The sequence below is a fragment of the Podarcis tiliguerta genome (genome assembly GCF_965153285.1).
Source record: "Podarcis tiliguerta genome assembly, chromosome: 11".
Classification (NCBI taxonomy): domain Eukaryota; kingdom Metazoa; phylum Chordata; class Lepidosauria; order Squamata; family Lacertidae; genus Podarcis; species Podarcis tiliguerta.
Genome location: NC_139544.1, coordinates 14090449 through 14224498, shown reverse-complemented (window position 1 = coordinate 14224498; position 134050 = coordinate 14090449). Strand labels below are relative to the sequence as shown.

At 41.5% G+C, this 134050-nt stretch overlaps 1 protein-coding gene across 2 annotated transcripts; it reads left to right on the top strand.

The window, feature by feature from the left end:
- Nucleotides 1-21386: 21386 nt before the first annotated feature.
- On the top strand, nucleotides 21387-108683 carry CHSY3 (chondroitin sulfate synthase 3). 2 transcript variants are annotated; one of them, XM_083403857.1, is made up of 4 exons: nucleotides 21534-21901; nucleotides 22138-22546; nucleotides 28174-28457; nucleotides 104099-108683. In XM_083403857.1, the coding sequence occupies exons 2-4, from the start codon at nucleotides 22270-22272 to the stop codon at nucleotides 105659-105661; spliced, it is 2124 nt and encodes a 707-aa protein (XP_083259983.1). In that variant the 5' UTR covers nucleotides 21534-21901; nucleotides 22138-22269; the 3' UTR covers nucleotides 105662-108683. The 2 variants fall into 2 exon arrangements, with proteins under 2 accessions (XP_083259982.1, XP_083259983.1); XM_083403856.1 differs by having other exon boundaries at nucleotides 21387-22546.
- The last annotated feature ends 25367 nt before the right edge of the window (nucleotides 108684-134050 follow it).

The following is a 134050-nucleotide window of genomic DNA, read 5'->3' as shown; positions in this document are numbered from 1 at the left end:
TGCGGCAGCGCGATGGCGGCTCGCGCCCCTGCGGGGTGCCTTCTTGTCGCCCCCACAAACACGGCACCTGGGGCGTACCGCCCCCCACGCCCATTGTGACGCCAGTGCGCCTGGTCACATCTGACCCAGTGGCAGAGAACAGCCCTTCTCAATCGTGGTGATATGCGCCCGGCCACAGCAGCTCTGCTACTGGGTCAGGGAGACAGAGCAGGATGAAAGTCAGTGGCAGCTTCCAGCCCTGGACTCTGGCATGTGGGGTGCACCCCATGCTGGGCAGTGCAGGCATGCGCTCCACCATTGTAAAAAAAAAACAACAACCAAGGAAGGAGAGTCTTTTTGGTGCCGGCCCCCAACCTGCTGTGATCAGCTTTGCTGGGCTACCCAGAAGTTTTAACACGAGGCCTGGTGCACGTGTGATGTGGGCAGCCACATGCAAGAGTTATTGCACACACGACTCAAATTTCTTTCCTGCAGCTCCTTCTAGCCCTGGGTTCAAGCGGAATGAAGACATGCTTTGTTTTTGTTTTTCTTACATGAGGATAAGAGAAGAAGAATTGGGCTGTACTTCGGAGAATCTCTCCCTCCCAATTTGAACCCTCTTTTTTCTGCTCCCTGAGGCTCAATCTCCTAGGTCACTTTAGTCTCCTCCATTACTCTCTCAGAAAGGATTCCTCCCTTAAAGCCGTGCCTGACACCGCTCCCATGTTTTTTTCTATGGCAACCGCCACAGAAAAGTACCAAATTTTTCGCTCTATAAAACGCACCAGACCACAAGACCTATGGCGAAGCGTGGGTTGTCAGCCCCCGGGGCAAGGCAAGTAATTTGCGCCCCCTAACCTGTGGATTTGCACCCCCTAACCCGTGGATTTGCGCCCCTAACCCGTGGATTTGCGCCCCCTAACCCTAACCCCCAGATGTTGCGGCTGGTGCGGCCGGCCCCCCCTGCACCCCCCACGCTACGCCACTGCACAAGACGCACCTAGTTTTTGGAGGAGGAAAACAAGAAAACAAATATTCTGAATCTCAGAAGCCAGAACAGCAGGAGGGATCGCTGCGCAGTGAAAGCAGCGATCCCTCTTGCTGTTCTGGCTTCTGGGATAGCTGCGCAGCCTGCATTCGCTCCATAAGACGCACACATTTCCCCTTACTTTTTACGAGGGAAAAAGTGAGTCTTATAGAGCAAAAAATACGGTACTCCCCGGGAGCACCTTGCCTGCAAACCTTAGGTGGGCATTCACTCACTGTCATGGTCAATGGCACACACAGCAACTGAGGCACAGGGCCCCCTGCTTTCTGTGGGATAGGTGAGCCCTGCAGCTTTCATAGCTGTCAACTTTCCCCCTTTTTTTAAGGGAAATTCCCTTATTCCAAATAGGATTCCTCACAAGAAAAGGGAAAAGTTGACAGCTATGAGCTTTGCAGTGTTACCAAGGACTTAGCTAGACTGGTAAAGAAAAAGTGTTTCGTATGCAATATAACACTGCGACACCAGATGGCGCTGCGGAGTTCCATTTTTGCCAACATGCTTTCTCATTATAAAGGTTACAAGGCATTTTTCTGAAGCGCTTCTTTGATGTGTCTGGATCCAGTCCACGTTGTTTGCAAGGCTGTTCAGCAGAATGAGCAAGAGCCCCCCCCCCCCAATAATGAGAAACCACATTTTTGAAGTAATTCACATGATCATCTAAAAGACCTCCCCTCCACACACAAACAAGACTACTGTATTTTCCTGTGTATAACATGCCCCCCTGTATTTGGGGGACTCCAAATTGAGAAAATGGGAGGAGATTGCCCAGACTTGTTGAGCTTTCGGGGGGGGCGGGATTTGCCGGAAATCGCACACCTGCAGGACCGCCACAGCCAATCACACACCAAAATAAAGCGCCAATCACCCACCCTATTGATACAGCAGCCAATAGCCAGCGGACATTGCCACAGCCAACAATCGTCCGTCCCACCTCTCCACTATCCGTGTATAAGACAACCCACAGCTTTTAGCATCATTTTCTAATAAAATAACCTCCTCTAATACACATAAAAATACGGTATTTTGTCTACAATCTGAAATTCTCCAACTGCACCACAGTCCATCTGTTTTCTGAATACACACAGAACCACTCAGCCTATTTTCCCTCTGTGGGACTGACCCCTGACATATTTGTGTGTTGTGTGAAAACAACGACGGTCAGGGTAATTGACTCTGTTTGCACAAGGGGACCATTCTTCAAGGGGAGCCCATCGCACTCCAAATCCATTATCTCTGGGTGTATCATCAGGGCCTTTGGGGGCGCCTCCCGAGGAGGTGTTGCGTTCAGTTTTGTCACTCTGCTCTGACATATCAAAGCGAGCGGAGCAAAAAAATGTGGAACCGAAATGGGAATTCCATAGCAGACCCTGGAGCAGACCCACACACTGAAGGAGTTCGAGAACAATTTATGGTTCAATAACACGCTTAGCGTGCTAAGCAAATAACGGTGCTGCTATCTCAGACGGCAGGGTAGAAATTAGGTCTCAATCCATGCTAGATTAAAAAAAAAAAAATACTGCAAAGTGTGCCATGGAATTTACAAGACCAATGGAGCATTAATCTCTCTCTCTCTCTCTCTCTCTCTCTCACACACACACACACACACACACACACACAATAACCGCTTAACGGGCTCCCTACTTCCATCCCACTTGTTTTAAAGTAGACTGCAAGCAACGTTTGAAAAAGGAAATGTATTTGTATACATTAGTGAGGTTGGTGGGTGGAGACCAAAAAGCAAAAGTTCTGTAGTTTCCAGGAAAGCAGCCAATAGAGAGCATTTCTTAACAGGGCTTCTTTCTGTGCGTTTGACAGTAAGGATGAAAATCAGGGCTCTCTCCAGGGCCGCCGCCTTTAAGGTCATTATTGGCACATTTTAGTTCTGCTGCTGCCATCTAGTGGAAGGTGGGGAAATAGGAAAAGAAGCCGCTCGACAGCTTTTTTCCTAAACTTAATCTGCGTTACGATCCTGCCACCTAGCGACACAACAGGATCAAAGGTGCTTTCTTTAATAAGGGGCTCGTCCAAGAAATGGGTAATTGCTTGCTCTTGTTTCTGTTCGCAGGCTTCCCTTTTTAAAACATACAGATGCAAGCTTTTCAGCTCCCTGCCCTATCCCAGGAGACCTCAGCAACCTTTGAGGTGTCCTGGTTTTTACTTTTTGAAATATGTCAACCCTAAGAGTGGGCACCTCATCTGTCTCCTGAGAAATCTCTATGTGGGTCAAGAAGCTACAGTTAGAATTGGATATGGAACAACTGATTGGTTCAAAATTGGGAAAGGAGTACGACAAGGCTGTATATTGTCTCCCTGCTTGTTTAACTTATATGCAGAATTCATCATGCGAAAGGCTGGGCTGGATGAATCCCTAGCCGGAATTAAGATTGCTGGAAGAAATATCAACAACCTCAGATATGCAGATGACACAACCTTGATGGCAGAAAGTGAGGAGGAATTAAAGAACCTTTTAATGAGGGTGAAAGAGGAGAGCGCAAAATATGGTCTGAAGCTCAACATCAAAAAAACGAAGATCATGGCCACTGGTCCCATCAACTCCTGGCAAACAGAAGGGGAAGAAATGGAGGCAGTGAGAGATTTTACTTTCTTGGGCTCCATGATCACTGCAGATGGTGACAGCAGCCACGAAATTAAAAGATGCCTGCTTCTTGGGAGAAAAGCAATGACAAACCTAGACAGCATTTTAAAAAGCAGAGACATCACCTTGCCAACAAAGGTCCATATAGTTAAAGCTATGGTTTTCCCAGTAGTGATGTATGGAAGTGAGAGCTGGACCATAAAGAAGGCTGATCACCGAAGAATTGATGCTTTTGAATTATGGTCTGGAGGAGACTGTTGAGAGTCCCATGGACTGCAAGAAGATCAAACCTCTCCATTCTTAAGGAAATCAGCCCTGAGTGCTCACTGGAAGGACAGATCCTGAAGCTGAGACTCCAATACTTTGGCCACCTCATGAGAAGAGAAGACTCCCTGGAAAAGACCCTGATGTTGGGAAAGATTGAGGGCACAAGGAGAAGGGGACGACAGAGGACAAGATGGTTGGACAGTGTTCTCGAAGCTACCAGCATGAATTTGACCAAACTGCGGGAGGCAGTGGAAGACAGGAGTGCCTGGCGTGCTCTGGTCTATGGAGTCACGAAGAGTCGGACACGACTAAAGGACTAAACAACAAGAACAGTGGGCACATCACTAACCACATGGTGCTGGCCACCACCTGTATGCTGAGCAGCATCAGGGTTGGCAAGCAGCTCTGGCAGGCTGTGCCAATGCCCGACCTAGAACCTTATTTGTTTAAATAAATATTTATTTGTTTAAGATGTTTCTTTATCGCTTTTACAGTGAACCTCCCAAAGCATTTTTGATTTTTTAAAGAAACAAGGTAGTGGTCGTCAACAATAACAAGTGCTTCTTTTCTAGAAAAAGAGGTGCCAAAACTCACCACGAACGCCTACCTTGTTCTCTTAGAAAGGCAATGGCGCTCACCTGAGAGGTGCTGGAACTGAGTTCCTGTGTGTTCCCACTGAAAAAAAAGCCCTGACCACAACAACAACAACCAGCAGAGGATGGAAAGCAGGAAGAGCTGGAAGGATGAATTAAAACATACCAAAACGCCTAAACAAAGGGCAAATTTTAAAGGATGGCTTTGTTTTAGTTCTTGTATTGTTTCAGAAGAAGAAGAAGGGCACAAGGAGAAGGGGACGACAGAGGACGAGATGGTTGGACAGTGTTCTCGAAGCTACTAACATGAGCTTGACCAAACTGCGGGAGGCAGTGGAAGACAGGAGTGCCTGGCGTGCTCTGGTCCATGGGGTCACGAAGAGTCGGACACGACTAAACGACTAAACAACAGCAACAAATTGTTTCAGAAAATGCACATTAGGTAGATACTCCATTAAATGTGAACTGAATTGCCTTTCTTCCCCATCTCTAATTATAGCTTCTAAACTGGATTCAGGACAGCCCCGTGTACAAAGAATTGGTGTAGTTCAAATGTGTGGTGTTATCGTCCATCACTTTAAAGTAGTTGAGGTGTGAGAAATAACTGATATGCCTGAGGTAAGAAGGGGGAAAATCACCACGGAATGCTGTCCCAGGCACTATTCTAAAGCCCGGCAACTTTTGATGCTATTGTGAGAGAGAAAAAGAAGGGGATGTTGTTCCCTGCTGAATATGAAAGCCATCCTGAATGAAACCTAGGGATTTTAAGGGTCTGAGATAAGAGTTTTCCATTGATAATCTGGCAATACTGATTCCCCTCAGGGTCTGTTGTGGCTCATCCTGAATATATTTAGTCAACAGTTTATTTAGCACATTTGTTAAAATCTATTCCACGTGCTTTCCACACCAATTCTATACACCTAAACAGAGAGCAGAGGGTCTCCGGCTCATATAACAACAACAACAACAACAACAACAACAATAACAACGCCACCCACCTGATTGGATAGCCCCAGCCACTCTGGGTGTTTTCAACAAATTAAAAGACAGGTGGAATCTACACACATATAAAAATGCTGTTTAAAAAATATATTTTGAAAAATACATTGAATTTGGCATAGCTCACTGCCACCATCTTGTGTCACATTTGTATATTGCACTTTACAACACATTTAAAACGTTTTGTTTGCAGCTGTATAGCCGAGTCCACAGTAAGATATCAAACATTAAAACTTCCCTAAAGATGTCTTCCAAAAGTTAGACAGTTGTTTATTTTCTTGACATCTGATGGGAGGGCATTTCACAGGGAGGGCACGGCTACAAATTAGGCTCCCTGCCTGCTTCCCTGTAACTTCACTTCTTGCAACGAAGGAACCACAAGAAGGCCTTTGGAGCTGGATCTCATTGTCTGGGGCAAATAGTGGGGGTGAAGACACTTCTCCAGTATATAGGATCTCATTGGTTCCCTTCCAGCTACACTCAACCAGACTGTAGTTTTCAGATTTATTTATTTTTGTAATAATATCTTCCATACCCAAAGGAAAGGCACTGTGCGGAGCATACAAAAAAAGTTGACTTGGGTATTGGGCTAGACTGCATTATTGCAGCATTAGCAGGAAGTTTGGGGCTTAGATCAGGGTTATAGAACCTATGCCTCTCCAGATGTTGTTGGACTACAACTCCTATCTTCCCTGATCATTGCCCGTGATGGCTAGAGCTTGGAGTTGATGGGCGTTAGAGTCCAATAACATCAAGAAGACCAGAGACCTCTGACCCCTGGCTTTCCTTTCCCTCCTGATCTTATTCTAACTCCTTTACCAGAGAAGACCTGCAACCAAGAAGTGGTCATCTTTCATTGACTCCTGAATTCTGAAGTGTACATCTCTCCTTCCTAGAGTGATTGAAAGTGGACTTTGTATGTTCCTAGAGGCTAAGGAATAAACATAACAGCGAGGAACAAGAGGAAGCATTTGTCCCTAAACAGGTGACACTGTGGCCAAAAGAACATTAATGCTCTACCTTCCATTTTTAAAATGAGAGGAGCCTGTAAGTCAACCCCTCTGTTTTAGAGTCCTTTCCTCCAGTCCTGGGAATTATCTTTATTACATCGCATGTTCCAGAGCTGAGCTCTGGTATTAAAACAGGTTTCATAGCTCACTCCTTGGCTGAAAATCAGCCCTGGCTCAGTCACAGATCCAGAACTGGACAGAAGTGAGAACAAACATCTGCCGACATTCAGTGCTTAGGCAAATGAGTTGGTAAGACTGGAGGAAGAAGAAGAAGAAGAGAAGAAGAGTTTGGATTTGATATCCTGCCTTTCACTCCCTTTAAGGAGTCTCAAAGCGGCTAACATTCTCCTTTCCCTTCCTCCCCCACAACCAACACTCTGTGAGGTGAGTGGGGCTGAGAGAATTCAGAGAAGGGTGACTGGCCCAAGGTCACCCAGCAGCTGCATGTGGAGGAGCGGAGACGCGAACCCGGTTCCCCAGATTACATGACTACCGCTCTCAACCACTACACCACACTGGCTCTCAATGGGAATGAATGGGCAGTGAAAGACAGAGAAACCTCCTGCCAGTAACATTATATGTGCCTGTTTTACAATGAAATTAGGGATCAACAGTTCTAAAATCAGGTTTGCTTAGGACAGTGTAACCGCCTCACAAGAAACCCCAGTCAATCTTATGGCAAGAATCCAACCCCAGGGGTGTGTTGAAATAACACTCGGTGCACAACAATAAATGCATTCATTTGTGAAAGTTTTACAAAAGATCTATGTCCTTTTTGTTTCTCCCTAGAGATGTTCCCATGTGTTTATTCCAGCATTTAAAAATATTATTGGCCTAGAGCCCCCAAAGTAAGGGCTTTTTTATTTTGCCAAAGAGAGAAGACTCTTGCTGGAAGAAATCCCTGCTCCTAAGAGCTTTTTAATGTCCTTGCTCAATTTGTGCTGGCTAAATTACGCAAGAAGGCAGCGAACACAAGTTAATGCTTTCAAGTACTCTAATGGAATGTCCAGTAACTAACCTCATGAAATATAGCAAAACAGTGGCTTGTGATGTCTTCCTATTAAAATGATTCCCTACCTTTATAAATAAGAATGCCTGTGCTGAGAAAGACGACGAGCCTAGACGCATCCAGAAAAGGCCACTGCAACCACAATATTGCTTCACAAGGTGGTGCAGTTACACTTTAGGCTGCGTCTATTGTTCTTCTGCGAGGGATGGTTGAGAATTTTACTCAATCTGCATTTTAAAGCAAACCAGCTTAATTTGCAGTTCCTTCACTTGTATACAAATTCGATTGCATACTTCTCTGAATTTTTCAATGCAGTTTTTTTAAGTGTACAAAATTTGTATTTTATGGGAAAATGCATAATTTAGGGGGGAGGCATAGGAAAATGTTTATTTTAGAGGGGGAATACATATAAATGTGCTTTTTAGGAGAAAACACATACAATTTGATTGTACATTTTTAAAAAGCTGCAGAAAATGGGATGGAAGAGGCTTATTCAATGTATGTAAAACACCTAATTTGGCTAATTAAAGAGTCTATGGCCTTTTAAACTCTGTGTCTGTGGGTTGTGTGTTTTTGTTTGTTACTGTGTTATGTATTTTGTGTTTTTTTTATTACAAATTGCCCTGTGATCCTTGAAGGGCAGTACAGAGTAAATAATACTACTACTAGTACTAATACACAAAGCAGGATGTGTCCCTCCTTATCTTCTCCAAACCTATAAAACATGGGTAGGCAAACTAAGGCCTGGGGGCTGGATCCGGCCCAATTGTCTTCTAAATCTGGCCCACGCATGGTCCGGGAATCAGCGTGTTTTTACATGAGTAGAATGTGTCCTTTTATTTAAAATGCATCTCTGGGTTATTTGTGTGGCCTGCCTGGTGTTTTTACATGAGTAGAATGTATGCTTTTATTTAAAATGCATCTCTGGGTTATTTATGGGGCATAGGAATTCCTTCATATATATTTTTCAGAATATAGCCCCCCCCCCTAAGATCTGAGGGACAGTGGACCGGCCCCCTGCTGAAAAATTTTGCTGACCCCTGCCATAAAACATGCAGGAAAACCTGGCATGCAAGTTTACCCTCTCCAGATATCACAGGCTGTTGTGCTATTAATGTTTGCAATCCATTCTATGGGCCGGAAATGCAATCAGAACAACTGATTTCTTTAGCTGTACTTAATCAAAGTGGATGGTACTTTAGAAAATGAAACATTCATTGAAGGGTGCAACCCTGAAACCATCTACTCAAGAGTTGCCAATGAGTTACTTTCCCACAGGCATTTCTTAGATTATGAATATTTACTAGGGCTGCAAACCAAACTCTAATACCAGTGACTTAGGACATGCATTCCAGGCTTGTTGTAAAAGAAACAACAAGCAACTATTCAGAGTTATTGATCCACCAGCCCTTTTTTTTCTTAAGAATAGAAAGTCTGTTCCATGTGATTTATTGTGCCTGCTATGGATAGGATAGCATTCCCCTTAAATATCAGGCGCGGTATCAGAATTACTGCTTACCCAAAGCACTGTTTACGCAGGTGGCGCTGTGGTCTAAACCACTGAGCTGCTTGGGCTTTCTGATCAGAAGGTCGGTGGTTCAAATCCCTGAGATGGGGTGAGCTCCCATTGCTCGGTTCCTGTTCCTGCCAACCCAGCAGTTCGAAAGCACGTCAAAGTGCAAGTAAATAACTAGGTACCGCTCTGGCGGGAAGCTAAACAGCGTTTCCGTGTGCTGCTCTGGTTCGCCAGAAGTGGCTTAGTCATGCTGGCCACATGACCCGGAAGCTGTATGCCAGCTCCCTTGGCCAATAAAGCGAGATGAGCGCTCCAACCCCAGAGTCGTCTGCGATTAGACCTAACAGCCAGGGGTCCCTTTGCCTATACCTAAAGTACTGTTGGTGATAGATTCATAGGTAGTATCAATCACAGTATCATTCTTCACCTGATTGCTCCAAATCATGTTCTACCCTCCACCCTCTCTGCACGGCATTAATAATATGAAAGAGGAATTGGGCACACTCACCCACTTCCATCCCCTTCCCCTTCTCTAGTTCACCCTCAGTGAACTAGAGGGCAACTGTCTGCAGTGGGGAGCTTGCATGAAAGTCAGGGTTCAAAAATGAGCAAGCAGCCTACCTGTATAGAAGGAGGCTACCTGCAACAGAGAGTTGCCTCCCAACTTGTGGATGAAGATGACTGGGAGGAGTAGAGTGAGCAAGCTTGCCCACATATCCCCCTCTATGTTTTTAACACCACAGGGAGGAATGAACCTCAGAATGGGGCTTGTAATTGGTCCCCTCATGTCCTGAACCCCTGGCTTACCTGGCAGCAAGTCAGTACGTCAAGTCTCCAGTCCAGGCTCAATCCAAAGTCCAAACTGAAGCACAGTCCCACAGAGATCTTGGAGCAGCCAAGATGAAGTCCATCAATGTGGGTAGTTAAGCAGACATAGCAGCTCAGCTCTTACTCTGCATGCTGATTGCAGCATCTGGGCTTGATGAAGTATATGACCCTCACCTGCTCCCAGCTTACTCCAGCTGAGGAATCACATACCTCCTTCCAGAGCTAGCAAGCCCCACCTGACCAGCTAGTGGGCCCTTGCCTGCCTCTGCCTCTTAAAGGTAAAGGTAAAGGAACGCCTCTTAAAGGTAAAGGTAAAGGAACGCCTGACCATTAGGTCCAGTTGTGGCCGACTGGGGTTGCGGCGCTCATCTCGCTTTATTGGCCGAAGGAGCCGGCGTACAGCTTACGGGTCATGTGGCCAGCATGACTAAGCCTCCTCTGGCGAACCAGAGCAGCGCACGGAAACGCCGTTTACCTTCCCGCAAGAGCGGTACCTATTTATCTGCTTGCTCTTTGACGTGCTTTCAAACTGCTAGGTTGGCAGGAGCTGGCACCAAGCAACGGGAGCTCACCCCGTCACGGGGATTCGAACCGCCAACCTTTTGATCTGCAAGGCCTAGGCTCTGTGGTTTAACCCACAGCGCCACCCGTGTCCCTTCCTCTGCCTCTTAGGACTCAGCTATTCCGCTGCAAAGGAAAAGTTTCAAGTTTGTTGTAAAGTGTAATATACAAATGTGACGCTAGCTATGGCAATTTCAATGTATGTTTCAAAACGTGTGTTTTTTTTTTAAAAAAAGCATTTCCACAGTGTTTTTTTATATGTGTGTAGATTCTATCCTGGAGTGCCTTTCCCACTCCTCCCTATACCTCAGAGTCTGCTGTTTTCACAGAGACAGGGGTCCCTCAGGCTTTGATGGTGTGTCCTGCTGCCCTGGTTCCTGTGCATCCCCTCCTCATCTTCTGTCACCCTGTGCGTATTGTCAACAACAACCTCTCCTTCCCCAAACCCAGCTTGCTCCATGTGACACACTCCCAGCTGCACCCCTCACCTGGATCCTCTTCCTACTCTCTGAAATCCTGCCAGTTCATGACCGCGGGTTAGGGTGCCAAAGGCTCATTTTGTGGAATGCACTGAAACACAGGGTTTTCACTGCCAAACGTTGCAGGGGGCCTTTTGTCCCACGGAGGACCTTACGGTCTTCAAACAAAAACATCTTGGAGGTCCCGGGCCACAGGGAGGTTAGGCTGGCCTCCACCAGAGCCAGGGCTTTTTCGGCTGTGGCCCCGATCTGGTGGAACACTCTGTCACAAGAGACTAGGGCCCTGAGGGACTTGACATCTTTCTGCAGGGCCTGTAAGACAGAGCTGTTCCACCAGGCCTTTGGTCAGGGCGCAGTCTGACCCCCTCCTTTGGGAATCCTCACAGAACTCTAGCTGAATGGTTGCCATTAATCTGATTTTGAATTGATTTTAAAATGAATTGATTTTAGAATGCTGTGTTACTTTTATTGTTGTTAGCCGCTCTGAGCCCGGCTTTGGCCGGGGAGGGTGGGATATAAATAAAATTTTATTATTTTTTTTTATTATTATTGCTGGGGCTAGTCCACAGGAAGCTGAGCAGCGGGACCCCTGGCCAGAGCCAGGGAGGCCCCCGCCCCTACGAACATGGTGGGTCCTAAGACATAGGGAACAGCAGACGGGGCATTCCAGAAAACGGGCTGGCCAGGGTCCGCAGCCTAGTTCACTAGCTCGCTAGGTTGGGAAGGAGGCATGTGATTCATCAGCTAGGGCAAGCTGAGCAGGTGAGGGTCACCTGCCTCATCATGCTCAGAAGGCAGCAGAGCTGAGGTACTGTGTCTGCTCAACAGGCCCATGTTGAGGGACCTCACCTGGTATTCTCCTTGGACTTTCACAGGTTTCTACTTTGAGACTGACTGCTCCTTGGCTTACTTGGACTGACCCCGGACTGCATTTCCTGATCTTTGGGCTTGGTTTGCAAGGATCGACTTCTAGACTTGGAACTTTGTCATACAGATTGGCTTTTGGGACTTGGAACTTGGTTGTGTGGATTGGATTCTGCACGTGGGACTTCACCTTGGCATACTGTCTGCCAGGTAGGTCAGGGGGTCAGGACACATTGGCAGTGCTGGAAAACACCTGTTGTTTTCTGCTGTCACTGAATCTGCAAAGTGTCGTATGAAGCAGTTGCCCTAGCTAATGAACAGCCTGTTGCATTCGGGTTTTCTCTGCCTGGAGCGTGAGTCATCCTCAGATTTTGCCACCTCTTTGACAAATAAAAAATGTCTGTTTTCTGCATGATGAATTGGGGAGATATTGATTGTATATGAGATCTGAGATATTGTCTCTGATATGTTACTTGTTGTCACACCATCATGGCAGGACTTTGAGGCAGATGTCCAGGCGTCCCTAACTCAGTATGGTCCCAAATGCAGCAGGGCTGGCTTATTAAATTTTGAAGTAAGTGAAGTAATTTCACATTACCATCTAAAGGGGAGAGGATGAGACTATTAATTCCAGATTCCAAAATCACCTAACTGTGCCACTGTTAATTGTATTTGGAAATCAGTTGGGTGGTTTGACTCATGTCTACTTTGTTTGGCAAGTAGTCAAAAGCTAGGCTATGCCACCAAAACTCAGGAATGGCATAAGGTGTTGGAGAAAACCAAATTCTCCCTTTCCATCTTCCAGTTCCTGGATCTTTTTGAAGTGCTGGAATCTGGCTTTCGAGTCATGTTTCACACTTAGTCTGTATATGTCACAGAAAAATAGATGGAGTACATTGGATCTTTTTTCAGACTTTGATACTATTGATCTACTACTTAAGAAATCCCAGAGGCTGGAGATAGCTGATAGCACATTTCTTGTATACTCCTGCAATGTTAGAACCTCTTCCTCCTTTTGCTAACCTGTTGTGAGTTTGGGGTGGGTGGGAATTAGTTTGTCTGATCCCTGAGCCCTTTATAATTTCTGGGGTCCTGAATCCAGCAAGGTTTTAAAATCTAATGGAGGTTTCCACTGTTGAACTAGCCAAGCAAGTTTCTTATTGGGATAATGGATGTAGGTGCCACCTAAGTACCATCATTAGATTAACAAAAGAAATTGCTCTGTGTCAGAGGAAAAATGGGTGTTCCTTCTCCCCATCAGCTGGCTGTTAGGTAGAATGACAATAGCCAGGAGTTGTGTGTAAGCTAAACTGGAAGCAAGCTGTAGGCAGAAGCTGAGAGATTTAATTTGATTTCTATGCCGCTTTTTATTAGAAGGAACCCCCAACTGGCTTACAAACTGTTATACACTAAGCTTGGATCCTAGAACAATAGGATCTTTTCCTGCAAGCCAATCAGTTGTTGCATTCTAGGATCCTTCCTAGAATGCAACAACTGATTGGCTTGCAGGAGACGACCAATCAGGCTCCAGGAGGAAGTTAATCAGCCTATTAGGCTGGTAGGATCGTAGAATGCAACAACTAATTTGCCTGCAGGAAAAGACCAATCAGAATCCAGGAGGGAAGCAGAATCAGCCAATCAGACGGGACTCATTGTGTATATAATGTGTATAAAAGCCTGAGGTTTGGGGGGCAATTCAATCACTGTTTTACAAGCTGCAATAAAAAGCATGAAATCGCTACAGGACTCTGAGTATATTTCACAAACAATAAATAGCAATAGCATAATCAGAGAAGGAGAGAGATGTTTGATTCCAAGGCTGTGACTATGGGAGAAGACCTTTTGGAGTGTCAATGCTGTGAGCCCCTCCATCTTAGGCATAGGTTATATATATATATGTAAATATATATATCATAAAGACACCACAGTCTCTCCTGTCCCTCATTCCAAGGAAACCAAACCCTGATAAGTGTCTGGAACCCCTGGAATCTTGCACTGCTTAGATACTGGGATGTAACAATATGTATGAAACCACAGGCTAAGAAATTACTCTCAATTACTAACCAAGACATATGTGGAAAGGTTGAAAGAGCTGGGTAAGTTTAGCCTGGAAAAAGGGAGATTGAGAGGAGATATGACAGCCATCTTCAAATATCTCAAGGGCTGCCTCATGGAAGATGGAGCAAGCTTGTTTTCTCCTGCTCTGGATGGTAGGACTCAAACCAATGGCTTCAAGTTACAAGAAAGGAGATTCCGACTAAACATCAGGAAGAACTTTCTGGCAGTAAGAGCTGTTCAGCAGTGGAACGGTCTCCCTCGGGAGGTTGTGGACTCTCCTTCCTTGGAGGTTTTTAAGCAGAGGTTGGGTGGCCATCTGCCATGGGTGCTTTAGCTGAGATTCCTTCATTGCAGGGGGTTGGACAAGATGATGCTTGGGGTCCCTTCTAACTCTACAATTCTAAGTAGGTGTGTCAGTGTCTTAAGCAGGGGTCATGCTTTTTGTGTGTACAGGTAAATGTACAGGTTGCCCCCCTTAATGGAACACTAAGCCCAAATCATGGACTAACCTAGGGGTCAGCATACTCTTTCAGCAGGGGGCCAGTCCACTGTCCCTCAGACCTTGTGGGGGGGCCAGACTATATTTTGAAAAGAAGAAGAAGAAAAAGAAGAAGAAGAAGAAGAAGAAGAAGAAGTGTGTCTTGCGAGCAGCAGGGGCTGGTGGCAGTGGCAGTGGATGGACGATGAGCAGCGAGTGAAAGGGCTCCAGAGAGGGCCTGCTTAAAATGGTGTCCACTTGTGCCCTCTGCTGGCACCAACAAAGTCTAGCTCCCTTCCTCCTCTAGGCAGGGCAGGGAGAAGCCAGGAGGAGGGAGGGAGGAATCACCGCTGGGTGAAGGAGAGGGAAAGAACGCACGTGCTGGTGATCCACACGGCGATACCCGGACCGTCCACGGGCTGGATCCAGAAGGCAATTGGGCCTGATTCAGCCCGAGGGCCTTAGTTTGCCTACCCATGGTCTTAAGCTTCCATTTCTTTCATCCCTAAAATAATGCCAGAGGGAGAGTAAATGTGGCACAGGCATGCAACATTCAGACTCAGGTGCATCTTATGCATCTTTTTTTTTAGTACAAGGTCCTCTTATAGGCTTTACTGCACACTGTTTGTACAGTTTCTGCTCAGTAATTTTAGTGCCTGTTGAGATGAAATTAGTACAGTTCTTTGCCCCCTACACATCCTGCTGTTGCCCTCCAGCCCTTTCCACAGTTTCATTTGACAGTTTCATTTTATAGGAAGCATAAAACAACCTAATAAATTCAATTGCCCAAATGCTGTCTCTTTCTCCTTGCTGCCCTGAAGTCTGTAGCACTATTAGCATTATCTGTTTGCTGTTTTGGAGACAGTCGTACTCGTCCAATACTTCTTTCTTCCTCTGCTCCCAATCCCCAGAGGTAGTATTGTTTCCCCACTCTCCCCTATGAAAGTATATCATCATCATCATCATCATCATCAAACCTTTATTGCCATCACATACAAACATTCAGAATAAATAAGCCAGTGTGATTTTGTCGCCATTTCAACAGTACAGTCATTTGCCAAAGGGAAGAAGAGGCGAGCAATCTATTTCATCTCTGTGGGTCTACAGCAAGGGCAGGATCCTGTAGCATACTTCGGCTGCAAAAAAATCAAATAGAGGAACTTAGCTACTCTCTTGGTGAGCTCTTGGTCTCTTCCCTGTAATAAGAAGCGTATAACCTCCGTCTCTGGTTTCCATATTGGGATACATAGTTGGTCTAAAAATTGTTGGCGGAGATCATCATACCTTTTACATTTATGGGCCATGTGAGCTAGAGTTTCCACCAGGTGGGCATCACATGGGCAGATCCTATCTCCCTCTGCCATACCCGCAAACCTACCCTAAAGGAGGTTAGAAGGATTAGAATTGAACCTAATCAGTGAAAAAGCCCTTCTTTTTTGTGGGTTAAACAAAAATTGTAAATAATTAAGGTTAAATTCCTGCTCCCAAGAGAGTGGAAAATAAAGAGGGGGACATGTTTTTTCCGCAGCTGAGATGAGTATATGCAAGCATTATTTATCTCCTGTCCCACCACAAAGGTGCCAGTGCAAGAGTAGCATTTACACACACACACACACACACACACACACACACACAGACCATTGTCACTGTAACATTGCACATGCCTGCAGTGTCTCTAAATGCCGTACTATGCTTTTTATTTTTGGTTGGCCAGCATGCTACAGGGCTGCAAGTACTTATGCCCTCTCCTTCTTTGCTCTGTGAAACCACACAGTGGTTGGGTTTCAAAACGGTGAGCGGCGAAGCCTCAAGCTGTTGGGAAGCCACAACTTCTCCCTAGAAGCTCTTTCCTCCAATTCCCTGGCATGTGTGGACTGGCTGATGTGTCTTCCTGACCCTTTCCCCGATGCCTGTGGTTACTCCATGGCTATACAGTGGTACCTCGGGTTAAGAACTTAATTCATTCTGGAGGTCCGTTCTTAACCTGAAATTGTTCTTAACCTGAGGTACCACTTCAGCTAATGGGGCCTCCTGCTGCTGCCACACCACCACTGCACGATTTCTGTTCTCATCCTGAAGCAACGTTCTTAACCCAAGGTACTATTTCTGGGTTAGCAGAGTCTGTAACCTGAAGCGTCTGTAACCTGGAGCGTCTGTAACCAGAGGTACCACTGTATTCAGAAACCCCCTGTTGCATGTCCCAGGACTGATCCTTGCTTTGAAAACAGGATCTGGTGCTGTCCCTTGGCCCAAATTAAAACGAAAGTAAACACTAGCAATTTACATACTCATAAGGCATATAACAGGGACGCGGGTGGCGCTGTGGGTTAAAGCCTCAGTGCCTAGGGCTTGCTGATCGAAAGGTCGGCGGTTCAAATCCCCGCGGCGGGGTGCGCTCCCGCTGTTCAGTCCCAGCGCCTGCCAACCTAGCAGTTCGAAAGCACCCCTGGGTGCAAGTAGATAAATAGGGACCGCTTACTAGCGGGAAGGTAAATGGCGTTTCCGTGTGTGGCTCTGGCTTGCCAGAGCAGCGATGTCACGCGGGCCACGTGACCCGGAAGTGTCTTCGGACAGCGCTGGCCCTTGGCCTCTTTGAGTGAGATGGGAGCACAACCCTAGAGTCTGTCAAGACTGGCCCGTACGGGCAGGGGTACCTTTACCTTTACCTTTACCTTTTAAGGCATATAATCATCACTACAGTCACAATCTGTTTCATAGTCAATCATTCCTTCTTCCCAGAGAAGCATTAGATTACCCTTCCATAAACAGAAACAAGGGATCTCTTTTCTCTTCTAGCTTCAATCCCAGGTAGAGCTGGTAAGGACTCAGAGAAATGTTGGAGGGTATGGGGTACATTTCTCATGTAGATCTGCGCAGAAGACAGCAGTGCGCACCATCTGTGCTCCCAAATACAGAGTTGCCATATATCAAGTGGTAAAAATCCAGCAACCACCCATAAAGTAGTTGAGCTTATTTTGGGCACTCACTCACCCCCTGGCCAGCCGCCAAGCCCAAGCTGCCCGCACCCTTGTCAAAACCTGAACCCGAAGCCCCAAAATCCCAAACATTTGCTATAAAAGGTAAAAATACCACCAGGTGGGCAGGTTGGCCCCAATTGGAGGACATGTCTGGGATTTCCGGAATGTATGGCAGCCCTAAATAACTCCCACAGCGCTGTCTTGTGCCTACTCAGGAGTAAGTGACACTGAGTTCAGTGGAAGTCATTCCCAAGTGCCATCAGCGGCCTCAATACCCAGATTCCCCCCCCCCTTTGCCATCAGGGAATGCGACAGCCTTCCCTCCTCCTTCTTTCAAATTGGTTTTAAAAGGTGATAAAGTTGCCATCTTTCAAAAAGTGAAAATCTGGACAGAAAAGTTGGGGGTTTTGGGGGGTGGGAGAGTTGTTGAGGTTTGTCTATTTTGATTAGCCAAAACAGTTCAGCTTTTTAAGTTTTGTCCAAAGTTGTTGAACTTTTTTTTTGGGGGGGGGGGATAAAGTTTTTTTTGGGGGGGGGATAAAGTTGTTGGGTTTCGTTTGTTGTTTTGTTGAGCACAACATAGAAATGAGGCAAGGGAAAGACTGTGGATGTATGGGTATAAAATTTACAGCATGCATATAAAAATGTTATGCAGATGGTATCTAACACCAAGTAGATTGGCAAAAATGTGTAGGTCAAAGTTGCATATGTGTTGGAAGTGAGAAGGGATGTGCAGGGGTCAGCAAACTTTTTCAGCAGGGGGCCGGTCGACTGTCCCTCAGACCGTGTGAGGGGCTGGACTATATTTTGGGAAGGAAAAAAATAATGAATGAATTATGCATTTTAAATAAAAGGACACATTCTACTCATGTAAAAACATGCTGATTCCCGGAACAACATGGGCTGGATCTAGAAGGCAATTGGGCTGGATCTGGCCCCTGGGTCTTAGTTCGCGTACCCATGGGATAGAAGGTACCTTTTTTCATATGTGGTAGTATTGTAATAAGGTTACAGCTTACTGGGCATTGGTATATAATGAATTGAAAAATATGTTTAAGATAACATTTATAAAAAACACACTAGAAGCTTTTCTTTTGGGAATTAGGGGATCAGAGTTACCTAAATGATACAGAAATTTATTTATGTATGCAACCAGTGCTGCAAGAATGACATTTGCCCCAAAATGGAAAGAAGTAGTCCTGACGGAAGAAGAATAGCTACAGAAATGAAAGGAATATGCAGAAATGGTGAAATTTAACTGAAGAATAAGAAATCAAGACAACCAACTTTTTATTAAGGGATGGAAATCATTTATTGAATATTTACAAACAAATCGTAAAACTCTTGTAAAAACTTGCAGTTTCTAAAACACATGAAATGGATGAGGAAAAGATTAAATAGAGTTAATTGGGATATACAGAAGAAGAGGGTAAATTCATGGAACTACTGAAACGTGGAGGGAAGTCGAGGTCTGATAGGTGAGAACTGTTTCAATGGTTTTGTTGAAAAGTTTATTTATTAAAAATAAAAATTACAAACTTACAAAAAAAAATGTGGCAACTTTTTCTTCTCGTAAATAAATTGGGCCTTTATAAGTTATTTTTAACCTGCCTTTGAGAGAAATTGCCAAAAATGGCACTGCCAACGTCGGATGCTGCATGTCCAGATTTTCCTGGACACTTAATGCCAATTCCGGCCCGGACACTGCTTTCGGGTGCGGCGTTTTGTATTTGTCCAGGAATTTCCAGACACATGACTACCCTAGCTCTCAGCTCTTTCTCTTTTCTACTTGGTTTGAGGGAGGAGGAGATGGAGATGGAGACCATTCCTCTTTCCCCTCTCAGCTTCTCTCCATTCTCTCCTCTCCCTGTTTGAAAGCGACACATTTTGTAAGAAAGGAAGGTGCAGATGAAGAAGGTGGTGGGTGGCGAGAAGGGATTTGTGAGACCATTTGTGAAGAAATGACGAGCTGCTGACGTACAAGAGGAATCCCGGACTCTGGGCGCAAAGAGTTACTGGAAGAAAAGCATTGCGGGGAGACTAATTCTGGGGTTGCTATATTTCAAAAAGTAAAAAGTAATTTTTTTTAAAGGAACACTCGGAAGTTGTTGAGCTTTTCTTAGGAAGGCCCAAAACTATTGAGCTTTGTGGTGTCCAAACTTTTTTCAAAGAGGACCAGATTTGATGAAGTGAAGGACCATGAGGGCCGACCAAAGGGCCGACCAAAGGATTGAAGTTGTTGAGCTTTTTTATGATTTTACCCCAGGAAATAAACTGCCACAGGGGCCGGATTAAAACTACCGCCCTGTCGGACTGGGCTCCAAAACGGACTTTGGACATGCCTGGTATAGACATGTCTAACATTTCAAACATTTGCCCAATTTCCGAAAAATAATCCAGGCCTGCCTATTTCTGGTTTATTTCTGGAATTAGCAGGTTTAACACAGGGAATGAGAGAGCGAGAAGAACTGGTATTTAAAGTTGGGTGGGGAAATGATACAGTGGTACCACTGGTTATGAACTTAATTCGTTCCGGAGGTCTGTTCTTAAGTTGAAACTGTTCTTATCCTGAGGTGTGCTTTCGCTAATGGGGTCTCCTGCTGCACGTGTGCCTCCAGCGTACGATTTCCGTTCGCATCCTGGGGCAAAGTATGCAACCAGGAGCACCTACTTCCAGGTTAGCAGAGTTAGTAACTAGAGGTATCACTGTATATGGAAAAACATAGCACACAGGTGAAAATGAGGGCAGAATGAGACAAAATCGACAGTGCAAGTGACATTTGTGGGTGTTGCAAGAGTGGAGAACTAATAAAGAGTGGCTATAGTTAAAATATGCAGGAATGAGAGTTAACTATAATAATAATAATAATAAAATTTATTTATACCCTGCCTCCCCAGCCAGGACCGGGCTCAGGGCAGCTAACATCAAAGTATGATATATTAAAAACATAAATTGAACAATTGATTAAAATACTGCTTAAAATCAAATTTGGAGCAGAATAAAATCAGATGGCAACCCACAGATTATAACTATAACTATAGGGACGCGGGTGGCGCTAAAGGGATGTTGGTGGTGCTGAGCCTAGGACTTGCTGATCAGAAGGTCGGCGGTTCGAATCCCCGTGACGGGATGAGCTCCCGTTGCTCAGACCCTGCTCCTGCCCACCTAGCAGTTCAAAAGCACGTCAAAGTGCAAATAGATAAATACAGTGGTGCCCTGCAAAACGAATGCCTCGCAAGACGGAAAACCCGCTAGACGAAAGGGTTTTCCGTTTTGGAGGTGCTTCGTAAAACGAATTTGCTATGGGCTTGCTTCACAAGACGAAAATGTCTTGCGATTCCTGGGGGTTTTTTTCCGCTCCCCACCCCCTTTTTCTAAGGCACTAAGCTGCTAATAGCCTTTTAGCAGCTAATCCGCTAATCCCTTAAGCCTTTAATAGCCGCTAATAGCCGCTAAACCGCTAATAGCGCTAATCCGCTAATGGGCTTGCTTCGCAAGACGAAAAAACCGCTAGACGAAGAGACTCACGGAACGGATTCTTTTCGTCTTGCGAGGCACCACTGTACCACTCTGGCGGGAAGGTAAACGGCGTTTCCGTGCGCTGCTCTGGTTCGCCAGAAGCGGCTTAGTCATGCTGGCCACATGACCTGGAAGCTGTACGCCGGCTCCCTCAGCCAATAAAGCAAGATGAGCGCCGCAACTCCAGAGTTGGTCACGACTGGACCTAATGGTCAGGGGTCCCTTTACCTTTCTAGGGGATGAAATGAACCTTGGAAGGAGGAGGGAAGAAACTGAATATAGAGAATATGATGGAAAATGTTTGTGGTGAGATGTAAAAATGGAAAACTCAATAGAAACTTTCTCTCTATATATAAAATAATAAAATGAAATATAATAATAATCCCGGACGTCACTTTCAGAGGCGAATTCCAGGACGGGTCCTGGAAAACACGGACGTATGGCAGGCCTTGGAATTCTGAGGGAAAGAAGCGATTCCCTTGCGGAGAGGCTGTTGCGGAGGAGTCTCGTGTAGCAGCAACCCCCCCCGCCCCCCCCACCGTGGGAGTGGCGCCGGCTGTAGCCGCTCCTTCCTGAGGGAGGCGCTCGGAATCCACGGCCGGCGGCGCAGAGCTAGGCGGCGCGAGCGGCGGTGGCGGCGCCGGCCTCCCTGCCCGGCTCCAGCAGCAGCAGCAACAGCAGCGGTCGCTCGCTCGCTCGCTGGCTGCTTCTTCTTCTTCTGCCGCCCTTGCGCGGAGGAGGCCGGGCCGTGGGAGGGGCCGCCGCCGCCCAGGTGCCGCCGCCGCCGCCGCCAGCGAAGCCCGACGTGTGCCTCCGCGGCGCCGGCGGCGGGAGAGAAGTTTTCGCTCGGAGCCGCCGCCGCCGCCTTCTCTGGCTCAGCTGCGCGCCGAGAAGCGGACTCTGTGGTGACGGCGGAGAGGCGGCGGCAGCAGCAGCAGCGGGACCCTCAGCTCGGGACGCCGCCACCCGCCTCCCCAGCGCCATGGCCGCGCGCTCCCGGCGCCCGTGGCTCAGCGTGGCGCTGGGGCTGGTGCTGGGCTTCACCGTCGCCTCGTGGCTAGTTGCGCCCAAAGTGGCCGAGCTGAGCGAGAGGAAAAGGCGAGGCGGCGGCGGCGGCGGTGGAGGAGGCGGCGGCGGCGTGAGTTCCGCCGGGGCGGGCGTCGTCGGCGGCCGCCTCTGCGCTTTCTACGGCCGCGCGGCTGCGCTGCCCGCGGATAAGAGGCAGCTGCACCCTGAGGCGGCTGAAGGGGAGAAGCAGAGGCGGGAACCGGAGAGCCAGCCCGCGCCCGCTTTCGCCGTGGCAGCCGCCGGAGAAGGAGACCCGTCGCCCCCGCCGCCGCCGCCGCCGCTGGAGGCGGAGGAGGAGGAGGAGGAAGAAGAGGAAGAAGGCGCCGGGCGCCACGGCAGCAGCAGCCACAACGGCAGCGGGGACTACGCGGGCGCGCCGGGCTGCGCGCCCCGCGGCCGCTTCCTCTACGTCGGGGTGATGACCGCGCAGAAGTACCTGGGCAGCCGCGCGCTGGCGGCGCAGCGGACGTGGGCCGCCTCCATCCCCGGCCGGGTGGAGTTCTTCTCCAGCCAAGGCTCGGTGCCTCCGGCCGCCTCGAGGGGGGAGCGGCCGCTGCCCGTGGTCGCCTTGCCCGGCGTGGACGACTCGTACCCGCCGCAGAAGAAGTCCTTCATGATGCTCAAGTACATGCACGACCACTACCTAGACGCCTACGAGTGGTTCATGCGCGCCGACGACGACGTCTACATCAAAGGTGAAAAGGGGAGGGATGGAGAGGGGCGCTCTAGTTCACAAAGTAAAAGCCAGGACACCCCAAAAGTTGTTGAGTTTTTTGGTTTTTTTTAGGAAGACCCGAAATTCATGAGCTTCTTTTTAAAGGAAACCCCCCAAAATTGTTGAGTTGTTTTTTTTTAAGACAAAACCCAAAAGTTGCTGAGTTTCCACCCAAAAATGATTTTTGATTGATTTGGAAACCCCCCACCCCCCAAGTCAATTCCGCCATTGAAATCTAGGTCATGTCTTTGAAAATCTAGACGTATGGCTGCCTCATATTTTTATGAACATGAAATTTATAATGCAAGTTGTATGTTCTTTGGAGCAAGTGTGAAGTAGATTTGTTGTTTGACCTGCTAAATGATGGTCAAGCTGTTTTCTGGGTGCAGTGTTAAAACATCTGAACGTATGACAGCCCTGTGGATAGATGGCGGGGCTGAAGGGCTGAGCCCCGGGACTTGCTACTGACGTTTCCGGGTTTTTAAGCTCTGAACAACCGTGTGAGGTATGGTGAAACAAGGCAGACCTGAGCATGGGCAGAGTGCATGGGTGCACCACTGAGAAAGTCTCGGTAAATGCCTGCACATATGAAACTGTAGACCACCAGGCCTTCTGGGCATGCTAGAGTGGAGACTCGATGCCATTCATTTTAGGAGTTGTTCTGGAGCGGCGTCTTAAACGTGTTCCGCAATCCTGAGCGTTAGGGCAGTGATGTTCCCCACTGATCTCAGTGCAAACATGAGTAGGATTGTGCTGCAGCCCATAGGTGCTGGTGCCTTGGGTGCCTGATCACCCACCAAATTCCCCATGAAGGGGTTGGGCAAATTTCAGTGCCAGGGCCATTCACACTGCATGGCAACCTACAAGTGATTAAGAGTAGCACCTATCCTATTCAGGCTCTTTCTCCAGTTGGCTTACCTTGCAGAGTTGTCAAAAAGGGACACACTGAGATGTATTTGTTTTTTTGCAAAGCTGAGTTTGTTGCATCAGGTTTCAACAAGTTGGTTAGAATCTCAGGTGCTTTGGGTAGCTTTCTGCTGCATCCTACCTGCAATAAATAACTTGGAAAGTTATGCCATTTAATGACCCCTTTTTAAAACAGAAGTGAGTGTGGCAGTGTGGCTGGCTTCCTAGATCTCTAGTGGTTTTGTTGAGCACACCTGCCTATGCAGGTCCCTGCCCCACCTTCCAAACTCCAGGACTTTGCTTAGACCTGTCAGTGTTTGTCAGAGTTTTAGGCTCTGTTTTTCCTCTGGCCGAGAGCCCATCTTGTGGAAGAATCTTAAGTCACCTGCAGTGTGGGATGAAAACAAACAAATTAAGTCTTCCCTCTGGCCTTAATTGATAGAAATACACACATTCACTTATTATTTCTACAAATTTGGAGTTTTACCTGCATTAACATATTATCAAGAGCAGTGATGTTCTCAGTAAATGTTCTGAAGTACTGTAGACACAGAAACTGTGACTTGCTTGAAAGCGTGATGGGAGACCTGTGGCAACAACCAGGAAGCTTCAGGACTATTTTGTTGTGTATTATTATTAGACTATTATAAAAGTTATACTGGTAGAAGGTGGGTGAGTTGGATTTCTTCCTAGCAGTATATGCAGTCTGATGTGGTATTTAATTGCATGAAAGCTTTTATGGTTTGCAGCTTGTTAAGGATTTGCAGGTTTGTGATGAGCTCCAGCAGAACAGCTGGAATCCAGTGCTTAAGTATAAAGACAAACCAGTTTATTGTCTCAGAAAGTTTTGCAAGGTGAAGCTGGAAGTGGACGGAGAAAGTTGCAGGATGCATATACATTGTTGTGACAGGCTAAAGGGAGGAGAAGTTAACAAAGCAAGAGGCTGAAAGTGCAAGGAATAATTTGTGCCAATAACTGGGTGTAAAACAAGATTATGATGCCTCATCCATACATAATCTATTCTCTTTTTTTAAATTTAGAAAGCATAGCCAATATTTTTGTACTCAGCCACATGTAAACATTTCTTTAATGTCATTAACAACAAATACTGGAATTATCCTTCAATTCTTTGCTTATTTTCAAGATCACTTGGCATGTTGTGCGAGTGATGTGTTGAGATCCTGGTGTCCGTAGCTCTGTGGGCAATGCAGAAAGGAGCATGTGTTTCAGAAGTAATGTGCTTGTCAGCATAATAATCAGTTTCCTCCATCCATAAGTAGTAAGGAGTGTTGATAACATTTCCTCTTAGAAATAAGATTGAAGCGTTTACTTCAGTCCCTGATGTGGTTTAAAAGTTCTTAGTTTCACTTAAGTAACTGTTTATGTGTTACAGAGGCAGCAAATGGTCAAAGTGTGATCATTCAGATGTTATCGGTTTCATATTTCTGCATTGCACTGGTTACCAGTGTTGTTCTTTAGTTGGAACTTTAGTTACAAGGCAAAAGGAACTGAGCGGTCTCAAGACTTTTCAAGGAATATCAATATTAGTTATGGAACCAAGGCATCCTTTTGCTCAACTATGCCCCTTAGTGATCTCTGTGACCAACTGGGAATATAGCCTTCTAGGAACACAATCACAGTTCAATATGTCTTGGGCTGCAACCCTAGACTCATTTACTGGTAGTAAAGCACATAGAACCTAGTGGAACTTACATTTGAGTTAATCGTGAGATAACAAAAAGGTGCTGGAACCTGTCAAATGTTGTCCAAACATAATTGTTCTCTGGCCTCTCCAGTAAAAATAAATAATCCTCCCTGAGCCCCCGCGTCAGGGAAAAAGGGCAGGAGATAAACAAACAATCTAGTTTACATGGTGTGAAATAAAATGCTAGGGAGATGTTAATTTAGGGTTGATAGGAATTCAACATTGTTGTTTTTTTAGTATGCTACAGTTGAATTTCTTGCATCACTCAGCTTTGCAACCTAAGGGTGGCAGTCCATCCTCATCTTACCCTTTGTAAGTATACAGGTAGCATTACATGTTGGTTATCCACCGTTGTCCTTTTTAACTTAGGAACTGGAATGCATATGCTTCGGTTCTTTAATGACTTTAAATATATTCCCCCCCCCCCCAGTTTTAAAATGTAAGGAAGATAAAAGTTAAAAAATGTAAAGTATATCTTACGTTGTTGCTTAATTCAGTGCAGTTTTGTTGTTGTTCACCATCTTTCCCCCTCTTCAGCTCTTAATAGAGATAGGCAACTTGTCACATTCCTGGTCTGGGTTTGCAGCAGGGCATTGTGGAAAACCTCTATAAGGCTTCATCAGGACAGAATCTGCATGCACATTGTGCACATTGCTGATGTACTTCCAGGTGCACATCTCTACGTGCATTAGGATGCTTACCTGAGCCCCACTGAAGTGGATGGATGTGTCGCTTGTTGCAAATGGGGATGCACGTCCTTTGACCACAGCTGGCTTTGGGCTACTGACAGTATATATGTTTTATTGTAAATCCAGGGAGTATGTTGCTTGAGTGGAGAAATTTTAAAGCAGTGCTCAAGGTATTGCAGTACTTCCTTAAGAAACTCAAGTCCATTGATTTCATTGGGTATGTTCTGAGTATGGCTAAGGTTGGATGTCACACGCTGTTATTATGTAGCAAATAATGGTCAATATTACCAGTGATGTTAAGAGACTGTGAAAATTGGTAATGAAGTGGATCAATCTGAGTTACACTGCAAAAAGAATAAAAATCATTTAATGTGTGCATTGTGATAATCTCTCTCTCTCTCTATATATATAAACAAACAAACAAACAAACTGTGTGTCCTTATATGAAATGGCCTTTCTTTCAAGTGTCAGTTTTCAAGTTAACATATTCAGCCATGGAAGTGCAGGGGAACATGTACTTATTGATGGTTCAAATTGCTCTCTACACCAGGGCTAAACTTTTAAAAAATGTTAATAAACTCAGCCAGATGGGCGGGGTATAAATAATAAATTATTATTATTATTATTATTATTATTATTATTATTATTACTTTGATACATAACATTGGACTCTGCAGCTGCTTTTGAAATTTGCCAGGTGCTAGGCACATATTGCACCTGGCTATCAGTCAATTGTGACCAAGTGAAGATGTCCGGGCGCCAGAATGATGCCTGACGTCTCCACCATCTGGAGATACATGCCTGGAGATCCTTGGATCTTGACTGTTTTCACACACTAGCAACACATCCTGTAGAATTCTGCCCATGATATTTGATCTGCACAATCAGGAACCAGTTTCAGGAACCAAAAGGTTGTATTGAAAAATAGACTTTTGAGGCATCTTGCCTAAAAATGGCAACCAGGCATTCCGTTTTGGCAACTGTGACCCTGGGTTAAGGAGCCACTTGGCGCCTAGCCTATATACAGTATCTGAGTTTATAACACTGCTCTGCAACAATGACGTTGCGGTAGCCTGCAACAGAATCAAAAGAGGAATGGAGGAAGCTGCCTAATACTGAGTCAAACCATCTAACTCAGTGCTGCCTGCACGGACTTGCATTGGCTCTTCAAGATTTCAGGCAGAAAGTCAAACCCAGTCCTATCTGGAGATGCCAGGCATTGAACCGGAGACATTCTGTATGTAAAGCAAATACACTGCTACATTTCATAGCCCTTCCCCTTTGAAAGGTTTTTATAAAGTTCATTTATCCATATAACTCTTGCCCTCTATTTTAAATTTAATTTGCACTTCAGTATATTCCATTAGAATTAAATTCCATTGATTTTAGTGGGATTTACTTTAAGGAAAGTATATCGATATAGTCCCTTGTTTTAACTTTCAGTATTTTTCACTGTCATAAACAGATCTCATCCTTGCAAATACACATCTATGTCGGTAATTTTATTATTATTATTTTTTTAAAAGGTGCATGCTCCAACTTTGCTTGCTTGGGCTCTTCCTCTACTTTTTTCATATTATTTTTGTGGCAATGTTGTAGTTACTTACCTCCCTTTATTAACTTTGGATCTAGTTGGACGAATGGATCACCGAACTATTTTAAGTTTAGGTATGCTTTTCTTCCACCCAGGTGCTTGGATGTTCCTTGAATGCCCAGAAACTCAACAGTGTGTATATGGTGGTAACAGTCACAGAGAAAGGGAAAATGGGTACAGTTGCATCAGTAACCAAGTGGGGAGAAAGTGGCTGGCGGAGATTGGTGTATTTTAAGCTTGCCACTTAACTCTTGAATCTGGGAATTAGTTTATATCCACAGAACTCAGAGTTCTGCTTGTATAATGGGGCTTTCCATTCCCTTTATCCCACTGCAGATCCTGAAAAGGTTGGTCATGAAGTTTGAAATCCAGTGTAGGAGGATGCAACTGGGGGTGATGGAGGTAGGAAATGGTAGGAATCTGATTTCCCCTTGTGTAAGCAGAAGTGTCTTTTACTGGTTCTAGGGACTAAGCCACTGTCCTAAATAAACATTGGCTTAATATGACAGGCAGTCATGGCCCCCAGTAGCATGTAGAAAGTTTTTCAAAGTCCTACCATCCTTGTCTTCCTCTTTCCTTGGTATGCTTTCATTTCGTTGAAGCGGAAGAGAGGTAATTGCTGTGTTAGAGCAAGTGATTATAGTTGTAATGTTGAAAGACAGAATCTCTTGGTTGTGTGGCATAAACAATATTTCCTCTCCTTTTTCTTACAGGGGAAAAATTGGAAGAGTTCCTTCGGTCACTGAACAGCAGTAAACCTCTCTATTTGGGCCAGACAGGACTGGGGAATATTGAAGAACTTGGAAAACTGGGCCTTGAGCCAGGAGAGAATTTCTGCATGGGAGGACCTGGGATGATCTTCAGCCGCGAAGTTCTTAGGAGGATGGTGCCACATATAGGTGAATGCCTTCGAGAAATGTACACTACTCACGAGGATGTGGAAGTGGGCCGATGTGTTCGCCGGTTTGGTGGAACTCAGTGTGTCTGGTCGTATGAGGTAAGGAAGAGTGGATTAGTAATGGTGGTTTTTGAAGTTAAACGTCTTCCAATATACATAGAAGTGTAAAGCTGTCATCACACAGTCCTGATTGGAGGATATGTCCGCACACTGGAGGATTTGTAGTGCCCCATCACAATCCTGGATTTGCATGAAGTCAGGTTGGGGGGTGGGGGAGCAAAAGAGAAGGCAGGTTTTAAAATGGCGGTTGAATAAAGGAAACAGGGGGGGGGAGTGGTTTTTTAAAACAATGGCAGAGGTGAGAGCTGAGTGAACAGGATGGGTTGGGAGAAGTGGCCATTTAAAGCATAACTGCTTTGCCTCAAGCTCATTTCCTGCCCCTCCCCCCCTGCTATATAGGTCCAATCTCTGATGACACCGATCAACCCACTAGGATGAGGGGAGCCAATTTAGGGGTGTGACGAAACTACTATATGTCTGCTTAATATGCACGGAACAGAAAAACTCTGTTTTCTACATCCATAGCCCACCCTAAAAAAACAGCTGTGAAAATCTGTACCAAGCTTGAAGCCCTATGCACATCTGATATATGTTTTGTCAAAATTAAATGAAAACATCTTAGTGAGTGTGGTCAGGATCAAGTTATTAATCCCCATAACTTTTCAGCAAGGCGACATGCCTAGATTCTGCGTAACATCAATGGATGACATAAACAGTCATAACTTTTATTATGCATATGATCCATGTTTTTGTGCTGGTGGTTTAGTATTATAATATGCTTGCCCCAGTGTCACTATCTCATTAAGTAGTGAAAAAAATCAATTTAAATAGGCCAATGAAAGAGGTTATGTGCCATGAAAAACAAAACGCAGAAGAGCAATTGGATTTGTGCATTATACAGCAAATTTCAGCTAAGGGTACCCTGTTCTTTTGATTGAATGTATTTTTAAGTAAAGCCTATGACTTCTAAACATCTATGTTCTATAAATATATTAAAACCAGTATGATATATTAAAATGTAATATGTAAAATATCAGCTTTATAATTATTTCAATGAAACTCCTTAATTGAGTTGTGACCTTTGGGAGGAAAATTCTAATTTCAGGAGTTTTTCGGGGCATTATTCAAGGATCTGTTTTGAGCTTTGGAAAGTAAGATGATGTGCTCTTTCTTTATCCAAAACATGTACTTGTGAGTTCATTTTCATTATTTCAGGCTGCAGTTCTAAGCACAACCACCTTGGAGTAAATCTCACTGAATATAGTGGGGTTAACCTGAGTAAATACGTATTTGTTGTTTAGTCGTTTAGTCATGTCCGACTCTTCATGACCCCATGGACCAGAGCACGCCAGGCACTCCTGTCTTCTGCATTCTGGAGTTTGTTCAGACCCATGTTAGTAGCTAACATGTTAGTTAGCTACTAATTCATGTTAGTAGCTAACATGTTAGTTAGCTACTAATTCATGTTAGTAGCTAAACCTAAATATGTATCGGTTTGCATAATGTGTTGGTTTTTAAAGTGAGAATGTGACTGTTTTTGGTTGGTTGGCTGTACATTTACATTTTCAGTGTGCAAATGCTGAAGTACTTACATTGTCTTTAGTGGGCCTTTGCTGAAAGTAATTTAAAGTGAGTGCAGATTATTTGCCGACCTTAAAAATAAATCCTTTGAGAAGAATCTCTACTGGCATTTTAGATATATTCTTTTTCATTTCATGTTGACTATCAGCACACGGTTTCTCTAGATCCCCTGGGATTAATGGTGTAATGCTAAATTAAGTACAGGATTTCAGTATATTTGCGGGAGCATACGTATTAATGGTACATAGTTCAGGGGAAGACCCGAAAAGACTTAAAACATTGGGACTATTGGGATGGCCATTTAACCTTGGGTCGTATATGGAAATTTCTGAACACACTGCAACTCTGTGATGGAGGATCTTTGAATCAAATTCCTGGAATATGCCACAAACAAGACTGATACTCACTGTCAAACATTTCTAGCTTGAAAATGTGACTGTCAGGCAGAGTGGGAATATTCCTTGTAAGTGCCTTGCTCTTTTGTGTTGGTACGTAATTTCTTCACAGCCACTGCTTCAGTTACATTTTTCTTTGCAATCAGAACCTTGTTTTCCTAGGTGATGCCTGTCAGATTTTGCCTGGTAATGATGTCAGTGAGAACAAACCAAGCTAGTTCAGAGTGACGACAACTTTGTTATCATCTCTTGTCTCGTACTTAGTTTGCAGCCTTAGGAAAATAGTTCGTCTATCTAATCCAGCATTCTGGTTGCAGCTGCTTTCTGTGTGGCAGAGAATATGGGCAATCGTGGCCCCATGTTTGCCTTAATGTTGTTCAAGGTAGAAAGATGAGGAATGTGTCATTTGTGACTTGGCTCACTTTTGGAGATATATGCTTGAACAGCAAATTCCAACAAAAGAAACTGCCCTGGGTTGTCTGTTTAAGAGTGGAGAAGCAGTGTGTTTGTTTTTTTGGGGGAAGATAGGGTTTCAAAATCAGTTTGGTTTGGTTTGGTATTTAACAAACCATAGTTGCAGCATAGATCTCCCTCCAGAAACTGCTGCTTTGGCATATAGAGTAGAGTGAATTCATGAACCTGATTTGTTTTTATTTTTCTCTGCAAAGGTAATTAAAAATCCTGTTTAGGGAAAGGTTAGCTCAGTAAATACCAGGTTAATGAAATCGGTTCATTTTGACTTTCCATTGACAAGTTGCTGTTACTTATTTCCTGCATCCGTTTTCAGATATGCAGCATGACCACAAATATACTATACTGTACTAGTACCATCAGATTTCGAGTCCTTATAGTAAAATACATAATTATGGGATGGTTTGAACATCTTGCTAAACTGTAGTTTTATAAACATGCTGCAACAAGGCTTACAAATTCCCTCATGCATGGTTGCAAGGAGTTATGAAACTTTTGCTTCCCTTTTAGATTAACTGTAGCTGGATGTGACATTTGAACCTGCACAAACTGTGGTTAGTCGTAACTGTGGCTTACTGAAATTAACTAACTTCAAACTGTTTTTTTTTATTAAGCTACTTTGTTTCAACATGCTATAGTTTAGACTCTCCAGTTCAGGATTTGATGACATTTGAGGAACGGCTAAGGGAGCTGGGCATGTTTAGCCTGGAAAAGAGGAGGTTAAGGGGTGATATGATAGCCATGTTCAAATATATAAAAAGATGTCACATAGTGGAGGGATAAAGGTTGTTTTCTGCTGCTCCAGAGAAGCGGACACGGAGCAATGGATCCAAACTACAAGAAAGAAGATTCCACCTAAACATTAGGAAGAACTTCCTGATAGTAAGAGCTGTTTGACAGTGGAATTTGCTGCCAAGGAGTGTGGTGGAGTCTCCTTCTTTGGAGGTCTTTAAGCAGAGGCTTGACAACCACATGTCAGGAGTGCTCTGATGGTGTTTCCTGCTTGGCAGGGGGCTGGACTCGATGGCCCTTGTGGTCTATTCCAACTCTATGATTCTAAGGGCTAAAGTGTTTATTTTATGCTGTCAATCACTGTAGCACTCCTCTCCCCTAATGTTGGCAGTATAGGGATTTTTGCAAATTAATAAAAATAAATAGGTCTGGCACTACACCCTGCAGATTGTTGCAGAGCACTGCCCCATAAACAGGGTTTTTCTATAGTTGCCCCCTCTGCAATTTGCAAGGTGCTTTCAGTTATCTGTCTTGGCCGCCTCATAAACATCCAGAGGCTTGACAACCATATGTCAGGAGTGCTCTGATGGTGTTTCCTGCTTGGCAGGGGGTTGGACTCAATGGCCCTTGTGGTCTCTTCCAACTCTATGATTCTATGATTCTGTGATTCTATGACATCTGATCCAAAGTTGGTCTAGGATGAAAATGGAAGCTTCCAATCTCCTTCCAGACACCCTGGAATAGGAGAGATGAGCATGTGAGCCCGTCTTGCTGCTGTTTGTTCACATAATGCAAATCTATTGTTTAAAGCTCTGTCTCATTGTGGCCATACTGGGGAAAAAATGCAAATATAGAAGCTTAAGTAACTTGCAATATCGCTTGTGAAGCTTCCTGACCCCCCCCCCCATATGTATTATTTCTCTAATAGTTTTTGTATTTCTTAAATATATTTTAATTATTTTTCATTGATGTATTGGCTTTTCCAGCTGGCTTTCATTGGTATTTGGGTTAAGATAAATTAGTTACAGAACGTAATAGCTTAATATCTTGCACTATTAGGCAAACTGATGCTTATTTGCTGAATGTGTTGGCCTAGTGAGCTAGTAAAACTGCTAATGAACAAGAACCCATTTTTATGCCTATAACCTAGTTACACAGCAATAGCCTAACTGCAACATAGAGCCAAATATTGCTCTGGGGCTTGTGGACATCACTTGTACGTGCTAATATTATCTTAAAACAACAATTTGGCATTCCTTTGTTCTGTCATTATACTCTAAGGAGCGAAGAGAGTACGTAAACAGAAGGAAAGGACTGAGGGAAGGTGGGTGGTTCTTGTGTCCTGGAAATTGGCATTGATTCTGCTTTGGAGTGAGTTTTGCTCTCCCAGAAAGAACAAGTATGCCATTTGATGGTACACAGGCTTTGGTAACCTACTACTATATTACTGTAATGCATTATATGTGTGGTTACCCTTCAAGACAATCTAGAACAGGGGTAGGCAACCTAAGGCCCATGGGCCACAAGTGGCCCACGGGGCTTGTTTAACCGGCCAACGAGCCACCCCCGAGTTGCCTACGCGGCGAGTCCCCGCGCACAGCGCTAAACCAGCACAGTGCGGCGTGGGGACTCACTTCTGCGGTGCCGGAAATCGCATCTGCGCAGACGCCGGAAATCGTGGGTGCAATCTGGCCCATGGAGGGAGCTCTGCTAGAGTGAAATGGCCCAGGCGAGGTAAACCTTGCCGATCCCTGATCTAGAAGCTTCATTAGTACAGAACCCAGTTGCAATAATTTTCATGGGGGTAGAAAGAGTTGTTCCGTAATTTTTTGAAAAATCTACATTGATATAATCTACCCACTTTCAAGCCCAATTTAAGATCCTTGTGCTGGTCTTTTAAAGCCTTAAATGATTTAGGACCAAGATACTCTAGGAGAGCCTTTCCCCATCTTTTAGTATCCTGCTTTAGCCAAGGGTATGTTGTGGTTTAACGTAAAGGTAAAGGAGCCCTGGTCAGTTAACTTGCGGTTGCTCTGTCCAGCTTCTGCCAGCCTAGCAGTTCGAAAGCATACTAGTGCAAGTAGTAAACAGGTACTGCTGCAGCGGGAATGTAAACGATGTTTACTCATCACGCTGTCCTGTTGCTCCAGAAGTGGTTTAGTCATGCTGGCCAAATGACCCAGAAAGCTGTCTGCGGACAAACATCGGCTCCCTCAGCCTGAAGTGAGAGGAACTCAACACCCCATAGTCACCTTTCAATGGACTTAATGGTCCAGGGGTCCTTTACCTTTTTCCTTTTCCTATGTTGTGGTTTCACTAAGGCAAGGTTTTTTTGGTTTGGTTTGTTTTTTAAATGGAATGCTTTTCCTAAGAAGACATGTGTGGCATCATCATTTGTAGTCAAATAAACATTTAAGAATTATTTAAATACAACAACATTTAGCATAATTTGGACTGGGGATGTGGAACATCAGTTCTACTGCTTTCAAAACATTTCACATTTCAGGCCAAATCTTGATTTTGTTATTAAGTGTGTCCCTTTACAATATCACAATTTGAAACCACACTGAGGTGAGTGTTTTCACTATGGTTTGAATACAAACATTAACCATAGTTTGCCTGCTCATACAATCATAAAAGGAGGAGGGAACTTGCATGAGGAAAGAGCAAAGACTCAGCCTTCAGGTTACAGCAGTGAAAAATGTGATCCTTCTTTTAATTACTCATTTGTTTTTAGGAATAAAACATTTGTCAGAAATATTGAATGATTAATTACACTGTCAATAGCATTTTAATTTTATGTGCCAAGGAGATTTAAACTCACTTCTGTTGGACAAAATGGCAATGGCAGCTGCCAGTGCTTATAGCTTAAAACTGGTAACCTGAGCAAATGTTTCAGATATGCTTCCCCATCAAGAGGTGTTATAAGGTGATTTGCAGAATCCAGCTATTTTCCGAAAAGAACCTAGCAGTTTTTCATTATAAAGCAGAGGGCCTCTTTGCTTTGAGAAACTTGCGGCTTAGATAACTATTGGATCGTCTCCCTATTTTATAAAATGGGACATCTTTTAAGAGTTGTCATAATTCAATAAGGTGTTTAATTTAAAAGGTTAAAGGAGGACACACATAGGAGCAATACTGCAAAAATAATTGTATAAGAATAGATCTGTGTTCTTTCATTTCAAGCCTGAGGTGCAGTGCTAGCAGTCTAAAATAATTTTGACCTGTTGGTAGCTTCAGATTAGTCCTGGAGCATAGATAGGATTTTAGAAACTCTTCAGTATAATCTCCCCCCCCCCCATTAGAGGTAAAGAAGACTGTGATTGTATATGTTGGCTTTTCCATTTGTAAGAGTGTTTTCTTCCTGGATTTAGGGACTTGCTCATCCCCCCCCCCCTTTTATATAGAAAGATACATTCTGATTCCTGCTTTCTAAAATAAAAACAGGTAGGATTTATCTAATTGCAGGAGGTTGGAACTGTGGAATGAATGGAAAGATTTTCTTTGTGATCAGATGGAGTGACTAGCACAGTAAACGTGACACAAAGTACTTTATTAGTAATTCTTGTATGTATGCAACCTTGGTTTATTATCCTGGTTTCTTAAGTTCTTTAAGGAAGAGTTCCCCTGTTCAGATGTATTTATTTTTATTTTATTTGCGACTGTTTTATACCATCAGTTAACCAAGTTCTCTGGGTGGAGGACAGAAAATATTCAAAATAACAAACTATTATATGAGGAGGTTAAGGGGTGATATGATAGCCATGTTCAAATATATAAAAGGATGTCACATAGAGGAGGGAGAAAGGTTGTTTTCTGCTGCTCCAGAGAAGCAGACATGGAGCAATGGATCCAAACTACAAGAAAGAAGATTCCACCTAAACATTAGGAAGAACTTCCTGACAGTAAGAGCTGTTCGACAGTGGAATTTGCTGCCAAGGAGTGTGGTGGAGTCTCCTTCTTTGGAGGTCTTTAAGCAGAGGCTTGACAACCATATGTCAGGAGTGCTCTGATGGTGTTTCCTGCTTGGCAGGGGGTTGGACTCTATGGCCCTTGTGGTCTCTTCCAACTCTATGATATGCCTTAGGAACATAAAATCAGAAAGAATTGTTTTAAATCATCAGAAAACACCAAAGTAACACCAGCAACAGAGAAGACTAGTGATAAAGATCTCTAAAGCACTAAACCAAATTATTAAAAGTTGGAAAGGTTGGGGAAATGGAAAATTTTTCACCTGGCACCGAAAAGACCACAAACTAGGCACCAAATGAGCCTCTCTGTTGAAGGCATTCTAGAACCAGTGTGTTACCACTGAAAAAGCCCTTTTCTTTAAAGCCATTCAATTTGCTTCATTTTGTGGGTGCACCCAGAGGAGAGCATCTGATCATTATCTTGGGGTCTGGATGGGAGGATGCAAAAAGTACCGTATGGTGATACCAAATGAGGGCTTTTTTTGGTCTTTTCTCCAAGGCCATCCAAATGTGGCCATATTCGCTAAAGATACTAAATTGTTCTGGATCATTAAAACAAGAAGAGATGGACTTCTTCAAACTGAAAATGGCAAATTCACTTCAGTGTAAACAAGTGTAAAGTCTTAATCTCACATACACGTTCTTAGGATCTGAACTGGCCACAGCTGACGAGGACCTTGTGGTTGTAGTACAAAGCTTGATGAAGACATTGTCTCATTGTGTGTCAGCTGTGGAAAAGCCAAAATCCATGCTAGGGATCATTAGGAAAGGAAGTGAGAACTGTTGATACCATAATGCTGTTACACAGATCTATAGTGTGACTGCACTTGGAGTGCTTTGTACAGTACTGGAAGCATAGTTATACAGGTGAAACTAAAAAAATCAGAATATTGTGGAAAAGTTCATTTATTTCAGTAATTCAACTTAAAAGGTGAAACTAATATATGAGATAGACTCATGACATGCAAAGCGAGATATGTCAAGCCTTTATTTGTTATAATTGTTATTATTATGGTGTACATAATCATCTGAAATGTGTCTTCATTCCTTCCTCGAGGAATGAACCCAGAGTATGGTGTTGGGGGACTCCTGTTCAGTGCCTTGGCTTGCAGGGTCCCTCCCTCAGGGTTCTGTTCTGTCTCTACATGCTGTTTGACATTTACAGGAAATCCCTGGAAGATGTTGTCCAGACTTTTGGATTTCAGTGTCACCAGTATGCTGTTGACTCCCAACTCTATTTTTTCATTTTCTCCTAAAACAAAGGAAGGTGTGTCAGTTCTGAACCAGTGTCTGTCATCAGTAATGGACTGGATGAGGGTAAATAAATTGAAACTTATTCCAGGCAAGCAGAGGTGATATCTGTCTTTCTTGGGAGACGGTGGAGGTGTGTGCCTTTGAGGGTGAAGTCAAACTGTTGGAAGGTTACAACGTTTGCTATGGTTGTAGAGACTGATATAGGAGAGACATAGTTGGTTGTAGCTGGGGCAGATGAAGGCGTCTGATTGTGCTGCTGCGGATGCACTGTGGTAGTTTTTCTCTCTGCGCTCCTCCCAGCAGTTATTCCATCTCTGGTCACTGCTATGGATTCATGACCTGACTGTCTCCAGACACTGTGGTCATCTGCAAGGGATTTCCGCATGGTGGGGTTGATGTTAACAGCCTTCATGTCGCATTTGCAGACATCTTTACAACACAGAGTTGGTCTGCCAATGGGCCTGGTGCCTGAAGCCAGCTCCCCGAGGACAAGACAGGTTGTGGTGACAATGATGGCCGGCGAATGAGTACTGATTTTAATCTCCAGAATACAGATTTTAGCTGAAGGCCTCCTGCTGCCGGTGCCCTTCCACAGTTCGGCTTCTGTTCGTAGACCAAGGCAGAGTTCGCTAACTGGAATACCTACTTCCGGTTTTGCGGAGCTTGTTCACCGAATAGTTCGTTGACAGTGCTGTTCGTAGTCTGAGGTACCACTGTATAGGGGATTTTTAATTACATCAACTTCTTCATGCGGATTTGGCATATGTTGCTGTTGTTAACTTTGCTGTCTAGTCTTTGACCGCAGTAATGATTGATTGCCAGCTCCCTGTAGAGGACATTCTTGGGGGATCCTGCCATCTTCCATTTTGTGGACATTTGGGATTTTTTCGTTTAGAGAAAAGGCGAGTAAGATGCGACATGATATAAAGTTATAAAATTATGTATGGCATGGAGAAAGTAGTTAGAGAAAGGTTTTCCTCCCTTAACAACAAAAGAACTTGTAGACATTCAATGAAGCTGAACGTCAGAAGATTCAGGACAGATAAAAGAGGGTACTTTCCCCCCGCAAAGCACATAGTTAAATTATGGAACTCACTCTCAGAGGAGAAGGTGATGGCCATAAGTTTAGATGGCTGTAGAAGGCGATTAGAGAATGGAGGAAAGGGCTTCCAAAGGCTGCAAGCCATGATGGTTATGCTCTGCCTCTACAGTCATGCTTCCATATACCAGTGGCTGAAGAACACAGGAGGAGAAAATGTTCTTGTGCTAGGATCTAACCCCTAAGTGTTCTTGAGGGTTCCCCACAGGCATTTGGTTGGCGACTGTGAGAACTTGATGTGTACTGTTTATTAATACGTTGACCTGCGCAAAGGTGCTAAAATGTTCACATTTGCCAGTTATAATTTGGGAGGTGTCAGAATTAAGAAATATTTTGACAATGTGCACTTTATAAACTCAATGTCCCTGTTTTAAAGCAGCACATAATATCAGTTTTGTCTCTTTATCTTTATTTATTTCTAGGTTCCAGCAAATGCTGGTCTCTTGGTTTGTTTACTTTTGCCAAAACACACACATATAGTATAGGCCTATGGGGCATGGGGAAAATAAGATTTTTTAAAATAAAAAAAAACCCCAAGTATCTGTAGTTATAAATAGAACTATTGACAGTAGTACATGGTGTTTTCTTGCATGAATATTAAGTGAAACACTGGCAGAAATAAATGTTAAATGTGGCAGAAAAATATGGATGAAAAATGTGTTATCTCTTACTGCAACATTGTGCAAAGCTATTTTAATTTGATTCTAAGAGGAACATTGCTTAGTTTATTGCTTCTGTAAATTAGTCAAGAGGACCACTGGTAACTGAAAATAGTGTTATATTCCTAGATCTTGCCAGTGCAGATAAATATATATCTCTCACAATTGCAAAATGTGTACTAAGTAGAAACATACAAATAAGCATATCAAATGTCCAAATTAAATTCTTATACAAATTAAAGTTCAGAGCAACCCTTATTTTAACAACAGTCTTTACTGTCACTAGCTTACCTTGGTCTCTGCAGGGAGAACATTCACCTAATCAGCTGAATGTCCTAGTTGGGATAATTGTGAAAAGTTGGCACTCTATCAAAATTTCTGTAAAAAACAGCACAATAGCAATATATAATTGAATGTTTCATTATTGCCATCTCTTCATACAATTTTGGAATAACATGCTCTTAAAACAACCCTCAAGTACTGCTGAAGGCAGCACATTAAATTGTTCTCTCAAGAAAGCACTTCTGTATTTTCCCTTGCTCAGGAAAGCTCTTTCATATTTTAGAATAGATACATCTTTTAGGTAAGACATCATTGTATTATGAATGTTATGCTAGAAGCACATTTTGTTGGACCACGGTTAGCATTGCACATCCTGGTCATTTTCATGGTCTTATATTATATAAAAAAGAGGCCCAGTTTGATTTTTGGGGGGGAGGGGATCTGTAAAATTCATTTATTTTGACAATTTATATACCACTTAATTACAGTATAGTGTACAAGAAGCTCAATACAAAACCAATAAAAATCAGTTAAAATTATAAAACTATAATTCAGTTAAAATCGGCTGCTGGATTTTTTTTTTTTTTTTTTTTAAGTATTTAGTAGGTGCCAGAATTTCAACAGGGAGTGGACCTCAGCTGAAGTTGAGTTCCATAAAAGTGAGCCCATGATACTGAATGCAAAGCTCCTGGTGGATACAGGCTCTGCATCTGAGCCATGGGGGTGGGCCACCACCACTGACTCCCCTGAAGACCTCAGTGATCAGGCAGGGATATAAGGATACAGGTGGTCCTTGAGGTCTCCTGGACCCAAATTGTTAATGGCCTTGTGAATTATTACAAGACTTGGATAGCTCAGTTGGTTAAAGCATGGCGCTGATAATGCCAAGGTTGCAGGCTCTATTATTGCATGGGACAACTGCATATTCCTGCAATTCCAACTATGATTCTATGAAGAACCTCAAACCTGGTTGCAAAATGTATGGCCAGACAGTGCAAGATGATCAGCCCTAGAGTTATGTGCTGGAAACAGTCTGTCCGCATCAACAGTGTAGCTGCTAGCTGCAGCTTTTTTCACCAGTTGGAGCTTCTGTATCAGGCAGAAGGGTAGCCTTAGACCTAGTAACCAAATATATTTGGGTCAGTTTTACTTAGGAATAAGCAAGGGTGGGAAGCCTGGTGCTATTTATCTCATATAGTTTGATGCAGTTTGCAACAGACTGCTAGAATAGGACTGAAAATTACTAAATAGCTCTCGTGAGGTTTCCAGGGGAACCGTGGATTGTGAGTCCTAAAACGATGGCTGCAATCCAACACATAGTTTTGTGAACATATAAAACCCATTAAAATCATACTACCTGTGTACGGGATTGCAGCCCTTTTCTGTCTTTCAACTTGCAGTGTTTGTCATTGTGAAAAAGATTGCGTGGTTAGAAAGCCCAATAGATTACTTTGCAAGCAATCATTTTCACACTTGCAACAATACCATTATTTCAGCTTCAGAAAGCAATGTTTCCTGTTTCTGTAATGTTATTTTAGCAATGTTTTTCTTAGTTTTAATATGCACTCTACATAACTAATATATGCACCAAGATGCATTGATGTGCATAAAGAAAAGAAGCAGGATTAGTAAAGCACATTTCCAAAAAGTGATTATGGGATTACAAATCTAAGCATGGTTTTAATCCCATAATGGTCTCGTCACCCTTTTGAACATTTTTGGAAATCTATATAGGTTTAGGAGTTGGGATTTTTTTAAAAAAAAAACAACCAATGTGCTTCTGTTCTTGTCAATTTGTCATCTATCTTCCAAGATGTATATTAATGCCATAATTGTTTTGCAACTGTTTCCTTTTTTAATTAGCCAAGTTTATAAAAGTGATCCGCCACATTGGAGAGGAATACAGAGGAGGAATGCTTCTAGCTTTGGAAAGCATTGGAAAGAAAATTTCTTGGAAGTATGGAAGGAGAAAGTAAGATTTTCTCTGGAAAGTCTTAGCTCCCTCCCCTCCCATTATTATTTTTTTATTTTTGCAGTAGTGATTCTAAACTATGGAGTGAAGGGTTAGATCTCTCTCTCGGTCCACAGTTATGATTACTTATTTAAATTCTACCCTTTCTCCAATAAACTCAGAGCAGTTTACATGGTCCCTCCCCCCTTTATCTTCATAACAATACTGGGAGGAAGATTAGAGATTGTAATCAGCCCATAGACACCCAGTGAGCTTCAGGGTTGTGAGGATTTGCACCTGAGATTCCTGGTCCTAAACAAACACTATGAGCACTGTACTACACTTGCTATGATTCTGTGTCAGACAGCTTAAATAACTTTTTGCCTGGATCCAGCAAGTGTGATTTTTAAAATGGTCGAATCATGCTTTATCCAATAGAGAGTGAACTGTTTTCTCTCCTCTTGTCTGTAATACAACTCTTGTCCTGAAACCTATGCCCCTCTGTGGAAGGTTGTGCAGATCCAGAAGTGGCCTCCACAGTCACTTATGGACTCACGGTTAAGACTGTGTTCATGGAAGACAATCTTACTCAGCTATGAGTGATCGCTACAGGCAAAAAAAAAAAAAAAGGGATTCAAGATAATTTAAATGGCAAAATTTCCACTCCAGACCATCAGTGTAGGATCACCTTATTGGTTTAGTGACACCCACTGTTATTAGAAGCTGACCAGCTCTCCAAGGCATTCCTAGGAGAAATAAAGGGGACTGGCAACATCACTGGGGAGCTACAAAATATTGGTAGATGAATGTGAAGTTGGCTGGATCATGGTACCTTTGTATGTACATTTGCAGCATATCTTCAGATTGCCTTTTTGGTGTGTGTTATGGATGAAAGTGATTAATTTTAATAACTGAATTACTATAAATGATAAAATTATGTAACATATAATGAGATATTCCATGTTTTAAAATCTCCATGAACTTGCTCAAAAGGCTTAAAATGTGGGTAAAAAATAATAATTCAATCACATTCCTTTTGTCTGCAGGTGGTTTTGTATTTTAAATAACTTGCAGCTGTAGATTTTCCAAGTGTGATTGGTTTTTATAATACCAAAAATCACGTGTGACCAACAAGAACCCCTAATTTGAATAGTATCTGAACTTATTTATATATAATCTGGTGCACAGATTTGCCTAATCATTGGCGCATTTGCTTTCATAATACAACCAAGGAACATCATGCTGAAATATATTTACTCTGTGTAAATATAGAAGTGATTTTGCTGAAACCACAGAAGAGGAAATTGGGAGTGCATAATTCAGAATATACTAATGAGAATTCATTGAATTGATTTCCTTTTAGCATGTGAATTATAAACTGCATAAAATGGCAGGCTCCATCTATGTACCTAATAAGCCATGTGCTCATGTTCAAATCTGATGTGTGTGGTAATGGTGGTGGAAGACAAATGTTTTCGCCTGATGCCTTAAGATATGTAAATTAGAAGATGGTACTATTTGCTTCAAAATATTACATCTGGATCCAGGTTGGCCATGGAATTTTGTTGTGGGATAAAGATTGAATGGTTTTTGTAACAGTTACTATCCTCAATCACATTTTTGAAATATATCCATATTTCACTTATTCATTCTTTATGGGGGTATGGAAGGTGAAGGAATAAGGATATTGGGATGATAAAGGTAAAGGGACCCCTGACAATTAAGTCCAGTCGTGAACAACTCTGGGGTTGCGGCACTCACCTCGCTTTAAAGGCTTCCGCAGACAGTTTTTCTGGGTCATGTGGCCAGCATGACTAAGCTGCTTCTGGCAAAACCAGAGCAGCGCACGGAAACGCCGTTTACCTTCCCGCCAGAATGGTACCTATTTATCTACTTGCACTGTGTGCTTTCGAACTGCTAGGTTGGCAGGAGCAGGGACCGAGCAACGGGAGCTCACCCCGTCATGGGGATTTGAACCGCCAACCTTTTGATCGGTAAGCCCAAGCGGCACAGTGGTTTAACCCACAGTGCCACTTCTTTTGACTAGAAGTGAACCAGACCAGGATCCTGCCAGCAAGGTGTCTTTAAGGGGGCCTCTTTTGGTGGCATGTGTGGGGAACTGACTCTCCATGCCCCATGATTGTGGTTACTGTTGGGCAACCAAGTGCCCAACCAGTTATGACAATTCAAAGTGATTGAAGATAGTCATGATGATAGTTACTATAACCACAGCCTACTGGAAGGGGACTGGATGAAAGATCCTCATATCACTGTTTCCTATGAAAAAGGCAAAAACCTTTTCCTAACCGCCCAAATAGAACACAGGTTGTTGTTGTTGTTGTTGTTGTTGTTGTTATTGTGTCTGCTGGTAGCTGACAGAAATCCATAGCAATATGAGAAGTGGATAGATAGAACTTACTTTACCTCTTTCCCAACACTCAGCAATGTGGAATAGTGGAAGATTCTCGATGGATAAAAGGAAATATTTCTGTACGCATGTGTACAGCTAACTATGGAGGCTCAGTGAGGGAAAGGCAGGCCAGCCCTGAACTCAACTTCACTTTGGACCTATTTTTGTAGCTTTAGGAATAGATAAGAGGGAAGGAGTCTTTCTCATCTGCATCAACTAGAACTCCCACACCTGAAGCTTGTCAGCTGAAGAGAGGGGTCAGTGTGGTGATGTGGCAAGGGACATAGGATTTAGAAATTGGGGTGGGGTGCTGAAGCCACATCTTTATGTGCTTCCCTCTTTCAGGCACTGTAAGCTTAGCTTATGGTCAGTGTATTCAGTCAAAGAAGTGGGCTTAAAGTTGAATATTCCATGATAGAAAAATGGGGAAACAAAGGTGCTGGTTTTTGTAGTGAAAGTGTATATATAGTCATACGTTGGGTTACAGACGCTTCAGGTTGTGTGTTTTTGGGTTCCGCACTGCGCCGAACCCAGAAGTACTGGAACGGGTTACTTCTGGGTTTCGCACCCGCACATGTGCAGAAGCATGCTTTGCTCACGTGCAGAAGCACCGAATTGCAACCCACGAGTGTGCAGACATGGCGTTGTGAGTCGCGAAGGCTGCAGGTTGCGAACGTGCCTCCTGCATGGATCACGTTCACAACCCGAGCGTCCATTGTATATTATTTTGTAGCCAAAAAGACATTATATTGCTGATGCAATCAGTTAGATGAAAATAGCAATGTATCACATCACTGGATTCTGTCTCTTTCTGGCTCTGATTATGTTATGGCTAGAAAACTACTTCTAAAAACTAGTAAACATTTCCATAGACATGGATTTTTGTAGTGAATAAATGCCTTTATGTGGCAATAAGTATGTTTCTCAGAAGTTGTGAGCTTTCTGGTGGATATTAAAGCCTTATTCATGAGCACTGGCAGACTTCTCCCTCTCTCTTGGCAAGGCAGACACTTTTGACATAAACGATGTGGTTGCCGCAGTCAGGTTTTTTTTATAGAAAAAACTGAAACACTCTAAAACAGTTTTAGGCACTGGGCATGACTTTGTGCCATGTTGCCATAATTTACTCCTCTGACCTTAATATGTATTTAATAATCTTACATATCCCACCAAACCAAATATCCATCAAAAACAAGAAAGCTGAATCATAGTTGTGAGTGCTTTTTAGCATGATTTTTTAAAAGCTTAGCTGTTTGAGCAATCAGTTCAAAGTAGGTGAAATATTTTCTACCCTTTAATGAGAACATAAATACACCATTGTTGCATGCTTTAAATGCAGCATACAGAAGAGAAAATATTTTGTTACTGTACAAATTAAAATAATGCATGTTGCTCACCGATCTAAGAGGACAGATGAGATTTAAACTAAATGGAGCTCCAGGTTAAGAACCTTCATTTGTAAGAACCAACCTGTTTTCTTCCCAATAGCATTGATGTTCTGTTGTCATGATTCCAAAGAAGCAAAAGACACTACTCAAAACATCAGTTCATGCTGTAGTACTTTTTCCATTTGCTTCCTGAATTTTACTTCCTTTGTATGGATGAAGTTTCTGTTCAGGGCCTTAAAAAATTCCCACACTCTTGTGGTTCTAAACACACCTTATGCATCCTATAGATACAGCTATATCACCCATGAATATATCAACAAATTGACCTTCCTAGCCCTAGACAGCATCTTAAAAAGCAGATACATCATCTTGCCGACAAAGGTCCATATAGTTAAAGCTATGGTTTTCCACGTAGTGATGTACAGAAGTGAGAGCTGGACCATAAAGAAGGCTGATCGCCAAAGAATTGATGCTTTTGAATTATGGTGCTGGAGGAGACTCCTGAGAGTCCCATGGACTTCAAGAAGATCAAACCGATCCATTCTGAAGGAAGTCAGCCCTGAGTGCTCACTGGAAGGACAGATCCTGAAGCTGAGGCTCCAATACTTTGGCCACCTCATGAGAAGAGAAGACTCCCTGGAAAAGACCCTGATGTTGGGAAAGATGGAGGGCAAAAGGAGAAGGGGACGACAGAGGATGAGATGGTTGGACAGTGTTCTTGAAGCTACTAACATGAGTTTGACCAAACTGTGGGAGGCAGTGGAAGACAGAAGTGCCTGGTGTGCTCTGGTCCATGGGGCACGAAGAGTCGGACACAACTAAACGACTAAACAGCAGCAACAACAAGCCCTTGTGCAAAGAAAGGAGTGATAGGGGTCCAGACTCCTTGGTGGATGAAAACTATTAAAAGGGACCTCCACTTTGACCTTGGCTAAAGTTATAGCAGAAGGATAGTCTTGAGTCATTGGTTACCTTACCTCACCTCATAATCTCAAGTTGCTGTGGGATCCAAGCATCATCAAGAAATTGTGCAGTGTGCATGTTTACTGCTAAGGTGTGTTTCAGTATGTCATAGTCCAGGATGTTTGTTGCTTAACCTGCTTCAATGTATGCAGGAAGAAAGACAGGCTATAAGTTAAACACATAGATAGGATGCAGACTGCTCTTCTTAGTGCTCTGGCTTTATACTCTGCAGATGACCCAGTTCCATGGAAAACCAATCCCGCATTGAAAAATTTGGACAGTATATGGATGGTTGCAAGGGAGCCAGTAAATTTATTCTGCCTCTCACTTTCAGCAGAGGTGAGAGTGCCTGCCAATTGCACAGACAAGCTGATGAACAATTAGGGCACAGTGTCTGAATCAGCAGTGGTTGTTGGCGCTGTAAAAGGCAGACTGGCTGCCTAATATTTATAATTAAAGTATGAAGAAGGGACAGTCTTGAGCTTAATGGGACTCTTGAGAAAGTAAACCAGGGGTGTCATCCATGCCAACCATTTTCATGGTGGTTCATTGAATCTTTACATAAACACACACAGTTTTTGAAGATGTTTCCTTGATCTAAACATTGTATGTGGAGGTAAGGAAGTCCCATCTCTCTTTAGGATTGTTGGATTCTTCGTGCAGATAGACATTTCTGAACTAGGAGAACAGTAGTCATGTATCTCCCCCACCCCAGAGTTTCTTTACTGGCATAAAAACCACAAGGCATGAAAGATTCTTTCTATTGCTTCATGAATATGCGGTATCTAACTTGGATGCTAAATCAGGTAGACTGCTTTATGACAAGGTAGCATTATAGGTTTATTCAAGCCATTGCCATGTACATTTCCACTGATTAATATTTCATATTGACTGGGCAATATTTATTGCAGTTACTTTAGTAGTGTTCACATTTGCATGTGCAGTGCTCCACCCCCCCCCCTTAAAAAATGTTTAGGGGTACTCTCCTTTCCCTACTCATATTGAAATACTGCCCCTCAATGAAGCCAAAGTTTAATTCACAAAATGTTTAGGGGTATGCGTCCCCTAACGTTCTCCCAGAAAAAAAGCACTGAGTGTGTGTATAAGTTCTGCAGCGTTGGATGTGGCAAAATTATACAAATCCTGCCAATTGTTGGCTTCCTTATAGGCTTGCCTTGGGGGAAACGAACAGCTGTCCCTATGATAGTGGTACATAAAATATGGAAGACAAGGAATGCGTATTTTAAGGCAGACTCTTATGAGTGGCATATGTAGTACTTTTATGTTCCACGTTATGGAGAAAATGTCAACCAATCATCAGATATGAAAGAAATCTGAATCCATGTGAAGAAATGTTCAAAGTATGTGACTCGTCTGCTGTGGGATGAGGATTAGATTTTGGCTTAAGATTTTCTTCAAGAACATGCTGTCTCCTACAGAGTGCCTAGGACTGTGATGAATTAATAAACTGGAGGATATTTCACTGAGCATTTGCCAGTGCTAAACTGAAAAGACCATCTGACCATGAGGCACTAACTTGTAACAGTTCTTTGCATTTCACATTGATACCTGGTTAGTTATAGTAGCGGTCTGTGGTAGAAATAGCAGGAAACGGAGGTTTTCTTACAAAGTCTCTTCATTTTTAGGTTATGCATTTGTATGTGCCCTACAGTCAGCCAAATAAGGATACAATTACCACATTTTTCTATGTATAAGACTAGGTTGTTGTTTTTTTTAACCAAAAAATTAGGTTTAAAACTGGGGCTCGTCTTATACTTGGGTAGTGCTGAGGGGTGTTTTCTTAATTTGGAGTCCCCCCAAATAGGGGGCATCTTATACATGAAAAAACCTCTCGCAGAAGGCAAAGCTACCTACCTAAAGTCGCTTCTGTGACTCAGTTTGTGTATGACTGCTGCTGAAGCATCATCTGAGCATTGTTCTTATTTGAGATTCCCTGTATGGATCTGATGAAGTCTTGCCTCTCCTTTGTACTGCTGAGGCCATTGCTGAAAACAGAAAAGTGTGTGTTTACCAGTTATTGGATCACAGAGCAAGAACAGAGATCTTATTGGTGTACTGCCCATCTTATTTCCCAACATTCTGCATGCCAGAGCTGGTTGAAATATTATTGGAATACCCCCAAACAGTAGTGTGGGATGTGTGTGCTTCAGTTTCCATACTAAGGTTGCAGTGCTAGGCCCAGCTTGGGATTTCAGGATGATAACTGGGGGACTATTCCAGTACATTATTGGTCCAACACACTTCACAGGTCACTTTCTTAGGTTAGGGTTTTTTGGGAGGGGGGCTGGTCTTGGCTCCATATTAGAGTGTTATGTTGTGAACTGACCATTTCCTGGTGAGGTTTGATCTGACAGTGACAGCCGTCCCCTGCAACAGAGGTAGGGAAACAATTAGAATGGTTCATCTCCAGAGACTTATGGACTCTCAAAGACCCTCCTGAACGTTTCGAGGAATTTCCTGGTTGGCATGTCAGAGGATCCCGTCTTTAGTTTCATTATTGAATGGCATACTGGAAAGGGCCTTCAACTGGATTGCTCCTAAGAGACCTCTCTGATACCCCTGGTTTGCCAGTGAACTTCAGACAGGGAACACACTTGAGAGGGTTGTGAGTGTTCAACTTCAAGTGTTCTTGGGTGAAGCTATTTAAGTCTGGCTTCAGACCTGGTTTTGGCACTGACACAGTTCTGGTGTCACCCTTTTGGTTCTCCGCTTTTTCTTCTATTTGTTTTTAAACACTGCATTATTTTGACGGAATGAATTTTATGGTGCATTGTTCCTTGAAGAGAATTGTAGGCAATGTTTGCCAACACAGGTGAAAGCATTTAATTAGCTGAGGGTATGCCTCATAGTCCTGCTTTAGGATTATGAACAGGACTACCAGGCATGAATGTTTAAAATGAATTCTGTGTCCGGATTCATAATAATAAATGTTAATATAGTAGACTTGAATGACTTGAGGTCTGTCTAATGGCATTCTTTTTTATTTTTAAGTTTTCCAGTTTTACATTTGCACCTTTCCCCCATTCTTATACAGTAGTTTTGTTTGACTTCCCACCCAGCATTCCATGACAGTTCTTTTCACATCTTACTTAACTGCATATACAATAATTCCTTCACCTTGTTTTCCACACTCTCGTATCTTTAAAATTGTCAACTGTTGGTCACAAAGTACCCCCTACCTGGAATTTGTATTTGAGGTCATTTTTTTGGGGGTAAATATTGCCCTAAGTACTCCCATTCACTCCTCGTCTGTTTATCATATTGATTTCTTATTTTAGATGTCATGCTGGCAAGCTCTGCATATTCAATTAGTTTATACAGCCATTGTTCTTTCCCTGGGGTATCTTTTTATTTCCAGTATCTTGCATATACTATTCTTGCTGCTGCTGTTGCATATAAGAATAGGTTGTAGGCTTTCTTTGGTAACTTTCTTTGGTTTCTTGGGGAAAGTAAATTTAAAGTTTTTCTTTAACTCGTTGCACACCATCTCCCAGAATTCCTTTGCCCATTTCCATTTCTACCATAAATGATGTCTAATGGCATTCTGTGCAGCAGGCATGTTGACATATGTATGTTGAAAATTGCTCCATAAATATAAATAACATAGGCAATATATAGAATAGTTTGGCATAATGTCAGAATATAGCCACTGTGCATGCTTTTTAGTTCCCCAAGTTCTTATAGTGAAAAGAGTGGATTTTAAGAGGGCAACTGAGAAACAACAAAAATCTTACTTACACATATAAACAAGATATTAAAGAGACTTGGGAAAACTGCATTTAACCACTCAACTGATCTTGATAGTAGCCAACCTTTAAGGATTTAAAGGAATTATTATGTGTGCTTACGAAAGTCGTGTAACAGCAGATGGCATTTGAAGATTGGGAAGAAAAGCCCAAAATGTCCTGCTGTTCAAAGAGAGAGAGAGAGAGAGGAAGAAGAAGAAGAAGAAGAAGAAGAAGAAGAAGAAGAAGTAGGATGATCCAGATAATGTTTGATTATTAAGTCCCTATCCTTTATTCTTTAGTAAGCAACTAGCAAATGCATCAGAGGCACATAATGTGTAGTTGTGATGCTTTTGTGTGCTGAACTAAAAGAGTTGTTTGTTAAATATGGAATAGACGTAAGCAAGCAATTCCAGCCTAAAGTCACCTACTATTTATACTACTACTGCAACTACACATCTGTTAGTGCAACAATTATGGTACCCACTGTAGCCACGGCACAAAACAAAATGTCAATCCGGAGGGAAGGGACAAACAACACTGATGGAGAGGTTAGTAACCTGGTTGCCAACTAATTTTTAACAAGGGCAGTTGACTAAGGGCTGAAGGGACAACAACACTTTTTCTAGTTCCCATTTGAGACAAACACAGGAAATGGATTCCTGAATCTCCCAGTGCGCACAGGAACAGGGCCTTTTCCAGATTTTCTTTTTGCTTCTGGGCTGCTTGCACTCATTTGTCTTGGGGATGCTTGGGTGCATAATGGGATAGTATTGGGATCAGAACCATACTGGGGGGCAGAGTTTTGTGGGGCTGGACTAAGCCTCATTGATAAGGGACCAACACTGCCCCTCTGTAAAAGTTTTCCTTCATATACTGAGCTTTGCATAGGGGAGAGAGCAATACTGTGGTTGCTAGCAGTGCTCTGACATTGTGCGCCCTGCCTCTGCCATAGACTTGCCTTTTGCAAATATCATGCTTCGTACAAGCATATGCTGGGCTGTGTGGCTTGCAAGAGTGGCCCTGCTCTTTTCTCCACATGTAGTGTCAACACATAAATGAAAACATCTGTATAGAACTATTGAGAAATAGGGATACAGTAAATCAAGGGTGGCCTTCCCATTTGGCCTGTGAGCCCATTTACCCCAAACCACACCCAGCTTCCCCATACTGGCAGGTGTGGAGCAGGTGGAGGTGTGGCTGGATTGGTTACATATGCACCCCAGCCTTGCAAAACGCAGCATTAAAATGTGTGGGGAGTTCAATTCTGCTTCATTCAGTTGCACCAGTGAGTTGAGGATGGAGCAACATAATCAAGAAGATGGGAGATTTTCATTTATGTTAATGACTAGAACCTTGAACTTGACACAGAACAGAATAGGAAACCAGTGCAACCAGCCAGATAGAGAAGAGACATCTTCACATCAGTGGACAGTGTGGTGCCCTCCATGTGTTGCTCAGCTACAAGTCCTCATCAGCATGGCTCATGGTTAGGGTTTGTGAGTGTGGTAGTTTAGTAATGTATGCACACCATATTGACTATGCTGTTTTATCATAATGGCAGAAAAGACAGTTACGCTTGGAGAGGCATTCTGAACTGCTTAGAGAGGGAAGATATAGTAGTAGTAGTAGTAGTAATAATAATAATAATAATAATAATAATAATAATAATAATACCCTGCCCATCTGGCTGGGTTTCCCCAGCCACTCTGGGCGGCTCCCAATCAAATATTAAAAACTTCCCTAAACAGGGCTGCCTTCAGATGTCTTTTAAAAGTAGAGTAGTTGTTTATCTCCTTAACATCTGATGGGAGGGCGTTCCATAGGGCAGGCGCCACTACTGAGAAGGCCCTCTGCCTGGTTCCCTGTAATCTCATTTCTGGGAACCGCCAGAAGGCCCTTGGCGCTGGACCTCAATGTCCATGTAGGATGGAAGGCCATCAAGATGGGAATTGCATTCAGTGCTTTAACAGTCACATATGGAGGGGTGGTATAGTGGACATTGTGAGAAGGAAAGACTACACAGGGTTGGGGAGTTCCTTGGATTTGTGAGGGGTGAATAGCTTGCGTGAATTCAGGGATGGGGTGATGCTGTAACTCAAGAGAATAGAATAAGTGTGGGAAGGAGAGTATGATGTTGTACCAACATCTTTAAGATGTTGGCAATACACGTAGTAGCCAATATTGTATCACCTTAACATAATAAAAAAAATATTTATAAACAGTTTACGTAGAAGCTATACAATGTGGAAAGCGAGCTTGGGATACAATATTTCATGTTAAGTTGCAGAATGAGAGAAGTCAGGCGTAGAGATTCTCTCTAAAAGAAAGAGAACAAATGAGGTCACCCAGCGCAGGGTGATCATAGAGAAGAAGAGATGTTTTGAATCCAAAGGCTAAGCCCTGAAGGGCCAAAGCAGGCAGGGAAAACATTAAATGGAAACATGCCCCAAAGAGACAGAATGTGTACTGTGTTTACGAAGACAGAGAGAAGGGGACCCAGGAGATGGTAGTCATAAATATTTTTTTGGAAGACAAAATTAAAAATAAGCATCAATTGATTGGAGCAAGAGTTAAACTCCATGGAAATGGGTTTTTTTACTTATTTATTTGTACAAATTTGTACACTCCTTATTCATAAAGACAATATCAAAGCAGTGACGAACAGTAAAACTGAACACCAAATATTGGGATAAAATTCCACAGAGCAATAAAAAAAACTGTAATTGTTTATAGAATGGAAACATGCTTATTCATGCTACTGGATAATTTCACAACTTCCCCTGTTTTTCTGGGCATGTGTGGGCAAAGAAAGGACTCGGCAACTTGTAGAAATAATTTTTTTTTAAAAAAACAACCCAAACCCCCCCCAACAGATGCTTAGTAGCACCTAGAGGGTTATATTGTGAATCCAATATTTTGTTATAGGAATCTTCACACTTCAGTTTATAAATCAATCACTGATTGCCTGAAGCTAGAAATAAACTTACCTGGGCTCCTTTTGCTCTTCTGAAACATGAAATAAAAGCTGTTTTATGAGACAGAGTGCTAGATACATTGTACTACTAGGTAAATCTTTTATGGCATCTTCTCTCAGCTGGATCTATCAACCAAAGCAAACATGACACAATGCAGTAGAGAATAATTTATAAATCCAAATGATCTTTTTTTTTTTAAGTTTACTTCTGGGAACTCATAAAATAAGGATTACACAGTATTTTTTTTCTTTTGAAGAGGACAACATATCCCCCCCCCCAATTTTAAACTCTGCATTCACAGTCACCTAACATTTGAACAAGTACTTTGAAAATCCGCCTCTTTTCCCAAAGCTCATGCAGATAGAACATCCTTTTTTTAAAAAAAAAAGAAGAAGAAAAATAAGCTTCTGAGGGCATTTGAAGAAAGTTGACTGATTTTTGATGCAGCTGGAAACTAAGAAGAAAAGATTGCAGTGCCTATGAAAAGCATAACTTCCAAATCTAAAAGTTCTGAAATAATACTTCGTTAGGTTCCACATTTACCCCAGATCACACATTTTTCATTTCTGGAACTGCACTAAAAATGCAATGTTCAAATCGCTGACTGTTTTTATGGTGTCATCAGTTCTGGAAGCTGCAGGGCTCATATTTAGAACCTAGACCTTACCACAGCTGAGATTTATGTGTCAGTGAAGATTACATCTGTAGTGCGGGTACAGATATTTATCTGGTTCCTCTGTCAGAAGTACCTGATAAAATTTGATATCTGAATTGCCTAGATTGAGTAAGGAGTTTAAAGGCACTCAGTTTATCTGTTACTTTTCTTTTGCATGTGGATACAAGATAGATAGAATATCTGGTGTTGAGATAAACAACAGAGATGCAGTTGAAATCTGGTAAAAACTGCCGAATAGAAGGAAACTAATTTTCTTATGTTTCTTGTGCTAATTTTCGTATGTTATAACATCATAGCATTAGCTATTCATACACATTCATATGAAATTTGCATAGTTGTGAAAACATAATATAAACAAGAGTGATTGCAAATAAATTTCTTTTAAACTTTATATTTCTTCTCAATTTAGAAACTGGGATTTGGGGAAATCCTCTTAAACATAGCCTTTGAAGCAAAAGTAAGCGGTCATTTATATCCTATTTCTAAGGGTGAAACATTTGCTCTTCTAGTAAATGAGTCTAGAGGTCTACAGATTGATCCTCTGGTGTTTCAGTTGGGACTAAGAGTGACCTAGTTGATTATATCTGACAGGGTTATTGTAAGATGAAAAACTGCAGAAGTTGTTCTATCTTTAGAACGTTTGCTAATGTCATTTTTTGCCTTTTCTGTCAAATGTGCTACATTTCTTAAGAAGAGGCAACTTAATCAGTGTCATGCTTTACTCATCATATAGCAGATGCAGTCATGAAATTTTCTAAACTGTTCTAAGCAAACAACAGTTGGGTCATCTTCAGTGAAAGAAATAGCATGCAGCGTTTATCCATTCACATAACAACTTGTGCAATATGCGTTTGCCAGTGAAAATGTGCTGCTTTATGTTGTTGATGGCAAGGAAACTGAAGAAGTATGTGATTCTTACTGCATAATTATTTGACCATATTAAATGATAATATTTAATATAATATATTTAAATATTCGTAATTAATTATGAATTAAAGTCTTCATATAAATTACTATTAAACATATAAATATTTTTTTAATTTTTTTTTATGCAGAGATCAAATTTCTCTGCCCTATGGAAATGAATGTAGCTAAGATTGCAATCCTATATACCGTATTTTTTGCTCTATAAGACTCACTTTTTCCCTCCTAAAAAGTAAGGGGAAATGTGTGTGCGTCTTATGGAGTGAATGCAGGCTGCGCAGCTATCCCAGAAGCCAGAACAGCAAGAGGGATTGCTGCTTTCACTGCATAGCGATCCCTCTTGGTGTTCTGGCTTCTGAGATTCAGAATATTTTTTTTCTTGGTTTCCTCCTCCAAAAACTAGGTGTGTCTTGTGGTCTGGTGCGTCTTATAGAGCGAAAAATGCGGTATATGCACTCAGAAGTAAGACCCCTGCATTCAATGAGGCTTATGTCCAGGGAGGTGGAAATAGGATTACAGCCTTAATTGTACAGTGATGAGCTTACAATCTTGTTATTTTTACTCTGTTAATATTTAATAGACATATAAAACAATTATTAACTATTAATGAAATGTAGATATTTTTAATGTCCCCATACAAAATCAGTTCAAGAGTACATAAGTGGGTTCAAATAGAGGTACAGTTTTAGAGGGAGGTTTAGAGAACCACCTAAAATTATAGGAATAGGATCATCTTCTAGAATATTCACCCTCCCTGCTGGGAAGGAGCTCTGGCAATCCTCAAAGGAATGCCTGCGAGTCCCAGCAGGAGTGGCTGTCATGCATGTGGAACTCTTCCTCCCATATTGGGCCCAACTCAATGTGCCTCAATGTATATGCATATATTGAATATTAAAACCTGGTTTCATTTGCATGGTGGATCTTGGTAGTACAGAAGTTGATTGCTGCTGCAGCAAATACTTTATTTTTTATAGTTATTTATAAAATAAAATGGTGTGTAGCCTACCTTGGTAAGGAACTGGTGTTGAGCTTTTATAATTTCCCCTTGCTATTCAATACTTTGGAAATGAAATAAAGCATTTGTCATTGTGGACGGCAATTGTCATTGGCTGCACTCACACTATACCTTTAAAGCACATTTGAGTAAGAATTTCCCCCAGATAATTCTGGGCACGGTAGTTTTGTTAAGAGTTGCTGGGAATTGTAACTCTGTGAGGGTTCAACTACAGTGCCCAGAATTCTTTGAGGGGAAATAAAGTGCTTTGAAGGTATAGCGTATACACAGCCAGGATTTGTTTTGTTTCCTTTAACAAGGGTGGGGGCACTGGTTTTAATAAAAACAAGAAACTGTAAAATGGCCTGGATGAGTTTTCAATTATTTCCTAGTCAGCATGATTACTGATTGATTAGTGCCAGCATCAACAGCCTGGCAATCTTGTGTAATAAGCAGTTGTCCTTTAGAGCCAATGTGATGCATAAGCTTGTTAATTTAATATACAAGCTGCTAAGGTAAGCAGAATTTGCTATGATATACTGCACTTCTGAATTAATAAGTGCATCCTATAAATATATTAGGCCTACTTCTTACTGAAATACTAAACCTGTGTCTGGGCCTGTACTACAGACTGCAAATGGGAGCTCTAGTTGATATATTTCTTCTTGCAAACAACAACAACCCTCTGCAGATAAAATTACATGTCAGTGGGAAGGATGGCCTAGAAGCTTTCTCCTTTTACATCTATTTTTTATAGATTTTTTTTGTTCAGAGTATTTGGTCATTTCAGCCTGAAGTTGTACAGGCCAGGCACATGTTTAACAACACCTCATTGAAAACTAGGCCTTGGACTCAGCTACATTAGTAAAGAATAGGCATTTTAAAATACGTTATGACACTGTGATGGCGCTGTGGCACCTGTCTTTTGGCAACATGGCTTTCCATTATGAGGTCTACAACACGTTTTCCTGAAATGCTTTGTTTGATGTGTCTAGATCCTGCCCTTGATAGGAAAATTACACAAACTGCAGGTATTTACTTCACATAGAATCATTGGATGCCCAGTGTCATCTAGTCCAATCCCGTGTAATGCAGTGCAAAACACACAGTCCCCATCCAGTTTGAAACCATACTGGACCCTGCTTAGCTTTGCAAACGTGCTAGCAGTGACACCTGGCTTGTATGCACATTACACTGAGCCACAAACCATAGCTTGATATGCAGAATCCAATTGCACTTCTCTCTCTTAGTACTGGGGAGAAACAAACAATGAAACAAAGCATGATTCCTGCTGTAGTGTTAGTTTAAACTTAAGGTTGTTTTACGGCAACAAACAACAATCCTTGTTTAGGATATAGGGACAAACCAGAGATTGTGGTATGTTTCTTCCATGCGCTAGTGGGGAGGAACAAAACAGCTCAGATAGGCATGTTCATGGGTTTACTGTGACATGTGAACTGAACCAGTATGAAAATTCTTGTAAGTGTTGAGACCAGATAGTTGTTTCCAGATAGCCTCAATATCTCTGAGTAGCGCGTTACTAGCTTCGGGAAAAGGGCAGGGCTTCTCTGATTCAGCGACAGCTTGCATGGAGTCTATAATATATGGAGGTCACCAAGCTGGTAACCCCAACCATAATTTGTGCTGGAGAAGCTAAAATAAGAAAGAAAAAGAGCCTTCTCTCCTCCTTGTTTACCTTCCTCAAATAGCTGCACAAGCAGAGGGAAAATCAGAGTCTGGTCTGAGTTGCAGGGTATTGCTTTGACAGCCTGAATGGTGGAGAGATCACAGGGGAAAGGAAAACCCATCACAGATTTCTCAAACAAAGTGTGGCCAAAATAGAAATCAAGGTTTCTATACTCAGCAGTTTGCTGCAGCTTCAGTTTAGGATTCAGACACAATTATATTAGAATTATGACATTTCTTTTGTTGTACAAAATTTCTTTACCATTTTTACTTTTCCAGTTTTTAATTTGGAAAAGTATTTTTTGTTTTCCATTCAGTAAACTATTATTGGGGGGTATTTTAATATTAAAGTCACGCAGCTTTTTATTTTGCCAATTGTGTAGCCAAACCCTTCAGGACAATTTTCATATATGATACTGTGTTCACTGCTTTAATATTCTAATCTAGAACTCTTAACTGGTTGGTTTATACGTATATGATTCATATTCAGCAAATTAAAAGGTCTTTCAATTGTCTTTGAAGAGATATGGTGTAGCAACAATGACTTTTACTATGGTTGTTGCTGTAAATGAAAAGTGAATAAAGTATTTGTATGGCTAATTATTGTTGTAGTTCTGGGGGCGGTGGGGGGGAGAGCGAGAACTCACTCTCTCCCTTAATTTCTTTTCTTTTTCGCTTCTTCGTGACTTTATATCAGTTTTTTTTAAGGTATGCCTTATACCAAAAAGTAAGATACACTGATAAACAATGCAATGTTACAAGGATTGTGACCATTTGGTGGGCTGAAAAGCTCCAGCAAAATGAGATTTTGGCAGCTTATTTTTTTCCTTTGCTGCTGTAGTGTGTGTTTATGTATTGGTTTCTACATAATCTCCTGGGTTTTTCTCTCTCCCCAAATACTAGAAGTAATAATGACTTGTACAGCAGCTGTTATTCTGTTTTTTAGATAAAAGTACCACTATACACTTTTAAACCTGTTTCATTGTGACTGTCTTTCTTTCTGTTTGTACATGTTTGTGTGGAACTGCTTCCCCTTAACTAAGGCAACTGCCCAAATTTAATTTAATTTAATTTAAGTTTAACTTCGCTAATTAAACTATCAATGGCCTTTTAAACTGGGGGGGGGGGTATTGCTTTTGTTTGTTATTATGGAATTTATTTTTGTTTTTTTATATTGTAAACTGCCCTGTGATCTTTGAACGAAGGGTGGTATATAAGTTTAATTGATGATGGTGCCTTAAGGTGCTTGCAAAATATATATATATTTTTTTCTTGGGGCTTCACTGCAGGGTGGCCAGGTCAGAAGCATCCCAGACCCTGATATTTGATGTCATGGCAGATGTAGAGAGGGGGACAAAGCAGACTGACTTTCCCAGCTTCAGCTTTAAACAGAAACGTACCCACTCCACCCCATGTATTCCCCATGCTCTTTGTTTAAGGCCCAAGGGGCAAGGAGCCAAAAGTACCACAGGGGTAGCAGAAGGCCCCTTTGTGATAAAAAGACTACAGTATCTAGGAGTTGCTGTGGGCGGTGGAGACTCCTGCTCTTCATATGTTCTCCTTCGTTCTGCAGCCCTACACCTCACACCTGGCAAACATGGGCACTCATAACTCTCCTCTTCTTGAGCTTAGCCCAGTTATTCTTTTTCCTCTCTGCTCCCTCTGACTATTAAGTCCAGGAGATGGGGGTTAATTGGGAGAAGGGATGAATGAATGAAGGAGGGCAGGACGCCCCTCCCACCCTGAAGTCTACACAATAATTTGGAGCTGGCTTCTGCCGAACTGAAGCTTGTAAGCTGCATGCACGTTATTCTTAATTGAAAAAAAGTATTTTGAAAGGAACTCTCATCCACCTGGGGATTCAAGCACCACCACCCCTGACAAATGGAGGTGTGGCAACACTAACTTCACTGGTATCAGTTGGTTATATTTATTAAGAGCCAACTAATACCAGTGGAGGCTTGACCTGCTGCTTTATTTTTTACTGTAATTTTAATGTACTTTTTGCTACATACCAATTCCGTTGACTGCTCTCCCTTTTCCCCATTGCAGACAGCATTTTCAGTACAGATTTCTCAGAAACATGGAGACGGAAATAATGAGTATGTTTAGAAGGAACCTAGGCATTCCACTAAAGAGTAATGACTGCATATTTTATGTAACTTGGGATATAAAGGCCAGGATCTAAAGGAACTGTTTGGTGTTTCGGATTAGCGTTTCTTAGACGGTAGCTCCCTGTGCTCTGCAGCAAACCACATTTGAAATTGTGGAGCTCATAACACAGCATGGAACTTGTGGCACAACACTCAAAAAATGAATAAAATAATTAAATTAAAAGCAAATTTAAAATCTCCGTAAGCATGTGAGCCTCTGGGTTTGCCAGAAGTAGTAGTACTTTTGATCCTCCCCCAAAACAGTAGAGCCCTTTTCCTAATGGGTAGCAATTTATTATTTCTAATACTGAAATGTCCCGTAATATCTACAGAATGGATTGAATGTTCATTCAGGCTCCTGGAAAAAGCTAAGGATGTATTAGAGTAGCTGTCTCTTGGGAGGTGTTGTGTAGAAGAAGAAGAAGAAAAAGTAGGAGTGCCAGATTTGTTGCTGCACAGCTGTTTACTCTCCCAGATTAGACTTTCTCATCTGTTTTCTTGCCATGTCGACCTACCATTACATTCTGCATGCACTGAACTTCAATCATAAAGCTAACAGACAAGAATATGCTGACTGCAAACAACTTGCAAACTGGATTTTATTTTACAATGGAAGGCCCAGCAAATCTGTTCACCAAGAAAATTCATTTACACATATTATTCATTGCACAAAACACAGATTGGATTAGGCATTCAACTAGAGAGTAGTACTATTCTCTTCTGTTTCTTTTTTTAATAAAGAAATGAGAGTGTTTATAGAATCATAGAGTTGAAAGGGACCCCAAGGGTCATTTAGTCCACCCCCCTGCAATGCTGGAATCTCAGCTAAAGCATCCATGACATATGGACATCCATAATGTAACCTTGCTCCGTAACAGGCATTCTTATAAACTTCACGTTCTTTGTTCAGTGCAGGAAACCACAACATCTACAGAGAGTTTGTGGTTAATTTCTCAGAGTTGAAGGGTGTTTTGATGTGTGGTGCTCTGATCATTTTGTGTGTGTGTGTGTGTGTTTCAAAATAAGAGTGGAGTGTTCATTCCACTCTGAAAAAAATATTCTATATGACAAATATATATTGTGGACCAGGCACCTGTCTTTTCATTGCAGTAGACCAACCGAAAATTCATTTGTGTATTGACAAGCACAGTGCAAGTATTTCAAGACTACCCATTTTCGAGATGTGCTTGCTTGATTTTGTGGGATAGCTATACATGTTAAGAAGTGCACATTTTGGGCCCCACGTTCAGCGTCTTGTGAGTGCACATCCCTTTCTTCTCATCTCCCAGGCAGCCTCTCTGTGTTTCATCCAAATCTGCTATAAAGGGTCCCTACCAATCTTCTTGAGTAGATAGGGTGCGCGCAACAGCAGTTGTGCATTCTATTGGTGGGAGAGCACCATGGATATGTTCTACTTGCTTTTGCAGTCCTTTCTGGTTAGAATATTCTTTTGTGTGACTATGGTTTGTTCTCAGCTACAGCTCATGGTTAACAAGGACAGAGTTTATCCATAAATCCTGGTTTGGACAGCACACAGTCAAACCTTAGATTAGATTAGTGTGCAGATTTCTATCTGAAAGCCCACTTGATTGCATGGTTTCATTAAGCCAAGGTTTGCCTTAGCATGGCATGCAAATCATGTTTAAAAGATTAGAATATTAACAGTATTTGATCCTTCTTATACCCTGCTTTTCTGAGGGCCAAAGTAGACATATGGAAACTATTAGAACTGTTCAGTGGAATGTGCTCTTCACTTGTAGTATGTGCTGCACACCTACGCATTACAAATGTGTGTGCGTGCATGCACTTTGTCACATTTTATGATACTTGGAAGCATGCACCCAGTGGAAGAAAATCCATAAAACAGGAAACTGTAGAGTAGTAGCACAGAAGCGACAGAAATAGCTGAAGGATGGGGGAGAGCTTTTTATTTGCTACTCATCTAACTTGTCTCTTCCTGTTTCTGTTAGTGGGTAGTGCGAGTTAGCATGCACACACCAAAAATATTTCTTGCTACTCCATAGGTTCCCTAAGCTCTTTGTTACATTATGTTAAGGTTTTCTGTAGCATAGATTAAATTGTAAACTTCTGTAGGCGTCCTAAAAAATTAAACTCTGCCCTTCTGAAGGCATGGCCAGCAGAAACTCTAAGCCCAAGTGGAAAGCTAGGACATCTTGAGGATTATAGCAGTGGAAAAAATAATGTGCGTTGCCACATTTTTGTCAAATACAGAAAGTTTCTTTTTTCATTAGACTATTGAATCAGAACAGCCCAAATCCCCATTAGATCTGGTCTATAGCAGTGCATTTTGTGTTGAAGTGCACAGTGTAAATGTCCTGACTAGACATGAGACCCATCTACACTAATTGCTTTATAACATTAAGGGATCATTATGGAAGGGTTATAACATGTATCAGGGCAGACTACATCCTTCTATAATACTATTAATCTGTTATTACCTTGTATGTTATATCACTTCTCTTTTAATCGTTTTGTATCATTTTACTTTCTTTTCTGCATTCAAACGCTGACCACCATCCAATAGTATTTGAGGGCCAATGTTAAGTAAAATCGTTTTATTCCACAAACCTGCCCTGTGATGTTTTAAAACGATCTATTTCAGATCACTTTGAAATCATTCTAGATGTCTATGTAGATCCAGCCATGGACTGTGTTAATGTGCACATTTTGGACATATTGCAAAAGCTTGGCTAGCTCACAGATCCTTCAGGTGGAAAGAGACAGTGTAACTCCCCCCACCACAATGGTGAAGACGACCTGTCCTGAAGCTGCTATCTGCATCTTGTTGAGATTTTTCCTCTCTACTCTCGTGGTGCTGGGGTGAGTTGGGCTTCTCCACAGCTGCTACTTACATAAAAAACAAAAGTGCAAATTCATTGCATCCATACAATTGATGCATTTAATTTCACTCTGAGTTTAATGATTTCGCTGGTGTCAATTCATAGTCTCTATAAGCTTCTGTTGATTGTGCATAATATATATTTCCTTCTAAAAATGTAGCGCTAGAATTAAAACCTACGAAACTGATATACCCTCAAGATACTGAATGATTTTTGAAGAACATTACAAATGAGGTCTCGCAAAGATGCAATTTAATTTCAAGGCTATAGGGCCTGGGGTTAACCCAAGTTTTCAAATTGCATTGAATAGTTTAAACCTAAAGGGTAACATCTTGGATTTATGTCAAAGTGGAAGGAGGCTGACTTTTGGCAAGTATTGGTTCTCTTTAGTTAAAATCTGTTCTTTGCCAAGACAGCCGTGCTTAAATTCCTGTTTTCCTTCTTGAGTTAAAAAACACACAAATGTTGCTACAGACATGTGCGCTTGTGCATATGAGTGCACGTCTTTCCAGTTGTCAGCTTTTGTTTTCACTTAACAGAGCATTTTAACTAAAATATGCAGTGTGGAGAGTGCTGGGTTCACCTCAATTTATGCCCCAGGGGGCAGACCCAAGCAAGGCCCATTGGCTGGTTGGCCCCACCCCCTGGGGAATCCCCAGACCCAGGCCTGCCTGCAGTCCTCCCCAGCTGGCTGCCGGATTGCTGACCAAGTCTGTGGCCAGGCTGCAACGCTGCCTGACCATTTAAGGTAAGCAGGCCTGTGGCGTAAGTTTAAGCATACCTTGTTTATTCAGTTTATTTCTTGAATGGCATTGTAAGAATTGTCCTCTTACTTACTCCATGTGTCTTTAAATCACTTTTCTTATCACATTTTGCTATGCGTGCAATATAATTTCAGTAAATACAACAATTAGAAAATATAAAGCAACGTCACAGAAGATGCTTCTTTTCTTTTTTTAAAAAAAGATTGGCTTTGTATGTGTCTCTTTAAAATATTAGACAGTAAGCCAACACTTGTAGTTTAAATCTTCCAATATCCTGATCAAGCCCCGAATGATTATTTTGTAAACCCATATAATTAATATTTTAATATTTAATATTAATATTTTAAAACTTAAAATTATGTGGTACTTCTCATTTTTCATTTTGGGGACTGGTTCATGCTCTGTGAGGAGCAAGCTTTCACCCTAAGATTTGAGTTACATAAAATGTTCTTAAAGAACATGGATGGGGAAAGACTTTGAAGTATTGAATAGGTAAATAGAAAGATGAATGGATTAGTCTTACAACTCATGCCCCGCCCCCCGCACACCTACATCACATCAGTTGTTTTTCTGCCAGCTGAACTATGAGGATGCGTATAGACTATACATTTATTATTATTGTTAGTATCTATTAATCTACATATGGCCCTTCATCTGAAGATCATAGGGTGGGTTACACTATAAAAACACAAAAATACATACCACAATAACAAACAAGAACAATACAACACCCTCCCCCAGGTTTAAAGCCATAAAGGGTTGGGAGTAGAGGAGTGTTTCTGCATGGTGCCTAAAGATATGTATCCCTGGGGAGAGCATTCCACAAGCAAGGAACCAGCTCAGACAAGGCTAGTTCTTCTGTTGCTGCCCAGCATTTGTGAATAGTATCCCTTGGGTGAACAAGCACAACTTTCCTCAGTGTCGTATTCTGAACTAGATGAAGTTTCTTCAAAGGTATACAAAGGGACGTGGGTGGCGCTGTGGGTTAAACCACTGAGCCTAGGACTTGCCGATCAGAAGGTCGGCGGTTCAAATCCCCGCGACGGGGTGAGCTCCCGTTGCCTGGTCCCTGCTCCTGCCAACCTAGCAGTTCGAAAGCACGTCAAAGTGCAAGTAGATAAATAGGTACCGCTCCTGTGGGAAGGTAAACGGCATTTCCGTGCGCTGCTCTGGTTCACCAGAAGCGGCTTAGTCATGCTGGCCACATGACCCGGAAGCTGTACGCTGGCTCCCTGGGCCAATAAAGCGAGATGAGCGCCGCAACCACAGAGTCGGCCACGACTGGACCTAATGGTCAGGGGTCCCTTTACCTTTACCTAGCCATATACAAAGTGTATTGCAATGAGTCACTTTTGGTGCAACTAAGGAATGTCTGGTGGTGGCCAGGTCTACACACCTACACAGGAAAGGACTCATTTGCCACACTAGCCTAAGCTGGACAAAGATGATTCTGGCTAGAGCTGTCACCATAGCATCCAGCTGCAAAGCACAACCAAACTGCAAACCTAATTCTGCAAAGGGAGTACTGTCCAGTAGAAGCTGCCCTCCTGAGGCTACTGTGGCACAGCCCTCCCAAGGAGAACGTCAAGCAATTAAAAACAAAACATAACACCTGAAATGGCCAGTTCTGACATAGGTCTTTGCAACTGAATCCCCAACACAATTGCATTATTGCTTTGCGTGTACTGTCTACATTATTTATAAGATGGCATTGCTAAATGATACATTCTGAAACATTTTTATATAGCCCAGGTTATAAAACACAGCAAAACCATATGTTTCTGGGTCTAAATAAACCTGCATTTTCTAGCAAGTTGCACAAAATCCAAGGAGTCGAAATGAGGGGTGATTAGTGTGATTTAAACTGAAAAAGTAATACACTTAGGTAGCATGTAATTATCTGAATTGCAAGTTGGCCAAGACATGAGGGTTAGCTCCTCATCCTGGAGAATAAAGAATGTTTTATTATAGCTAGCTACATTGCAAGATTTAGCTAGCTGAATATATATATATCATACACACACACATATATACACAAGATTAACTGTTCATAATCCTAAATGATACTTACTGACAGTGCAATTTGGCAGGCTTTATTACTATGCAGTGCTTTCTACTTCTTGAATGCATTAGCACTTTAATAGCATGTATATAATTTCTGCAGCTCATCTGTTGTTACCAGTCTGTGTTACACAAGAGAATTAGCTTGAGCAAGACAAATAATTCACATTATTGCTAGACATACATCGTTACCCTTTTACTGTCATTATTAACGCAGTGCTAATTTTCATTTTCCATAGGTGAAATACTCCCACTGGTCAGCAACATGAAAGTTCTACTCTCTTTTGTAGAATAATATAAAACTCCTATATAGTACATAAGTTGCTAAAAAAAGCAGTAGTGGATGGTACTTAGATCAGTGTGAAGCCACAGTGTTCAGCTGGTTTGTGTCTCTAAACCAGGGGTAGCTAACATTTGGCCCTCAGAATTTTTTGGACTCAAACTATCATTTCTGACCATAGGGCATTGTGGCTGATAGGAGCTTGACGACAACATCTGGTAAGCGGTAAGATAGCCTTTAGTGCCCTAAACTATAGTTAATACTAAAGCGGGATGCGGGTGGCGCTGTGGTCTAAACCACCAAGCCTCCTGGGCTTGTTGATTGGAAGGTCAGTGGTTCAAATCCACACAACTAGGTGAGCTCCCATTGCTCTGTCTCAGCTTCTGCCAACCTAGCAGTTCAAAAGCACACCAGGGCAAGTAGATAAATAGGTACCACTGCAGTGGGAAGGTAAACGGCATTTCTGTGCGCTCTGGTTTCCATCACAGTGTTCCGTTGTGCCAGAAGCAGTTTAGTCATGCTGGCCACATGACCCAGAAAGCTGTCTGAGGACAAACACCGGCTCCCTCGGCCTGAAACAAGATTGAGCACCACACCCCATAGTCATCTTTGCCTGGACTTAACCATCCAGGGGTCCTTTACCTTTTGCCTACCTAGTTAATATTAACCAGGTTCAGACATGGGAAGTAAGTGTATCTAGCTGAAAATGAAAAACAAAGTTTCCCATCTCATGTCTGTGCTGGAGTAAGAAAAGAGATGGATGAACTCAAGAATCTAAGACTGACCCATATAACACTAGAGAGCAGTGTTTCCCAAATTTGGGTCTCCATCTGTTTTTGGACTACAGTTCCCATCGTCCCTGAACGCTGGTCCTGCTAACTAGGGATGATGGGAGTTGTAGTCCAAAAACAGCTGGAACCCCAGTTTGGGAAACCCTGGCATAGAGTTATGTCCCATCATAACCACATTGGCTGACTGCTTTATAACTCTTTCCCAGCTAACTAACAAGCTAAACATAAAAAACAAAAAGCTCTCACTGTCACATGACGCAAATAATCTGTCCTAGTGGTTAAAACTACCAGTGACCGCTCAGTTCTAAACTGTAATTTCATTGTGTTTACACATGTTTCTGTAAGTCTGTAGCCCTTTTTGAGGTGGAGGTTTCTCACTCATTAATTGGATACGAGAAAAACATTTTAAATGTATATGACAAAGATTATTGCTTGAATAACTTTACTGGCAGCAAATATTTCAGAAATGAAGTGTTTTTGTGATTTGAAGAAAAGAGGCTAATAAAGTAGTGTTGGCATTTCATTACAAATGGCAATCGAACGTCGGGGTTTAGGTAATTGCACAGTTTATCTTTTTTCAGGGTTAATGGAATAGAACCAAATTCTGATTAATTCACCTGATGTGTCAGACTTATGTAAGGGAAGAGCAACATTGTTTAATCATTTATAATTGTAAAAGTACAAGTGATTTTGCTTTTCTACTTGCAGGCATTAATAATAAAGAGATGTGAGCAAGTTTATATCCTTCATACTTCTGGTATAGCTTAGTGGAAAAAGTATAAAGTAGTACTAGTAACAAATTTTATTTCTGTCTGTTAATGTTGAGTTATAAATGGTTAAAATAAGAGGCACTTTGTTAGAATCATAGAATTGTAGAGTTGGAAGGGACCCCAAGGGTCATCTAGTCCAACCCCTGCAATTCAGGATTTAAACAGAAATGGTGGCTGCTTTCACAAGTGACAATAAGCCCGAATCATAGCTCAGTGCTCTCTGGACTTTTCAGATATCCGAGCCCCAGATTATGGTTAAGGTCTCTATTCCTTAACGATGATCTGTAGGCAAGGCTTTTCCTATGGTTATAGATTGTGGTTAATCTGGTTTTGAAGTCATTTGTTTCAGCTAGCCATAGTCAAGATGAATATTAGTTTATCCAGGATTGGGCAGCATGTCAAGAAAAGAATCTAAAACAGAAGCAAAAGCTTCCAAGCTCTCCTGGTGATTGGAGCATATTAGCCAGAGGTTCACTGCAACTGATTCCTGTATTGTTAAACTATAGCTTTTAGAATGCTGGAAAATTCCCCTACCCGTGCAGTTAATTGTGTTAAAACTATCTTGTTTAATAAGATCGCATTTCAACAGTAATGATTGTCTGGTAGTGCATTGTTTATCCTTAATTTAATAATTGAAAGATTAAATGAAATCTTAAATGGGTGGTTTGGTGTTATGTAATGGTTCACTTGCTTTGGTAGCTGTTAGAAATTCAATTAACCTTAGACTCTTTTTCTAGCTCTTTGCCAGCAAAGACTTAAGTATTATGAGATGCTGTATTTGGCATCTGAGAAAATGGAATTAAATGTACTAGATTGTATATAAAAAAGGTAAAGGACCCCTGGACGGTTAAGTCCAATCAAAGGCAACTATGGGGTTGTGGTTCTAATCTGGATTATTATATATGTAATCCTGTTGCGGGTAATGCCTCTCATGGTAGCTGGTCTTCAAGAAAGAAAGAGTGTATAAAAAGGTAGAAAGAACACTGATGGGAGGGACTGATTTATTTATTATTTAACATAATTGCATACCAACAAAAATGTAAGAAGCTATTACAGAAAACAAAACACTAACATTCTTGATAAAAACAGTCATATGAAAGACAATTAAAATCAACAGTGGCTAAAAGAAGATAAAACACATAACTTCTGTATGCCTGGATAGGTTTGCCTAAACAAAAACGAATAATACAGGTTTTGGAAAGAATACAGTGATGTCAAAAGGTGGGAAGTTCTGAAGTATGCTGGAAGACTGATTTCTTACAAGTACAGAGCAAGTATTATATGACGCTTTCAACAGTGCCAGCTGCACAGATTGAAGCAGTTGAGTGGGCACATATATTTTAGCACGTGGTTGGGTAGGCGGCTGCCACCACACTGGCATAAATTGAAACAGATCCCACAACACATCAATCATGGCACTGGACCTGTAGTAACTGCAGTGTCAAGAAGAAGAAGAGGAGGAGGAGGAGGAGGAGGAGGATGAGTTTGGATTTGATATTCCGCTTTATCACTACCCTAAGGACTCTCAAAGCATTCTCCTTTCCCTTCCTCCCCCACAACAAACACTCTGTGAGGTGAGTGGGGCTGAGAGACTTCAGAGAAGTGTGACTAGCCCAAGGTCACCCAGCAGCTTCATGCGGAGGAGCAGAGATGCGAACCTGGTTCACCAGATTACGAGTCTACAGCTCTTAACCACTACACCACACTGGCTCTCAAGGTCAGCAGTAGTGTAGCCGGGGGTGGGGGGAGGGGGAGAGCTGTCCGCACTGGGCAGCAGCCTTCTAGAGGGCAGCCCAAAGCTCACTGCTGGACACTGGTTGCGTGTGGCCTGCAGGGTACCCCAGCCGTGCCCATGTGCAAGATGTGCATGCCTGCCCCGACCACCTGAGCAGCTTGCTATGCCACTGAAGGTCACTGTAAGCAAATGTGTCCTCAAAATGTGTAATCAGATGGGCACAGCGGGTCATCAAATGCTCTAGAATTCCTTCCGCACAGAGGGAGTCAGTAGTCTTTGGACCACCTGAAATAACTCTGTGGGCAGGCTACTAGAAGGTCCAGTGCAAGGTGCCAAATGAGCCACCTTCACAACCTGCATTGCCACGTAATAGGCATGATTATGTGCACTACCCAGCAATTGGTTGGCTTCAGAACAAGACTTGCACCATTCATGCTCTAGTTTTCATCACTATGCCGGCATGGTGACGAAAATTAAGATGCATCATTTATCCATAGTGGGGGGAAATTGATAGATTTATGTAGGAGATTAATTGGTAAATATAATAATGATTGCACAACTGTATAAGCATATTAGATTTATTTTATTTGTCTTGAACTCTTACTACATTGCTACTTACATGTTCAGAAAATGTTATGCTCCCAAGCTTTAAAACTTCATATTGCAATTTCTTTTCTGTGCATATCAGTCTCTTGGCCTCAGAAAACACATGATGGCATCCCCTGGTTGTTTAAAGGAAAGTGTTTTGCTCCGTGGGTTATCAAGAATGTGCCTTATCAAGAATGGTGTCCTTGCAACTCACTCATCTTTAAAGAAGTGTGAGAGCATTTTTTCTAGCTTCTGTGGCTCTTTCTCCCCCTCCCCCCTTCAAAAAGGGTGACGCTTTATAATTCCTCAGCAGATATTATTCACAAACATTTAAATCATCTTGCTCTGCCTAAACTCTGAGAGCATAGAACCCCTGACTTTCTTGAATTTTTGCAACCTGTCTTAAGCTTTCACAATAATGTAGCATTATTTTACTTACAGTTCACAGTAACCTCTTTTTAAATTATGAATCTCTTCCATGTATAATGCTTAAACCAGAACAAGGAACCCAGTGATCATGGAGTATTGGCACATTCATTTAAAGAAATCTCAGAGTAACTTTATGATGCAAATACAGTAATGGCCTATAATTCTAGTCTAAACTGGTTTATCCTTTAATGCCTGGATGATCTTTTATTTAACTTTGCCATATTTAATACTCTTGAGTGGGAAGTAAGGCAGATGCACACTTAAAGATTTTCCAGAATCATTTCTTGTAGCACTCTCTCACTTGAAATATTACAGGGACTTGAATTCATAAGAGTCATTGCATGAGAGGAGTCATTGTTGGAGAACTGGGAACCCCCAGAGCAGATTTGTATAGGTTTGCAGAAGGAGGAGGCATGAGAAGGAGGGGAAACTTCATTGCACAAGTGGAAGTTGTGAAACTCTAAATCATTTTATGACGATTCATACATCTTTTCTGGGGTGGGGGATTTTTTATTATAATGAGTGAATGAATGAATAAAAACAGAACTGCACTTTCTTAAAATGCATTTTGACTGCCAATAATATTGATGCACAAAATGGAAAAAGAAGCTTAATAAAACACAACATTGTTACCTGTATTGACTTCGTTGTTTAACGAACACATTCAATACTTTACCATAATCTCCCTTCTGGTTGAAGCGACAATCATAGACACACTCCCAAAACAGAAGCAACACTAAACAATTGTTTAGCCTTATGGGAAATGAACTTGCTGAAGCCTTTGGATTTAGCACTCCCCTTTCCTCTTTGTGTCTCCAATGCGTCTCAGACCAGGAGACTGGAAGCAAATGCATCCTGCTTTAAGCTAACTATTGTGTGTGTATATTGATGGATTATTTCAGGGATGGGGAACTGCCATCCTCTTGCTTGGCTTCAGCCTGCAGAGCCTTTCTATTTGGACCACAGCACCTCCTCTTTCCTCAAATTTTGCCACCTGATTATAATTGCCCTTATGAAAACTATTCAGTTACTCAGGGCCATCTTAAGCATATCTGGCGCTGTGGTGTAAAGATGCCTCCGGCGCCCCCCCCTTTCCCAGAGTTGTTGACCAAAGGGCTGGAGGAGGGAAAGAGGCAGAGGCTGGACGCAGCGCCTCTTAGCTCAGCTGGCCGCTTCATGCTGCGGTGGCCATTGCAGGCAGCACACCAAGCGAGCGGGCCTGCCTTGAGTGAGCAAGGGCGCGTGCTCCGCTCCCGACGAGCATTGGCTCGGTTTTGTCCCTTTTAGCCTTCTGCCCCCCCGCAGAATTCGGTGCCTGCAGGCTAAAAGGGAAAAAACTGAGTTGATGCTCGGCGGGAGCGGTGCACACACCCTCACTCAGCGTGCTCGTTTGGTGTTCCCTGGATTCTCACCTGGTGCCCTCCAGAACCTGGCGCCACTAGCCTCTATGGATAAGACGGGCCTGCAGTTACTCTTCCAATGTCTCCTGAGACAGATGGATGCCAACAATTACCCTTACAAATACTATTCAGTTTGTGGCATTAACAACATTCTATATTTTAAGTAGTAGGTAAAGGTAAAGGGACCCCTGACCATTAGGTCCAGTCGTGACCAACTCTGGGGTTGTGGCGCTCATCTCGCTTTATTGGCCGAGGGAGCCGGCGTACAGTTTCCGGGTCATGTGGCCAGGATGACTAAGCCGCTTCTGGTGAACCAGAGCAGCACACGGAAACACCGTTTACCTTCCCACTGGAGCGGTACCTATTTATCTACTTGCACTTTGACGTGCTTTCGAACTGCTAGGTTGGCAGGAGCAGGGACCAAGCAAGTGGAGCTCACCCCGTCGCGGGGATTCGAACCACCAACCTTCTGATCAGCAAGTCCTAGGCTCTGTGGTTTAACCTACAGCGCCACCCGCGTCCCTTTAAGTAGTGGATTCTCTCTCTATTCTCTAGAGATGTTTACTCCTGAGATTACTGTTCTGAAGATACATTTGTTAATATTTCAAACTTTTCTTCGTTCACTTTATATCCAGATTATTTAATATAAAATCATATTATGCTTTCTGAATTAACAGGGTCAGTAATTGAAACAACACTGTCATTCACATATAACATAATTAATGTCATTGTTGTGAATTGTATTAATTCCTCATTGTTTCCCTCTGTCCTTGAATAATGATAGCCAAGGGCTTCATCAAGAATATGAATATTATAGGAGGGAATGGACTCCTAACATATGCTTCTCTGAAGATAAAAAGGTTCTTTGTAATTCACTTTTCCTGAAACTTTCATGTGAATACTTCCTTTAATAGAGAAAGTAGGCTATCATTCACAGGATTACCTGATTTATGAGGTGTGACACAGTATGGGAATTGACTCAATTTTGGCTTAAAGCAACAAACCCAAACTTCCCATTGCTATATTCTTCAGCCATCTGAACAAAATCTTTATTATTATTTTTAGTTTCATTTATACTGTAAATTGCTTGATACCACATAGAATCTATGTGAAACACAAACCATAGCAACAGTAAAAGCAAAAATAGGAATAGCAGCAGTTCATTTTTTTTCTTAAAAAAAGGATCAGTCAAAAGTCAGCACCATCTGTTTCACAAAAGCCAGAGTAGATGGAAAACTTTTATTTTGCTTGTAGAGAAAGACAGTTGCTGTTTCACCACATCATGCTAAGCCAAACCATGGCTTAGTGCAAACGTACAAGGACCTGAAAAGACAATCAGCTACTTTGCCCCTCTCCAATCATTTTATAATTTTGCTGCTGTACTGTGCTTTGGGTTGCCATATTTCAAAAAGAAAAAACCAGGACACCCCGAAGGTTGTTGAGCCTTTTTTAGACAACCCCCAAAGTTGTTGAGCTCTCCCTAGACTTACCGGAACACTAACCCAGGTTTGTCCTGTGGTTTACACCTCTTTCAGTGGATCTGGGAAGGCTCCCTCGCAGAGGGAAGCATTCACCACCCTGCAGAGCCCATTGCCCAGCCCTTCCCAGCTCTCTTTTATTAGCCAGGATGGGCAAGGATCAAGGAGACAGGTGATCGGTTTCACTCGTCCAAACAGCCTGTCCACATCCTCAGAGGTAACAGATTGGAATTGATCCCATATAACATGACCAGACAGGACTCTAGCACTCTCCCCTCCTCTCATGGTGGAGTCTACCTCCTTCCAAATCTGAGCGACTTTATCTGCAAAAAACTTTGCAAAAGCAAAATAACTCTCTTAAAAACAGCACTGGGGGGTTGGGGGACAGCACTAAAACATTTCAAAACCTTTAAAAGCACACACAGAAGTACAACACCCACCCTCAGAAGACTGTGATAACAGCCAGTTAGTGGCCCAAGCAAGGTATTTTAGAACAAAGAAGTATTTGCCTCCCAGCAAAAGGAAATCGGAGAGAGAACAAGTCTAGCCTCCTGTGAAAGGGGGTTTCACAATCTTGGAGTAACCACTGAGAAGGCCCTCTCACCTGTATTCACCAAACGTTTCTGCAAAGCTCCTTTCCAGGAAATCTCACAGCGCAGGCAGGCTCATATAGGGAGATATGGTCCTTCAGATGTAGGAAGATGTGATCTTTAGTTTTAAACTTAAACATGAAGGTATGAGAAGTGGCCAAGGAGGTTAATCAGCTGTCAGAATAATATAAGATTCACCTGATCTGTTATGTGGTGGTTTAAGCAGTGTTAACTCAACCATCATGCAAGCAACAACTGCCCTGTCAGGGAAAGAATATGCTGTTGCCATAAATTAAAATTACTTTAAAATTTTGTTCTTTTGTTGATTTTTGCAGAAGGTTCAGGATCCAAATTTTCATCAGTAGGGAAATATTGCCTGCTTAATGTAGTTTCACATAGGGCAGTACTACAGTTGTGGGCATACTTAACTTTGCTGCCCTATCCTATTTCTGCTCTGCCTCCTGCCACTTAAAAAACTGTCCCATGGCGTTCAGTGAGGCTTTCTTCCAAGCATATGTGTATTGTTCCCCCCCCCCTTAGCATTTCATTTGCTAGAATATGAATTGTTTTTATATATGCTTATATGCATAATTTGAAAATTTGTTTGCTCCCTATACTTAGCATTGCTCCTGAAGGGTTCATGCTAGGGAGCAGAACAATAAATGTGTAAAGCATGAAGAAAAGACACCTGAGGCACAAAATTATTGTGGAATCAGTTAAATGTTTTCATGTGTTGTTGTTGTTTTTAATTTTTTTTATCATTTGGATTTCCTCAAATCGAGTTCCCTCCCCATCTCACAATTTATTTTCCTGGTGGGGAAGGGGCATAATTGGTTGTTCTGCTTCAGGCAGCAAAATGTCTTGGACCTTATTTAGGTTGTAAATTTTATGAGTGACTGCTGTTACGGATAACCATGGGTATTTTTTTCCTTTTCACACAACAACAACAAAAGTTGCTGGTTTGCTAGTCTCCCCCCCCCCCCCGCTCCGCTTCTTTTGATTTCTTATTTGCTGCAGATGGTGGGAACAGATCATTTGTTCTGTAACTCGTTAGTTTGGCAAAGGCCCATTTTTCCGCTACTGTTGAAGCAACAGATGTAAGTAGCTGAGAACAAATGTTTGGCATAATCTTATTTTTTTTTTATGTGTGGCTTTATTCTAAGAACAATCCACTTTATTGTTAAACTTAGTAGCAAATTAGGCTATAGGTACTAAGGAAAGTCAAGGAGAAAGCGCACCCATGTTCCACTTTTTAAATGGTAATATCTGTAAATTTTTTAAAAGACAACAACGTGAACATTCAATATGTAAGCTTAGGTGTAAAGTCAGTGGAGAGAACAAACCATTAGATGTAGTCTTGTATAAGTGTAATTGTTCTTGTTTTTGTATTTGTTTAAAAACCAGTAATTATTATTATTATTATTATTTTTAAAAAGGTGTTGGTGTGACAGCACTAGAACAGTTTCACAAGCGCAGCATTTAACAGATTTATGGGAAATCCATCACTACAAGTTTAACACATACTCCAAAGATCTTTCGAGTCAGTTTATTTAGGGGTTGCTCTGTTCAGGGCCTAGGAATGCTGAACCTAACAGCAAAATTTTCAGCAAAGCTCAGTAAAGGCTTTAAGTATCGTATGCAAAAGTGCAGCATTAACAAATGTGTGTGTTTACTTAGTATATAAAATTGAAAAGGCTGCAGCATTAAAGGATGGAATCTACCATGTTTACTCAAGTCTAATGTGCCATCGAATCAAATGCGCACCTCAATTTTCAGAACCTTGAAACAAAACAAAAAAAGTACCGGTATTTGTTGGCTAATGTAAATGTGCCATTGAATCAAATGCGCACCTTAGTTTTCACAATGTAATTTGGCCCGAAATGGTGAGCATTAGATTCAAGCAAATACAGTATTTTTTATTTGAAAGTAAGTCCCATTAAACTTGGAGGAACTTTCTTTCAAGTAGACATGTATAAGTTCATGCTTCATCTTATCACCCATGCATGGAATACTCCTAAGCGATGGAGAATGGAGGGAATATCCATGGGGATATTGATAGCACTGTCATGTGGCAAATATAGCAGACACCTTCCCTCTTAAAGTGTGCTGTTGACCACATATTTCATGGCCACCAGCCTTACAGTTTACATATCCACAGTTCGTGCATGTGTGGTAGTTTGCAGCACAGTGATGACCAGCAAGGTCAGCTACACATTGACAAGGTCACTGGGGCAGATCTTGGGGTCATATCTTTCTGCCACCACATTTAGGAAGGAGCATGTGGCTAGATATACATACAGAGGAAAATGTAGCATAACAAATGTGCCCAGTACTTCTCTTTCCATAACTTTTGGGAGGTGAAGATTTCATCTAATGCATTTCTCTATGCTGATATTGGAGAAAAGGAACTCATGGAGCCCAGAAAAAAATACATTGTTCGAAAACCATGCTATAAATAGTAGCGGGCATGTATATGAAATCCTGCCCTCTCATGGGTGGAATATTTGAGAAGCTTTCATGTTTCACCACCCCACTTCAGTGGTTGCAAAAGAGGCTGCATTTAATCATCCTAAAAAACTGTAGAATCTGATATCTAAGCATTTTAATAAAATAATAAAGGTAGTTTTTCTAAATGCTGAATGTTTTCTAGAAAAGATGCAAAATATTATTTCTTCAGTGTTGTCACAATAGCTACAAATCTCGTTAGCAATGCCCTCGTTACTACAAAGCCTTATTTCTTTCTCCACCCATCAGGGCTGGTACCCAGATCTCATTTTCAGAGCAGGGAGCAGATTATATTCTGTCTTCATACGCAAAGAACAGGCATTAGACAGCAGAACAAGTGAACCCAATTATTTCACTGTTCATCTGAATAAAATGAATACAGATTCTGGAGATACTTGCAATTTTTGAAGCTGTTCGCTTGTCAAAGATTCCTGCCTTCCTAATGGTAACCATTGGAAGGTCATTTCATGAGACTTGAAAAGGTATTCTTAATTGATGTGGAGAAGAGCTGGGAAGTTTTAAGCAGTTCCTATTGCTGCAGACCCATATACCGGTAATAGTTTAGAAAGCTCCAGTAAATGAAGGGGAAACTTGTTGGAATGAAAGCAGTCTGAGTGGGAGGAGGAGAGGGAGGAAGGGGTAGCTAGCAATAACTTAAAATGCGCTAGGAAAATAGGTCAGGCCTAATCGTGCTATGCTTCCTTACATAAGCATATCTCTTTACATGTGCTCATGTAGACTTTTGCTTAAAGAACTGTGCGTGCAAGTGTGTTCAAGTAGGAAGTGAAGTAAGAGACATTATTTTATTTTTTGTCAACTCCCCTCTGCCTCTCCCCAAATTATCATCTGGAAGAGAAAGTGCTTTTGTGGGCAGAAAGGCTTGTTTTAAGTAGGGTTGCCATATGGCCACAATTTCCCGGACGCATCTGGAATACTGCAGTCGGCAGTAGTGTCTGGGTGAAAATCGGGCAAGTGTCCGGGAAAATCCAGACACTTCCCATAAAAATAGCTCCATTTTTTAGGTGTATGTATGTGTGTGCGCACGCTCATAAACCAAGAATTTTAGTGGGATATGCAATTAGTTGCTGGTGTGCCAATAGCAATTGGGGGAGATTTCCCTGCCCCCCACTGACTGCGTTATGACACTGGACACTTACTGTATGATAGAAATACAGAACAAAATCAGTTAACTTCATAGGATAGCTTTGAACAATAGATATGATAAAGATCTATCAGGCAGGGTTACCAAACCACCCGCCTGTGGGGCTTATAGTCTTTCCAGTTCCTTGAAATTGAAACAATTCTAACTGTTCAGTCTATTAAACATTCTTTGCATATAGAACAAACAAACGTCGTGCCTCTTTATGCTCTATATGCTACAAAAAGGAGTCATCAGAATGTAAGAGTGGCTTGCTGGATCAGGCTAATGGCCCATCTATTCACTGTGGAAAAAGCAGTAATGTATCAAAACAAACTTTATCTTCTTGCTTTGCTATTTCGAATAAATATTTTTCAATGCAGGGTATTTCAAATGGGGTACTTTTAGGAAGTGACCTTAATGTAGACGAAACCTTGACTTAATAGTTTGGGGATACATTTATATAAATTCAAATTGAAATACATGCTAATTTTTTTATTAGAAAATGTTTGTTTACAAGTCAATTAATAGGCAGTGATGTATATATATATATTAATAATAGTAATTCCTGTGGAAATGGGGTGCACACAGAAGCAGCGTTAATAATAATAATAATATTTTTTATTTATACCCCATCCTCCCCAGCCAAGGCCGGGCTCAGGGCAGCTAAGAAGCAATAATAAAAACAAGTTGAATGAATACAACTTAAAAACAAGATTAAAATACAACATTAAAATATTGAAACAATAAAATATTAAAATGCAGCTTCATCACAGGAAGAGAAAAAGAAAAAAGAAAGAGAGGGAGGGAATAAAATTGGCTCCAAGCCAAAGGCCAGGCAGAACAACATAGGCTTGTTTATAACTATGCAGTCAATAGATTAGGCTTGTATATCTTCTGTTACACAAAATATTATAGACTATATCTCCTAGGTTTATTTTTACACTGCCTGAAGGCCTCCTCCTCCTTTTCAACAACTGGAACTGGAATATTTTAACTATGCAGGTTATTGCTGATACAGTATTGTAAGGGTCTCAGCCCTTCATTCCACTTCTCACTTGTTATTACCATATGAAATGAATGGATAGTTATAAGATGTTAAGATGCTTATAGTGCATTCAAGTATCTTGAGTATTTCTAACCATTCAGTCTATTAAGCACTCTCTGCACATAGAATAAAGAATAATTGTGTCTCTTGTTGTCCTGTATGCTACAAAAGCAGACTGTATTCATTCTGCATTTTCAAATAGCAAAGTATTACAGTGTAAGTGTTTTCCTACTTTATTAGGTGTTATATGGCTATTTCTATTCCATTATGGCTGGTATCCAATAAATATTTTGACAATCACTTAGTTGTATGAACATGGCAGCCTTAAGAACAGGGGCCAGCAAACTTTTTCAGCAGGGGGGCCGGTCCACTGTCCCTCAGACCTTGGGGGGGGGGGGCTGGACTATATTTTTTTCTGGGGGGGGACAACAACAACAAATTCCTATGCCCCACAAATAACCCAGAGATGCATTTTAAATAAAAGGACACATTCCACTCATGTAAAAACACGCTGATTCCCTGACCATCCGTAGGCCGGATTTAGAAGGCGAAAGGTCCATATCCGGCCCCCAGGCCTAAGTTTGCCTACCCATGCTTAAGAAGAACAATGGTTTTCTTTAAAAATGATAGTCTTATCTAAGAAATGGTGGAGATACCTTAAAAATAACAACACAGCAAGGAATGTTTGTATCAGATTAAGTAGTAAAGTGATTAGTTGCTCACCAGAGAAGTAAGTGCTGGTGCCTATATTTATGTTTTAGACAACTGTTAAAAAAGGAAAACGCCTATTGGTATTTTTTTAAGAGATCTTTGAGAATTTGTGAATTGCGTTATGGCAAGATAGAGAGAGAGGGTTCTCTAGTCACTTACTGACAGAAGTTTCAGGTTTCGTCACCAATTGGCTTCAAACTTGGGATTTAACTGCCATTTCAAAAATGTTTGGAATGCATGAATGAAAGATGGGAAGTTATGTACTAAAGTGCAATCACAGGTCACTTATAGGCTGATATCATCCACTTAAACTGTATTCCAGAGTCCTTTAGTATGCTTACCTAAAATATTGATGGAGGCAACTTTAAACATGCCTTGATAGTTTCTTCTCAGGCACTCTCTAGCTTGGTATTTTATGAACTCTTGGGCATGAAATTTTAAATGCAAGTTGTATGTTCTTTGGAGCAAGTGTAAAGCAGATTTGTCATTTGGGCTGCTGAAGCTGTTTTCTGTGTGCAGTGGTAAAACATCTGAAATCATGTGAAGTGTTCTTTGCACATGACTGTCAGGAACAGTGGAAAATACAATTGGAAGAGATGGGCTTGTGAAATATTTATAATGACTACTTTAGCAGCGGATAAATGCTAATGAAGTTGGAAGCACTGCCAAGACTGCTCAGATTCGTTTCCTTTAAAAACCTTTTTAGTTCTTGTTTAACTGAAAACCTCTTGGTTTAATTCCTGCTTGCATAAAGGAGAGCTGATGTTACATACAAGGCCAACAAAAGGTGGCTTCAGATCTTGCCTTATTGATTCAGTCACATAGTGTGGTGCAAACGCAAGAGCTGTAACATCAGGTCATTTTGCTGAGGGTTAAGTTCAGTCATCTGATACTAAGAATTGAAAGGGCTGATATGCTTCTGTAATTTTAGTGATGGATCTTGCTTTTCATTTATATCAAGAATTGGGGGGGGGGAATTAGTTTAGAAGAAATATGTTCTTAACCTTTTATTAGTTCCTTTAAAGTAGCATAGATTGATGATACTGTTCTACCTACTAAAGTCGTCTTCATCTTTGGCGATCACTCGTAGCTGAGTAAGATTGTCTTCCATGAACACTGTCTCAACAGTGAGTCCGTAAGTTCCTGTGGAGGCCAATTCTGGATCCACATGTCCTTCCACAGTGGGGACCTAGGCTTCCAGGTGGGGGAGTTGTATCACAGACAAGAGGCAAGCAAACCCCTAGAAGGTTGAAATCATTTTGGGATTCAGGAAGGATATCCTTGGATATAGTTAGACGGCTTGCAAGAATTTTGCTGGCTGCAGATAATAAAGAGATGCGTCAATAATTTCTGCAATGTGTTCTATCCATTCTATAACTCACTAAAGGAGGAGGAGGAGGAGTGGAAAACACTGATCTGCAAAATTCTTCTATCCTCATGGCTAGATGTTGCTGAATAACTTTGAATGCCTGGAATGGATCTATAGGAACACAATCTGGGGCTGTTGTCAGCCTTGTAGGGTCTGGTTCAAGTGCAGCCAGTCGATTACTAGTGGGGGTATTACCCTTAATAGGAAATGCTGGAGAAACCAAAAGGGAACTCTTTTATTTTGTTTTGGCTTGAGCACATAAGAAATAAAGCTGGGTCTACCTGAGCATTTGGCACCTGATAAATTGAGAAAAAAGATGATTAAAACACAACTAATTAAAACATCCCAAATTAACTGAAATACACAGTATGACTAAAATAAAGATGAAATTTTAAATCTTGGTATGTCATATATATTTCAGAACTCTGACATAAAAAGAACTTATATAAAGGCAATTGATGATTAAGATACATTCGTGTGTTTTTTCTAGTTCTCTAGAGTGAAGTTAGTGTGTAACACACTGCCAAACATTCTTAAAACAATGAACAGGTGATTAGGCAGCTATATTTTTTCATTTGAGCTTTCTAAATCTGTATTGCAATGAAGACAACTCCTACAATTATATTTTCATGATACAGCTCCACACATCTAAAGGACAAGTTCTTATTTTCAAAATAGCAATTAATTAGAAATGGTGTGATACAGTTTCCATAGCAGCTTTACAGAAATGATGTACTTTTCACTGGTTTCTGGCAAGAATGTTATCTCTTTGAAACTTCAGAGGGCTTTGTTTGATTTATTGCTTACACAAAATTACATTTTCCCTCTAATCTCACACATATGCTAATTTCTCTCTCTCTCTTTCAATGCAGATAGTTTCATAGGAACTAGTGGAGCTGTTGATCATTTTAAGGTGCTCAGTTTATTTTAGGATGTAACATTGTGAGGTCAGAGGAACTGGGTTTACTCTTAAGTACCAAAGAGCTGCATGCTGTACTAATGGTGTAATAGCTGGTTCATGTCTTCCATTTCTATGCAAATGTCTCAAAGAATTAATTAGGTTAGATTACTATTGTGTGCTCATTTTTCCCAAATGCACCAAAAGAGATGTAGGAAATACTGTTCTCTCTGGGTACCCTGGGGACACATGTTTGATGTCTTGTTTAAACTGGATTCCTCAGTTGCAATTCCTACACTATGGTAGCAATTTCCACTATTTTAGTTCAACTTCTTTTATCCCCTTGCAATCACTGGAATCACCCAAGAATAATCATTCTCTGTGTGAATGCATCCCTGAGACCTTTGATGAGAATCACACAGAGACAGTGTTGATAATAGTGCCAGGCTGTTGTCTAAGAAACACTGAATTATAAGTAATAATTTATCTACACTGAGACCGTGACTGCATTAATAAGGCAGGAGATGAAACCACCTTTTGTCTGCCTTGTATGTAACATCATCTCTCCTCCTTTATGCAAGCAGGCATTAAATCAAGAGGTTTTCAGTTAAACATAGCTTAGCTCTCTGTTTGCATCTAAACCAGGAAACTATTTGAAGGAAACCAGGGCTGGATCTACACAGATATAAAAAATGCTATTAAAAATACAGCTCCCAATGGAAATTTTCATTGAATTCAGATCTCTGCTCTACAGTGCCATCTGGTGTCACCTTATATATAGTGCTATAAATTTACCTGTGTAGCTGAGTCCCAGGTCATTAAATCACAGTTTATGCTGCCTTGTTCTGAAGCTGGTACATAATCAATTTCCTGGTTTGGCAAAATGGAAAACAATGGTTAATTGCAGGATTCCTGGTTTGTTTAATCATTCCACAAAGGGAGATATGGTCAGTGACTCTTTCATATCTCTGCTTGTTCAGTTGATATATGATCATCCAGCAGGGCTTGTCTCTTTATTCAACATGTATTATTTGTCACTGTTACAATTCATTACAGTGTTTTGTGTGTTTTTTTGCATTAATTTAAAACTGAATGAGTGCAAATTAGACTAGCAGAATTTGTTGTTCTATATTCAGAACTCAAAGGAGACCTGAAACTCAGTGCAAATTTACACTTGGTTTCTCAAATACTCATTCTTTCTATCATCACAGAGAATTAAAATGTGTTTCTAAGGACTTGGGTGGTTCATTCAATAATACCGTATTGGCCTGAATATAAGCCTCACTTGCCCCCTCCTCAAATTCAGTGCAGCTTAAATCCGCGACCTTACAAAAATTGGCTTTTACGATATCGCTGCTGAAACAGACATACGGTAAAATACAGAATTTTAAGGGAGCAGCTTCTATTTGGGTATTGACTTTCTCTCTCCCCCCCCCCCCCAATTTTAAAGGTGTGGCTTATATGCAGGTGTTGCTTATATTCAGTCCAATACGATACTAGTGTGACTAAAAATATCATAGCAATGCTTTAAGTCTGATTGATGGAGCATAATATTATATGATGTACAACTGAATCAGGTTGTCATTGATATTGCTTGCTGCTCCAATGTTGCTTGCTTAAGGACACTAAAATCAGTAGTAATTAGTGAAGATTTTGAAGTGGCAGATACTTGCCTTTCACATTTTCATTCAGCCCTAGTTAACTCACAGCCTGATATTTGAGCCTTCCTAGAACCCTTGAAGTAACTTTCTGCTTTTGGTAACCTATTTGCATACCTTGTTCGATTTTTATATACTGGTCATCTTAGTGCCTGTAGCACATGAAGGAAGTCAATTTAGTGGAGTTGATGTTTAACAAATATCTCACTTCCTAAAAAAAATATTATACTTTAGGTAGAGCAAATGCACTGCAAATTGGAGCAGTGTGGATTTCTTATATTGCAGCATTTGCAATATGTTATCAAAACCATAATATTTTCTTTTAGCCTTTCTAAGGTTCTACAGATGCAGTACAGTCAATGAAAGTTAGTCCTGTAAGTGAAGTTTATTTTACTCCTGTATAGTAGATCTGGTAATTCTTTTTCAATGTTTCCCTTTACAACCTTGGTAGTAGCACTACAGGCATTTTTCATGGAATAAAGATCCATAAAACAGAAAACACAATGAGTGATTTAGTACAATGCATTATAGAATACCAAAGTACATAGGGGGGTAATTTTGTATTAATTCTAACATGAAAATGGTTGTGTTGGCTTTTGTTCCATTGTTTCTGCAAAGGGAACAGTTGTCACATATGTCAATTGGAATCTGAAATTGAGTTTCACTAGCCCTTCCACGAGTCTTGCCATATTTTTTTCACTGGACTCTAAGGAGAAAACATGACTGAGAAAAATACTTTGGCTTCCATTTAGAGTCACTGATTGGTAGTCAAAATGCATTTGCTTTCTCTGGTGATACATTCACTTAAAAATGAAGACATCAATTATGTTCCTATGCATTCTTAAGTACCACTGGTGTTAACTGAATTTATGAGTCGGTAAATAATTTTACGACGCTAGACTCTTTCCACTCCCCCCCCCCAATTGATAATAAGGCTTGGTTTTTGATACGAAACACATACGTACTTGGGTTACAGAATGTAAATGTCGACTGCTATGAACCACAGTATGCAAAGAAATCAACTTCAATATTTGAGTGATACAAAAGCCAGGACCAAACATAGATTAAAATGTTTAGCGAATGACAATATGAAGCTGGTACTTTAGGTCTGTTATGTCGGGTTTAATAAAAATGAAAGAAATAGCTGTTCTCAGAGAAACATGCTAAGAATTGAAATAGATTTCATCTAAGGATGCAGTCTGACAACCATTTTCTTATTGAAACGAAGGGGGGGGGGGTCACAGTTTTTGCACTACTTAAATTCTTTTACTAGGGGGTGCCTCTCTGCTTGCCAGCTTCCTCTCCATGCCTCAGTTTTCTTTCCCTAGAGATTCCCTCTCCAGGATCATATCTCCTTCTTGCCTGCCTCATTTCTCCCTCACAACCATCTTGCACCCTCCTCACGCCTCAGTTTCCCTAACACCTTTCTTCTGAACCCACAAAATGTTCACAATATCTGCCCCACCTTAGACCATGCTCTCTTCCAACTACAGCTTCCCACCAAAGAATAGTGATATCTCCCTTTCTCCCTCTCCCTCCTGCTAAGGAGAAGAGAGAGAAGAGAGCCCCACAACAGGTCTTGGCAGTGCCTCAATCTCTATCCTTCCCCCTGCCAAAGTGATCCATTTGGGCTATGAAGTGGATTGCTGCAGGATACATCTTTCAAGTCTCAGCTCAGTCTTGTGCCCTCTAGTGACTCAGACGGACATCATAGTATGATGGCAAGCCATATATGGACTTGTTCTAAGATGAAAGCCCCCCCCCCCCCCGCCAGCAATGAGCGCTGCAGCTACTAGGCTGCCTTTCAAGGTTTGTCAGCTCTTTACCATATTGCTGTAGTGACATTATTTACTCTGGTGTGTCTCTCCAGCTCGTGTGTGTGTGTGCGTGTGTGTGTGAGAGAGAGAAAGAGAGAGAGAGATAGCCTGTTGGTAAAATAATGGGAGCAGTAGATCTATTACCTTCTTTTTTTAAAAAAAAAAATACTAGACAAATAAAAACCACCAACCATAAAATTGGTTCATTTTGTCTTTGGTGGCAGATACCAAATGTTTTATTTCTTTCCACAAGCTGCAAATCCATCTCTCTGGCAGTTGAGTTAATGAAACAGGTCTTGGGGCTTGAGAATGGTTGGACTTTTGTCTTCTCACAGCAACCTGTTTTTGAAACAGGATGCTTGGCCATCGTTCCACAGCAGACAACTTGCGCAAGAATATATAGTGTTCAGTATTTCAGCTTGAAAGATATGTATACAGACAAATTCCTACATGATAGTACACACTGTGTTAGATTAGATTTTATTTAGAACACTTTGCCAAAACAATAACAACTGTCAAACATAAAAACCCCCCAAACTTCTAAACCCGAGGATCAAATTCAAAGTTACACATGGATATGCGTGATGTTTTCTCATTAATTTTTCTTAAACTGAAAAGCAGCTTTGGAGCAGTGTTAGAAACTGAGATACGACTGTTAGGAGATAAATGGCACCTTGAACCTAGGCTATGGGTGCAACAACGGAACGTCTAGGCACACTTTTTTATAACAAGAATACAAAGTTGAAAATTAATGAACTGCAGCTGAAATATTGTGTTCATTTTTCACATGGTCTAGTCCTTCCCTGCCCACCCCCTAATATTCTTAAGAGGGTCATTATCCAGCCTTCAGAGAGTAGCTGGAAGTGGGGAGGCAGAAAAAGGTCCTCCTTTCTTTCCACTTTGCATTTTTAATCTGAAATCTTAGGCGCAGTACTGCACCCAGAGCTCAGAAACTGCTCACGCTAATGAAATTCCTTGTCACAAAATGTGCCTGGAACAATGAAAGTTTCAAACACTGCTTTGGAGGTGACTAGTTTGATATGTCATGGGGCAAGGGATGGTGGTATATTCCACTGAACATGGTTTGTTTTCGCAGCTACTTGCCCCATAAAATCATGCAGGTTAACCATACTGATCTTGATTTAACCAGCTAACTGCATGGAGAGGTACATGAAGGCAGATGTGATGCTATAGTAGTATCTGGTGGGCTTTAAAAGAACTATTGGAACATTTCTGCTTCACCTTTCAGTCCTATTATGTTTTTGGTTAACACGTGTGGGTGCCCATATCTTTGTCCCCACAGGCATGAAAATTATCTGGGGGCTTGGACTTTTGAGTAGAAATGCAGTTGGTGAAAATGAGTTAAGCATTCCTTTCCTTCACCATAGTCCTCCTATTAGACAAACAGCCATCCTAGGTTGCTTTTCTTGTGCATTGAACGTAGTACAGTTTTGATAACCAATTAGGTAACTAAGATTTGATTAGCAACCAAGAGCTTATTACCTTTATTTGAGGTAAACCTGAGATGTTAATCTTTGCACAAAGAAACCTTGATATATTTTGATATAAAATGGCTTTTTTGATCCATTAACAACTGTAGGGGCTTATTTGTATTTGAATAAAGATAGGCAATGAATACAAATGAATGACTGATTGCATTTTTGCTCTTTCACCCCTATGTGTGCAAATTGGGCACATACCTGCTGTCCTTAGACAGTGTCAAGGCAAGGTTATGCCTGTTTCTCATAGTGACAGGAAGGTTGGATACGTGGAATCTAGTATTTTACTTCATCAAGAGTTCGTTTAGAGTTTGCTTCTCTAAAAGCAAATGATGGCAGAGTGATTTGAAAACAGCAGTAGATTACCAGTGTTAACTTTTAAATCGCCCCAGGTAATCACTCCATTTCGAGCTTGCTCTGTGTGTGGCTTGAATTCTAAGAGTCTCATTGCTGTTAACGTAGGTTTATAAATAGCACTTTAAAAGTGCTTATAAAAAGCTTTGCAAAGTATGTTCAAGAATAGTCGGCGAGAAGACTTCAAAATGGCATTACTTTTTAATAATCCCTAAAATAAAGATTCATTATTTATTAAAGTATATTAGGAGATCGTTGGCATAACATTATTCTTAAAAATTGTATTGACCCATAGAAGCAGAGTAACAACCTGGACATAAAGAAAGCCATACCCTCAGGGATGATAATCAAGAACCAGGATCCAATAATGATAGGTTATTCCTTCCCAAGGGAAAAGTTTTCTTGAAGGGCTAGGCTGCTTTCCGTTTCAGAGGAGACTGCAGATTCTGACCCAGCTCAGAAGGCAGCATCCTGAGATTCCACTGTTGCTTATGCTGTACCTCTGGGTCCATTTTCCCCACTGTTCTGATGAGTCCAGAGTGACTACAGACTCAGCTACATTAGTCAAGAAACAGTGTTTTGAATGCGTTATAAACATGCAACACCAAATGGTGCCAGTCAGAAAAAAAATTCTGAGCAATTTTCCATAGCATTTTTGTTTTGTTTTAACGATTTAATTTCTGACTTATTTATAGTGGTTTCCCCCTGAGTGTAGCTCTCATCAGAGATCTGCTACGATTGCAGACACCACTCCCCATGTCCTCTATTTCTGCTTCCAGGAGCAGCTGTCTACCACCATGAGGAGGCCGCATGCTGAGGGCCTTCTCAAACTCAAGCTCCTACATAAAGAGGAACAAGAGGAGACACAACAGACCTCAAAAGTCTGAAATGCTCTTGTGCAGATGGTTACTTTTTACCTGTTGCAACAGAGGACAGGACTAGAATCGATGGTGGGAAATACTTGCAAGGGAAGCAGTTTTTGGCTGAAAATAGGAGAAAGAGCTATTTGATAGTGAAACAGACTTCTGCTCTTTCAGTGGAGTTATTTAAGTGGAGGCTGGCTAGTCAATTGTCAGGGCTGCCATAGTTTCATATTGCACTGTTGATCCTGCATTGAGCAGGGAGTTGGGGTTGGGCTAGATGCTCTTCTGTATCTCTTCTAATGTTATAATTGCATGCTTCCAAAGAACAGAGTTATGTGGTAGTGTCCGGTCAGTTCTTGTTCAGTTGCATTTTATGTGCATTGTTTTCCCCCCTCCCTTAAACCCCTTAAATGCAAATCATATTAGCTGGAAGGGGCCCTGACAAATAACTGGATCATATCAGGTGTGGAGGTGAAATTATAACCCCTTTCTCGCAGAGTTTTGGAGGAGCATAGTTGAATGTGCCTGTATGTGAAATTAGCAAGTGGTTACAACGTTTTGGAATCAGCCCCGTCCAAAGACCATTGCCATCCGTCTTGTAAGCTGAGCCATAGGGCATGAAAAGATTGTAAGGAAGGCAGCTGAAATAGTGCTGCAGTGCCCTGTAGCTAGGTCTTTGCTATCCCTCTCTGATAATGAACTCATGCTCCAATACAATTCCTGTACCATCACATTATTTCTGAATTTTTCACTACAACATAGTTATTAGCCTTTCTTGGAATCACTTTCTGTGACTACTGTTTGTGTGGACACACCTTGGCACCTTTGGATATTTACAGTGGGAAAAGAAATGGGTGAATGCAGAAGCACGAGATATTCTGGAGTTACCATTGTAGGACAGTTTGCTGGGGCTTGCATAAATGTTGTTAAACTTCAGACCATTTCTTCTCATCAGTTTTCATTTAAAAAAAAAATCAAGTCTAATTTTCTAAGTCCCATTGAAGTCTAGGTCTCAAAGGCAGGTTCCCATCTTGTCATTGCTTAAATTTCTCTTTGCATTATAGTATAAGACTAACAGCCTGAAAACTTAAAATGTATGTAAATTCCACATTGAAGACAAGATTGCATTCTAAAGTAGTACCGTTCTGTTCTGTGAATGCTTAAGTGTCTTCTATACAGATGGGGGTAACTAAGCTTTTATGACAAGTTCACAGTCTCTGAAATCAATGTAATTAAATTTGGACTTTGGTTAGGGCATATGTACTCTGGTTTTAACTCATTCAGCTTTTAAGCTGTTTATAGACTGGTGTTTAGACGTATGAATAAACATATCCCAAAATACCACTGAGCTGTCAAGTTCGCCAAATGTTTCAGAAATAGGAATTTGGCTGAACTGACAAAACTCATTCATACAGCTGCATGAGGCTCTCATTGGCCCAGAAAGACAGGCAAAAAAATATTTTAGAAAGTCTAGCTGCCATTAGAATGACCTAATTATCTCTAGTTTGCCAGCTGCTGAACTGAATAGGGCTTGTTTTAGCACTGCAATTGATTGACTGAGGTTCCGGTTATCTATGTAGTGCAGCTTAATGTGCACTGCCTACTCTCAAGTTGATGCTCTGAGGATTCAGACAAAATGCTCTGAGACACAGGGACGGCTCAGAGTTATTCCAGTACTGCAACAATTTATTACACAGCTACAGCAGACTCTGCTGTTTACTGCTTGTTCTCTTCGAGGCCTTCATCACATACTCCTGGTCCTGATAGAAATGGTACAGATTCATACAGTCAGCAGCCCCCAGCCATGTTGTTCTGATATTGTCACACACACCCCAGAAGCATGGCAGCACAATGCAGCAAACATGTCCTCATGTAACTGTGTATGTGAAGGGGCCCCTTCTATTAATGAACAAAAAGGCAAGTGACTGAAAGAATGGACATAGCCTGTTGTACAAAGGTAGCAGTCGCATCAAGTTGCAAACCCTCCAATTGTCCCTATTTTCAAAGGGGCAATCCTGGATTTACAGACGTACCCACTCACCCACATTTTCTGATTTGATCCTGAAATGTTCCACTTTCCCTATTTTCATCAGAGAAATGTTGGTGGGTACGGAATCAGCTGTCCCTATTTTCATTGGAGAAATGTGGAAAGGTATGCAATTACGCCACCCACTTTTGTCTCTGCTCCCCCCTCCCCATTGGCACGTAGCCTCCCAAAGTGCAGTGTTTGGGCTGAAAAAGGTCTCCCACTTCTATTTTAGGGGGGTGGACTAGGAGTAATTTTGAACCATTTCCTTCTGTAGTTCATTCATCTTTTTTCTTTTTAACATTGAGCTTTATGATCATAAATAATAGTTCCTGCTTTTCTTTTTCTTTTCTTCTCTCTCTCTCTTAAAAAAACACATTTGCTGGATAGTGTGCTTTGCTAGGAATAGCTATTGATAATTATGCTCACACTTTATGACTTTGTAACATGAAAAAAAATGAAGTGTATAAAAGTATGCTTATTAAAACTGATGTGCACCGCAGTCTGTCTATAAAAGCTTTCAACTGTAAAAGCCTTTGATTGGTGTTTCGAGTCACAAAATGAAGCGAAGAGCACTGATTGTTCCAGATCTTGTTTGCCTCTACTCCTGCAATTAGAGCTTTTACAACAGTTTTGATGTTTTCCTTCATTTTCAAAAGGAAGGGTATACACTTCCAGTTTTATTTCAGCAGTTCTTCCTCCTCCCACCATTATTTATGACTTCAAGGCAATTGTGTAAGACGCCTGTTTAGAGGATAGCTTTTCAGTCATACATAATTATCAGTTGATGTGTGGTGTGATATTTTATGATGGCCCCAATCCAACCGTGTACACTTGCAGCAGCTGAGGCTGTGCACATAGAGACCTGTCAGAATAACAGTAATTACACCAAACAGAGGGGAAAGTCAAGGAGACTGAATATTGACTTGGCTTTCTTTCCTGAACAACCGAGTGGCACAATTATTGCTGTCTTAGCATAGTTCCATGGATGCTAGAATTGCAATTGGATTGGTGGATAGATGATATGATGGAATATCATTTGTGCTGAGTTTCCCAGGTAGGTAAACAGCTGTCCCCATCATGGTATCTTCAATATGTTGTTTGAATATAAGCCCCATGAGCCCTGACCATTGGTCATGCTGGCTGGAGCCGATGCGATGAGTTCTAGTTCTAGTTTGGGAAGGCTGAGCAAGAGATCTGGTACACAGATGTTTATGGGCAATGATGGCCATCTGTGGGCCTCACCCAGTGATGGTGCCATAAGAATAGTGCATTCAAAACAATAACTTTCTTAGGATTAGCCAGTGAACTTCATAACTGAGCAGGAATGTAAACTTGCATTTCTCTAATCCACACACAAGTAGGCTCTCAAGCCACATGGTGGTGACCAACTATTCAATAAAAGTGTTCCTGTTGCTACTTGCCAACGAAATGTCATGTCTCCCTTTCATAAACCTGAAAAAAATATAACAAATGACACTATAATTACAACGCAACCCTGAACCCTCAGGAGCAGAGAAAAGGTAATCTTGCTCTATGATGAGTAAATAGCACCAGTATATGAATGCTTAATTGAAATTACCTCCTCATTATATGTAGAAACCTGGCAGCAAAAGCTTGCAAGAGGGTTGATGGTATTGTTACATGGCTTCATACTTTCTGATATTTCACTATTTAGCAATAATCACAATTAAATATATTCCAACTATCAGTTTGTGGGTTCTTGAAGTCCTAAATGTTAAGTCATGACTTAATCATAATTTAGGGCTGCCATATGTCCAGGTTCTCCCAGACATGTCTGGAAATTGGGCAGGAAATCGGTGTCCAGGCAGATTTTCAGCAAATAAGGAAATTACCTGATGTGGAAGATACCATATTTACTCAAGTCTAATGTGCCATCAAATCTAATGTGCACCTAAATTTTCAGAACCTTGAAACCAAAAAAAGCATTTGCTGGTGAATGTAAATGTGCCATTGAATGTAATGCGCACCTTAATTTTTGCAATGTAATTTGGCCAAAAAAGGTGAGCATTAGATTCAAGTAAATATGGTGGTAGTAATGGGGTTCAAATGTAGGCTTCCCTTGGGCTTAACATGGAAGCTGTAACTGGGACAGAACGCAGTATAATATCCAGGTTGTTGACTGGGTCATCCTGTCAGGCACCCTATAACACCTATCCTGATGGAGGTGCTGTGCCTCTCCTTATGCTACTGGGTGCTCTCGAAGGTTTTGCTATTAGCATTTGGAGCCCTGAACAACTTGGGACCAGGTTACCTAAGGAACCGCCTCACCTCATGTATTCCTGCCTGCCAATGGCGCTCCTCAGATGTGGCACTGTTGAGAGTACCAGACACCCTGTTCTTGGTAAGTACTAAAAATCAGGTTACTAGTGTTGCTCTCTGGAATCAATTGCGTGCCAAACCGCAGAACTCCCACCCGGCACACCTAACTACTGAGTGGGAAATCAATGGACACGACAACTGTCTGGGATTTAGAATGGCCACAACTTCATTGATTTCTGGTGTAGGAAGCCTTGGCAAAGGCATTGGGCGTGTATCCTTCTCAGCTCCCCTGTGAGGGGACTGAGGCATGACATTCAGGGGGTAAATCCATCGCAAAACGCAGGTTTTCACGGATTGCCCCCAAACGCCGAAGGAAACTCTGTGGCCCGCTAGCCCTACGCAACTGGTTCTTTGGACAGAGACTTCCCTCCTGACCCCTCTAACAGGGTACCCTGTTATCACCGCCACAGACAACAAGGGGTGGGTGAGTCACCACTTTACTGCACCCCAATTGGATCCCAGCTGACCAGATGCAGTGCTAAGTGGTTGGCTGGGCTAACTAGATGGTGAGCGGACCCAAGGGAAGCCTCCCTCCCTCAGGTCCACTCACCATGCCCCGCCTCCCTGGGCTGCCACAAATTGGCCCATTTGAATGGACGGGTTTGGCGGGAACTTGTGAGCCTCTGTGGTGGTTGAGGGTGATGGGAAAAACAGCAAAATGGCATGGTGTGTGCAGGTGAGAGTGGAAGTGCCACGATTGGCCTCAACCGCCACTCAACTGGAGGATGGTAAGCGGCCATTAGTAGGCAAAATTATAGGTGCTCCGAATAATGACGGCTAGGCCCCAGCTAAAGACATTTCTGTTTTAGAAGGCTTTACCTGAGGTGTGACCCACCGTACATCTGTAGGACTGGCTTTTTGTTTATAATTATCCTCATCATTATTAAGGAGCACAGGGTGGTTTACAGTAGAAAAACACAAAATACATGACATTATAACAAACAAAATGAAATAATCACAGCAATCTTACAGGGTTTTTGCAGTCCACACTGGACAATACATGATGGACAGATGCTTTTTTCTTTGTCTTCATCTTTTTATTCTTCTATGATTATGTTTGTTGTTATTACTACTATTTATTTCATTTGTACCCTGCACCTCCTTCCAAGGGGAAATGCCTCTTTAATGAATTGTTTCTCACAGAGAAAGAGACCACAGGCTTCATCATGCCATGTACTATAAGACATGAACAAACCCTCACACCAGTAGTGTATAAAACCCCCAAAAGTTGTAAAACGTTGTTGCCTGTAAGTTTAATATCTGCTTCTGTTTTTCTATCAAATAGACCAGCTTTTCAATTTAATTTTAAATACACTTCATTTACCTTGTGGCTTCCACCTTCAATAGCAGCATAGAGCAAACGTTTTTATTAACACACCAGCTAGATATTAAGTTAGCATCCCAATCCTTTTAAACCTTTCTGTTGTGCTTGCCTAATGTGTTTTGGGAAAATGAATCTTTCATACTGCTATTTGTACATTAAATTATGAACTGCAACATTCAACCAGGTAAAGACTTATTGATACCATCACAGGCTAGGATTTGTAAGCACCTATTCAGCACTATGATGTAATATATTCAGATGAATATGTAACTGCGAAATTATGTAATTTACTGTAAAAGCAGAGTATAATGTTGGCTCTTTTGGCTGCTTGCCCCACTGGGTTTCATTCAGATATAAGGATCTTTGTTCGGTGTGGAGACTTTAGAGCTTTCTTCTGAGACTGCTCCAGTTTATAGCCAAGTCTCTCTTTCACTCTGTCATAATTAACTCTACAGCAAAAAGGAAAGTGTGTGTCATATCCAGAAATTAACCAGTGTAAAGTACAATTTTGATACATCTTCTGAGGTGACTTGTGATACATGGAATATAATTCCAGGAATCACTGGGAAATGTGTTTATTTAATTTGTTTTAATAATTTTAAAAAGTTGCTCACATTTTTCCATTGTGGAAGAAAGGTTTACTTGTTTTTTTATTTTATTTTAAGTTTAATGGACGAATCCTGAGTTGACCAAAGCTTGAAGCAAATACAAGAGAAAATGACTGCTTTCACTGCACTGTCTGAGCAAGGGCCCCTGAACCTTCAAAAACGTCAGCATAGCCCTGCATTCTTCACCGCATTTTAGACCCCCTCCCCAGCACACTAATGATTGTGTGATGCTGACCCAGCAAGGCAACTAATTTTCTTATTCTAGCACCCAAGCTAAGGGACTGTGTTTTCCTCCAGCTGAATGTATATGTGTGTATGTCATTGGAATGGATAATGTATTTTGTTGCCACTGAGCTTCAGAGTCATAGGTATAGGTTCTTAAGAATGCAGCTCTTGAATTAGACTTGCAATTATATGAATTACAAGCAGCTCCCGTTTATGCCTGCTCTGTTTGTACACAACCGCACACACACATGGTGCCTGGACTCCAGAAGTGGATCCCAGAAATGCGGAGCACCCTGGAGAGTCCTTCTGGCTTGCAAGGAGACCCTTCCCAGAGCCCAAAGAGGGTATCCTCCTCTTCAGGCACCTAACTAGCTGATGTGCGGGGTAGCACAGCAGCGGAAATCTCTTCTCCGCATGCCAGCTGACATGCATGGAAGAACTTTCTCCAACTGTCAGCTGTGTAAGAGTGGCACTGTAGGGTATGTGTGTGAGTGTGCGTGTGTGTCTTTTCTCAGAGCAATATATTCTGGATTGGTGTCCGAAAAAGTGCCTTCATAGGTGCCACTTTCTGCAGCAAATAAATACTTACGAAAAAATGCAAAGCTATTTACGCAGTGGCATAGTTCACCTCTTGAATTGACAAGGCCATATTCAGCAAATTTTGAAGCAGTTGTTCTGTGACTACAGTACTATGTGACCTAACAGCCCGGGTCCATCATACCTTAGGAAAAAGCCTCACTATGTATAGACCAGCCTATTCCATGATATCTCAAGGAGCACCGTGTAATGTAGGAGTCCATCTGAATGGAGGGTCCATCTGAATAACCACCTTTAGTGTGTATGAGACATGAATGGAAGCCTGTTCACATGCCAAGATTGTACTTGAGTCGATAACAAAATTTCCTTGATCATATCCTGCTTTCTTTTACCTAGGAGATTGTGTCTGCTTTACTAGGAATAGTGAAAGCTATTTCATTTTCATTTTCTCTGTCTCGTTATGCTATATTTATGGGCAGTCAGTTCTTCATGCATGGACCTTCCAAGACACAGCATCACTTTCAGGGCATCACTTCCAGAGAAAATGAAGTTATTGGAATTCCTAGCCATGAGTAATAATAAAATGTGTGTGGTTTTGTTTCTTAATTTTAAATAGGGGCCAAGGGGGTAATTCAGGGTTTAAGATGCATGGATAGAATACGGGTCATGAATATAGACTACATAAATTATGGAGAAAATCTAGAGACCAATATTTTAAAAGCAGTTTTTGAACATCCTACTGTGCCTTTTTATTTGTTTATTTATTATAGATGTTTAGATATTTGCTGTTGCAAGTGTATCTGTATATGTTGAACAAGACACTTTCCTAGCAGCAAAAGGTTCCTTACATAACATTTCCACTATTAATCCAGGAGCTCCTTTCCCTCAGTTAAATTGTATTTCTGTACTTGGTCTATAATCCCAATTAGCATGCTAACTGCTGTAACCAGTGTACATCAGAATATTTGTACATAAACACTTAACCACCATCATCTTCCATGGGGAAATGACCATTAAAACATAGTTGTTTTTTCTTTCTATGTCGCTGTTGAGCACGACTGAAATAGAGAACGGCCTGGAGGCAATTTTGCAGTGAAAAGCAATTATAAAAAATATACTAAATTATAGGAGCTGCATATAATCCCCAATCAGTCTGCGTTATAATGCCCCAACCTGTCTCCAGTGTTTTACCCCAATGGAACAGATTTCTTGACAAGTCATAAAAATTTAGTTCTGCATTTTCTTGTCAAGTCGCAGGTTTTCACTATTATATTAATAACAAAGCAATTTCTGCTTGTGATAAAACCATGCTGTTCTATAATTTGTCAAATCAAACTCCATCCTGAGGCTCCTAAATGAAGGATTTCCCATGCCAGAATTCTGGTTTCATCTTGAAGTCTGATTAAGAAGAAACATTGAAGTAGATTTTAGCCTATAAAAATGTATCCCACAAAAAGGTTGTTACTTTTTACGAACGCTCATACCAATAACAAACTTAGTTGGTCTCTAAGGTGCTACTGGAAGGAATTTTTTTTAAAAAAAAATATTTTGTTTAGACTACGGCAGACCAACACGGCTACCTACCTGCCATTAGAATCTAATAGTAAACAGTAAAATTAAACATCAGCAAATAATAATTAAGCAGTTTACACTTATCAGTTACAATAAAGAATTACTAATCTATAATCTAAAAATAACAACAAATCACAATGCATAAAATACCACAAAATGTACAAAACCATGTAAAATGATCAAATTGAGAAACAAGGACACACAACTTATAAAATTATTTTTTTAAAAAAATATCCCTGAACTCTTCTCTTCCCAGATGATTCTACTGTCTTCAAATTCATGCTCTGGGAAAGGTTTCCAGGGCTGGAATTGGGGCAAGGCGAGTGGAAAAGCCATTGCCTGATGACCATCAGAAAGTCTCTCTCCTCTCATAAATGTCTGCCTTACTGGCCAAAATGCACAATTCCTCCACATTTTTGTCCTGACCCAAAAAACCCCCAACAACAATGTAGCTACTGCTATACTATTGTACTTTTATGGAAATACATATATTGGTGTGGCAAAAGCTGTTTTAAAACTTTGGCAACGAAAGAACCTGTCCCAAACCACAGAATGAATCACAGGTAGATTAGAAAGAAAAGACAGAAAGACAATTCCATCTGTTTGTTAATCTAGATAAAGCCTGGTCTTACATAATTCACTTTTATTGGATTGAAAAATATTTATTTTGAAAAAAGATAATATTGGTGCAGTATCATAGTAAGCTTGGACCATAACTGGTTAGATGAAAGTAATGGTTTGCTGCCAGGGCCAGGCACAATTTATGCAGTTGGCACTGGTCCTACTCCTCCACTTCTCTTCTATAAGCAGTTTCGTGACAATCTTTCAATTTTATGCTTGTGCAGCTTATATTAAAGAAAGGGGTTGCAATTAATTATTTACCTTGGAGTGGCAATGTTATATTGTGTTCAGCCTATTTTGTAGATTATTCAGCACCCTTCCTTCTGCTTTGAAGAAACTGCTTTATTTTGAAGAGAATCCTGCACTCAAGCAGCAGTCCTCCAAACGCTGAAGATCCACTGAACAAAGTGAAACTTATTTATGAGTAAACTTGAAAAGGTTCATACTGTTGGCATCAAACTATCCAGAATATTGTGCCTTTTATTTCTAGAGAAAATGATTTTCTACAAGTACCCCTTGCAGCAAAAGGAGTGTATCCTTCCTCCTAAAAAGAACTGCTCCTGTTCAGGGTTCCAGTTTGCCATTCCTTCCTTGCAGAACATTTAAGCCTTACAGAGCTACAATTCCCAGCACTCTTCAAAATCTACAGATCCCCCATGACTCTTCCCATTGCGCCCGTCTTTTCCAGTCCCAGGGCTTAAGCCCTTGTTGGACTGGTTTTTGTTTTGCATTGCTCCACTGTTTTTTAAATATTCTTTGTACTTCTGTAAACCTCAGAGTTTTCTCAAGCATGCTGATACTTTCCTCTTGTTTCTCATGACCCCGTTCTGGCTTCAGTGCTGGTAGCACAAGTCTTGAGTTTGCTATAAAAGATGGGAATAATACAGAGGATTTCTGCATGTTTCTTAACTCATCCCAGAGTTCATAGATTGATTGATTGATTAATAGATAGAATAGGAATACTTACTATATATATATATATAAATTACTTATTTGGAATCAGAAAATATTTATCCCGTAATTTCCTGGAAGTTTTTCTGGAAATTATAATTTTCAGTTTCTAATGTTACTGAGTCCTGGTAGAAAAGTGAACCTTCTAAGAAAGGAATTTTCAAAGAATACTAATTTGCTTTTTAATGGAATGGTTCATGTCTTGAGTTTGCTATAAAAGATGGGATAATACAGAGGATTTGGGCGTGTTTTTTAACTCATCCCACAGCTGATAGATGAGAGAGAGAGAGAGAGAGAGAGACATACTTACTACATTATAAATTACTTATTTGGAATCAGAAAATATTTATCCCATAATCTACTGGCAGTTTTTCTGGAAGTTACAATTTTCAGTTTCTGATGTTACTGAGTCCTGGTAGAAAGAGTGAACCTTCTAAGGAAGGAATTTTCAAAGAATACTAATGGTGCAAACTTTTGAAAGAAGTTTGTTTGTTTATTTATTTAATAACATTTATACACTACTTGACTGTGGCTGGGGAAACCCAGCCAAATGGGCGGGATATTATTATTATTATTATTATTATTATTATTATTATCATTATCATCATCATCATCATCGTCATCGTCATCATCATCATCACTTGTTTCTTGTAGTGTTCAGAGCCAGTCAATATTGAATAAAAGAATCTAGGAAATAAATGATAGGATTGGAGATAATGTTTTTCAACTGATTTCATTATTATGCACACTATGGATTTTTAGAAGGTCACAGTTGGGATGGTTTTAATTAACCATATGGTTTGAAATTGACAGATGTGGGTTGTGGATTTGTCGGAGGAAATAAAACTTGATTCCCAGAATTAACCAGATGTTCTATGCAGTAATACAGTGACCTTGTTGATTAAGCAACATCTATGTAATGCACACAAAGAAGAAACTGGAAAATTTGTTTGATATATCCTATCTGCTTCCCATAACAAATTTACAAGTATTCTTCACTGAAATATGAGGTAGAAGATGACAGATGTGGAACTGTGACTAATAAACAACTTGTATTCCTCTAATAAGATTTCAGTGATAGCACTGACTTAATATTGCTGGGATTCTATTGAGCATCTCTAGTGCAGCTAAATGTAGTTAGATATTTGTACCATACAGTAGAGCAATAGTTCTTTATAACTGGAAATGTCTCAAGCACAAGATTGCTGGTTTTATGACATATCAAGGAGTTGTGATCACATTTGTTGCTGTATTAGACCATCAGCCTAGGGATTACATTGCTTCTAATATCATCTCATGAGCCACAAAATGTATTAAGACTATTCCATTCAAACTGGAATGACATGGACATAAATGAAAATGTAACCCCAAGAGGAAAAGTGAAAGATCAGTTTGTTAGAACATTTACACCCCATCTTTCAGTTCTACAATAGAACCTCCCACAAATGTCTTATGATCTAAGCAAAAAACCAAAACCAAAATACATACCATAGTTATAAACAGAAACAGTAACACACACACAGTTTAAAAGGCTATAGATTGGTTGGTAGTTGTTCTAATCCTAATTAAACAATCACAGATGTTTCTTGTGCAAGGGGTTGAATTGTGTGGTTGCTGACTAACTCCAGATGAAACTAATACCTATATTTGTTGCAGTTTGAAATCTCCCTCATATTGGGAACTGCATCTACCTTGGTTGCCGTAATCGATTACCTCTACCCAGAGAAGCTGGGTGAATGCAGCTGAATTGATTCTGTTGGATTTCCTGGTGGCATTTAATACCATCAGCCATGGTGCCCTTCTGGATAGGCTCTCTGGGATGGAGATTGGAATCACCATTTTTCATTAGTTCCATTCCTACCAGGAAAGCCAATTCTACAAAGTAGTATTAATGGGCTTTACTTTTCTCCCATGGCATTTATGTTAGGGGATGCCCTCGGGGATCCATTCTACCCCGCTAAGTTTTCAGCATATTTATTTGAAACCAGTGGATGAGGTCATCAGAAGATTTGGAATTGGTTGTCACCCATATGCTGATGATAGTTGACATTGAAGAGATCACTTTCAGGATAGTGGCATCCATAGTAGGACCAGCCTTGCATTAAGATCAGCTTTGTGTCAAGGGTGGGTTATAGCAACACTCCTATAATTTTGGCATATGCTGAGCTGTAAAACAGAAGAGGTGTGTGGTGCGTATGAGCTGTTCTTAATATATCATGTAGTATTGTCTGTGGGTTTTCTTTTGTTCATTAGCGGTAGCAACTAATTCATAACCCTTACAGTGCGACAATCCATAACATCCTGTTAATTCTCTATTAAGATGGAAGAGGAATTGTAAATGTGGTATTTTCAGTCTCTGTGAAGCATGTAATTCCAGCTTGGATTTTACTTTTTTTTTTTTTGGTTAAGACTGATTCTTTATAAGGTTTTAAGAATACATTTATGCTAATTAATGCTGTATTTTCATCTCATCCCCTAACAAAACATAACTATGGCACTGGAAAAGTATAATGGCAATATAATTAAAATTTCTTCTAAGAAAAACATTGTAATAGACATCCTGCCATGCTTATGCTATTTTAATTGGATGTTTAGCTCTAGGGATGTTCATAATTTATCATAAAACTTTAATGTTAATAAAATCAGCTGGGAGGAAGCTGTACTTAATCTCCTTGATTACACCATAAGGGCTAAAATCTTAATTTGATTTTTTTATGTGCTAACAATGGAATAAAGAGAAGGCAGGATGTTCAGTTCCTCATTTGTGAACTGGCTGCTCCTCTGTGTGTGAACATGTGTCTGTATGCAAGAAAATTAATTCTGAGCTAAGATAAATCTTGTTATAGAAGCCATGCTATATGTTAAACAGTTTTGGTTTGTACTCCTGGGTGAGTTTCCCAAAGAAAGTTTGATATCGTTGACAGTGTTCTAACAACTTTTAGCATGGTTCTAGTTTCCCTTTTAGTCCTCTGCTGTTATTACAGTGGTACCTCGGGTTACATACACTTCAGGTTACATACGCTTCAGGTTACAGACTCCGCTAACCCAGAAATAGTGCTTCAGGTTAAGAACTTTGCTTCAGGATAAGAACAGAAATTGTGCTCTGGCAGCGCAGGGGCAGCAGGAGGCCCCATTAGCTAAAGTGCTGCTTCAGGTTAAGAACAGTTTCAGGTTAAGAGTGGACCTCCGGAACGAATTAAGTACTTAACCCGAGGTACCACTGTATCACTCCAGTCCCCTCTCCCCATGGTCTCAGTGGTGCCCTTGTAGAACTCAACAGGGAGGCGGATGGGGACAATGACTAGAACAAGTCATTGGGCCTGGTGCAATCTAGTGTTGGCCTTTCTGTCTTCTGCCCGACCAGACCCAATGGGTGCCAGCCCCCATTGAAAAATGCATAAATCAAGACAGCTTATAAAGCCTTGATGCAGGACTTCAGAGCAGCTGCTGCTCATAGAAAGCTCCAAAGTGCCCTCCCCTTGCTTCAGGGACAACCCACTTCACTTTGGAGGAGGTCCCAATACCAAAACTGAAGTGGAGCTTCACTTTAGCATTCAGGCTTTGTCTGAAGCAGATGCATATTGCTAATACGTAATTGTACAAGTTAGCAATATGCATTCATTAATACTATATAGCTATAAACCATAAACCACAGCAGCCTACAAAGGGTGCGTGTCTTCTGAGTTGTCTGTGCTGTTTCTGCCATTGCTGTTCCAGCTGCAAACCACAGGCTGCTTTTTAAATCTAATACATAAACAGTGGTTTGGATTTGCTAAACTTCAGCATCAAACACTGGGGGGAAACTAGGTTATTTGACCTAATGATTAACATATTTTGTACAAGGGAACCAGATTTTAGTTTGATTCTCAGTTTTTATTTTGTTTTTATATACTGGTAATAAATTCTGCAGAAAATGTTTATTAGATTATCGACCACACCATCTCTGACCTGTTGTAGATAATTAGGCTTCTGTGGGGGACAAAGAATGGATTGTGCATTGTGACCTTAAAATTGAAATATCCTGCTCCATTTACAATGGAATCCTTTACTGGACTCAGAAGTCATATACTTTCAGGATAAATACTATGAATCATTGCTAATTACAGATAATCACATAAATTGTTATGTATTACTAGAATGAAATATGTGACTTAAACTGAAGTAAAAGGGTCACTACAAGCCAAAAGCAGAAAATCTTGCACTCTGTAGGAGCCTTCTACGTTGCCTTTTGATTGTATTCCATTTTTTGACTGAAATCAATAGGCCAGAATTGGATTTGTAGTGGTGCAGTATTGCCTAAGGGCCCAGCATAATTGTGTATTCTGTACTTCAACAAAGTTTCTAATGGTTTAAAAGGAGGGCGAAGACTTATAAAATCCATTGTACCAGGCCTCTGCATGTTTGCATAAATGTTTTTGAAATGTCCTCTTTTTAATAATGCTTTCAAAACGTTGTGTTTTTTTTTTCCTTACGAGGCCCTGTTTTGTAATAATGTTTTCTCCCAGAGCTAAAAGGATTTCCCATTTGAGAAGATGGGAATATAATCCATAGAAATACTGAGTTGCTTTAACTGTAGTCTGAAAGCCGGGAAGTGTAATCAAAACAGAGAAAAAACAGCTGTCATTCCCTTTATTTCTGATGTTCAGTCTCGAGTGCTGATACTTATGTAGACAAAAGGACATCACACAAATGGGGTGGTGGCGGGGCTGTTGGCAAGTTCAGAAGAACTCAGAACTTTTCAGAAGTACATTTAAAAACAACAACACCAAAGCGGTAAAACCATATCCAAAATAATCTACACATGTTTGTATTTGCATGTGTGGAAAAGGAGAGAGAAAACACCGAGGAGGTGATACTTTGGAGATGTGGATCTCTGCTTTCAAGGCCTCTCTGGTATCCCTCCACAAGCAAATAAATTTCCTAGAACTGTACATTCTCACCTAAGAAGGGAGAGCATTGGAGATGCTATAGAATCATAGTTGGAAGAGACCATGAGGATCATCTAGTCCAACTCGCAGCAATGCAGGTATATTTTGCCCAACGTGGAACTCAAACCCACCACTCTGAGATGAAGAGTCTCATACTCTATCAACTGAGCCACTCTCATTCCTGATATGCACGCACAACTTTGCATATACATGCTCAACATTTTTTGGTGGGGTTCAACTTACTCATATTAATTCATCAAGAACTGCACAATTGTATAAATAGTAGGAATGATTCAAAAGCGAGTATTGATGATGATAATGATGATGAATGCCCATGCTTTTTGTAGTGTATGTAGCAGAGCTGGAAAAGCCTGAGCAGTCTTGGGACAGGGTGGGTCTTAAGAGATGCAGTTTAACTCTGCCTCTCTCTGCAAAGGATTTAACATTAATCACCTCTGGAAAGCTATTGTTTGCACTAGAAGAGAAGCCTCCTTTGGCACCAATGGGAGCTTCCTTTGAAATGCAAACAATAGCTTCAGAGAGGTCCATGGAAGCTTCCAGGACCATGGAAGGGAGAGAGCCAGCAGGCTAACTCAAACCTTCTACAGTGCCAAGGGTCCATAGAGCTGCTATTTACATAACAAAAAGCATGCACATGAATTTCATTAACACAATTAATACCATCTTTAGTTTCACCTTCCTTAACTTCCTTCTGGATTGCACTGTTTCTTCTGCCATATCTGGTTAGCTTCTCCCTGTGAAGCTGCTATACTATGTGAGTATTTTTACTCACTAAAAACAGAAAGTACAACTGTGTGAATTTCCATACAGTGGTACCTTGGGTTACAGATGCTTCAGGTTACAGACTCCACTAACCCAGAAATAGTACCTCGGGTTAAGAACTTTGCTTCAGGATGAGAACAGGAATTGTGCGGTGGCAGCGGGAGGCCCCATTAGCTAAAGTGGTACCTCAGGTTAAGAACAGTTTCAGGTTAAGAACGGACCTCAGGAATGAATTAAGTTCTTAACCAGAGGTACCACTGTACTTGGAAAAGTATTGTGAACTTTTTCCAGAAAGTGACAACATCATTTTAGCAGTTGAATAGATAACGCTAGATGGTATGGTCCTACTGAATCAGCAGCTAATAAATATTTATTGTTGTAATAAACAAGCAGCCACAACCTCTGTAGTGGCTGTTCTCTTGATGATATCTTACTGGATTTGCAGACTACTGTAGGAAAGAATGTCTAAGTATAAGGAAACAAAGGTTATGGTGTTTTCTGAAATGGAGGCCAAATATTCTTGGGCCACGACTGGCCATAATTTAGAACAAGTTGATTCTTACAAGTACCTTGTTATCTGATTTCATGACTCTACCACATGCATTGTTCCAGGCAAGCTAGGAAAGGCCATTGTGGTTGCACTAGAGCATTGCTTAATTTTTTTTCTGCGCAAAAGGAGGTGCAATTGCTCTAGCGGCCCTAGGGTATGCACAGCAAATGTTGTGAACCAGGTTTTATATGGAGCCTCCGTCTGGTTCCTGGGACTTCAATTTTCTTTTGTTCTTCTTTGAGCTATAATAGTTATACCTAAATTTGTTGCTAGCGCTGCTCTTAATTTTGTAAGTGTCCAGCCCTCCACAAGATCTGCGGGACAGTGGACCGGCCCCCTGCTGAAAACGTTTGCTGACCCCTGGGCCACGTACACCACCCTCACTGTGCCATACTTAATCTACGTCAAACAAATGTACGCCACATCTATATTTTTTAACAATAGCCAAGTGCAGAAGAGTAGTTTGGTTGGCACATTTTAACATTTTATCCTCCAAGATCATGGACGACAGATTTGCGAAAGTTCCTTCCAAGGACAGATGGTGTTCTTGCATTCATTCAGAGCTTGAAACTGTCTCTCATGTGTTTTTCTATTGTAGATTCTATAAAGGGGTCAGAGGACACAATTTATCCCCTTAAGAGCCAGTTTCTTGCTTGATCCTTGGAGATGAGACTCTGTTGAGTAGAAGGGTTCTAATAAATTCATTACTAAACAAATGGCAATATGTCTGAATGTAATATGTCTTAGACTCACTCTGATTGTTGGCTCCTAACTTGACACATTTGTTCTTCTGAGGCTTTGATTTTGTATTTTTTATACTTTGTACTTCCTTTAAAACTTTGATTAATTGATAACAAGTAGGAGCAGAAATGTACAGACGATCACCCAACTGTAGTAGCAATAACAGGTCACTAAAAATATGAGACTTGGACGCTTATAAAAATGTACTTGAAATAGTGTTTTCACATTTTAAGATTAGAAGAACTGATTAGCTGCTCCTCCCGTTCCCTCTTCTCTCCTTACCCTTCTCCCCAATATACACATTTGTACTCTAAAATAGAGTAATTTTCCTGTAAAATAGATATAATTTCTTTTCCTTACATGAGTGAGTGAAGAGAAATACTGTAGCTGGAAAAACCTTTTTTTAAAAAATTCACTGGTGAAAAGCAAGCTTGCAGTATAGCGTATTATTTAGGAAAAAAATAAGTTAATATAAGTGAGTCATTGTTTTTCCTGATATCTCATAGCTGGAAGAAACACACCTAATAATAGTTATTATTTTTGTTTTCTAGATGCAGCAGTTGTTCCATGAAAACTATGAACACAACCGGAAGGGTTATATACAGGATCTTCACAACAGCAAAATTCACACAGCAATTACACTTCATCCAAATAAAAGGCCAGCCTATCAGTATAGGCTTCACAATTACATATTGGCCCGTAAAATTTCAGAATTGCGTTATCGTACCATCCAGCTTCACCGGGAAAGTGCCCTCATGAGCAAGCTCAGTAACGATGAAATCAGCAAAGATGATCAGCTTCTTGGAATGATGCCATCTTTCAACCGCTTTCAGCCACGTGACAGGAATGAAGTCATTGAATGGGAATTTTTGACTGGAAAGCTGCTTTACTCAATGGCTGAGAATCAGCCACCTAGGCAGAGTATTAATAGCATCCTGCGGGCAGCATTAGATGATACTGTAATGCAGGTAATGGAAATGATCAATGAGAACTCTAAATCTAGAGGAAGGCTGATTGACTTCAATGAAATACAGTATGGATACCGTAGGGTTGACCCTTTGCATGGTGTGGAATACATTCTGGATTTGCTTCTTTTGTATAAGAGGCACAAAGGAAGAAAAGTCACTGTTCCAGTTCGGCGCCATGCCTACCTTCAACAATTATTTAGTAAACCATTTTTCAAAGAGGAAGAAGAGCTGGATGTAAGAAGCCTGGTAGAAAACGTGAACAGCGACATGCAGTCTTTCTCCTTCCTTTCTAATTCTCTGAAAATGTTTTCATCATTCCAAGGCACCAAAGAAATAGGGGGAAGCAGTGACAAGAAGATTCACATTCTTGTCCCTCTCACAGGGAGATACGATATATTCCTAAGATTTATGGAGAATTTTGAAAAGACCTGCCTTATTTCCAAGCAGAACGTAAAGCTGGCAGTCATTCTCTTTAACTCTGATTCTGGTCAGGATTCCAGCAAACACACAGAGCTGATCAATGAATATCAAAGGAAATATCCTATGGCAGACATGAGCGTCATTCCAATGTCGGGAGTTTTCTCTAGAGGTTTGGGTCTTGAAATGGCCTCCTCTAAGTTTGACAATGACACTTTGCTGCTATTTTGTGATGTTGACCTGATATTTACCCCCGATTTTCTCCAGCGGTGCAGAGCTAACACCATTCAAGGACAACAGGTTTATTATCCTATTATTTTCAGTCAGTATGACCCCAAAGTAACACATGGGGGCAACCCTCCCGCGGACAGCAACTTTGTTTTCACAAAGAAAACGGGGTTTTGGAGGGACTATGGGTTTGGGATTACCTGCATTTACAAAAGTGACCTTGTGAATGCTGGTGGATTTGATACCTCTATTCAAGGCTGGGGACTAGAGGATGTAGACCTCTTTACTAAAGTAATAAATTCTGGACTTAAGGCATTTCGGAGCCAAGAAGTGGGAGTTGTACATGTATTTCATCCAGTTCATTGTGACCCCAACCTAGATCCTAAACAATACAAGATGTGCTTGGGGTCCAAAGCAAGTACATTTGCCTCTGCCATGCAACTAGCTGAAATATGGCTAGAAAAACATTTAGGTGTCAGGTATAACCGAACACTCTCCTGACATTCTAACTTGCTCTGCCATCCTAGGGGATTTTACCTCATTCCTTCTTTCTTTGTGTTTGTTGCATTCTTCCAACTCCATTTTGTGTCTTCCAAAGGATATGTTTTTGACCTCAAACGAACAGAGTCTGCTGTCGGGAACATTACAGATTCCTACTGAACTAATTCAGTGTGGTGTCTTTCTACTCCCTTTGATCAATAAACTCAGTAAAATCATGGCAATCAAATAATCCCACGGAGCACATCCGTCACGTGGAGCTGCAACAGAAGAATGTTCTCTTTGGGCTGTAGGATTCCATATCAATCTTCATCATGTCTGTCAAACTTAATGTGATACAAATATTTTCTGGTGAAGATACCACAAAAGTGCTTTATGCTTCCTCTGGGAAAGAGACTCTGCCAAACTTGAGTTTTATAATTTATATGAGAACTAAAATAAACAGTATTATTCTTCATCTTTATAATTTTTAAAAGTAAACAAATAACTGACTGTATCTCTATTTTTTTAAAAAACGAGGAAAAACCACATACAAACTGAGGGTTTTCTTTCCTAGTGCAAGTGGTACTGGCTACCAAGAACCTTAAATGTCGTACGCGAATGATCTCCTTATTACCGTCTACTCTGAATGCAATTGGACTGTGTTTTCTCAAGGAAGCATGACTTAGTCAAATATTTACATATGCTGAGAAGGTTTCTGAACCAATGTCCTTCATTTGCTGGCAAGAAGAAATCATGACACAATGTGGTTATTTATAATACAAGTACAGACACACCATATTTTTTTGTCAAAGACAAGAATATGTTGCTTTGTCTCTGTTTAGAATGAGCCTCTAATATATAAATAATTTTATATTTTGTTCCTTTCATAAGACTGCACTTGATACAAAGGGAAATAAAAGGGTACTTAATATTGTCTTTTTTATAATTGTGCATTAATATTGATATTCTGAACCAATCCTTGTTAAACTTAAAAGGAAATGTAATTATTTAAGTATGAAATTACTATTGCTGGTCAAAGTTCTTGCCAATATATTTATATTAGTGAAGATTTATAGGAAATGGAATGTGTTAAGACCTCTCTCTGAAGAATACAGAAATGTCAAGGTATATTGGTGGAATGCTGAATGGAAAATCAATTAGTTACCAAAATGTTAGGTCTGTTTTTTGTATTAGTTTTATTATTATTATTATTTTGTAAAAGCAAAGGAATAGCCATTTCAAACCATTTCTTGCCCAAATTCTTTTAAACTGCATTTATGACAGAGAGGTAGAATATTTTGTAACAAATCTGTTCTAAGAATCCAGAGGACATATCCAAGAAATGTAAAAAAAAAATATCAAGATGCATATCTAATATAATGCAAACAACAGGGAATCTGAGCATATCATATTTATGGATGTTTTAAGGAAGCAACCCCCCTTACAATATGTGTTCAAATGCATCATATGCATATCTTTTGGTTATAATAACCTTTGATCCTATTTCCATAAGTTCCCAATGAATCACAAATCAGTAAATGCCACAGTTGAATGGGCTCATGAGGCTTGTAAGGAAATGAAAGGAGATGGGCATTAAAACGTGTATCCTCAAAACTCCTTTTAAAAATGACAAAGTCCTACCTAGCAATTATGTATCTAGATCAGGCATAGGCAAACTTGGCCCTCCAGATGTTTTGAGACTACAATTCCCATCATCCCTGACCACTGGTCCTGTTAGCTAGGGATGATGGGAGTTGTCATCCCAAAACATCTGGAGGGCCGAGTTTGCCTATGCCTGATCTAGATACCCTTAAACCAACATGAATTGTAACTGGAGAGACATCACATAGATGTAAGAACTAGAAAAATATTGTGAATTGATTAGAATATTTAAGTCAGAGCAACATTGTCCCCTGAATATTATCACCAGGTTCCCAAAGCCTTTTTCTGCCATATTTTAATCTTCCATTATTCTTGGTGTTGGGGGCCTATGATGCTGTTCTTAAATTATGATTTACTGTTCCTGCCCTTCATCTCTCAGAATCTCCCTGCAGATCTGAGCAATCACATTTCACAGTCATTTGCGCATTTCATGGCTAGCAATCCATACTAGTTCAAAAACAAGCGAGGCACACCCTTCCACCAAGCACTAGCAGTTGCTCCCTGCATTGCTTGCGCACTTCATCGAAACCAGGTTGGTGCTGTCATGAAATAACTAGCATCCTAGAGGTTTATCCCTGACGTATATTTAGCCTAAGGTGTAAAACCTTCTGGCAGATGACACACTCATAAATTCTTGCATGCATAATAAAAGTTTAGGTTTATCAAAAACTTCACTAATGCAAAAGCTAGATCTGTGTAAGCCAACTCATTAGATTGATGTGTCCATCACAGTACTCCCATTGCCTTATATGAAGTCAGATTAGGCATCACTCATTTTTCTGGCATTTAGACAAGATGTTGAAAGGCAGAAGAACTCACAGTCTCAGTCCTCTGTCTCTGAAATATGTTGTTCCCCAGTTACTGATCCAAATTCTTCAAATTGAAATACGTAACCATATGTCAAAGCCAAAACCTTTACTTTCCAGGATCTGCACATTCTTATGTTGTTCTGTTTTAATTTATCCAACCAAGCCAAGCTTTGTTTGAAACTCCAGATAATTTACAATTTGACTATATATGTGTGTCATTTGACTGTGCACAGTATTTGAAAAACTAAGCTCATTTCTGATGGCAAAAAAGTCCTGGCAGTCTGTCTTAATTATTCCTTTATATACCTGCTAAAATATTTGTGCTCACCTTTGGACTAAATTTACATTGTTTGATCAGACTAAATTGCACCATAGAACATGAACTGAACTGGGTGACTGCAGAGGGAGTTCTGTGTATTAAGGACTTGCCGGATCGGGTCCTGTGTTGAAAAAAACTTAAAAATGTTAGTTCCTACTATTTAGAGCTATTTATTTAGTGTATGACGAATTCATTTGTTTATATGATGGATTTCTTTGTTACAAACTGGATTATAAATGTTTGTTATAAAATATTGCATTGTGTTTGGAATAACTGTTCTCAGATAAATCATGGTAGCTATTTTGTGGTAGCGGATACCTTGTATAGATGACATTGACATAATGGTTGTAGTCTACTGGGGTTTTGCCATGCCCAAGTCCTAGTGGGTGAATAGGAGCTGTGCCCAAAAGATTACAGCTGTTGTCCACTCCAAAGGATCCTGCTGAATTGCAGGTTGATTCCTGCTGAGTTACACCCAGAATTAGAAAATACAACACAGCAGTATGCTGTGAACATACATCTCAAAACTACATTATCTTACAGTTCCCCCCTTTCATCTAGTGTCTTGTTCAAGCATCACTGCTTATGTTTCTAGCGTGTCTTTTTGACAGTATAGATAGTAATAGCCAATTTCTCCAGACATCCTGAAGATAAAATGATTTATTATTTCTCACACAATTCTCTATTAATTTACGGTTGGGGGGGGGATGTGTAATGTGAAGTGCAAATGAAAACTGAGATATTTTTGTCCTCTCAATTCAAATTAGTTTTCATTGTAGTTTAATTAGCAGTATATCTGGCAGAGAAACTTTGGTGCTAGCTAGTCATGTTGATTTTAGCCATTTGCTTTTGGTACAAGTTTTACGAGAGACCTAATCATGGTGCAAAGGTGTTCCCTCCTCTTGAAACAGTTTGGAGTATTGCAACTGAGATCAACAGTCATGTGGGACTTAGGACCCTGTTTTATGTAAAATTCCCAATTGCCAAGGAAAAATCACTGCATATAAGAGTAGGATATATTCACTCCCTCCCATGCACACCCACAACTCATTACTTCAAGAGTTGTATTGTAAAATACTATCTGCCCAATTACACATTACCCAGCCCCATGAAAGCAGTGAGTGGGTTTTAAGGAGAAAAAGATATTAAACCTGTTCAACATAATGCTTGTATTTATCCTTTCATTTTTCTAGTAACTGTGTGCCCCCATCATGTCTACCCTGGCATATTTCAAGATGGTTAGTCAAAAATGCCACCGACCCAAGTAGCCAGCAATCTGGTTAAAGCCACCGATCTAATTAAATATTTCAAAAGAGGGGGAAAGAGGGATCAGTAATGCAAGGTGATAGGTGTGCTTTTCAAGGTTTAGTTCTGAGAGTTGTGAAAAACCCTCCTGAAAAACCCTACCTTTAAGTCCACACCCCCATTTTTTTTCATTCCTGTTTGGAAACATTGTTCAGCTGATGCTTTATTGTCATTTCCCCCATTAACATGGAGTTGTTGATAATGTAATGCATATGATGATTTCACAGAGCTACACATCCAATTGAAGTTGACTGTATGCTGCCTTCAGCGAAGAAAAATCTTTATTTCCACCACTCTGAAATGCCAACCCAGCTTTAATTGCACCAAACAACATCTGGGCATAGCTGCACATGGATGCACATTGAACCCAGCCAGTTCAGACCACCTCTAGTTCAAATGGCCAGTAAAATGATGCTAAAAGGTAAAGGACCCCTGACAGTTAAGTCCAGTTGCAGACGACTCTGGGCTCATCTCGCTTTACAGGCTGAGGGACCCAGCGTTTGTCTGCAGACAGTTTTTCTGGGTCATGTGGCCAGCATGACTAAGCTGCTTCTGGCGCAATGGAACACCGAAACCAGAGCAACACATGGAAATGCCATTTACCTTCCCGCTGGAGCAGTACCTATTTATCTTTCACTTTTTTGGTGTGCTTTCGAACTCCTAGGTTGGCAGGAGCTGCGACTGAGCAACGGGAGCAATGGATGCTAAAACCAGCTCTCAAATCTAGTAAACCAAACAGCTAGTTCCAAAGGTGTTTTAAAACCAGAATTGGCTTCCAAATCACACCAACTGAAATATATAAACATCCTCTTTCTTTCTCTCATTTGTATCCATGGTAGTGCAGTTGATGAGATGATTTTGGAGGAGGAAAGTGAACAGCTTATCTCAGCTTCACTGTGCTCATTCCATCACTTAAGTCTCCTCTACTCCATGTTTGTTGTTAATACCTCAATCTAGCCTGCTTTCCCTTTGTCACATACTTATGATAAAAAAGCACTTAGAAGCAACACTACATGAAGCAGAATATGAATAACAATGCTGGTTTCTCCACTCCTTAGAACACTCCCAAGCCATGCGCCTTCCACAGGCCTCTTCAACTGGTTTGTTTGTTTGTTGAATTTCTATATCGCACTTCACCCAAAGATCATGGCATGGTTTCCGCCTGGCTGAAATGTGTTGTTGAATTATGATAGATAAAGCCTTTTGCTTTTTTTCAGAAATGGAGAGGGGCATATTTATAGAAACATTTGGATTTTGCATGGCTGGAATGTAGGTATGAATTCCATCATCCATGGTCTCATCCACTTTTGGCTTTTGGCTCCAACCAATCATTGTCATGTGACAATCACCCCCCCCCCAACATTACTTCCAGACTAGAAAAATCTTCTGTTCTCTATGGACACCAATGTCCACTCGAGAGAGTAGAGTGTCATATTCCTGAAAGGGTAAAAATTTGGAAGGTAAACTACATCTGTCTAAACTTCCCCTAAATGTTGTGGTAATGGAAATTTGCAAGGGGTAGTAGAGGAAGGAGAGTTCTACAACATGTTCATGTACTTCCTGTTTCAAATAGGGTTCCCATCTATCCATTTTGTAAAGACGTATTCCTATTGTGGGAGCACCTGTTTCAAGGAGAAGACATAGGGTGTATTCAGATGTGAGATTATTGTGTTAGGGGACCCTCAATTAAGTTCCACTGCCTGGCTCCCTCAATTTTAGCCAAATCATCTCCCCATAGTCTTCTGAAAGCAGTAGCTAAGTTGAAGCTCTGTTGTGAAATCACACAGTATAACTATAACTTAATTTAAATAACAGAAAACTGTGTTTTCACTTTACGTAAAAGCAAACATCCACGCAGAACCAATGATAAGCTTTGTGCAATTTTTTTTCTTCATTCCACAACCATCTAGTTTCTTGAGTAATGCTGTTCCAGGACACATAATAAGGACAGAAAGTCATGTCTGGCTATATTTCTGTATAGATGAGTAAGGCTTTTAAAGGGTTTCCTTGACTCACTGGGATTCCTGGATGAACAAGGAAAGGTTAGGGATGAAATAATACCATTCATGAGGCTATTAAAGTATTGTTGACAGGCAAATGGAAATCATTTGCAACAGAAGTAGAAACCCATTCAAGAAAGTGCTCTGCTTCAGCTTTTTTCAATAAACCAAAACCAGAAATATCATTTTAGGAGAAGTTTGTGGCAAATCTAAAAGGGTAAAAGCCAGAAAGTAGGAAAACTTGGAAAAGTGGTACTGAAAGAGTGAATCATGGAAATTTTTCAGCACTGTAGTAGCACATTAATAAATACTAGCCTCAGAAATGTAAAAGACTCCAGACTAATTGGCAAGATGATATAGCCATTCATCTTGACGTTAGCTGTGTTCAATAGAGTATTTTTGGTCACAATGTTTAAAGCACTCTTACACCACTTTAACAGTCATGACTTCCCGCAAATAACCTTGCGAGCTGTATGTTAAGGATGCTGGGAATTGTAGCTCTGTGAGAGGTCTCCTAACAAATCTCAGAGAGTCAGTTCTTTAAATGTGATGTGTATGTGATCAACAGTAGAGGCATTTATAGCTTAGTGGGAATCCTCCTGTAGGTTTTTGGAATCGACCAGGGCTATCTTTATATCGGACAATACAAGGCTTCCATAACAATTAGCTTATTTGTGCAGGATATTTCATTGTCAAGGTTCTTCCATGGCTTAAACTGGTATTTATTGTGCGGCTGAGCTTAAAAATGTAAAGGACCCCTGATAGTTAAGTCCATTTGCGAACGACTTGGGTTGCAGCGCTCATCTCGCTTTACTGGCTGAGGGAGCCGACGTTTGTCAGCAGACAGTTTTTCCGTGTCATGTGGCCAGCATGACTAAGCTGCTTCTGGCGAAACCAGAGCAGCGCATGGAAACGCCATTTACTTTCCCGCTGGAGTGGCACCTATTTATCTACTTGCACTTTGATGTGCTTTCGAACTGCTAGGTTGGCAGGAGCTGGGACCGAACAACAGGAGCTCATCCCGTTGCGGGGATTCGAACCCTAGGCTCAGTGGTTTACACCACAGTGCCACCCATGTCGCTTGTGGCTGAGCTTACTTAAGTCTATTTATTGTGTCACAGAAAGGAATCCCAAGGTGATTTAGAAGAACAACAAAGTATGAATTAATAAAAAAATTGAAATACAAAACAAATATCCTAAAATGGTTCATCCAAATTCACCAAAAACAAAAATACCCACCCCAACTGAGCACAATAATGAGCACTGACAACATCCACTCAAAGCAGGACTACTGAAACTGTCGAAATGCCCAGCAAAAAACACAAAAACACACGCACACAAAATATTACTGCCTGATGCCAGAGAGCCCTTGGCAGACAAGTCTTAACAGTTGCACTGATATAATAAATCTCATGTGAGGGATTGCATGTACTGAAATGAAATGAGAAAAACTGGGTTAGGAAATGACCTCATTTTGATTTTAACAAGTATGGGAGTATCATGAGACCCAGACCTCAGATATAATTGTAAATTACTTGCAAGTCTATAGGATATAGTTAGGATATTGGTCAGAAGGGGAGATGTCTAAAAACAAATTCCAGCTTTGTTCAAATTCCAGCTTTGATTGTAGCTTTCTTTCTCTTCCCATTACGTAGCTAACAATTATCCATCCTGAAAATTGAAATATTTAGAAAGACATTTCCTCTTATTTCAGGAAAGCTCTTAAAAGCCAAGCTAAATAGTTCCAAATGTGTTTCCTTTCTACCGATAGGGCAGGAAGATTAATAGGGAAGTTCCTCCCCATCCTTCTTAGCAATATCATTATTATCTTATAACCCATGGCAATCTCTTAATGTCTTCAGTTCTAAATTGGATTTCTTTGAACTGGCCTCGTTTATCAAGAAAGATGCGTAACTTCATGAATGAAAATTCTGGGCTCCATTCCCGTTTTAGAAAAATTGATTTTTTAACAATCTGAACCATTAATTGATGCAAGTAAAAAATTGCAGAAGCAAATTCCTTTGCTGGAACCTCAAAGTGAAGAACACTAAGGCAAGGGTTGAATGGAAATATAAGCTAAGGTCACGGAGGAACAGGAGAAGGGGTGGTGTGTTTGCTTAAACCACTGACTTGGAAGGGCTTATCGAACTCCTTCACAATTCTTCTATTAAAGAGTAATATCGTCCTAAATAAACATGTTGTGCTGTAGCAGCCTGCACACTGTCAAATGGCTGGGCATGTACTTTTTAAATTGCTGCCTTTTGCAAGTCAAGGAAAAGGGTAGGTTGTTTTGAAACATCTGAGAAGTAGTCAGGGCAGAGGTCCTGCCAGGTTCATCTACAGCAGTGATGGCCAAACTTGGCCCTCCAGCTGTTTTGGGACTACAGTTCCCATCATCCCTGACCACTGGTCCTGTTAGCTAGGGATGATGGGAGTTGTAGTCCCAAAACAGCGAAACATTGAGCCATTATACTAGAGCCAAGGTAGTTGTATCATACAAAACACCTTCTTAGGCAATACCCAGTGCAGCTCCGCTGACCTCAGTTGCCTTGGACCGTTAGAGAGGGAGCAACTTCGGTGTGGTTTAGGTTAACAGAACGTATCATTAATTCTGTCAATAGCAGCAAAGGGAGAAACGTAGAAGAAGGAAAGCACAACCTTAGACACAGAGCCAAAGCAGGCAGCATGCGGGAAGTCTGTGATCAAATTTCCTCATCCTCTCTTTCCCCTACTTGTCTGGGGCATAAAATACTGTGCTGTAGAATTACAGAGCTGGAAGGCTCATCTTGGAGAATCCCCTATAAGGCAGGAATCTTTTGCCCAACGTGGGGCTCAAACACACAACCCTGAGATTAAGGGTCAGTATTCTGGACCAAAATGGTAGCCACTCCATTGCTAGACAGCTGGGTTTTTCAGATGGCACCACAGCTGTATGGCAGCATCTGTACTCTTTTGTTTTATTTATTTGCTAGTCTATTACGATGCAAACTGCACATCTGTGATCATGAATCTTACCTGGTGTTCCTTGGTTGTGCATAGAGGGACCATACCTGTGATTGATGGACAGGAAAGGAGCCAGAATAAAACTCTGACCTCTAATAGCTCCTGTGCAGCTAACTCAAAAATTCCTTTCGGCAAATGAAAGAAGGGGAATTCAATGCACCAGAGGCTGCTTTGCAGAAAAATAAAATCAAAAGTCTCTTTATATTGCTTATTCCTGTGACCATATGCACAGGGAGAGGGAATCTTTGTTTTCCTGACTTCTTTTCTTGAAACTGTACATACTATGGCTTCATATTTACATGTGGTGCTAGCATTAATCATGGAAACAATGAAATAATATCAAAAACTACACCAGGTTTATTTAGCAGTACTGGTCTGGTATGAGTCTACTGAACTATGTAATTCAGTAATGGGCAGAGAAAATGGAATGGATAAATATGACTCTGAATTTTCCATTTTTCTCTTAGATTCCTGCATTGCGGGGGTTGGACTACTAGATGACCCTCCGGCTGAGAAGACAAGTTTTATTTGCTGATACTGAATTCAGGGGCGTACGAAGTGGGGGGCGGAGGCGGTGGTCCGCCCCGGTTGCCACTCTGGGGTGTGTGTGTGTGTGTGACAAGATGACCCCTGCCTCCGCCCAGCTGTAGAGCATCCGAGGGTGCACCCAATCAGTATGGGTGCCACTCGTGTGACGTCCATACAGTCTGCCACTCTCGCGCACCGTCCATACAGGTGTCTGTATGGGCTGCCCCTCACACGGCGACTGTATGGGCTGCCACTCTCGCATGCTGTCCATATGGGCTGCTGCGTGTGCGCACTTGATACAGGCTGCCACACATGCGCAGTCCATACGGGATGCCGCTCGCACGGCAGCCCGTGCAAACGGTGCGCGAGCGGCAGCCCATACCAAGTGCACGTGCGTGGCAGCCATTACAGTCGCCATGTGAGCGGTGGGCTGCTGCACATGCACACTCCGTACAGGATGCCACACATGCGCAGTCCGTATGGAATGCGTGTGCGCAATCCGTATAGACGTTGTGCGTGCACCACTGGGCAGTTCGTCCCACCCCTCGGCGTCCCACCCTGGGTGCCAGAGAGGGTTCCTTCGCCACTGACTGAGTTATGCTTTACATTTTTGACAGTGTTCCTGTGGTGCCTAAAGTCATTCTGTAGCAGGCTTATATATTGGAGATTTCCATTGAGCCAGAGTTGGGGGAAGGATTATTTTAACAAAATATGCTCCATGTAAGAGCAGCAGTGGGAGTATGCATGTGTGCAAGAACACTGATTTACAAACCATATGGGAAGACATCAAATGTGCTTGCCGGTGTTTTCTTACTAAAAATGCATTTATTCAGTTATTCTGGTTGAATATGAAATCCAGAATAAACATGAATAATACCGAGGAATCTGTTTCTCTATAAAACCTATTTTAAGTAACTGGTCTAAATGGAACAGAAGATTTGTTATTGAACTATGTCCCAGACCATGTCTGGAAGATAAGATATTAAACAAAAGACATACACACACCTTGGATGAGAATAATTTGAATATCTTGGAAATAGGAAAAAGGATATCATCGCATCTTTACACTCTAATACATTTTGTAGGTCCTTCACTTTAGATGGTTGTGTTTGTGTGACAAATTCACTGCAGTCATTCTCTGAAGATGAATTTATATGTTTCCTCACTTGCTGAGAGGTGTTTAGAAAGAATAATCTGAATCAGCAGTTGCTTTCAGGTATCTGATATTTGCTCACCATGACAGCTTTGTATCAGATTAGATTTTGCAATATCTTTTATGTAAATTTATCTTGCCCTGAGAAAAAGTCAGGGTGGACAATGTGTGTTTCATTGGTCATTTAAGGAGATAAATGGATGACCTTTCCAGATGTTTGCAACAATATTAAAGAGTTGGTGTGGTACAGTTTACTAAGATTTCAATCTTATGAACAGCTACTAGGAAGTAAGTCCCACTGAAAGTAAATTTTGGTGGTAGGGATATTATTCTTGGCAAAGAAGCATCAGGTATATTCAGAATTAACTATAGCAATAATATCAACCAAGGACAAACAGACACCCTTTCTTCAAGTAAAGGGATTTGTGAGTGTGTGAATGTGTTCCTACATTGCTGATACACTCTCATGCTGTGGCAGTGTTTCTTGTGGTGGGGAGCCGCATAATTTGGAGGATAAATTACCAGAACAGCCACGATAGCTGGATAGGGGTTTTTTGGGGGGGAGGGGGATACAGGGACAGGGAAGAAACATAACACAGCAACCCATTGAATGTCTACTTAGAAGTATGCCCCATTGAGTTGAATTGGATTTCCTCCCAGGTATAGTAGGGTTACCAGATGTCCCCGTTTTCCGGGGACAGTCCCCATATTCACCAATCTGTCTCTAGACAAAATCTGTCCCCAGAATGTCCATGGATTTTAATTAACGTCCCCTGATTTTATGCCTGGGGACTTCCGGCTAGGCAACATGGTGGGCGCGGCCACATCAAAGTTCCAGCCAGCCAATCCGCTGGCCAGGGTGGGGGTGCTATTTAAACTGAGGCGTGAGCCAGAGGGCTTCTTTCTGGCTCGCTTCCTTGATCAACTCTCGCCCTGAAATTGTGCAGAAGATCCCGCGGTGCTTTTCTGCTATGGGCTCTGCGCACCCAAGTTGGGGGGGGGGGTGGGCAAGCGAGGCGCTGAGGCGGTGAAAAAGAGGAGAAGAGTTGTGCTGTGTTGTGAGACAGAGAGAGAGACAGAGCCTTGTGTGTGTGTTTTAATGCGTGTTTCCCCAAGATCAGCGAGTGCCTTTACTCGATCTCTCTCTCCCCCTCCCACCTGGTTTTTTTTGGGGGTGTTTTGTGTTTGTAGGTGGGCTTCTCCGCCTGCCTTGTGTCAAGGTGCACGCCCGACAACTTTGGGGTTCCCCCCTCTAAAGAAGGTCAAGAACTCTGGGAAACTCTTTCCTAAAATAATAAGGCATCATCATTATTTTTTAAGTGTCCCCGGATTCCTTGAAAAAAATCTGGTAACCATAGTGTATAGGGTTATGGCTTTCTAGAAGAATGCAAACTTTCAGAAAAATGTGCTTCCCTGTTTCAACTCTTTCCTAGTTTCATATAGGACAGGGGAATAAGATGTCTTTATTTTTACTACTGGAAGGAATTGTGTCTGTAGGCAGTTTTGCCCATGTGCCCATTTCACACAGTGTTACATAAATCTCAGATAGACCAACTTTTTCCTACACCTCGCAGCCTATTTATAAAACTGCAATGAGCTTGTATGCTTTTACGTCACTGCTTCATAACAGCATGGTCAGAAAGACTGCAGAGGGAGTTGTCAGGTCAATTACTAATGGTTTTGAAATGCCTTTCCCTGAACTTGAAAGAATTCTGGGTTTCATTACTTCACTCTTTCCTCTCGCGTGTACTTTTGTTTGAAACCCTCAGCTGAAAAGGAACAGAAGAAAGACTGCCGGCTTCCTTCTGTGGAAAAAGCAAGGCCAGCTGTACTAGCAAAGTCTGTCTCCATCCTTAAGTGAAGCACACAGGTTCCCTGATGGGCGAAAAGCAGGAATAACGAGAAATTGGGCAGTCTTTATATTAACAAAAATGAACCTGGTGGTGTGCCAGGTAAAAATAACTGAGTAGCTTTTGCTAGCGTCCGGAGAGTATGTTCTTTTGGAGAATAACGTCCTGTTCTTTTCCTGCTCCAGTTTAGGGTCCCAGTTTTCGGCTGCTACATTTGCTTCTTTCACAGTTACACCAAGGCAAATGGTGTTGGCCAATATGGGAAAAAATAAAAATAAAAACCACATTAGGCCAATACATTTATTAGGCCAATCCAAATAATACAACATAGGGTACCAGCTTTTGAATGCTTCAGAACTCTGCATCGGCCTAGTCAATAAACAAAGGGCAGGGAAATGTGTTCAAAGCAGTATTCAAGGCAGCACACAGAGAAGTGAAACCTTTCACATGCACACATTTAAAGCCAAAAATAATAGAAGCATCAGCCTGAGGACACAAGTAGAGCCCTGTTGAATCTGCCCAGTGATCCACCTAGTCCAGAATCCTCTTTTCCACAGGGACAAATCAGGTGCCTCTGGCTAGCCTGCAAGCAGGGCCAGAAGGCAGGAACCCTCTCCCATTTCTGCTCCTCAGCAACTAGTTTTCAGGAGCATACTCAAATACCTCAAAGCAGTGAGGTGGTCCCGCAAGAGGAGCACAGCTACCACAAACCTATTGCCAGGCTAGAAACGTGCAACAGTGTCTTTCATTGTTCCACATGAGAGCCTCCTTGCACATCATGTTAGTAAGAGTGCATAGAATCACATAGTTTGGAGAGGGTACTGGTGGCCTGAAGGAGCATCTCCACCCCCATCGTTCAGCCCGGACACTGAGGTCCAGCCTTCTGGTGGTTCCCTCACTTCAAGAAGTGAGGTTACTGGGAACCAAGCAGAGGACCTTCTCGGTAGTGGCGCCCTCCCTGTGGAATGCCCTCCCATCAGATGTCAATGAAATATCTGACTTTTAGAAGACATCTGAATGCAGCCCTGTTTAAGGAAGTTTTTAATGTTTGATGTTCTATTGTGTTTTTAATATTCTGTTGGGAGCTGCCTAGTGTGGCTGGGGAAACCCAGCCAGATAGGCGGGATATTATTATTATTATTATTATTATTATTATTATTATTATATTTTCTGCCCAGGAACTCCAGAGTTGGAGCATCTCCAATAGCTATCAAGCTTGCACTTGAAGACATCCAACAAGAGATTGTCCACCAACCCTTTATTTTTTTTAACAAAATTCGTATACCTCTTTATTCAACAGAAAGCCTCTAAGTGCTATGCCTTCAGAGCAGTGCCATTTTTCTAGAAAAAGAGGTGCTGGAACTCATCTCTTTGAATAGCAATGGCGCCCACCTGAGAAGCACTGGAACTCACCTGAGAAGTGCCAGGACTGTGTTTTGGCGAGTTCCCCCTGAAAGCCCTGCTTCAGATTACGATGTCCTGTCTAGGAAATAAAGCTCTGTCTTAAGAGTCTGCACCCATCACATTTCCCAGTGACTATGTGTCTTTGCTGGAAGATAGCCACATTTGAAACCTTTTCTACTTGACATCCGCTTGATCCGTAAGACGCAGGTATGAGCCCACTACTATCTGCTTGTCTGCATCTGTCATCTAATCTTTAAGCTGCTTGTTGGCCGGCCAGCAATAATTTAGTGCTCTTCTAGTTTTGCACCGCATCATCGTGGTTTTCCCTCTGCTCTGTGCTGACCTCGTATCTCGCTGCAAGTATTTCGTAGCATAATCTTACCTTGAGGGCTGTTCTCTCATGGAGGGGATTATACACAACTCCCAGTAATGCTAATGGAGTTATATGCATCGTTGGCTCCAGAGACTATAAAATGTATGCACGTCACACTCCTCCAAAGTATAATCCCATTGAATAGTGATGGTACATTTGTGTTTCTCACAGCAAATTATACTGAGAGAAAGGCAACTGTTTTGTACGATGCTGAGATCCACTCATGTATTTTTATCTTATTTTGCAGCTCATGATTATATTAGGATGGGCACACATTCACAGAGCCACGTTTTCAAAACAGTTTTGCATAAATTCAGTGCTGATAAAGAATGCTCTGCTTTGGGGGGTTATTTTATTTCCAAGTAACTTGGTTCAGTAATCCCCTTTCCTGACTGCCTCAACAAAAGCTATCTGGGCCCCAGGGAGTCTTCCATAAATGCCCATTGTTAGTTTCAATAGGTAAGTCAAAGAACAGAAACAGACTCAGAAGCCGTAAAATGCTTCAGTGCAAGGAGTGGTTTTTAAAAAAACCCTGACTGAAGAGAATCAGAAGATTGCACAATTAGCTTGTTAGAAATCTCAAAGCTATATGCATGACATCGTCTTCAAAAATTATCATACTGGTTGCAAAGGAACAACATTATTCATGAAGATCAAGCAGGGTTCATAGGAGGATACAGGTTGTGTTTTTTTTTACAGTACCATGGATCCATGTTTTAACCTAAGCCATACTATAAGGAAATACACTAAGAACAGTAAGAATAGTCTATGTAGCTTTTATTGATATTTCTGCTGCATTTGACTCTACTGGTTGAAATAGACTGTGGGAGAAATTTCAGTTTGCCAACATTGACTGCAGACTTTTGCTATTGACCCAAGAACTATATAACAACACAGAAATGAGGGTCAGAGTAGTTTTAAATGGTGGTGTGACTAATAATAATGATGAAGGTGATAATAATAATAATAATAATAATAATAATAATAATAATAATAATAATGTATTTATTATATTCTGTCTGTCTGACTAGGTTGTCCCAGTCACCCTGGGTCGCTTCCAACAAAAATACAGGAACAATAACAACAACAAACATTAAAACCTTTCTTGGAGTGTCTGGAAGTGGTTGGAGGATGGATGGCAGCCAACAGATTGAGGTTGAATCATGACTAGACAGAAGTACATTTCTTGGGGGTCGGGGTGGGCAGATGTGGGGGTCTCCCTGGTTCTGAATGGGGTAAATGTGCCCCTGAAGGACCAGGCGCACATTCAAACTCTATTAAAGTTTTGGAAACACTGCAGAATATTTCCTTTCCAGAAGCTACATTTGCTACCATCAGGAATATCAACAGTTTCTCTTTGTACAGAATCCGGTTGGCCAACAATTAAGGCAAGAGTGGATTGCACTCAGTCAAAATATATTTTTAAAATTGCTGCTATGCCTGTTGAGCATTTTCCTGCTCTGTGATATATGAAACTGGATGGTAAGCAACTCTCGAAAGCAGCTTGTCAATTTAGACTATTATTATTTTCCTGAACTGAGCTCTGCTTTGACCGTAAATAAGTGTCATAGAATCATAGAATCATAGAGTTGGAAGAGACCACAAGGGCCATCGAGTCCAACCCCCTGCCAAGCAGGAAACACCATCAGAGCACTCCTGACATATGGTTGTCAAGCCTCTGCTTAAAGACCTCGAAAGAAGGAGACTCCACCACGCTCCTTGGCAGCAAATTCCACTGTCGAACAGCTCTTACTGTCATCTAAGCGATTGGCTCTTCTGGATAGAATCCAGAAGGAACCTGAAACTAACTAGAAACTGAGCATTTTGGAGCTGGTTATCAGACCAAACTCTCACCAGCTTCCCTAAGAAATGCTTTTAGTGGTGTCCACTGCAATCTTAGGTGGCTCCTACAACTATGAAAGCTGTTTTCTATTAATATGCTCAGTAGACGAATCATAAATTATCACTGTGTTCATTTTCAACAGTATTGCCTGAACAAATCATTTGCTGGATGAGAAATATGCCTTGTTAATGATTTAATAACAATACACCCATAAGTCATCTTATATGTTTCTGACCCAATATTGACTTTCTAATTTGATCGTTGGCCATTGGCGACTGTGGGGAACACATATGAGACACCTTAAATCGTTCAGGTAATTTCATTTTATACAAGCAAATGTCAGGTGTCAAATTCATAATTAACTGAGCAAACACTGTCTTCCAGAACACTGATGGCAGAAATTATGGATAAAATAGCTTTATTTCTAATTAAGTGATTATCACTGATGACATTTTTAGCAAATAAAAAGGGCAGTAATGACAGTTTTGTGAAGCTGCAAAGATTACCACTAATAATGTAACATCTGTTGGAACTTTATATGAAAGTTCCTCTAATTAAAAAAGAGAAAGCGAGAGAACTGATGAAGGATTGCAAGCTGTAAAATTCATATCTCTGTCCCATCCCATGCGCAGAATGCTGGTTGATGGTGTGCTACTAAATTGCTGATTATACCCATCAGAGTTCTGCAGTTTCAAAGTAACGTTAGCTTTCACTTGTTCCCGATGACTAGAACAGAATCATTCCTAATTCTGCTTGCACTGCTGGAACATGACACACCAGTGGAGCAGTATCCCTTCGCTGGCAGGACACAAGATGGCCACAGCAAGGTGGAAAACTGGATAAAGTTGGGGCCGGTTCGGTATTCATGTCTTGTATATCAAGTCCTTGGCTCGGAGTTATATCACTCGTTCTCCATGTTCAGAGAACTAGAAGCACACGATAAGGAGTTTGGGTAATGACTTAGTGCAAAAGGACAGACGGATAACGCCTATGTTCCCAGAAGTCTAAAAGGTGTGTTAGGGTTTGGTTTTACCCAGGGGCATTCTGAGGGGTGGGGTGGGGGTGGGGCGGTCCACCCCGGGTACCATTCCAAAGGGTTGTTTTTTTTTTGACAAAATGTCAACCCCTGATCGGTGACATCCCCCAGGGTGTGCACTGCGCACTCCCCCGGTACAGGCACCACACCCCAGGGACGCATGCCACGCCCCCCGTGGGCAGTGCGCCATGTCCTCTGGGACGAACGCCACTCTTGATACCGGAGCAAGTTGCTTCGCTTCTGGTTTTATCTATGGCAATAGCAGAGCTCTTACAAAGATTAGATGGACTATGAAAGAACTTAAGGAAAGGAAGTGACTGAAGAACAGATGTAAAGGCGAATTAGATAACCAAGAGATGTGTGGTGAATGCAGTGGAAGTCTTTTATAATATTTTAACTAGGATTTATATATTGTAATGTTTGAAGTATGAATTTGGAATTATTGATTATGAAAAGTATTTTTTTCTCTTCATTTTTTGTTTCTTTCTTTCTTTTATCTTTCGTCTTTCTTTTTTTCTTTTCTGCATTCTGGTAAATTGTGTAGATAAATGTTTTTATGTATGATTATGTATTGTTTCTATTTCGTTTTTTCTTTTCGTTGTTTTTTTTTTGTAACATCTAATAAAATTTAGCGTGCTCTGGTCCATGGGGTCACAAAGAGTCGGACACGACTAAACGACTAAACAACAACAACAATAAAATTTAATTAAAAAAAAAGAATGTGCAGACACAGTTTCATTCTAAGAAGTGATTGTCATGAAATCGGGGGCTCCCATTGATGCTTTGTTTGGGAATTCTGTTAATAAAAATAAAAATGGCAGTTATGAAGTTGAGCTGTTGCTGGGTGGTGAGTTTGGTCACATCCCTGAAAAGTTGTTGAAATTTTCCCAAACCACTATTTTTTCTGCTTGTAAATGGGGTAGTAAAATAGAAGGGCATTTTAGCTCAGCCTTAATTTTTATAGCGGGGAAAGGAAACAGCAGCAACAAAGCAACAACCAGGAGATGAACCCATGATGGTGGCGAGTTTCTCCCATTGATTTACTTCTGTTCCCTGTGAAAGTTGCAGGGTGGTGGTGATTCAGCCAACCTTTGGAGCCCCAAGTTCAGAAGTTCTCCATAGCTCACTCTCAGCAAACACTCAGAACCAAAACATCTAATTTCTGTTGTTTTCTTTGGTTTTTGAGACACTGAGTCACAAGCCTTAATGGACAGGATGTGTTTCCTAATATTGATTTATTAGAATGACGCTGAAGCACCTTAAACCATTAGTAAGCCAAGAGCAGCTTGCAGTTTGATGAATTTCTTAAGTTTTATGAGGTTATGTAACCTGAATTTTAATAGCTCTAAGTGCTAAAAAAAAAAAAAATCTGTAAAACTATCACCCAGTTCCACAAGTGAAACACTTTCTGTCTCTTCATCTGCTCGCACTTGAAAACTAAGACAGAAGGAATGGCTGTTTTTATTTCATGGCTGATTTGAAGACATGCGGCCTTTGATGTAGGATTTTTCAAGATTTTTGCAGGGAGAGGTTGTTTTTTTTTTACATATTAAAAAAACCAATTCTGTGGGGAAGAGGCATGGACGAAAGGATGAATGTCATTTGGATGACATTAACTGGCAGATTAAAAGAACACAAGACAAGGTTTGAAAAAACTGAACACAGTTCAGTAAATAGTCTCAGAGGCTCTTCCAATTCTTTGTTGTTCTGACTTAAGAAGAGCAGAATTTGAGAGAGAGTGTTATACCTGATAGTGATATTCATTCCCTCTTCCTGCCTACACACACACACACACACACACACACTGTAATCTCTGTGAAGGAGAATTAGTGTAAAAAGTTGTGAGACACCATACTATATTTTGTTATGTTAAAGTCTACCCCCTACCCCTGGCTCACCCCCAAAAGCCATCAAATCTGACAATTCTTGTGGAATATTTAAAAAACCCAAGTAGGTAAAAAAAGGTAAAGGTACCCCTGCCCGTACGGGCCAGTCTTGACAGACTCTAGGGTTGTGCGCCCATCTCACTCAAGAGGCCGGGGGCCAGCGCTGTCCGAAGACACTTCCGGGTCACGTGGCCAGCGTGACAAAGCTGCTCTGGCAAGCCAGCGCAGCACACGGAACGCCGTTTACCTTCCCGCTAGTAAGTGGTCCCTATTTATCTACTTGCCCCCGGGGGTGCTTTCGAACTGCTAGGTTGGCAGGCGCTGGGACCGAGCAACGGGAGCGCACCCCGCCGCGGGGATTCGAACCGCCAACCTTTCGATCGGCAAGCCCTAGGCACTGAGGCTTTTACCCACAGCGCCACCCATGTCCCTATTTAAATAATATTTAAAAAACCCAAGTAGGTAGGTGAACCTATTTATCTGCCCTTGCTCCTTCCCTGAGCCCTCTCACTCGAAGCCTTACCTGGCAGAAGGGAAGGAGTAGCAGGTGTTGAAGAAGGCCTATTACCACACAGGGGAGACCCTTTAAGTCAGGCTTTCCCAAACCTGGGTCTCCAGCTGTTTTGGAACTACAACTCCCATCATCCTTGACCACCCACTAGCTAGGGGTGATGGGAGTTGTAGTCTAACAACAGCTGGAAAACCGAGTTTGGGAAACCCTCCTGTAAGTTCCCCCAAGCTGACCCAACTGCCAGGTAGAATGAAGTGAATGCCTCAAGCAGCTGATCTGGAGTGTCATGACAGCAGCAATATTTACAATAATGTATTATTGCTGAATTTGGCTGCCAGGTAGGGGGAGAGGTGGTGGTGGGAGTTTCTGCCTAAATTCCCCGGAATAACTGAATTAATCTTTAGTGCTAGGCTCCTTTGGTGTTATATTCCTATTGATTTGGGGGACTGCTATTTGCTGTTCTAATTCAGATAGCGAGATGCCCTGGGTCAGCCCTGGTCAGCCATCATGACAGGGATCTGTCAACATGCAGAGGGCCGGGAGGCCAGCTGGCTAGCCCCAGCTGGGCCATCTCCTTCCAGCTGTCCCACTGCGAAGACCCATCGGCCTCTGCTCTGACTTAAATCAGCGACCCGGGCTTCAAAGCCAGGGCACACTATCAGCAGATTGAACTGTGCACACAGAATAGGCGTGAGGCTTGTGAAAGCATACTACAACTACAGATTTATTAATCATAAATCAGGACAAAGAAACATGTCGTCTCTCTCTCTTCTTGTCTTCTCAGAGAGAACAGGGAAAAGCAAAAGCTATACACACAATGGAAGTTCCCAGCAAGCTGTGCTGGAATGTAAACAGGCATGTGACACGCAACAGTTCTACACGTCTGCTCCTTAAGGTGAAATGGAAATCTCAACAGGATCCTGGCAGCAACCAGAAAGAGGCCCTTCTCTCACCATACTCTGGAAAGGCACTGTCTCGGAAATAAGGCACAATGCCAGCACTACTGCAGTTTCGATGCACGTTGAATATCTTATTTACCTTGGCCTTTGCTGGTTCGTCAGCCATCACGGGTTTACATTTCTTTGGACTACTGATTGTATTTGGGTTTTCATTTTATTGTGATTGTGTAACATACCCTCCAACATTTCTCCGATGAAAATAGGGATGTCCCAGTCCACAATGATAATTTTACTATTTGTACCCCACACATCTTACTGGATTGCCCCAGCCCCTCTGGGCAGTTTCCAACATAGATAAAAACATAACAAAACATTGAACATTTAAAAACTTTGCTGTGCAGGATTGCCTTCAGACGGCTCAGGGGTTGGATAACTCCATACCCTCCAACATTTCTCCAATGAAAATACGGATGTCCTACCATATCCTTCAACATTTCTCCAATGAAAATAGGGACATCCTGGGGAAAAGTGGGATATTCCAGGATCAAATCAGAAACCGGAACTGCTTCTCTAAATCAGGGACATCCCTGGAAGATCGGGACATTTCTAGGGTCTTGTGTAATGCCTGGAGAGCAGACTTTTTCATGCCCGAGGCCCTAGGTGCAAACCCTGGCATCTCCAGGTAGGGCTGGAAAGGTTCCTGTCTAAAACCTTGGAAAACCACAGCTACAGCAAAAAACATTGAACTAGGTAAAGGTAAAGGGACCCCTGACCATTAGGTCCAGTCGTGGCTGACTCTGGGGTTGCGGCGCCCATCAGGCTTTATTGGCCGAGGGAGCCGGCGTACAGTTGCCGGGTCATGTGGCCAGCATGACTAAGCTGCTTCTGGTGAACCAGAACAGCACATGGAAATGCCGTTTACCTTCCCGCTGGAGTGGTACCTATTTATCTACTTGCACTTTGATGTGCTTTCGAACTTGCTAGGTTGGCAGGAGCAGGGACTGAGCAACGGGAGCTTACCCCGTCGCGGGGATTCGAACCACCAACCTTCTGATCAGGAAGTCCTAAGCTCTGTGGTTTAACCCACAGCACCACCCGCTGAACTAGACGGACCAGTAATTTACCTCCATATAAGGACACTTCTTTAATTGCCTTGAGTTATGAATTCCTCTCACACTGGATATGCCAGATGGTGTCCTACCACAAAAGATTTGCACTGTATTGAGTTATAATGAACTAAGAACTCCCCTATATGCTGTACTTTAAAATAATAGTAAGATATTTTTTAAGGGCAAAAATCAATGTGACATAACAAGTCTCTAGTGCTCTAAATAGAGGAGAATTAATTAATCCTCCTCCTTGTGAGTGGGAGGCTTCGAGGGATTTTTGTGCTCCATTTTATGACAATAATATGAGACAATTCTCCTGACATGTGGATCATCATAGCTCATGCAATTCAAACTGTAAATCCTCGCTGTCAATCCATATCCATCTCAGTTCCAGGTCTGTAGGTTTCTTTTGATCCATTTTTTGGGGACCCACAGTCTCAGGGACAAACTACATGTTACACCCAACCATACCACCTTAATGAAAAACAAGATGGAGGAACCTGCAATTCTTAATGAAGGAGTGGTGAGGGAAGAGGGAGTCCAGGAAGCTCACATATCTGAAAAGTGACTCCTGAACCAACTCCAACTTGCAACCTGGCCAATCAGCATTGGTGTAGGTTGCTCTGCCGCCCAAAACACATATTTTCATTGGACTTTGACAAACTGCCAAATTTTGATTGGCCAAGACCAGTATTGCAGTGTTTTCTTACAAAAACACACACAGGCTTCCTCTGCTACTGTTCTGCCTGTTATGTCAGCATACAGTCTGCCAGAGAAGTTGGGATCTCCATCTCAAGAGGACATAGCAGTTTGGAGTAGTTGGAGACCGTTGAATCGAAACGTATGAAGGCAAATATGGTCTTAAGGGGAAATAACTGTAGATATATAAGGGTGTATGTGGTGCCTTCATTTACATTTCCTTCAAGTGTGTGGTTGTGTTGTGTTTTTTTTTGGGGGGGGGGGGTGTTTGCATGCATTTTTGCCTAGACTCTGAATCTCTATCCCCTACAGTAGCGAAGTACACATAATGATAGGGTTGCCATGTGTCCTCTTTTTCCAGGACACACCCTCTCTTTCAGGGGTAAATTTTCTGTCCAGGTGGATTTTTAAAATTTGCCAAAATGTCTCTGGCTATACTTTCTAGATAAGACATAGACATAACTGGTGGTTGAAGACTTGCTTTCCTCTTCTCTTCTCCTGCCTCCCTCAGCAATATTATCACACCTTCTATAGCCGACATATAGTAGGAGTATTTAAAATGAGAGTTGTCATGGCATCCTCTTTTTTGCTCTTCAAAATATGGCAGCCCTACACAGTGGCATAGCGTGGGGGTGCAGGGGGGGCCAGCCGCACCGGGCGCAACATCTGGGGGGGGGCACAATCGCACTCGCAGCTCTCTGCCCCTACCTGGCTCACTCTCTCTCTCTCTCACTGCAGTGCTGGCTGTGTGAATCCGATCCGAGCCGCCGGGTCGCCGCCCACTGTGGAGGGGGGGGGGTGCCAGGCGTGCTAAAATCGAGTGCTAAAATCCACGGGTTAGGGGGCGCAAATTACTTGCCTTGCCCCGGGTGCTGAAAACCCACGCTACGCCACTGGCCCTACATAATGATATCTGCCCCCCTTCACCCCTTCCTTGGCCCTACATAATGATATCTGCCCCCCTTCACCCCTTCCTACCAGCAGTGGTGTTTTGTTTTTAGGAAATGTCATTGATGTGTTTTATTCTTTTTATGCAAATTGCTTAGAATTTTTTTTATTATATTAAGCAATAAATAATTGTCATATGTGAATGAATGGCAGAATGGTAGTTGCATCCTCCCAGTGGCAGGGCTTAGAATTTGCCAGTTTGGTGGCGAGGTGTGTGAGGTAGTGGCAAAGTTGAAAGAGCTTCACAACTCCATCGACACTTTACTTCACCCTTCCCCAGCCCAGTGTACAGCAGCAGCACTGCTGCCAGGGGTACAGCACTACAACTCTGCCCCCCACCCCACCCCATGCCACTGCCGCTCCCTGTCCCCACTTTCCTCTGTCTTCCTTAGTTATTTCCCCAATGTCTATTTTATATTGTACATTTCTTGGAAATGGGTATATCAGACCCTTCAAGTGTCCCTTTTTTCCAGTGATGTCCTTGATTCATAGAAGCTGTCTCGGTTTCCAATTTGATCCTGGAATGTCTCATTTTTCCTTAAAGGTAAAGGTAAAGGTACCCCTGCCCGTACGGGCCAGTCTTGCCAGACTCTAGGGTTGTGCGCTCATCTCACTCTATAGGCCGGGAGCCAGCGCTGTCCGCAGACACTTCCGGGTCACGTGGCCAGCGTGACAAGCTGTATCTGGTGAGCCAGCGCAGCACACGGAACGCCGTTTACCTTCCCGCTGGTAAGCGGTCCCTATTTATCTACTTGCACCCGAAGGTGCTTTCGAACTGCTAGGTTGGCAGGCGCTGGGACTGAACAGCGGGAGCGCACCCCGCTGCGGGGATTCGAACCGCCGACCTTTCGATCGGCAAGTCCTAGGCACTGAGGCTTTAACCCACAGCGCCACCTGCGTCCCTCGTTTTTCCTTAGGATGTGCCTATTCTCATTGGAGGGTATGGAATTATCTGACCCTCAAGCTGTCTGAAGGCAATCCTGTATAGGGAAGTTTTTTATATGTTTCATGTTTTATTACATTTTTTATATGTTTTGGAAGCTGCCCAGAATGGCTGGGGCAACCCAGTAAGATGTGTGCGATATAAATAGTCAAATTATCATTGTGGAATGGGACGTCCCTATTTTCATAGGAGAAATGTTGGAGGGTATGACATGTTTATGTTTCCTTTGTAGCTCTGTAAGGCATTGAATATATTGCATGCTGGTTGTACGATATAATTAGTAGCAGTTAGGAATAAATCCCTATGCAATTAAAGTAGCTCTTGGAAATAGAAAATGCTAAGCAGAATATGCCAACAGAGGGGCAACATCATTGAGCTGAAATTGAATCACTTCTGACTTTTCTTGGGTGGTGGGTTTTCCAACGCAGTCCTGTGTCTAGAAGTCAGGGGCATTTCCAGAATCAGAACATGGGATTTGTACTTGAGCAGAAACCAAAGGTGACTGTGTTAACAAATGTAGTCTCGGTATGAGGAACAATGGAGTTTTAAATGTTAGCTGTAATTGAAGCAAATGAGATTTGACAACCTTTATTTTTTATAAAAAACGGATCAGGAGTTTTTCATAGCAGCAAGATTCTTTTTAAAGCGTCAGCATATTATTATTTTTTGTCACCACAGAAACTCTCCACAACCTTCACTGTCATCGCTTTCAAGGAGGAGCTATGACTTTTTCTGAAGCTGCCTGTTTGGCCTTGATAACCTTCAACTGCTTAGTAACGCATTCTCCATGTTTCACAGAGATTTTTGTTAATTGTCTGTAAATCACAAAAAAGCATATCATTTTGACAAGGACAATTATGCTTATTAACCCACACACAACTCTTCAAAAGGTGTCTTTAATTTGCTTGAATGTCATGAGGAAGAATACAGAAGCCATATCCAGGATGAAGAAACAAAACGAAAAGATTGGTTTGGGCCTCTTCCAACATCAGCATAAAATTTGGAAGTACCCTGAAGCAGTTGCCTCTCAGCAGTTAAGTGACAACATCACCCCCTTTAGCCACATGTGTGATGAAATCAACATGCTAAATCACATGATGCACCTTCTGTTTAGTAGAAGGCAATAGAAACACAGAGTAGAAGATGATATTGATGGTGGTGGTGGTGGTGCTGATGATGGTGATGAATTGAATTTATATTCCACCCTATACAGGGAGGTCTCAAATGATGGCAGAGTGGGAGAAGGAGGAGGATATGGCTCCAATAGCAGTGAAAACTTGAATGAATGATAAGACAGCATCAGCAAAATATTGCTGAGGACAGGAATTATGGACCTGAAAGGGTCTTGGGAGATCATCTCGTCCTATTAGCAGAGTGACTGGAATAAAGCAGATGGAGTCCAGAGAGGAAAACTGATAATACTGATAATAACCGAAGAAAAACCGTATTATTATAACAGTGTTATCAATTTGAAATTAATAAATGGTAAGGTTTTGATTGATTGGGATATGGATGAAAGTAGAAGCTGCAGAGCTGTGCCTGACAAGGAATCCCTAGGCTGGTTTATGCTGGGAAACCCAGCCAGATGGGCGAGGCATAAATAATAAAACTGTTGTTGTTGTTGTTGTTGTTGTTGTTGTTGTTGTTATGCAAATCAGCCTGGCTGGCCAAGTGAAAATCAAATCTGTTAACATGACAAAAGGAGTTGATGGGAACACCTGAGAGGAATCCTTTGGCCTAGAGATACAGATGTAGTCAAGGTGATGGGGTGTGTGTGTGAGGTGACAGGAAAAGAGAAGTTCTTAGTAGGGAAAATGAAGAAGAAAAACTGGGATCCATCTTGGGCAGGTTAGCTGAAGGCAGGCTGGGAGTCTTGGCCTCCAGGGCTGCATTGCTGTGAGGGACAAGCCCCTCTTGAAATGACCATGCTGGAAGATCTGGACTCCCTCCACGCAGACTGAAGGTGTAAATAGGTGAATAAACCATATTTCTTAAAGTTTCCACCATGTCTCAATTCTCCATGGAACACAGATGATGGGTAAGTGCCTGGAACCCCCTGGGATCTTGCTATCATACACCCAACTTTTGTAACATTATATAGCATGAGGAGAAAATAGAGAGTACAGTATTGTCTTTCTTAGGTCGGGAGGGGAAGAACTCCTTCAGAACCGCTTCACTTGGCTTCTGGCACCAAATGTCAAATGCCAATTGCCTTCCTCACTGACAGCTAACTCCCAGCTGACAAGAACCTCCATCCAATCAGAGTCTGCTGTCACTCAGACTAATAAGAGAATTAAGTCACACACTGAATGCTGCCTGCTCAATGCAGGTTCTGTAATGCAAGATGCAACTACACTCTACAAGGCATTCCTGATGGATGGCCATTCAGGCTCTGCTTAAATACCTCTGGATGCAGCTGTTGTACCTTCTGCTGTTATCGTAGTGCTATTATCGCCATAGCTGAGTTGAGCTGGGTTGATAAGGGGAAACTCCATGGGATTCTCCCACGCCTGGGCATCAGCCACAGTGATAGCAGACCTGCCAGTTGCCTGAGAGTAGCCTGGCCCATTTGTAGCAGTCTCCTCATTTGTCTGGGAGCAATTTGGCTACTTAGATGCACTAAGTACAAGTTATGCAAATTAATGCTCAGTAATGGTCATAATAGGTGCGCTTGGGAGTTAAAGTACAGGTGGTACGATATCTGTGGTGTTTGTGTGTGTGTGTGGCCACAACCAAGCAGCCAAAACAGCATCGGATTTCATTTTACAACCTTTTAATAATTTAACAAGGGCATGTTGCCGTGTCGTCACCCCATGTCAGACACATTTCTGTTATGTGAACAGGGAAGCAAGGGCTGCTGCCAAGACAGGCCAAGAGCCAAAATATATTCAGCTGTGCTCTGCTTTGCTCTCTCTTTTCATGTAGAGCCAGGCACAAGGAAAGCAGCTGATAGAGGAATAAGATAGCACCGTGGTCATGTCCAAGAAAGGAGAGTCTGCCTCTGTGAGTGCAAGGATAATGACTTGATCTAAATCTATTTACCTGGGAGTGAAGTTAAGGTAAAGGACCCCTGAATGGTTAAGTCCAGGCAAAATCGACTATGGGGTGTGGCACTCATCTCTGCTTTGAGACCGAGGGAGCTGGCGTTTGTCCACAGACAGCTTTCCAGGTCATGTGGCCAGCATGACTAAACCGCTTCTAGAGCAAAAGAACATCATGACGGAAGCCAGAGTGCATGGAAACACCATTTTCCTTCCCACCACAGCAGTACCTATTTATCTACTCACTCTTTTGAACTGCTAGGTTGGCAGGAGCTGGGACAGAGCAACGGGAGCTCACCCCATTGAGCGGATTCAAACCGCCGATCTTCTGATTGGCAAGTGTAAGAGGCTCGTGGTTTAGCACCAGGTGTGTTTGGGGTACCTGGGAGTGAGCCCCATTGAATTCAATAGACTTGGCTAGGATGTTGTAACTCAGTAATGCAAGAGAGCATGGCATTTGGCCCTTAGGACACTGTTCTCAAATGCTATCCTACTATAGCTCCTTTGAAGCACATTTCCCCCCTCACAGAGCTCTGGACACTGTACTTTGTTAAGGGTTGCTGGGATTTGAAACTCTGTGAAGGGTAAACTACAAAGCCCAGAATTCTTTGAGGGAAAGAATGTGCTTTGAATGTACCTCACAAAGTATAGTGCGTACCTAGCTGCTGATCGAGGGAATCACATTAAGCTCAGTAGGACATAGGAACAGAGGAAGATGCTTTATATCACATATAACTATTTGTCTATCTAGCTCAGTGATTTTCAACCTGTGGGTCCCCAGTTGTTGTTGGACTACTACTCCCATGATCCCTGACCACTGGTCATGCTGGCTAGAAATGATGGGAGTTGTAGTCCAACAACATCTGGGGACCCACAGGTTGAGAACCACTGACTGTTAATACCAGTTACTGTAATTGATATTAATATTTTCCTGATAGGCTTTTACCAAAATGCTTCATGATATATCATTACATTGTTTGGGTTTTGGGTTGTAGAGCCATTTTTGGTATTCTCTGGAGCACAAGCTGGTATAGACATATCTTTATAAATACATAAAAATAAACAGCCTACTATTGCTTACTGTGACTG

Bases quoted from the DNA above. Each gene is read 5' to 3' on its own strand.
- CHSY3 (XM_083403856.1), top strand. From the start codon at position 21,766: ATGGCCGCGCGCTCCCGGCGCCCGTGGCTCAGCGTGGCGCTGGGGCTG. The intron at 22,547-28,173 runs GTGAAAAGGGGA...TTTTTCTTACAG, and splicing joins CGACGACGTCTACATCAAAG to GGGAAAAATTGGAAGAGTTC. The intron at 28,458-104,098 runs GTAAGGAAGAGT...TTTGTTTTCTAG, and splicing joins AGTGTGTCTGGTCGTATGAG to ATGCAGCAGTTGTTCCATGA.